At 41.7% G+C, this 144,179-nt stretch overlaps 3 protein-coding genes and 3 long non-coding RNA genes across 7 annotated transcripts in view; 4 read left to right on the top strand and 2 right to left on the bottom strand.

Moving 5' to 3' along the window:
• LOC109632471 (uncharacterized) overlaps nucleotides 1–4,787 on the top strand; it is a 9,175-nt gene extending 4,388 nt beyond the window's left edge. Inside the window, exon 4 of the long non-coding RNA XR_002202926.2 lies at nucleotides 4,345–4,787. This is a non-coding gene — a long non-coding RNA (uncharacterized lncRNA). The remainder of the gene's footprint in view (nucleotides 1–4,344) is intronic.
• A 31,899-nt stretch (nucleotides 4,788–36,686) lies between these two features.
• On the bottom strand, nucleotides 36,687–38,521 carry LOC138411401 (uncharacterized). The gene is made up of 3 exons (XR_011244034.1): nucleotides 38,142–38,521; nucleotides 37,551–37,606; nucleotides 36,687–37,370 (listed from the first exon to the last, which is right to left on the bottom strand). It is a non-coding gene; the product is annotated as an uncharacterized lncRNA (long non-coding RNA).
• Nucleotides 38,522–38,885: 364 nt separating this feature from the next.
• On the top strand, nucleotides 38,886–90,074 carry enpp6 (ectonucleotide pyrophosphatase/phosphodiesterase 6). The gene is made up of 8 exons (XM_069531854.1): nucleotides 38,886–39,195; nucleotides 55,116–55,295; nucleotides 81,593–81,704; nucleotides 85,255–85,396; nucleotides 85,487–85,666; nucleotides 88,646–88,783; nucleotides 88,903–89,026; nucleotides 89,209–90,074. The coding sequence occupies exons 1-8, from the start codon at nucleotides 38,940–38,942 to the stop codon at nucleotides 89,421–89,423; spliced, it is 1,347 nt and encodes a 448-aa protein (XP_069387955.1). The 5' UTR covers nucleotides 38,886–38,939; the 3' UTR covers nucleotides 89,424–90,074.
• LOC138411447 (uncharacterized) lies at nucleotides 41,060–43,237 on the top strand. The gene is made up of 3 exons (XR_011244089.1): nucleotides 41,060–42,220; nucleotides 42,773–42,828; nucleotides 43,010–43,237. It is a non-coding gene; the product is annotated as an uncharacterized lncRNA (long non-coding RNA).
• LOC138411446 (uncharacterized) lies at nucleotides 46,508–50,024 on the bottom strand. Its single transcript, XM_069531853.1, has 2 exons — nucleotides 47,332–50,024; nucleotides 46,508–46,637 (listed from the first exon to the last, which is right to left on the bottom strand). Exon 1 carries the CDS (start codon nucleotides 50,007–50,009, stop codon nucleotides 48,354–48,356), a length of 1,656 nt encoding a protein of 551 aa, XP_069387954.1. The 5' UTR covers nucleotides 50,010–50,024; the 3' UTR covers nucleotides 46,508–46,637; nucleotides 47,332–48,353.
• A 45,306-nt stretch (nucleotides 90,075–135,380) lies between the features above and the next one.
• Nucleotides 135,381–136,926, top strand: LOC138411389 (uncharacterized). 2 transcript variants are annotated; one of them, XM_069531484.1, is made up of 2 exons: nucleotides 135,381–136,367; nucleotides 136,524–136,926. In XM_069531484.1, exons 1-2 carry the CDS (start codon nucleotides 135,633–135,635, stop codon nucleotides 136,713–136,715), a joined length of 927 nt encoding a protein of 308 aa, XP_069387585.1. In that variant the 5' UTR covers nucleotides 135,381–135,632; the 3' UTR covers nucleotides 136,716–136,926. The 2 variants fall into 2 exon arrangements, with proteins under 2 accessions (XP_069387585.1, XP_069387584.1); XM_069531483.1 differs by having other exon boundaries at nucleotides 136,446–136,926.
• Nucleotides 136,927–144,179: the final 7,253 nt, after the last annotated feature.

Raw genomic sequence — 144,179 nt, 5'->3', positions numbered from 1 at the left:
CATCACCTGGGTAGGTGTTTCTTTCTTTTTGGATGTGGATGTAGCAGAGTGTAGCCAATGTCACTCTCATTAAATTGTGTTGTGTTTTTTTTGTTTGTTTCAGAATGTAAATGTAAGATATTTTTACAACAGTATGTTAATGTGTAAAATAGAGTGTAAATGATTGATAATGGTTGGTCTGATGTGTTCATGGACACACAGCTAGACTGCTGCAGGACCTGTCACATAATTCTGTATATGCAGATAAATGTATGGATTATATGAAGGCTCTCCATACTAAGATGGAACATGAATAATCAGTTGCCAGTAGCCCTAAAATTAATTTGCAACAGGTCCTGCGACTACCTAGAAACAAAACCTCTCAACAGTAAAAAATGGAAATCGAAAGTTACAGATGTTTGCTTTATTTTCTGTGATTGTATTGCTTTGTACTTTCTCACTATCTGAAGAAAAGGAGAAAAGAAAAACAAAATGTTTCGAGTAGCTGTCAGATATTTCAGATGGTCAATGTATGAATTTAAGCAGATTTGCAGATGACATAAATTAATAGTTCTATGGCAATGAATAAGGATTTTAAACTCCTAAACTAGGCCTTTTGACATTATTTACAAGATATCTAACAACATGGACTATAGCCCAAAATTGTGCACAGGAGTGGTCAACGCCTGGATAATTATTTGTTCAATAGTAGATCAACTACATACCTCAACAAGAAGAGGCAAGAGGACTTGATAGGTATATCATCCTGATTACAGTGCAATACCGCTCGACTCTGTCAGACACTCAGATAAACATCTTCCCACATTACAAATCCTAATCACTTTAATTTAATAAACTGGCCAGAATGCACAGTGGCAAGTTCCACTCAACATGAAGATGATGATTGTAAGAAATGAGAACCAGGAAGAAAGTTTGAAGTTTGATGTCATGTATGCATACACACACACACACACACACACACACACACACACACACACACACACACACACACACAAAGGCGCTGAGACAGGACTTCACGTGGGTCTGTGGTTTTGTGTGTGTGTGAGAGAGAGAGACAGATACAGAGACAGAGAGAGAGAGAGAGAGAGCCTTTCTTCTTAATATGGACTTGTTGGGTTCAGAGCAGAGGGAGAAGGACAGAGTGAACAAAAGGCGCCCTCCTCCTCTGCTGCCTCCTCACTGTGACTAGAAAAGGGAATGTATGTAGCCAGCTGGTAGGGGGTGGTGGGGGTGACAGACTATCAGTGGGAGCAATCACATCCTGGAGGAGGGAATGTTTATCCAAAGCAGCAATCCCTTTTTCCATGATCCCTGAAATGAAGGACTGTCTTGAGCCTTATTTGGGCAGACTGGGAGTTTCCAGCTGAACAGAGTCAGAGCATTTTCTTTCTGCTTCTCTCTTTGTTTTCTTTCATCAGGTGCTGCGGTTGAAGCAGTGAATCTTAATTTCAGAAAGTTAGTTAAATAATAAAATCTGTACATTTGATATGAATCCAAAGTAGATGCCACTTATCTTCCAATTTCATCTACTGTGACCTGAGGAAGCAATTGACATCATTCCTTCTGTTCAATGTCCAAGGTCCTGCTGTGTCAACTTCAGATGTTGAATAAGATGATAAGACGCAGTTGAGTTTATTTCTGGCAGAACTGAGTACTACATTTCTTTTTAATGAGTTCAAAATGTGTCCAGTTCTGTAATGTGATAAAATTCATAAAAATCATGTAATGACAAACTGTATGTCCAAGTGTTTAAATATGTACAAATAATATCACTAAATCTAATTGGTGATATTTTATATATTTTGAAGCCTACCAGACACTGGACATAAAGTTTGCCTTTTTTATGAATTCATGGATGAATGTTATGGATGACTTAGATCGACTAATCAGCCGATTAAGATTCTGTAGGGCTGTGATCTTAAATTTATCTGAGTCTGATAATGCCCTTTTGGATGGGATTATCAATTTAATAAATTGTCACACTGACTGCATGAGCTGCAGCAGCACTACGTCCACCTCACGAGCACCTCGATTTTGATGTTGGTCTTCCTGCTTGTTGATGCCATGATTCACCATAAGAAACCATTGATCAGCAGGGTCATTTAATATTGATAAGGTGCTTTGCTTTGACCATTTATGTCTGTCAGGAAATGAGGCAGGCCAATGCATGCATTTTTCCAGGTGGACTTTGATTTTGAAACCAAACATTGCCCTCAGCCATGCATCCGCAGTTTTATAAATCAGAAGATTGTTTGGGTAAGCCTTTTCCCGCTATTGTGTGCATGTTCACTTTTAGTTTGAATCCTATGCATTGTTTTATAAGTGGGCCCCTAATGATTTTAGAATTATAGATGAAGACAAATAACCAGGTTATCTTCTACATCATATTCTGATGTAAATCCAGTGTAATTCAGACAAAAATAATTGAATGAAATTGAAATCATAGGAAATCACCAGTGGACTGTCTAACTTAATCACACCAAAATTCCAGCCCAATGTTCAGCATATGGAATTATTAAACTGTCTAAGCTCCCAAAATTTGTGCTGTCTGCTATGTCCATATTTACTTTTATTTTTTTATCAGTTGACGTCCTGCTCTTCCCTATGGCCCATGGTGCAGTGCTGCATCTCTGGTCAGTTGGTAGTCTGAGATGAAGCACTGTAGCTCGGGACAGAGGACAGAAATATCAATCTCAGCGTGTCCACAGTCATGTAACAGCATCAAGCAGCCGGGTAATGGTACATGGACAGTATTTATATAGTCCTTTTCTAGTCCTATTGACCACCAGTGCTTAACACTAACAGCCACATTCACACATTCAAACACACATTCATACAGCGCTAATATATGTTGCGCATAAGTACCAGATTTGGTTTGCTTGAGTCAGGAAGTATGATGTGAAATGATATGATGATGCTGGTCAAGGCAAATGTACGCCCACATCGATGTCTGTTTCTGCTAGAGGGTTGTTCCAGTTAATGAGGGCGTTTCTTTATAATATTTAAGGTTTCAACCTTACTATACAAGTGCCTTGAAATAATGTTATGATTTGGCGCTATACAAATTTAATTGAACATAATATGTTTCTATTAATATTATAGAAAAAAAAATCATCACAAAAAGTAGACTGCTCGAAAATAAGAGTCAGCATTATACATTTTGGTATAGCTTTCCAGAATGTGGAAAATCTAGTTTAGCACTTTGCTTGTCTTTGTAAGTCTTTAAGTCATTATAAAGATATATCAACCAGGCACCCTCCAAATCTTTCTATTACTTTTCTATTATTTTATTATATCATTCCATTCTGTAATTATCCATTGCAGTGAAATTGAATTCAGTAATTCAGATTAATTAATTTTACCACATATAATCAATCATATCACCAATGTTAAATTATAAATGGTCTGTATTTAGATTGCTTTTTTCTAGTCTTGATAGTCAGTTTTACCCATTCACACACATTCATAAAGTGTATCTATGTGCAGCACATTCTCTATAACACATCACTCACACACTGCCTACACAGCTGTCAGGGGCAATTTGGGGTTCAGTATCTTGCCCAAGGACACTTCAGCACATGGATTGGAGGAGACTAGGATCAAGCTACCAACCTTCTAGTTAACGGACAACTGCTCATCTCCTGAGCCACAGCCACCTTAACAAAATGCAGAAACCATTTTAGAAGTGGCACTCTTAGAAGAAGGAAAGAAAAGCACAGATGTGGCCATTTAATGTCCAATCCACAACTGCAGTGCTGCATGTGAAGAATGGATCCAATGCTGTTGGTGTGATGATAATAATGGATCACCTCAAAAGATTTATCTCCTCTCTCCTGGGGTCCAGTTTTCCCAGGAATCCCTTGACCTATCAGAAAGGGGGATTCCTGGAAATACTGTTCTTGGGGGTGGGGCTTATCCGCAATACCATGTGCCATATGACACACCATGATCTTGTGTGGTGTCTGTGACAATGCTAGGGCTAGAGTTGGTGCTAGACATAAGAGGAAGACAAGTCATGCTTTCAGTCACATGTGATGCTCCTGTTGTCCTAACTGAGGGGCTGCAATTTAAGCAGCCAGCACGCAATATGTCATTTAAAATATGAATACTGCTCATTGATCAATAAACCTTCAAAACAAAGAAATATTGTATTATATACATATATTATAATAGAGCTAGCTGTGTGTGTGTGTGTGGGGGGGGAGGGGGGGGGGGGGGGAGTTAGAATTGATGGGTATATATATATATATATATATATATAGTCATTCATTATCTTTGAATACTGCACTTTGGGATTTTTGAATTTAAATGAATGAATTTAAAACCTTGTTTTTTTACAACCAGACTGTTGACACAGCAACAAAACAGCTTTATCCAGTGACTTCTCCCTCTGTCACCACCAAATCAAACCAGGATTGAAGAAGCCATGCATGTCCTGCATGCACGTCCTTCAATGCTGACATTTTCATTTTGTAATAATGTAATTTCATGATGAATGGTTGATTAATTTAGGTGAGATGTAGATTGTGTCTCTACTTGTATTGGTATCAAAAATTCATGCAATATTATATTATATGTTGAAATCTTACATAATCTCTCTTACTGCATGGTGTTATCATCATGACATCATTCTTACCATCCTAAATGATAATTTCTGATCATGTTTGGTTTTTGTCTGTATTTCTATAGAATGTAAACATACCTGGAAAACATTTTTTTTGAACTATGCATTTTTTTCATTTTCGTAATTTGCCTAATGTCATCTATAATAAAATGTAATGGACGAATACAGTTACAGAACTGAACTTATTATTTTTATTAGTTCACAGATTTTTTGGACCAAATCAAATCCAATCACCCCATTCAATTTAGACCACGTTCCAGGTACAGGTGTCAGAGTAAAATTGAATTGAACAATTACAACTTCATTTATACACAGCTGTGGATGTTGTAAAGACCTTTTACAGCTATGCCATAGAGAAGAAAGACAATTGAAACTGAATATATCAACAAAAGCAATGGAGGCTAGGAATTTAAAATATATTGAAACTCTCTGAAATAACCTGGTTTTCTGCATTGATTGTTCATAAATGTGATTAGATAACACACAACAAATTAAAAGCATCACAGGGGTGATTGCTATTCTGAGCCAGCGCATTGCATATACCCCAATCAGGCAATTTTAACTTTGTTGCATTGTGATAATTCCCACATGTGAACACTCACACAGTAAGCTATATTGTGCACCAGATGCATATCAAGAGCAGAGGCCTGTACAACGAAGCAAGGTAACTTCAGGTGTAACTTTGTGATGTGGGGTGTAACTTCACAATTAACCTGTTGTATGTCACAAACATGGCTTACCCTGCAGGTGTCAAAGATCCACACAGTTTGGAAAATCTGCTCTTACTGTATTCCACACACTTGAAATAGATTTCAAGTTGACTTCATTAATACAACTGAGGCAATTCCAAGAATGAATTGACAATACTATTGATCACAATTGTTGCTGCTTTTAATTTTACCACTGGCTTAATTTCTATTCTATTGTATATATTTAATTGTTAAGTAACATTGTTACTTTTAATTTATTAATAACCATTATTGTTTTTTGACCATCCTCACACATTGCATCTGTACACCATTAGGAGAATAGTGCCGGTCTAATTCCACACGTACTCCCTCTTCTCCATGTAGTAGTACCCAAGGTCAGGTTATAGTTAAAGTATATTGTTGCACCTTCTGGTCTCCCTGGTGCATCAAGTCTACATTAAAATCTTCTGCATATGACATCAGCTGCTGCCTGAGTTCTCCTTTCACCAGCTTCCAGGAAACTTCCACAACAAATTGGCATCATGAACAAGATCTCAGAACAGCAGAAATATGGTAAGTTACAAATTTAAAGTTATTCTTTGATTTGCCTTACCACGTCAGAGCTTGACGAGATCATAAAGTAAACATTTTCTGCTAATTGACTGTAAAAACATTTCTTTTAAATAAAAAAAACAATCAAAGGCCAGTCTGTTCGTCCAGGGGAGTCGCCTGTCTTTTATCTTAAACGACTGGCCTCATGCCCAACAAGTGTCAAATCCAAAGTGATTTATCTGAATCAAAACTGTTAAGGTGAAAATTGGATTTTGTATATTTATAATGTCATAATGCACTGTACTAGTGTGCTAAGTCTCAGGCACAGGCAATAGCCACCAATGGTGTAATCAGCAGTTTGGCGAGGAGCCTGTGTCCATCGGGAAAGATAAGAAATAGAATGTGGTGCCTTAATTGAACCCCACAGCCCCTAGAAACATTTATGAAGTCATGCGAAGAGGCATATTTTTGTTTGAATCGGTAACAGGGATCTGCTCTGTGTCCTTTGGGAAAAGTAGAGGCTCCGTTCGGACTTCTGATCCCAGAGTCTAGGCACCGATGGTTTTAAGTGTGTACACAAGGTGAAATACTCTCTGACTTTTTGTTCAAAATCCTTTAAAGTTTGCCACCACCCATGTAGTAAACTAAACTGTAACTGCTGAAGCTCTGATTGTGCAGCAGGGTTAAATGAATGTATAAGTGAATGTTTTTTATTTTTCAAATTGATGTGAATATGCCAACAATCAGTCCATAGCCGAGGTTAAAAATAAACTGTGAACAATTTGTTTAAAAATAAGCAAAAGTGTCAAGTAAAGTAAATCAGTCCAACAGTGATAAACAAAGTGCCTGGTCTGCAGTCATGTTTTGCTTCAGAATGCCAGCTGGAGTCATAGCCAGATAAAAAGATAGACTTACAGAATGTTGTGTCTTTACCTGTGTTCATGTGTGAGTGGACTAATGGTGAATGGCCAGTGATGGGTCATTTGCCCCAGAGATTAAAGAAGCTAGAGCAGATGAAACCTTATGCTCCGATTATCCACAAATATCAGTGATAAAATGTTCCAGATAAATGCTGATGAATTAATGTTCCAAAGTTTCAAAGAAAAACATGATGATACATCGTCCAACGTCCCCTCCCATTCGCCATAACGACATAATATTTAAAATAAATAAATCACATTTATTTCAAGTAACACAGATGAACAAGCACTCACTGGACGTTGCTGTGCCTCATGTTCTATTGTATGAAAGGTTTAAAGCCATTATTTAAGAAATTACTCTCACTGTGTGTAATGGAAATTTTACATTTGTGTATGAATAATTGCATGAGCAGACATGTATGTGGAAGACTGACCAAATGGTTGACCAAATTGTTAATCTAAAAGGGCAATGGTTTACAAAGGTTTACGATGATGGCTTAAGAGACTTGAGATTTATGGCCTCGAGAAACCACAACTTTATGGCATCTCTTGGTATCTCTGATTGGGATCTCACACCTGGAGTCTCACAGGGAGGTCATCCACAGAACATGTAAACAAAAGGACAGGATGTCTCCTCCACTGAGTGAAACTACAGGAGGGCAATAAAAACCGTTGCATGCTTATTGGGAGGGGGCTGCGAGTTATAAGAACATAGATTCTCCTATATTCTTTGCTCATTTCTGCATGTCATTCAGGTGATGAGTACTGATCAGTCCATATGCAGAGGCTGAATTAAACTTACAGAAATAAGTGTTTGACTTTGTGCTTGTTTAACAGAAATTGCCACCACACTGTGTTATGTATGATGTTATGTTTGACAAAATGGGAAGAAGCGGACTACTTTCAATGGGTGGTGCTAAAGCGAACATCGTCCCCTCATATTACTCTCCTCCAGTTGAATCATAAAAAACAAAACACAAATTTAATTTGTCTCCATCTCTCAATCTTACAAACTTAATTTGAGAGTTGGAATATTCAGACTTTAAGTCCTTGGATGGAACTTGAATTTGAAATATAATGCAGATGAGAAAAATAAATAATCTTCAAATTTGTATGACTCAATCACAGTTAACAACTAATCCTAAAGTTTGGATAATGCTCATTTAAAATAAAACAATTTAAATATGGTTTTTTTTAAACTTGTAGTTTCACTGTGCTATCTACAAAATAGATACTAATTCTACATTTATCTTACATAACTTTCATAAAATTAAGTATCAACACAAAGTTTTGTTTAGTGTTTTATCCATCACCCTAATGCAAACATTGCCAGCTTGAGTGGCATTGATGTTTGCAATGAGACCTGTCTTGAAGTGTTACTGCACAGGAGCATTCAATTCTACAGATAAATATAATCAGTAAGTTAATGTGTTTTGGATACAAAACACCTTGAAATATGAACACATTTTGTTGGTCCACAATGGTGCAGCTTGCTAATTCAACAGTCAAAGTAAATCATACAGAGTAAGTGACACACATCCACATGTTGCTGTGGTTGTGGTTGCCACCATCTCTTCAATGTGTTAAAACACATGTCAGCCAAAGAGAGAAGCTGTATGCAGCTCCTGCATTCACACCCAACAAATAAGGTGTATGTCTTTTAGCCAAGATCTGTACATAGTGCATCTTAATGTTGAATTTACTCACCTCAAAAAGAGAAAGTAAATGCTAATGCTTATGCTACCTGCAATTAGATAGTACCCCTTGCCTCCCAGAGCAATAAGATGCATCAATCTCTGCTGGACTAAGGTGTGTTGGTAGAAACCACCAGTTCTTTCAATACTCACATCTTGCTGAATCCAAAACCAAACTGAACTGATGAGTGGAGATTTGCTCAATAATTGCAAACTATTAATGATTGTTCGGATACCAATTCGATTTTTGGTTCATTCTGCCGGATTCAAAGTATTATACAGTTGTTTTGAGGACTGATTTATCATAATTCCACCCAGAGAGCCCGTACTTGTATTTGTTCAGGAAAGGTCTGGTTGGGTATGCAACAGCGGTAAAGTGTGACCTGATGACCTGCGCCTGCCTGGTGGCAGCACACTCCTGCAGTATTCTGATGACCTGTTGAAAGTCTCCCTGTCGAAGGACGCTTGTCGCTCTTACTCTATTTTGCTGTTGCAGAGACATCCTGAATGTGGTCACAGAGCCTCCAGGGCTAAGCTACAGTTTCGCTCGTCAGAGTGCATGCCCCACAAGTGTGTGAGGTTCTCTTTTATGTGATACCAGCAACAAAAAGTGAATTCCACTTTTAGAGAAATGAAGCAACACAGGACATTCTTTAAAAATACATATTCAATGCCAATAAAATATCCAGAATAAAAACAAAAGGTGTTCAGCTAAAATAAATAAAAGACAGCCACATAAAAATAATAAAAACTCAATGGACACAGCAGACAGGTTTAAAAAAATGGATATTAAAGTGGCTAAAATTACTAAAATGTGTCAAGCACACGACTCGGAGGAAGGACTCGGATGCAGAGTTAGGGAAAAAAAACAGCTGAAGCAGCTCTTGTGTTTATTTTCACAAAAACAAAGACTAAAAAAACAGAGGGCGCCTCAATAAAGAGGGGATGATTACAAAACTTACAACTCAAATATCCTACCTTCCGTGAAGGGACAAGGGAAAGAAAAAAAACCAACACTTAACTAGGGTCTGATCTAAAGGGGGAAAAAAGGCTATGAAAATTTGTTACTAAATCAAATCACCTCCTGCGAGGGAATTAACTATAAACATTAACAAAAGAACAAAACTCCTACAATGAGGGACAATACTTCTAATATAAATATAAACAAAAATCTCCTCCGAAGAGGGATAAAATCTAACAATAACTAAACTACACTAACAAAAGAAGCTATGAAAACTTAAAGGCAAACGCCAACAAAAAATTCTCTTTACGAGGCAACCGTCTGAAACTATGGTTCTGTGACGAAAGGCTGGTGAGACTTGACATGGGACAAGACACACTGGCACAGGACAAAGGGAAGACGCAGACTATAAGCACACATGAAGGTAATGGGAAACAGGTGAGTATAATCAGGATCGGGGAAGACAATCAGACCAAGGCACATGAGGAAGGGCAAGTGACCTGAAACGAGAGGAGAGTTACTTTTCAAAATAAAACAGGAAATCACAATACAAACATGGAGACAAGACAAAAACTTAACTTGACCCCGCTGAGGTGCGACAAAAATGTATCCTGGTAGTCGTAGACATCAACCAGCTTCAACTTTATCAACACGCAAATGATTCTTCTTCAATGTCTCTGTGGGGTAATATAAATAGTTCGGGAAGGGGAGTGTTCTACTTATGTCCTAGGACCGGGGGGGGCGACCACAGCTGGGATCCCATGTGCCGTCGCGCTGGGTTACAGTTAGGGTTAGGGGTAGGGCTCGTCACGCACACACACCTCACTTTTCCTTTTTTACTTTCCTTCACTTGGCTTTTATCAGGTGTCTTTTTAGTCCCTGCAACACCGTGCCGTGTCTGCCAAATCTGCACTGTGTGAGGAGTGGTCCAGTTAATCACAGCTGTTTGAAGTCACTTTGATCCTCCAAATAAACATGCAGTGCAAACATAAAAATGACTAAAACCATGCAACACACATCAAAACCAATAAAACCAAATGCAAAATATATATAACTACTAGTAAAATTATTTAAAACATGCAAATACTGGATCAAGTGAATTAAAATGCGCCTTTTGTTGCCTTATAAGTCTTGAACAATGTGCCTCCACCTAAGACATAAAAAGCAAATGCTCTTTCTTGGGAATGGTGAACTATTGTAGACATTGTGTGCACTGGCATGCTGCAGGCGTGCCGACCACAGCACAATGGACAAGGCTTTTAATGACCTAAAAAGGGCTCTCTCCAGTGCCTCCCTGCCTGACACAAAATATCTTGCTGGCTACACTGTAATAAGTAAGAAGTTTTGGAAGCACTAGCATTAACCTCTGGTACTTCTGCCTAACTGCTGTATTGTACACTCTTACAAGAACTTGCATTCTGCCAAAGAACAAAGTTGCAGCCCTTTAGATATGCTTTTGGTTCTGATTTAATCAAATTATAAAGATAAGAGGTTTCCAGTCTGTCCGTGATCTATTTTGTTTCTGTTGGCCACTGTCACGCACAGCCCATCCCACAGGTGGGAAAATGGGGGATCAATAAGATAATGGTTTGCACCAGACATCACACACATTTCCAACACTTTAATGGAAAAATGCATGATGTGTCAACAATCTAGTAGAAAGTACAGCACAGTGTATGTCCTGACAGAACCAGACTCAATGTGGGCGGCCATCTGCTTCGACCGGTATGGGAGGAGAGGAGAGATGAGTGGAAAAGAGGGGAGAGGAGAGAGAGAGAGAGAGCAGAGAGAGCACAGGAACACACGTGCAGCATCAGCTTTCAACTCTGACTAGTTATAATTTAAAAAATAATAGTTTAAAGATGTTATTGATTATTAATGATAGCAGAAGCATGTCAGGCAGGGTTATGAGGTGAGGGGAGAGAGTAAGGGAGCAGGTGGACCAAAATGCAGAACCAAAACATATGTAACAAAAAGTGTCCTTTATTTTCAGGCAGGGCGAACGTAACAAAAATAAATCTTCAGGAAATCAAAAATTGCTCTCAGGCAAAACAGAGGAGCAGCACGGGGAAAGACATGAAACACTGATAATTTGTGAGGAACATGGCGAGAGGTGACATAACACATGGGCATCCAACAACAACGAACTAACAAATACATGGGGGAGCACAAAGACTTAAGGAGGGCAGGAAGGCTAGGGGGGAAAACACACTAGGAGCAGGGACTACAAAATAAAACAGGAAACAGAAGAACAATGAGATGAACACGGGGTGAAGCACAGGGTGAAACATAGAGAGGAACACAGAGATGAACACAGTGAGGCACACAGGAGAAGGACAGGGTAATCTAGACTAGATTACTGTAATTCTTTATTATCAGGATGCCCCAGGAAATCGGTAAAAAGTCTCCAGTTGGTCCAAAATGCCGCAGCACAAGTGCTGACAGGAACTAGAAGGAGAGATCATATTACTCCGGTTTTAGCTTCTCTACATCTACAGGCTCTCTTGTGGTTCCAAGAGTCAGTAAGATTAGAACAGGAGGTAGAGCATTTATATACAGTCTATGGGGAACTCCCATCATCCACTGAGCACCTCTCCACTTCTCTCTGTCTCTCTGTCCCCCCACATTCACTCATTTATTTATTTTAATACATGTCAATGACTATTTCACTTTGTACTCCCATAGTCTCTCTCTCTCTTTTTTCTCTCTCATTTCAGAAATCTCTGACCCCGAAACCTCAGGACAACAACTTCTCCTATTACTAATTACAATATCGCAGTAATTCATTATGATATCAAATGTGTCTGTTATCCACAGTTATTAATAATTTTTACACTGTTGTTCCATTTTTAACTAGTCAGATCTGATACCTGATGGCGCTCAAGTGTCCCCGGTCTTTCTCTCACCTACTTCCCCCTCTCCACTATCCCTCTCTCTTCTCTCCCCTCTTTTCCACCCATCTCTCATCTCCTTCCCCCGTTTTCTTTGCTCACCCCAACTGGTCGAGGCAGAAGACCGCCCACATTGAGCCTGGTTCTGCTAGAGATTTCTCCCTGTTAATGAGGGAGTTTTTCCTCTCTAGTCGCCAAAGTGCTTGCTCATTGTGGGAACTGTTGGGTTTCTTTATATATTGATTTTAAGGTTCTGACCTTCTATGTAAAGTGCCTTGAGATAATGTATATTATGATTTGGCGCTATACAAATAAAATTGAATTGAATTGAATTAAAATATTATTTCCACGCTGCATCGCAAGAGACTAGAATTTGTGGCCCAACAGACAGGCATGTCAGGAGGTGTAGGAAGACTGCACTGTAATTCCTTGTAACGGGTATGGTTTGAACCCAAATGCAGCACAACAAGCATGGACAGTTGGTAACAGTCTTTATTCTCAGCTCTCAGCAGATCAGGTGGCAGGCAATACAGACAGCAACAGGCAGAAGACTTGGTCAGGGACGGAAGGCAGAGGTGATTACCAGGTTTCGGACGAGGAAGGTTAGTCAGGGACAAGCAGGGTCGGCCACAAAGAATCAGTCCGGAGATAACTGCTGGAAAGTCTTGCATGAAGGCATAGAACAATCTGGCACTGACTGAGAGTGGAGCTGGTGAATATATACTGGGCTGATTGCAGGTGATGAGGAGTAGCTGTGTTGGATTGGTGAGAGGGTGTGGCTTGGCTGGCAGATGAAGCAGAGGCGGAGTCCATGGAAAAGTACTGAGAGGTGGAAGGATGGGAGACTGACTGAGAAGTGGGAGGATGGGTGACTGACTGTGACATTTCTACAGTACACTGCATGTACAGTTTTCCCTAAGGCGACTACTTTTGTTTTTTTGTTTTTTTCTTTCTGCTATGCACTGCTGTCTTTTCCTTTCTGTATCGCAATGACATGGCCGTCAACTAATTACGGTACAAACAGTAAAAGCGTAAATGTGAATCTTGTCCAGTCTCTTGCAATCAATCTCCCACATACACTAAGGTGTAACTTCCAATTTATAATAATTGTCTTCAAAACATTAGCCATAGTTTACGTCAGAACATCCCTCCAGAGTACACTGTTATATTGACAACATGACTAAGCAATTTCAGTGTCTTATCCGTACACAATGACACAAGGACTTGTCATTATGAGGGAACTGACATGTTCATGGACACAGATATTTACTTTTGAGAGATGAACTAAGGATTTTGAGCAAGAGACTGACTTTTGCAGGTAATCCATGGTGTTTTGCTATTTGAACGAATTGTTTTGAGAAATGCACTTACTGTTTTGCAAATGTCGAGGATGATTCAAGGAATGTACCAAAGCAACTGAGAAAAACTGTAACAGTACTATGACCTCTCACAGAAGTCATGCCTGCATTCTAGATTAGAGGTCTGCAGCATTTTTGCTGCTATGCTTAGCTAACTCATAGTAGTGCGTTCTCTCGCAGAATGTACACCAACACTAGATATCGCTCAATTCTACACACTGTACCTTTAAGTTAAATTCTTTCTCTCGGCTAAATATCTAACACACTGTGCAATCTTTTTGGATGACTTTGCTGAACTGATATCATTAACCTGTGTTGACCTTGGCAGTGTGGTTATTATTTCAGGAGCTGTGTTTTCTGTGGGAGAGAGGAGCTGCGCAATTTGGGATTTTTAACTATTAACATACACAAAAACGAATACACCCAGTATGGGTAAGGGACATATATGTCTCCCTAAAGATGTTACGCCTCTTGCCATTATTTCCAAGATGAAAGAAACTTTCTAACAGCATGCACTATAGCCAATGATAGTGTACAGTGCCTGGATAATTAGTTGTTCATCAGTAGATGCACTATACCTCAACAAGAAGAGGCTAGAGTTGGTTGGTTTATCATCCTGATTGCAGTGCAATACATCTCAACACTCTCAGACACTCATTGATAAACATCTTCCCACATTACAAATCCTTATCACAACTATTTTAATTCAAGACAGCTGGCCATAATGCACAATGGTTAGTTCAATACAATTCAATTCAATTTTATTTGTATGGCGCCAAATCATAATATACATTATCTCAAGGCACTTTACATAGAAGGTCAAGACCTTGAAAATGTATAGAGAAACCCAACAGTTCCCACAATGAGCAAGCACTGTGGCGACTGTAGAGGAAAAACTCCCTCGTTAACTGAGAGAAACCTCTAGCAGGACCAGGCTCAATGTGGGCGGTCATCTGCCTCGACCGGTTAGGGTAAGCAGGGAAAAATGGGGAGGAGAGATGAGATGGGTGGAAAAGAGGGGAGAGAAGAAAGAGAGATAGTGGGGAGGGGGAGGAGGGGGAGAAGGGGGACAGAGTGATGTGAGCGAGACCAGGAACACTTTGACTAGTTATAATGAAAACAATAAGGGTGTAAAGAAGTTATTGATTATTATTATTAGTCTAGACCAGGGGTCGGCAACCTTTAATACTCAAAGAGCCATTTGGACCGTCTCCCACAGAAACAAAAGCTCCGGGAGCCACAAAACCCTTTTGACATCTAAAATGAGGATAACACTGTATATATCGTTTCTTTTTACCTGTATGCTGTGTATAAAAAACTATAGTGTGTTGCATTTAAGAAATCAATAAACTGCTACAGAGAACAAGGAATTTTATTTCTGAATGTAACAAAAACATTTTGAACTCCAAAAAAAAAAGAAAGACGTTTGGTTGATGCTTGTCAGCTGTCAACCTGAATAAATAAGGACTATTTCATTTAACAATGTAAAATATATATTTGCAAAATAATAGTCAATTAAAATATTTATTTTACCTGGTTAATGTGATTTTTGCTCCTCAACCTCAGTGCACAGCATCTGCACATCAGGGCTGTAAGACTTCACATTCATCTTCACACGGGACTGAAAGCTGTCGTCTGTGAGGCGGGAGCGATGTTTGTTTTTAATATAGTTCATGTTGGAGAAGACCTGCTCACATACGTATGTGGATCCAAAGATCGAAAGGACTCCAAATGCATACTTCTTCATGTTCATGTAAGTGTCGGGGATGGCATTCCATGTTATGAACACAAGTTTGTCCGGTTTGGGAAGGTTTTCAATATCACTCGATCTGTGATTCTGAGCAAGAATGGCCTTCTGATGGGCAACACTTTCAAGATCAGCTGTCAAGCTTTTGAACTTGGAAACCCACATATCTTTGTCGGCGATGTCGGCCAGTTCCATTTCAAGATTGGGTTGACTTACACCTGCAAATGCAATCATATTCAATAGGGATGGATTGATGCAAAGGGGAGTGACAGGGATGGATAATGTGTTTTTTTCCTCTCCGAACTCACAGAATCGTTTCCCAAACGATGTCTGCATTGCGGTGATTGCAGACTGCAAATACTGAGCATTTATCATATTGTCAGCTTGTTTGAACTCTCCCAAAGAGGGGAAGTGACACAGTGTACCTCGCTGTAAATCTCTGGCTAACACTGTTAACTTGCACTCAAAGGCCAAAACCTCCTCCAGCCTGTGCAGAGCTGTGCCTCCTTTTCCCTGAAGAGATGTGTTCAGCGTGTTCAGGTGCGCTGTCATATCCACCATGAAGTGTAGCTTTTCCAGCCACTCTGGCTGTTCCTTCTCAGGAAAGGCGAGCCCTTTGCCAGTCTCATTAGCAGTGAAAGCTAATGAATCTGCCCACATAGCATTAAACATTCTGTTTTCCTCAGAAACTTTTTTTTCTTGGATTTATCCATCGTTTACCTAACAGGGTCGTAAAGCTCAATAAATCTGCCGCCAGGTGTCGCACATTGACGGTTGTGACCTATGGTTGTGACGCACATTTTGAGCGACAACAAAAATTTTAAACTTTTTATTTAAATTTTAAAAGGTCACCATAATCTTCAAATTTAGAATTACATTTAAAAAACGAACAAACTAAAATAAAAATACATTTAAATTAAATACTCATTATTTATTTTCGAAGTCACATGGGAGTCACAACAGAGGGATGAAAGATCCACATGCAGCTCTGGAGCCGCGGGTTGCCGACCCCTGGTCTAGACCTATAGCAGCATAACTAAGGGATGGTTCAGGATTCACCTGATCCACAACTAACTGTAGGTTTTATCAAAAAGGAACATTTTAAGTTTAACCTTATATACAGAGATGGTGTCTACCTCCTGAAACCAGAGTGGGACCTGGTTCCACAGGAGAGGAGCCTTGTAGCTGAAGGCTCTACCTCCTGTTCTACTCTTACAGACTCTAGGAACCACAAGAGAGCCTGTGTTTTGGGAACGAAGTGATCTATTTTGATAATATGGTGTTCTGAGCTCTTTGATATATGAAGAGGCTCGATTGTTATAGGGCATTATATGTGAAGAGCAGGATCTTGAATCATATTCTAACATTTACAGGGAGCCAATGCAGAGAAGCTCAACACAACATGAAAATGATGATAACAGAAGCGGACCAGGAAGAAAGTTTAAAGCTGATGTCATGTATTATGCACACACACACACTAAAGAATTTAGTGAGAGGTTGTACTGCTGTTAAGTGAAACATCTATGTAAGGCAGTAAGCGTGCAGCTGATCTTCAAAAGTAATCTAAGGAATGCAGCATGCGTTCGGCGAGAGGTCTTAATACTTAAGTGGAATGTCTATGTATAGTAGCGAGCATGTTGTGGACCTCTAGAATTATAATTAAAGATGCAGATGTATTTTTAGAGGTCCTGCTGCAGTTAATGAGTCGTATCCGAATGTGGCAGCAAGCATACTATAAGCAAGCATACTGCAACCTTAACAAATTATCTTATTTGTAGGTACTGAAACCAGCCGTCCAGTTCGGATGCTGTGTTTTTATTATGACTGAAGGATATGCTGTTTAGGCATTAACACTCTAATGAACTTTTGAGCAGAAATAATATTGTCTAAACCCGGGCAAATGTAACGCTCAAAGGCAGCTGAAGACCAGCAACCCATAGCTTTCACTGTGGATTCGGGTACCAGGGCAGCAGCCGTGGTGGCAGCACCAATGCGAAAGGAGTTTGAGGTGTACTGCGGCAGTCCGCATCGTTTGCAGAGTAGGCGAGGCCGAGACGTGAGCCAGGATCTTGACATGGCCTTTCCTTTGTCAGTTAGGAACATGGGTTCATCTTGCTTTGCTCAGGGATGCCATAGAGGTATTGGGTTATGGAAGATGGGATTGAAGTGTTAGTTTGTGATATGATGACAGTTGAGCCTTTTCCCTCTCTATTGGATTTTGAGGGCTTAAAGTGGATAAATAACAAGCAAGTTTCAATGGTGATATCAGATGTGTTAAGATCGTGCAATGGGTCAAAAGAGTCAGAATTGGTGGCAAATTCGCCGCACCTGAGAAACCCGTAGAAAGCAGCCAGAAATACAGTTTATAGTAAAGTGTCTATGTATGGGCTTGAACACCATAGCCTTAGATAAATCACCAGCTTGTACACTAGAGGCAAAGAGAGAGGAAGGTGCTTATCGTTGCCTCCTGGATGTTCTCTCTTAAGTCCATTGAAGAGGAGGCGAATGGAGGGATTCCCGAGCAGGCTACATGCTGCAGGATCTTTGCATCTTAAATGACGCTGAATACCTGCTACGGAAGCTTTAATGGATGAAGGTTGCATATTTCGGGATTTAGAATAATGAACGATAAAAGCACAGATCATGGGAATTTTAACGGGAGAAGTGGGAACAGAAAAAGCTGCACAGAAGGAAGTGAAGTAGGACCATAGAGTCGTACGTTTTAATTGTCGTCTCAGCCAGACTAAGTCACATATACTGGGCTGCAGAGTTCATGTATAATTGGAGAGTTCCTTCTAATCTAGGACAGTTTGGGAAAAGGCTGGGCAATACAAGCTTTGATGTGAAGCACAGAGCACTGGGGCACAGAGTTCTGAATACCTGGAATTTCAATCGGAATAAAGAATGAGCTATTTTATTATCAAGGCCAGGTAAACGTGCTGCATGTAGAGTGAAATTTCCGATCACGCATGACCAAGTTAGCCGTCTGATGAATCTATTTATATAAGGGATGGAGGAGCGACCTTTGTTGATGATATTCACAGTTGCTTTGTTATCACAGAAACTATGATTCGTTTCCTTGACCAAGATTTTCCCCAGAGGATGCATGCGACGACAATGGGGTATAGCTCTAGCAAAGCGGAGGATTGAACGTGAGTGGGAAGAGCTCGCAGTTCTTTAGGCCAAGCATCTGCAAACCACTCATTGTTGTAGATTCCCCCAAACCCAATAGAGGGAGCAGCGTCTGTAAAAAATCTGAGGGCGATTGATGTTTCTACTTTGTCATTGTAGAAAAAAGATATGCCATTCCACTGTTCGCAGTGACCAGAATTTTTTTTATTTTTATTTTTTGAATATATTTTTTATTGAGCACTCATATCACAGGAGTTGTACATGATACAACATTCACAAAAGAGCTTTAGACCAATGCTCACCTCATTTTGTATGCATTAACCCCCCCTTCCCCCCCCCGAACATACAGGACATCCATCCAGCAAAAAAAAAAAAAAGAAGATAATAACATTAATAATAATACTGCTAAAAAATAAATCAAAAAGTAAATAAATTAGAAAGGAAAAAAAAGAAAAGAAAAGAAAAAAAATGAAAAAAACACATACTTTAACATAGGCTCACCATTTTTTCAAGTTGTGTACTACACACTATAGCTCACAAGGATAAATATCACAACTGTAGATGCTAGAGGGCTGCTAAGTGGTACTAAGCAGGCATAGTCTTAAGTTTACCCAAATATGTCAGCACTGGATCCCAGACTGAAAAGACTTTGTCCCTGGACCCCCTGAGAGTGTATTTTATTTTCTCTAACTGTATGAACTGCATTAGGTCATTAAACCACACAGACACACTAGGTGGATTTTTAGATTTCCTATGTAATAAAATTATTCTACGTGCCAGCACTGTTGTAAAAGCAATGATGTTTTTATATCTTTTCCTTATTGTACAGTATCTTCTATCAGTAGTACCAAATATGGCCATTACTGCACTGGGCTGTAGATCAATATCAAGAGCCTCTGACAGTGTTTTAAAGATTGCAAACCAATAGGATGTTAAGGCTGAGCACGACAAAAACATATGGGTTAAGTCAGCAGGAGTATTTCGACACCTGTCACAGCTTGCATCTGTGTTAGGGTATATTTTAGCAAGTCCGGCTTAGGAGTATTGGATGTGATGTAAGATCTTAAACTGTATTATGCTTAATCTGGCACATGAAGAGCTGTCATTCACTCTTAGTAAAGCACTGTCCCAAATGTCTTCTTCCAAGTCCTCTTCCAGCTCATCCACCCAAGCTGCCTTGATCTTTGCAAGAGTTGTATTTTTAAAAGAGGATATACAGTTATTGATTCTTCAAATAAGTCCTTTAAAGCTGAAGGTAGTTTCTAACAGATCATCTAAACCAGAAGGTGATGGTAAATATGGAAAGTTGGGGTCATGATGTTGAAGGAAGTGGCAGACTTGGAAATAATGAAACAGGCTAGACAGAGGGAGGCCAAATTTATGTGATAAGTCATCAAAGCTAGCAAAAATATTGTTTATATACATATCTTTAAATTTGTAAATGCCTTGTCTTTGCCATAGAGTATATTCGGAGTCTAATCTAGCTGTAAGGAAAAGATGATTATTGTGTATGGGACTTATATGGAGAAGATTATTAAACCCGAAGCTATGTCAAAGTTGAAACCATATTTTGAGGGTATTTATGACTACTGGATTGTTGGTGTATTGAGAAGTAGAGATGGAAAGGCTGGAGGTGACCAGGGCTCTGAGAGAGGTTGAAGTGCAAGATGCAGCTTCAAAATGGCTCCAGCCCATAACAGGAGTGTGGAGCCAGTGCATGTCTTTTTGAACATTTGAGGCCCAATAATAATGACAAAGATTTGGGAGAGCCAGGCCACCCTGCATTTTAGGCCTCTGTAACAGTTCCAGCCGTATTCTAGGTTTCTTCCCCTCCCATATAAATGAAGTGAAGATGTGGAGGTGAAGGGGCTGAGAGAGCACCTTCACCTGCACCACAGAGGATCAATCAGCACAGGTGAGAGCTGTTAGCTGATTGATCCTCAGACTTTAAAAGGAGGCAGCAGAGCTGCCTCAGGAAGCGCACTAAGGACGCATTAGAGACACTCGGAGAACACTCGGGGAAGACACTCAGAAGGACACTGGGGAACGCACTAAGAGACTTGAGGAAGCCAGAGGTCCAGCAGATAGTGCTGGACCGTTTAAGTTAATGTTTTGTGTAAGTTTCAGTTTGACCTTAATAAAAGATGGTGCTAAACCAGAAATGGTTGGACTGGTTTGTCTCTGGCTGTCGTGAGGGGAACCCCGTGGCGTGGTCGAACGCCACAGAAGACTTTTATCAATAGATTTGAAGAAAGATTTAGGGAGATAAAGTGGAATACACTGAAACAGATAAACAAATTTGGGGAGTACATTCACTTTTATACAGTTCCCTTTTCCTGCTAAAGATAGGTGAAGTGTTTTTCATTTCTTCAAATCTGATTTGACTTTCTCAAATAGCAGACAGAAGTTTTCCTGGTAAAGCTTCTGCATGTCCCTTGTAATGTTAATACCCAGATATCTAAAGCCATTTCTAGACATGTGGAACGGCAGAGCATTGTCCTGTATTTGAAGAGCCAAGTCATTAACAGGATAACATTCACTTTCACTAAAGTTCAATTTGTACCCTGAAAAAGCACCAAATCTCCTCAAAGCATGGATCCCATGGGGGGGTGCTTGAAACAGGGTCGGATACATACATTAATAAATCATCTGCGTACAGAGATACTCTATGCTCTTTCCCTCCCCTATGGATTCCATTTAACGAGGGTAATGATTTGAGTGCAATGGACAAGGGCTCTATGGCCAGGGCAAATAGCAGTGGGCTGAAAGGGCAGCCCTGATGGGTGCCTCTTGACAGCTGAAAATACTGAGAGCGCTTACCATTTGTAATTACTGAGGCTTTGGGTGAGGTATATAAGAGTTTAATCCATAAAATGAAATTAGGACCATACCCAAATTTCTTTAAGCATGTAAATAAATATCCCCATTCTATCCTATCAAAGGCTTTCTCTGCATCGAGCGTGATAACCACCTCGGGGACTGCACTGGACGCAGGAGAGTGAATAATATTTAATAGCCGGCGGATATTTGTAAATGAATGATGCCCCAAAATAAAACCATTCTGGTCAGCAGAAATCACGTCGTGCATTGTGGCTTCTAAGCGTAAGGCAAGGGCCTTGGCCAAGATCTTCACGTCACAGTTTAAAATGGAGATGGGTCGATACGAGCCACATTCCATGCTATCTTTACCTGGCTTAAGCAAGAGAGTAATTGATGCTTCAGTCAGTGTCTGCGACAGGGATCCATGAGACAAAGAGTCATTAAACATATCAAGTAAGATTGTAGACAGTTTACTAGAGAACTTTTTATAGAACTCTGCAGGGTACCCATCAGGGCCAGGCGTCTTGTCATTCTGCATTGCCTTAATCGCGTTAATGATTTCCATAGATTTTAGTGGGAGCTCAGTCTCAGTCCTGTGTCCTGTTTTTATAGAAGGAGCTTGGAGATCATTGAAAAAATGTTCCATGTCAAAGCTATCATTTGTTATCTCTGATGTATACAGATTTGAGTAAAACGAGGTGAATGTTTCTCTAATTTCTTCTGGGTCAATAGTTAGGTCACCATCATCTTTCCGTATGTGTGGAATCTGTTGGGACACGGAGCGGCACTTAAGTTGGTGTGCTAATAGCCGTCCAGCTTTGTCGCCATGCTCATAGACATACCCCCGTGATTTTAATAGGAGACGTTCTGTCTTTTCAGTTGATGACAAATTATATTGTGTTTGGAGGTCCAGCTTCTTTTTATATAATTCAGGGGAGGGGGAGGTGGAGTACTGAGAATCCACCATAGCTATAGCTATAATGAGCTCCTCTTGTTTTGTTCTTTTCATTTTATTTGCTTTAGCAGAATATGATATAATCTCACCCCTGATTACAGCTTTTAATGTTTCCCATAAAAGAGAAGGGGAGGGGTCATCTTTTTTGTTGGAATCTATAAAGTCATACATTTTTTGGGAGATCATTTCACCAAAAGTCTCATCAGCCAGAAGATTTCTATCTAAATTCCAAGAGGGGCGTTCTAATTTGTAAGAAGGAAATGCAAGGTCTAATATTACAGAGGCATGATCTGACTCAGCTATAGTTGAGTATTCAGCGTTTGTGACAAAGGGGAGAAGAGTCTGGTCAATAAAAAAATTATCTATTCTACTATACAAATGGTGTACAGAGGAAAAAAAAGAAAAGGACTTGCTTTGTGGAAACAAATAACGCCAGGGGTCAACACCTCCTATCTGGTTCATAAAGGCCCCAGAGGATGTGCAGCTTGTAGCTAGGCATATCTCAATGTATGTATGCTACACAATGGAAACACAATGTTCACCTGCAGAACAGCCATGTCTACCCTTTACCCTAATTCGTTGACCTTTTTTGTCATTATTTTTAACTGTCTACTTCTGTGTATTAGATTGAGAGGAAAAAAACTGATTCTAATTCAGATTTAATAGGACTGAGATGGGGAGAAAGAGATGAGTTGCAATGCCCTATTTGGTATTGTTTGTGATTGTACATGCAGACAGCAATTTCTCCAAATAATTAGGGCCCGAGTACTGACAGTGCAAAGGCCCTATTGAAATTGTAATGTTCATTATAATTATTATTATTATTTTTCAGTGATTTGCCTTTTTGAGCACTCAAACACACACACACACACACTCACAAACACATACACACCGACACACACACACTGAAACACACATACACTCACACAGAACAAAGCAGGCTTTAACGGAGTAAATCTCCTACGCCTTACACCCAGTGGTGGGACAGTGTCTTTAAAAACACACTGTACTAGTGGAGATAGAATATATTATAATTATTAAATAAATTAAAATTAATAATTTGCTGCAGCTAGAAAATTAGATAACAGAAAGAGGTAGAGAAAGAATATATTATAATTATTAATTAATAACTGATAATTTTCAGCAACTAGAAAAGGAGACAAGAGGAGGACATGTAATCTTGGGTATATTAACTTTGTCCCTTTTTGTCTTTCAGCAGAGTTCTGTGGAGATTAATAGAAGACCTGAATTAAACAAAGTGGATGAAATAGATAATAATAATAATAAATGAATGGAAGAACAAATGGAGGGCAGTATAGTGAAGACGAAATTATAAATCCTGTAATACAAGGAGATAGAGAGACACGGGGTATAAGAACACATTTCTGGCTAGAAAAAACATATTATAACGAGGATGGTGTAGAGAATTGGCAAACTGAACAAGAAATTTGTCAAAAACTGTGGCAGATCACTAAAATCCTAAACTTAAAACAGACAAAGGAAGAATTTCCTGTCATCCCGTGGGAGACTATAATACGTAGTCTGTGGGTCCCCTACACTCTAGCACCAATACTAGAATACTTGTGTAATCAACCAGCTGCAACAGCCACATTCCCTTTGCATCCCTTTTTGGGGATTCCTGAAGGATTGACCATAGCAGGAAGAACTAGAGCAGCAGTAGATCCAAGGCTCGTCCCCAGAGGTGTAGAGTGGGAAACGGGGAAATTCGGATTCATAATTAAAACCCCGGCCGAAGACGGGTCTGAAAAAGATTCAATCCTACAAGAAAAGCTGTTATAAAGAAAGGAGTAACAGTAAGTAAAATAGTGATATTAATAAGAACAAAAGCTCACCCTATGCCCGAAAAACTATTAGGCAGTGCTAGACAAGGGTTTATGGGAGCTAAAATGGGGAAGGGACAGGTATTACTGACCCCAGTGGAGCTAGTGATAAGACAGCAGCCTGACCATGCTAAACAGATAAGACATTGCATGAATAAATGGCACAAGCGAACATCAGGACGAGTACAGTGGCCAAAAAAAATGGAACCTTTGAAGCAGCTTGCTGCAATGAAGTAGAGGCCAACATTAAACATTACAAAGCTAAAGACACGAATAATCAGAGAGAGGGAAAGCGAGCAAGAGAGAGGGCGAGCAGAAGCAACTAGTCATGCCCACTGACCCCGCGCAACCGCCTTCTCGTACAGAGCCGGCAGCAACAGGCCTGTATCCAATGCCTTTTAAAAAAACAAACAAAAAAAACAACAATTGAGGGTTTACTGTCAAGAAAGTTCACAGTAAACTGGTGCACTCAGCCCGGCCAAAAAGAAACATCACAAGTTGATGACGCGAGCAGCTCCTGTTCAAGCGACGAATCTTGCAGCACAAGCTATAAAGGAATTCAGCGACCAGATAGCGAAGCTGAGGAAAAACAGCGACGAAGGAGGAGAACAATGAATAAAGAAGTGAACATGGAGCTTGAGAGTTACTCAAACTGTAAATCACCCCCACAGCTGATAAACAGCACACCAAGAGAGACTGCCCTCACTCCCAGAGCAGGGAGGATCCCACTCCCACGCAACCTCTAACACAACAGAAAGAGAAGCTATACAGGCCTGGAGGGAGGTATTTGGCTTTCAAGGTCAAACAGAGACGCTCAAAGCAAAGATAACACAGCTGAGACAAGAAGCTGCAGAACTACAAGCCCCAGCAATATCGCCACAGGAAGTAAACCTGTGGTTATCAGGCGCCATGATGACAACAGGCGAACAGTCATTGGAGGAGCGACGCCGGCAGGCGGTGGAGGAACTGCAACAATTTGACCTGGCTCCCAGCCCACGTTTCCTCAGCAATTTGACAGATAAGCAGGCAGAGCCAGAGCCAGAGCCAGAGGAACAGAATAATTTAATGAGACTTAGGAGCGGAACACAGATGAGAACACATCAAAAAACAACGTTGTGCTCTTAGGACATGATATCCTGTGTCCCTAGAAAGCAAAAATCCTATGAACTGGACTTCCTGGATGGGCCAGCCCACCGACTGATGATGTCACAACAAGCTGTGCAAACAAAACGATTGGATTCAATGGCCAGCAGAATCTGAGCTGATGCAACAGTGGCACAAGTGGAAGGATAAAGTACTGCAACAGCTGGAACCGGTCTACAAGCCACAATCACCACTACATTGCACTCTTCTGTATGATGCCACACAACACGCTGACTACAGATAATGCTGGAGGGAGGAGATGACAAACAGGACAGCCAATGTTATATGCCACCACATCTATGTGGGACCACAAGGATTGGCAGTGGTGACGACACTCCCACCAGAGATTCATCAGTGGTTCCAGGTGACCAATTCGACTCCACATGTCACCCTGCTGGTCACAAAAGGCCATAACTCATGTGACCTAGGCCCAATGGTGAAAAATGCTGTACAGGTGTCTGTCTGGCGTCCCACAGAGGATAAGTGCATCCATGTCTCCTCTGATGGACAATATCTTTGAATATCCTTACGAACTTTTGACGAAGGCACAGCCACCTAGGGATGTAACGGTATGGGATTTTACAGTACGGTACGGTGACGGTGTTAGTACAGTATACCATGGTATTTCACAGTGACTGTATTTTTTTTTTGGTACTAGGGGCCGTGAAATAACCAACAATGTGTCTGTCTGTAAACCACCATTATCTCTCTCTATTAAATTTGGGTTGCGCTTTGGCATGACGTCACTGCCATGTGCCAAACAAACAACTAATCTACAAGTGAACAAAGCATTGCAAAGCATTGCAAAGCATTGCAAAGCGACGTAGTGATGCCTTGTAGATCTGTAGACAACAAGACCATGCCGTTCCACGGAGAATGAAAGCGACGTACAACAATAATAACAATTTAGATTAGTTAGATGTATTCACCGATCTTGCAACTACTTTCCTGTTGCTTAGTTTGCAAGTCGGCTCTCCGTCGTCCTTTATGGATCCATCCGGTTGTTTTGGGTAGCTAAAAAACTCCCAAACAAATGAACGGAGTCACTTGGCTTGTCTGGATCCTCGACTCTGTCCTCTCCTGGCTAGCTCACCAATTTGTTGTGGTGAAAACTAAGTTCCACTCCTTGTCAAAATGTCCAAAAATTCAGTCAAATAATAAACAGGAGAAGTCAACTTAAAAGCAGCAGAGTTTTATTGTCGACAAGAAAACCAGAGAGCATTCAGTAGCGAGCCTGAGCTGCACCAGAAAATCTCTGACTAACAGTGGTGTTGCTCCGCTTTATCTATCCTTAAGGGCCACGCCTGTTACTTATCTGACTGGTCTATCATTACATCTATCATTTATGGTCTGACATCGTGACCTAAGCTTATTGGTTACGCAGGAGGGTCTAACATTGCGACCTTCCCCCTGGAAAGTCTCCAAGCACCAGGGTTACTTTGTTACGTTGGACTTGAGTTTACCCCTGGAAAGTCTCCAAACACCTGGGTTGCTTTGGGTGGCCTTGGAGCTGGGACTTTCCCTCTATCTAGCCCTGCCATGTCTCTTTTTCTTTTACACAGTTTTTCTTACTCTTGACACCATAATATCTGTCCAAACCGTTTACTATTTTTTAAAAAGATATTTGTCTCTGATTTGACACCATTATGTTTTCTTTTTGTCAGATTGCCTTTTTTTAAAAAAGATTATTATTTCTTTATAAAAGTTACACATACACATCATAATGCTTGAAACACATTGAGTATGTGGTTTGATTCGTCCTTATTGTGTTAAACTTGTAGTAATCATCAGTAATTATGTTTCTTCTTATACTTCAACACACATTAGATTGTAGTGCAGATTAAAGGTATATAGTGATATTCTTCTTGTGACTTGAGGTTAAAGGGATATAGTGACCAGAAATTACACTACCTTCCTGTTTATTTTTTTCTTCATAGACCGGATAGCTATTTTTTGTTCCTGTTATTTTGGTCACTCTGTCTGAGAGGTTGAAGAGGGTTCAAAATAAAGCCTGATTTAACAGTCATTCCTCTGCATCTGAGTCCTTTGTTAAGTCCAGGCATAACAAAACCATGTTAATATTGAGGTGCAGCAAAGGTTAATCGTTAACCAAAGGAGACAAAGTTGTCAAACCTCCACTGTGCATTGTCCAATCGGCACCAAACTTTAATCCAATGATCACAGTCCTGGCCTGAACATCTCCATACATGAATATTAACTCAGGGTCATAGCGCCACCTGCTGATCAGTGGGAAAATGTGGTCTCAAATTGGTTACACTTCATCAGAGCCCTGACCTGAATAGATCTTTTAGTCTGTATGTAGTGATATTGATAGCCCAACCTACTCGCAACAGGAAGTAAGCCTCATTTTACATAAAATGTTCACCCTGTGGTCTGCGCTTGATGGCAATGGACCATGATGTGTGATTGGTGGGCTTGGTTCGCTGTTGCGTGACGAACACAGGAAGTGAAGCGTTTGTCCTTTCCATGGTGCGTAAAACGCATGCAACACACAGCCATTTCGCCCGGTCCCAACTGCCCTCCCCGGCGACTGCATCATGTCCAGAGTTTGTGGGTGCTAGGGCCTGCTCAGTGCTGCTTCGCAGCCCTAGTTGCTATTGTAACTGTAGTCATTAGCTATTTATAACAAGCATTTTTATTTATGGGGCCATTATTGAAGCAGTCTCAATCCGTGCAGACAAATCTTGAAACGCATACATGGAGATTAATGCCTGAAAATTATTTTGCTTTAAGAGCTGAAAATACAGACAGGTCATCAGTTTCTGCTCAGGTGGCAGAAGCTAACGGTAAATTGGTTGTTTTTTTACACGTGACTTTTGCTACACTTCTGCTGTGGAACTTAGTGCAGCAATCTGCATATACGTGTGGAGCCTTCATAACACTAGGTGGACTAATTATTTTAAGTTTGATGATTACCGATCGGGTGGCTTTTTCAGTCTCCTTTGGATAAAACCAGGAAAATAGTGAGAGTTATGGGGCGCTTAGCTTGATGAATATACTGCTTGTCAGACCACAGACAGCAGTTAGGTCAGAGAAACAATAATAGACGGAGCGCAGTGTTTCTAATTGCAGAATTTCAGGACAATCATGATTCCATATAGAGAGTACAGCTGTGCTGATCCCAATGAATGTGAAACATCCTCCAAGAAGGACAGACAGTGGACACAATGAGTGAATACAGTACAAAGGCTCCGACCAGGACTATGCACACATTGAGAAGGGAAATTTTAAATTCAGAGATTTGTAAATGGAGTTTGGTGTGATGCTGCTATAGCTACTACAAAACGCTACCACCACCTAGTGGTATGAAGTCTGCAGCTCCTGAAAAGACACAAAACTGATGACTTATTGCCTGTATTCTCAGCTCTTGAAATAAAATACTTAAGGTGTTCATCTCCATGTATGCATTTACAGATTTGTCTACACATTTACATAAATAAATACACTTTAAAATTTGAATACATATTTGAAGATATTTTCTTTACACATTTTCAAATCCGATTACACATGGATATAGAGGTTCAGTGTGTAATAAGCTGGTAACATCATATATAACTCAGTGCTCCCATAGACTGTATATAAAGATGGACGTAGTGTCTGTGACGTCACCTGAGTGCTCATTATTTATCTGTTTTCTCCTGAGGGAAGTTGAGGGACTTGATGTGGACTGTTATCAACAGCACTGTGAGAGATTACCACCTTGAATATTCCAGATGAGGTAGAAAGACATTTTATATATTTAAACAATGTTTAGTCTTTTAGTACATCAGTTCTGGCTGAAATCTGTGGTGCCTCCATTTGCTGAACACAGAATAAACTGTAAGTACCAGTCTTGGCTGCTTAACACAGCTGATATTACATGTGTCAAAAGTATTGTAATTATTGTATTGTACAGTATCTAAATAATCTTAAGTGTTGCTCCTATGTTCCTTATCTACAGATGTGACATAGTGATTTCAGCATAAAACATCCTTTATCGTGACTTTTTTCATTTCATGAAGCACTGCAGCACCTGATGTCCTCAGAATCTACTGTGGCAGCAGCAACATGGTGGAGATTGGCAGCTTCAGGCTGGTCAACATAAGGATGACCTGCAAAAGCTTAATCTGCACAACACTTCATGTGCTCCTCCCTCAACTAAAGATGACCTGCAACTGCTTACGGTTGGCAATCTCTGCAAAGTGTCATGGATAATATTGAAACAATTTCTATATTCATTATGGTTGGTAAAAAAAATAACGCTGTTATCAGTGGGTTAGTCCAGAGTATATGCAGGTATACGTATACCCGCTTATGTTTCAGAAAGCATTGCGTATACCCACTTCTAAATCCTCCCTGATGCGCACCATTCAGATATATCTGCGAGCCAAATTACCAATTTTTTCCGAGGATGGCGAAGCCATGAACCACGCTACTCTGCCTCTTATGTGTTTTTTTTTTAACTCGCTTACTATCGCACTTACTCTTAGGACTTACTATCCTACGCGCGACATACAGTAAGTCGCGCGCGAGATACATATAGAACCTATGTCATGGGGACCCAGCCATGCCATCCCACCCCTACCATTGGTCCAAACGGCCATGTGCCCACCTGTGACACGTTCAACGATATGGGAAAACACGGCACTTCAGCAACAACAACACTTAACAGCTGAACACAACACAATCACAGATAACAGTGACAGAGTATATCACTATTAATGTGTGTTTTTCATTGTTAACTAAATATTGTTGTTTTGTTACATATTGTTTTGTTGAATAATTTGAATGATGATGTAAATCATCATATGATATATATATATATATATTTATTTATATATAATGAGTTATGCTAAAATAGTGTTTATTTCAAATGTATGACAGGGCACTTTCTGTTTGGTTGGATTGGTTTTGATGTGTGGAAGGGAATGATTTGCATTTTTTTTTAATCTAAGATGAAATATGAACAAGAATGCATTGTCAAATTCAGATCTGAATTTTATTTAAATAAATCTTCAAAAAATTAACTGAAACACCATGTTAGCCTCATCTATTTTTTATATTCATGCAGGCTTCCTGTGTGACCAGTAATACCTACAAACTGCTCCTGATCAAGTCATGTTAATTTTATAATAGTGGCACACTCTGTCCCAGGCTATCTGTTGCGAATCAGCTGTTCAAAGAGACAGTTTACAAAAGAAACTACTGACTTGCCAAGTGAGAGAATAGTTGTCAATAGTTCACTCAAAATGCATAGTTGTCTCTCACTAGTCTGTGGGCCAGTATGGGTTTAATGATTTCATAATCCTTCCTCCCTGAGATCAAGCAGCAGAAATTATGTGACAATTAGCAAATACTACTGATGGATTTTTGGGTAAACTAAATAGAGTAGTCATACATATATATAGCCCAAATTCACAAAACACATTTTGCCTCAGAGGGCTTTACAATCTGTACAGGGAGTGACACCCTCTGTCCTTAGACCCTCGGTTCGAGTGAGGAAAAACTTGCTCACCAGAAGGTGGAAGAAACCTCAGGGAGAGCCACAGAGGAGGGATCCCTCTCCCAGGACGGACAGATGTGCAATGGATGTCACATGTACAGAACAAAGCAACAGAAACATATTGTACAATTACAATGAAAGACAATGATCACAGGAGCAGTGGTTAGCAGTGGTGATAAATTTAACAATGCTACAATAATAAACAAGTTAATATTAATGTCATGGAATTATGACTAATAGTAATAACAAGAGTGGATGTCAGGCAGGGCCATGGCAGTAGTGGGAGCATTACAGGGAGCAGCCATGATCCATGAGAACCTGCTGGACGAGAGAGCACAGAAACTCCAGGGAAGACGTTTAGTTAGTAACATGCATTAATGAGACATGTATGTTTAGAGATGGGGATGATAATAGAGAGAGAGGGGGGGGTCCCCCTGCAGTCTAATCCTATAGCAGCATAGCTAAGGGCTGACCTGTGCCAGCCCTAACTATAAGCTCTATCAAAGAGGAAAGTCTTAAGTCTAATCTTAAAAGTGTTGACCGTGTCTGCCTCCCGAACCCAAAATGGTAGTTTGTTCCACAGAAGAAGAGCTTGATCACTGAAAGCTCTGGCTCGCAATCTACTTTAGGAGACTATGGGAACCACAAGGAACCCAGCATTCTGAGAGCGTAGTGTTCTGGGGGGGTAGTAAGGTACTATGAGCTCTTTGAGATATGATGGTGCTTGCCCATGAAGAGCATTGTATGTGAGGAGGATAATTTTAAATTCTATTCTGGACACGTGGCCAATCGATATATAATAATAAATCGATATATTTACTAATGCGGGCTAACAATGCTAATGCGGGCTAACATTAGCACACAGACTCGCATAGCCTGATAACAGGGAGACAGCAGGAGAAACACATGTCTTCTCCATTTATGAAAGTTGTGGGGTAGATTATACATTTGTTTGAGAAGGTCAAAGGTCATGAAAGAGTTGCCCTTGGAAGAGGTTCCCCAGGCTGGTTTCTACTCTCTGATTCCATGTAGGTAAGTTGATTGGGTTATTGTTATTGTTTTAAACATAGGGTTATGCCTGAACGGCAGCAACCAAGGCTGAAAGGGGAGGCCAATGCGGAAGTCCAAAAAACTGCAGTTCACTGGTGTCCACTTGAGGCTGGCTCCAAGAACGAGTCAATCCCCATTCACCCCTGCAGGTGATGGCTCAAGTTGGCTCTAAGAAATCACTGGCTCCTTAGACTGCCATTCAAAAAAACTTCTCTGATGAAATACTTTGTCTTGTATTGTCTCTGAAATTGTTTCACGGGAAGATGTAACTTTTCATCCATTAATTTTATTTATTGTCTGTCATCATCTCATTTTCAAGTACTTTTGTGTTTTTTCATTAGTTAATTCATTTGTTATTTTCATTTATTATTTGTTGCATTCTCAGGCTGAATAGATGCGTTTGACTGGTCTGAACACAGCATGCTGGTTAGAATTTTGGTCCAACTTCTTCCAGCGCTGCAAACCTTCACCAGGTCATGTGACCTTAAAATATTGCGAGATCGAGCCAGGCTGCAGTCAGACTGAGCCGTTGCTCTTCTCCAGCTTTTTATTTTATTTTTTATTATTATCTTTGTTAATTATTCAGAAACAGATATATATCAACATTGTAATGAAGGGAACTTCATTAATAGTAACTGTAGGCTTATGCCATGTAAATATTGCACAAATGGTGATGTATTGTTGTATTTATTGTACTTTAAACAAATATTTTAACTATGCACATAAATAACATCACTTTGTGCTTTCATAACAGTATTGGCACTTGATTCATATTTGCAACTTTTTCTAACAAATGATTGAGCTGTCGTCTTGCAGGTGCTGCAGTGTGTAGTCGGCTCTGTCTGAAAGAGGAAGGAGTTAGATTAAGTATCCTACAGTGACAGTAAATTTGTGTGCTACATATATTGTTAAGGTGTGGATTAAGTGAAGTAGTAGTAGTTCTTAGTGAGGTTCTAAGAATTAATGAACACCTGTTAATGGTAAGGTCCAATTAGGTTAACCAGTGACAGAGTAATTAAGGCACCAGTTGACCATCATGTTTGTCGCTGCTTGTAGCACCTTTTGGATGCTGTCATTTTGTCCTTGCTGCTAAAAAGAGAAATAAATCTTCACGTTGATGGGTATACCTTAATATCGTTCTTGCTCATTTTCTGCTGCATCATCCAGCCGCTAAGGGTCATTCTAACAAACATATAATACAATACAAGTCCATATTTATATTATATATTATGTTGTGGAGGTGAAGGCGCTGGGAGAGCACCTTCACCTGCACCACAGAGGATCAGTCAGCGCAGGTGAGAGCTGTTAGCTGATTGATCCTCATGCTTGAAAAGGCAGCAGCAGAGCTGCCTCAGAGGGACACACACTTGGGAAGAGACTGGGCGAAGCTAGAGGTCCAGCAGGAAATGCTGGACCCTCTAAGTTAAGTGTTTTGTCAGTTCTGTTTTATATTAATAAAGATGCAGCTGAGCCACCAATGGTGCGACTGGTTCGTCTCTGGCTGTCTTGGGGAGAACCCCGTGGCATGGTCTACTGCCACATATGTATTCAGACCATAAATACACCAGGGGAGATTAAAAAGGCCCCACACCAGGAATTATCTTTCTCAGGATGTGATGAATTTCAGCTCCTTCTGACAGTGTCTGTATTTGCACATGGTCACTATACAGTATAGTTTTATTTTAAAGTGTTATCATTCAACTTGTAAAAGATTTCCAAAGCACCCGTTTCATCTGCAAAGAAAAAAGCTGACACCACGAGTTTTTGTCTCACTGACGCTAGGACAAGTAAAACATTTTATGACTTGACATCTGTGTTTTTGTACTCCACTCCTGAAGGCGCCGGAAGATCATGTTGGCGAATCAAGTCAGACACATTCAGACCAAGTCCATCATGAACGCATCAATGTGTTGTCAGATAAGCCTAGAGGAAGTTCGCTTTTATTTTTGAAATCACTCTAAAACACTCTCGAAACGTATTGCTTAGAAAAAATGCGCACCACGAAATGGGTGGGTGCTAGTTTGAGCCGGGTTCGACAGTGTGTTTCCCAGTGGAAGGGTGATTGAGGACTAAAAGGGCCAAAAATGACCGCGTGAGTTTCTGTGTCAGGGACAGAATGGTGTAGCCTCGTGCTGTGCTTACTGTGTGTGCCGGATGTCCGCACACTGTGGGCTGGACTGTATGGAGGACTCAAAGTGCCAAAATGAAATAAATAAATACACCATTCAATAATTACTTGAATGGTGTATTTCAAGTAATTATTAAATAATTAAAATACCAATTATTTCACTATTTACATTTCACTATTTACATTTACATTTCATGATTTACATTTACATTTCATGATTTACATTTACATTTCATGATTTACATTTACATTTCACTATATACATTTACATTTCATGATTTACATTTACATTTCATGGTCCTGCAGTGCTTCATGAATTGTCAAACTGTCAAACTCGCCCATCAAACTCAGTGGGTGGATCTAGTCTGATCCATTGCTTTGGTCTGAAGTAGAGCGCCTGGATAGAGAAAATGGGTTGTTGAGAGACGTTTTAGACTTCAGACCAACACCACACGGGAACCGGGGCGTTCGGCGTGTGTGTTGGGCCTGGTGCGCCCTGGTACCAGAGAAGCGGTGGACTACTACAGCACATGAACAACGCGAGGCTCAGCGTCTCTCCAGATTCTTTACCAGTGAATGCGAACAACACGTCACTCAGCGTCTAATCAGACCCTACAGCAGACAGGAGCTATTAGACATCAGAACGAGCCACTTTGGCTGTGTTTTGGACGATTTTTGACTCATCCTGGAGATATTCAGAACACCGAGGGCTGCTCACTCTTCACGGCCGGGCGGAAGTGCTCGCAGACGTGGACGCGACTGTAAACAAAGAAGGGGTAAGCGCGGAGGGCTAAGAACTAGGCTAAAGCTAAAACCGCATAGGCTGCCTTTACCCAGCATCTGCCTCTCTAATGTCCGGTCTCTGGCAAACAAAATGGATGAACGACTCTGCACCACCAACAACAAACGGATAATGGACTCAAACGTCTTGATATATACAGAGACATGGTTAAACAGCGGTTTTCCGGACAGTGCTTTTGAGCTAGCAGGACTCTACATCCACAGTGCAGACAGGACAGCAGTTGACTCCGGCAAGACCAGAGGCGGAGGTTTGTGCATTTATGTCAACAAAGCTTGGTACAACAACACTGTTATCATCGAGAGACACTGCTCACCTAGTGTGGAGTGTCTCATGGTGAAATGTAGACCTCACTACCTTCCAAGAGAGCTCACATCAGTCATTGTCACTGCTGTTTACACACCACCAGATGCTAATGCCAATCTTGCAATGAAGGAACTACATGCAGCCATTAGCAAACACCAAACAACACATCCTGAGGCTGCTTTTATTGCTGCCGGTGATTTTAATCACTCCAACTTGAGGACAGTTCTCCCCAGGTTTCACCAACATGTTTCCTGCCACACTAGGGGAAATAAGACTCTGGACCATGCTTACTCCAACATATCTGATGCTTACAAAGCTACACCCCTCCCCCACATAGGACAGTCTGACCACCTCACTGTGATTCAGGTGTCTCCAGACAAAAACATCCAGGTTCAAGAACAGCTTCTTTCCTTCAGCTGTCTCCCTTTTGAACTCTGCTCTTCGACACCCCATCGCCCCCTTCAGACACACACACTCCTTCACACACACACTGCCCCCCCCACAAAGAACCCGACCCCTGAAGCCGCACACAAACACACTGACCAACCCCTACCCCCCATCTCAGACACACACGTTATGGACTGAGTAATGTTAATTCCCACCACCTGCACTCCTGAATTATTTCACTGAATATTGTGAATTCATATCACCTGCACTACTGTTTATACTGTACACTGTGCATACACTATATATAACCTGTATATTGTGTCAATAGCAATATCTGGTAGAATCATATCACTAATACTGTATATATACTTACCTACTGTAATATATTTATACACTGTTAAGCATATACATATACTTTAGCATACTGTAATATATATTTATTCACTGTTTAGCATATACATATACTTAAGCATCTGTAACATATATTTATTCACTGTTTAAGCACTTCTGGTTGGATGCAAACTGCATTTCGTTGCTTTGTACTTGTGACATGTGCAATGACAATAAAGTTAAATCGAATTTAATCTAATCTATTTATTCTAAATTTGCATTCACTCTATGGTCAATATCTTGGTCGGAAAGTGCGGAAATAACTCCAAGAACTTCAGTAAGTTCCTCTGCTTTACTCGCTATATGCTCTGGGTCAGCAGGTCCTGCTTCCGCATCCTCTGCTAAGTCTAAAACGTCTCTTACCAACTCCCTAGAAAGTTCATCCTCTACTTCAGACCAAGCGGCAACATCCCGGGCTGAGCGCTGAGGCCAATACGGAAGTGCAAATAACTGCAGTTCACTGGGTGGCCACTTGAGGCTGGCTCCAAGAGGGAGTCAATTCCCATTGACTCCCATGTTAAAAAGCCCGACTTTAGAGCAGAATTAAACCTGTTTACAGCCTGGTTCAAAAAACGGTTTTAGTCTCAATCAGTAAGTTCTTCCTCCATGACAACTCTGGGGGGGGATCCGCTAACCTCCAGGCAAGATACCAGCAGTAACGGCGATGCTAACGGGAGGGATGGGAGTTATTAACCCGACATGAAGCGTTCACACAGCGGAGAGAGTTTATGGTGATAAATCTTTTAAACTGAAGGCGACTGTGTGTTTAGTGAATATCATCAAGTTAGATATTTAACGTTATGTAAAGTTGTTCAGCTCTCCAACCCATTTAGCTTGACTACGTTACTGTGAGTAACTTCAGTATTAATGTTTTATTAGATTATTGTTTCAGAAATAACGTTAGTGCAGCTGCTGCAGTGTGAAACTTGTTGAGCTGAACTTTATTTATGAATGAACAGTTTACCTACCAGGTATAGACCCAGAACTTACTAACAATTAAAGCAAATTATTGCACATGATGCATTACATTATATATGCAATACTTTTAATGTGAAAGAACTCCATACTGCACATTCATTGTAGTACACTGTTTAATCCCAAACCATATTCACATACATACTTGAATATCCACAGAATATAAGGACACAGACTTTGTTTGAAAGTAACACGTATCTCTGCAATAATGCCATACTTTTATGTTTCCTGTCATTTTATTAGGGACGGACGAACCTGAGGGACATAGCTGTGCTGACCGTGTTCTGTCTCTTATGGCAAAAAAGAAAAGACAACACTTTTTATCTAAGGTTTATCAAATCAGAAAGTAAAAGATGAACATTGTTGTGATAGTGTTAATTTTACCAACCATAATGGATATAGAAATTGACTCAATATTATTATCATGTTGACCAGCCTGAAGCTGCCGATCTCCACCTTGTTGCTGCTGCCACAGTGGATTCTGAGGACATCAGGTGTTGCAGTGCTTCATGAAATGAAAAAAGTCATGTTAAAGGATGTTTTATGCTAAAATCATTGTCACATCTGTAGATATTAAGGAACAGAGGAGAAACATGATAATTTACAGATACTGTACAATACAATAATTACAATAATTTGACACATGTATTATCAGCTGTGTTAAGCAGCCAAGACGGGTACCTACAGTTTATTCTGTGTTCAGCAGGTGGAAGCACCACAAATTTCAGCCAAACTGATGTACTGAAAGAAATAAACATTGTACAAATATATAAAATGTCTTTCTACCACATCTGTAATATTCAAGGGTGATAATCTCTCACAGTGCTGTTGATAACAGTCCACTTCAAGTCCCTCAACTTCTTGCAGTGTTAAGACAGATACATATATAATAAATATGAGTACTGTTTACAACAGTGGTGTGTGGAGATTATAATCACATCTAAACTGTCATATAATTACACATCTGCACTGGGTCTAATTCACTGTGAATTCATAACAGGCTAAAAAAGAGGTTGTAATAGTAATGGCGGTTATACAAGTCTGTATCACATGCAGCTTATTAATATTAACTTATTAAAATTACAATCAAATGACAAAACACAACTCTTTACTAAAGCTAGTTAACTTGCTTCAAACTTCGTTAGACGTGTTAAATAAATGGTGAATTACCTCAGTAACATCAAAAACCACTTGAGGCATGTAAGTATATGTAGTATGATTATAATAATAAATAAATCAATAGGTTTTGTTGTTGTAAAGTTTCAGTGTAACTTACCTCTGTTCGGTTCGATGTTACGACCGCGACCATCCCGGAGCAACAACACCGCAGCGCTAGCCGGTTAGCAGTCGCGGGTAGCATTTAGCCTAGCTCCTTAGCCTGAGCTAACCAGGAAACGATGAGCTCTGTGGGCGTGGCTCAGTTGTCAGTCTTCACTCGGCCCGCCTAGCGTCCACACGCGCGCCTCCTTTTTGCCCATATATGGGTTAGCCCGGAACTAGGAGGAGTCAGGCCCCGGCAAGATGGCGCCGGGTGAAACGCCCACTACGAGCCTCATTTTCACTCTTCAGAAACCAACGGGTGACGTCACGGACACTACGTCCATCTTTATATACAGTCTATGCTTCAGACCAAAGCAATGGATCAGACTAGAGTAGCGTTAGCCCCACCCACTGACTTTGATGAGAGAGTTTGACAGTTTGACAATTCATGAAGAACTGCACACAGGACCATGAAATGTAAATGTAAATCATGAAATGGAAATGTAAATCATGAAATGTAAATCATGAAATGTAAATCATGAAATGTAAATCATGAAATGTAAATGTGAATCATGAAATGTTAATGTATATAATGAAATGTAAATGTAAATAGTGAAATGTAAATGTAAATAGTGAAATGTAAATGTAAATAGTGAAATAACTGGTATTTTAATAATTTAATGACACATTTAAGTAATTATTTAATGGTGTATTTATTTATTTCATTTTGGCACTTTTAGTCCTCCATACTGTCCAGCCCACAGTTTGCGGACATCCGGCACACACAGTAAGCACAGCACTAGGCTACACCATTATGTCCCCCACACAGAAACTCACGCGGTCTCTGCGCCTGATTCTTCCGCTGCTCCTGCCTTGGGGAAAGGGGCATCTGTGTGTCGCAGTTCATCCGTTGCTCGTGTTCCTTATCGATGGCTTCCGATATGACTACATGGATGACTTGCACACGCTGCCCGGATTTCGAGAGCTTGTGGGCAATGGGGTGAAGGTGGACTACATGACGCCAGACTTCCCCAGTTTATCATACCCCAATTACTATTCGTTAATGACAGGTAATCATAATCTTTTACTATGTTTGCCAATAGCACTAACACGTAAAGTAACTGATAAAGGATACTTGTAGGACAGAGCCGACCTGAATAGTAATTGAATAACCAATGTGAAAACAAATGATCAGATACAACAGGCTAGAACAGGAAAGGGCAATATATGTAAAAAAAAAAAAAATTATAATTCAGGCTTTTAACAAAAAATGTAAGAGCTGTGGCCACAGCAGCTTTTGAGTTTCTCTGTGGAGCGTCTGGGCAAAACATCACCCTTTTCTACCAATCGTGACTCTAAAAAAGTTTTTCAAACTATTTCACCAGGTTGCACTATAGGCTCAGTGATGGAGCCAGGACATTTTCAGTGGGGTGCCCCAGGATTGAACCAGTCTCACTAGAATAAAGGGCTATTTAACTCACCTATACCACACACCTCTACAATATTTGGAATGCATGCAGTACTGGAAAAAGATCAAATAATATTCAGTGTATCTAACATTTTGTCTTATTCCTGCAGGCAAAGTAACAAAGAAGTTTACACTATGTAACACAAAATACAGACTACTGAGCTGCTGAGTATTACTTTTCTGAGAGCAGATGTTAAGGTCAGTTTATGGTGATTGGCAGAACTATGACCTCATTCTCTCAGTGTATCATCAGGAATACAGGGACACATACGCAACCGTTTTTTTAATCAAAGTATGATTGTAATATGATAATATATTAACATCGGCATATGCATAAAACCAATAATTATTGGTTCAGAATAAATGTCTGCACTCAAAAAGATACAAACAAATCTGAGTGTAGATCACAATAGGCCTTCAATTAATTCAAATTGATACAAGTGCAAGAGGGTCTAATTTTTAAATTCCAGGTTTTTTACAAATCCATTTGACCCGACTCTCTGAGCTAGCACTGATATGGTAAACGTTACTTATTATTCATTGTCAAAACACAAATTATGTAGGCCTACAGTAATTGCAAAAACTAGAATACCCACAGTATTTGTATTACAAAGGGGATTATGTATTTTCTTTTAGATCTGTCTCAAACTAAGGCTCAAAGCAATAATATTCCCATTTGACTCCCTGTCTACACCATTATACATGTGAGATGATTGTCATACATTCAGTTTACAACAGCTGTATTCTATGATTATTGTGGTTTGCAGCAAAGCACTTTACAAAATCATCCATGTCCAGGGACTTTGCTTGTCTAGACTCCACACTTGCTCAGTCTATTGTCATCCATGGTAGATGGCAGGTATGTCTGAACCAGCTTGAGTGTGGAAAAGCTGCAATCACAGAAAGTAGTATTAACAGGTATGTGATGGTAATTTTGCATAATCTGAAGAGTTTGTGGAATACCTATTTAAAAGGTTAAAGCATTTTAGTGAGCTCCACTATGCAAAAGGGGTTCTGTATGCCAGATGTTACTTTCCTCTCTAGGATTATTTTCATTTGGTGTACCTCATATCTGAGGTCTTCTATGGTCCAATCATAAATACAAACAAATTAATTAAGAGCCTCCCCATGGCAAAATATAGCACTTGCCTTATTTAATGCCTTGATCCCCATCGTTATTTCAGTTTGGTCGAGGCAGATGACCGCCCACATTGAGCTTGGTTCTGTTAGAGGTTTCTCCCTGTTAATGTTTTTCCTCTCCACTGTCCACTGTTGGGTTTCTCTATATTAAGGCCTTGACCTTCTATGTAAAGTGCCTTGAGATAATGTATATTATGATTTGGCGCTATATAAATAAAATTGAAAAAATTAGTTTTGAGAATCTTCTCTTTAGCTCCCTGAGCATGTTATCAAGCACAGGGTAGAATGTGCTGACATGAAAAGTGTCCCTGGTCTGCTCAGAATGCTCACCTATACAGAGGGTCCATCTATGTCCATCTAGCGTTCTGCTCTGTTTTGTCTTTCTTTATGGAATAGGTTTCGTCTCCACATTGCATTTTTCAGCAGCTTTTAAAACTTCTGTCAAAATTACTTTAAAGTAGGATTAAATCCTGTAATCTTGAAAATGTTGCACAAGGGGCTTCAACTAGATCCAAAGCTGAACATAAATCAAGAGAGGGATTGCAGAATATCAAAAAGACATCTTGTATCACCAAATTAAGGCCAATGAACTGCAATTCAATTTGGGCGAGTAGACTCTGTGCAACACTTCTATTTCAAGGACACGAATAATAGCAGGTAGTCAATCAACTATCAGAATAAGGTTTTATTGCCAAGCAGGTTTACACATCAAAGGGATTTGTTGTGTTTGTGCAATTATAAATATACACAAAAAAATACTATAAGCAAATAAAAAAAAGCGTGGAAGCGAGGAAGGTGCCCAGGAAGTGGAATGACTCCACTGTGTCCACTTGAGAGTCACACATGGTGATAGGGGCAGGTGGGACTTGGTTCTTGCTGAAGTCCACAGTCATCTCCATTGTTTTGAAAGTGTTGAGCTCCAAGTTGTTGTCACTGCAGCAGATGACCAGGTGGTCAATCTCCCACCTGTAAGCTCGTCCCCACCAGAGATGAGTCTGATGAGGGTGGTGTTGTCCGCGAACTTCAAAATCTTGATGGAATGGTGACTAGAGGTGCAGCTGTTCATGTATAGAGAGAAGAGCAGAGGAGAAAGAACGCAGCCTTGGTGGGGGATCCAGTGCTGATGGTCTAGGGTTCAGAGCATAGACTGTATATAAAGATGGACGTAGTGTCCGTGACGTCACCCGTTGGTTTCTGAAGAGTGAAAATGAGGCTCGTAGTGGGTGTTTCACCCAGCACCATCTTGCCGGGGCCTGACTCCTCCTAGTTCCTGGCTAACACATAAATCAGCAAAGAGAAGGCACGTGAGTGGATGCTTGGTGGGCTGAGTGAAGACTGACAACTGAGCCACGCCCACAGAGCTTATCGTTATCTGGTTAGCTCAGGCTAAGGAGCTAGGCTAAATGCTACCCGCGACTGCTAACCGGCTAGCGCTGCGGTGTTGTTGCTCCGGGATGGTCGCGGTCGTAACATCGAACCGAACAGAGGTAAGTTACCCTGAAACTTTACAACAACAAAACCTATTGATTTATTTATTATTATAATCATACCACATATACATACATTCCTCAAGTGGTTTTTGATGTTATTGTGGTAATTCACCGTTTATTTAACACATCTAATGAAGTTTGAAGCAAGTTAACTAGCTTTAGTAAAGAGTTGTTTTTTGTCATTTGATTGTAATTTTTAATAAGTTAATATTAATAAGATGCATGTGATACAGACTTGTATAACCGCCATTACTATTACAACCTCTTTTTTTTAGCCTGTTATAGAATTCACAGTGAATTAGACTCAGTGCAGATGTGTAATTATATGACAGTTTAGATGTGATTATAATCTCCACACACCACTGTTGTAAACAGTGCTCATATTTATTATATATGTATATATATTATATATCTGTTTTAACACTGCGAGAAGTTGAGGGACTTGAAGTGGACTGTTATCAACAGCACTGTGAGAGATTATCACCCTTTGATATTACAGATGTGGTAGAAAGACATTTTATATATTTATACAATGTTTATTTCTTTTAGTACATCAGTTTGGCTGAAATCTGTGGTGCTTCCACCTGCTGAACACAGAATAAACTGTAAGTACCCGTCTTGGCTGCTTAACACAGCTGATATTACATGTGTCAAAATTACTGTAATTATTGTATTGTACAGTATCTGTAAATTATCATGTTTCTCCTCTGTTCCTTAATATCTACAGATGTGACAATGATTTTAGCATAAAACATCCTTTAACATGACTTTTTTCATTTCATGAAGCACTGCAACACCTGATGTCCTCAGAATCCACTGTGGCCGCAGCAACATGGTGGAGATCGGCAGCTTCAGGCTGGTCAACATGTTAATAATATTGAGTCAATTTCTATATCCATTATGGTTGGTAAAATTAACACTATCACAACAATGTTCATCTTTTACTTTCTGATTTGATAAACCTTAGATAAAAAGTGTTGTCTTTTCTTTTTTGCCACAGGAGACAGAAAACGGTCAGCACTGCTGTGTCCCTCAGGTTCGTCCGTCCCTGATAAAATGACAGGAAACATAAAAGTATGGCAATATTGCAGAGATACATGTTACTTTCAAACAAAGTCTGTGTCCTTATATTCTGTGGATATTCAAATATGTATCTGAATATGGTTTGGGATTAAACAGTCTACTACAATGAATGTGCAGTATGGAGTTCTTTTCACATTAAAAGTATTGCATATATATGTTAGTAAGTTATGAAAGCAGGTCTATACCTGATAGGTAAACTGTTCATTCATAAATAAAGTCCAGCTCAACAAGTTTCACACTGCAGCAGCTGCACTGACGTTATTTCTGAAACAATAATCTAATAAAACATTATTACTGAAGTTACTCACAGTAACGTAGTCAAGCTAAATGGGTTGGGGAGCTGAACAACTTTACATAACGTTAGATATCTAACTTGGTGGAGCTCATTCACTAAACACACAGTCGCCTTCAGTTTAAAAGATGTATCACCATGAACTCTAACGCTTCTCTCTCCGCTGTGTGAACGCTTCATGTCGGGTTAATAACTCCCGTCCCTCCCGTTAGCATCGCCGTTACTGCTGGTATCTTGCCTGGAGGTTAGCGGAGCTAAGCTAACCAGCCAGGTACAGACACAATGATACCTGCTCATCACTACTGACACATAAATCAAAGACAGTACTTTACTCACCACAGACACTGCAGCACAGACGTCTTCCACTTCTCCGTCAGGACAATCAGCCGAACAACAAACGATGATATTCATCCGATATGTGAGCGAAAACTCCTCCACAGACTCCGCTCGTGCTCGGTGACGGGGATTAGCCTGTTAGCTCAGGTGAAGCCGAGCAGACCACAGGCTAACAGCCAGAGTGAAGAGCTAACGGTGACGTCACGTGTCAATCAAGTGATAATTATTCATAATTTCAAACCTCTATATTATCTAAACGAGCGAGTTAGAAAAAAAATTCACCCCCCCAGAGTTGTCATGAAGGAAGAACTTACTGATTGAGACTAAAACCGTTTTTTGAACCAGGCTGTAAACACGTTTAATTCTGCTCTAAAGTCGGGCTTTTTAACATGGGAGTCAATGGGAATTGACTCCCTCTTGGAGCCAGCCTCAAGTGGCCACCCAGTGAACTGCAGTTATTTGCACTTCCGTATTGGCCTCAGCGCTCAGCCCGGGATGTTGCCGCTTGGTTAAACCTTTATCCTCATCACATGTGCTGTCACTTGCCTGTTCTGTGTAGTTTCCTGCTGTAATCAGTCTCACAAGTGATTTCTACTGCCAGTTCAATGGTGTGTGAGGGCAGGGTTTAGAGAAGCAAGAATTATTTGGGGGGGACGGGAGGCTTTTTTGGTGATACCTTACCCAGAAGGAATTTGAAATTACAGTGTGAGCAGAAGCAGCAGAAGGCTTCTTTTTTTCTCTCAACTCTTTGTTGGCCTCCTATTCCCCTGTTCCTAGGCCATCTTGGTGAATTTTTTTTTTTTTTGCTTTTTATTATTTGCAATGCATTGCGTTTCCAGAGTTATATTTTTTTATTTTAAAGGGAGGACCTTTACTGATTTTTTTTTCTTTTTGTGGATGCTATCCATGAATTGATGGATAGCAAAAAACTCCTTAGTTTTTTCCCTTGTTGGATTAACCTTATGGACATTTAAAGGCTCAGTGTGAGGTGAAAGGGATCTATTGGTACAAATTGAATATAAAATAATCCTACTGATGTTTTCACTAGTGTGTTTCATCTAAATAGTATGAATTGTTGTTTTCTTAACCCTAGAATGAGCCCTTTATATTTAAAAACGTTATATTTACATTGAGGGGGGTCCTCTTTACGGAAGCCGCCATGTTTTTTATAGTCTTACAGACTGGACAAGTTAGACACCTTTTAAGTTTTTATGACAACTGAAGGCTACCACAGGTTCTGCAACATGCATTTTCACCACTAGATTTCACTAAATTCTACACACTGTTCCTTTAAGTGTGGGGGAGGGTTCTTAATAAATTGGTGTGTTGGCATACATTTGAGTTTCTGTTTCATACTTTACAGTTAGTTGGATTAAAAGTCCCTTGGCACACAAGATTTTCTCACTTAACCAGGCCTTGACAAATAGTGTCAACTCTTCCAATAGCTCCTTGATCATTATAGTAACTAAACTTGAGACTTAAACTGATTGTTACAGATGGTGTCCCGTACGGGGACCTATTGTAACCTGGTTAGGTAGGTTTGGAAAAATATAACATTTTCATTTATTTTTGTTATTGTTAAAGCTGTGTTGTTATGGCAGATTGAACAGGCAAGAGGTGGAACTGCTTGGTTGAATTTCCCCTTCCCCTTTGCAACCAGACCCTTTCCCTTTTGGCATATTTAGAAAGATATAAACATAAATGAAGAGGATGATGAAATAAAAAACATAGTCCAACTTCTCCAGAGAGAGTTGGAGAGCTAGAGGTGGAATTCACAGCATTGGGTGAAACAGCATACTCCAAGCCTCTGGTCCATGTTAAATTTCCATCCTTTGTAGAAAATAAAGATGTGACGGAGGTCTTCAACTTTGTGGAGCAATCTGAAAACTTCCTGTCACTATGCCCCCTATCTGACGGAGAACTTGGAGCCTACTTGATAGTAGTACTCACAGGCCCAGCTAGAATCTGGTGGATAGCAGTAAATCAGAATGAGAATACCTTTATTGTCCCACAAATGGGGACATTTCTTCGCCACAGCAGCAACAGGACAGTAGTATTTTAAAAACAATGACAATAGTGAAAAATAAACAAGATAATTTAAAGGTAAGAAAATAGAATAGAAAAAATATACTCCTATATAATTTACATATGAATAAAGGCAAAAGTAAAGAACTGGAAACATTTTAAAGCTGCTTTTCTGAGCGCCTTTTTGCTTACTGATTAATAACAGAAGTAGAGGAGAAGGTGATCCAGGCCCTATATCAATGTCTCAGAGACTTTGTCTATGTGTGGCAACACAAGGGTGTAATGTGTGAATTAGGGCAGTGTAAAGGTTTTAAATTTAGTTTGCCAGACAACGCCACCCTGGGAGTTTCACCCAGGGAAATATTCTAAATATAACAATACACCAAATAATAGACAGAAAGGGCACGTAGGTCTATTTGCAACTGAGGCAGAGACAGTAGTTCAAGAATACAAGATTTATTAAATACAAAATAACTTATTTTAAAAAGGTAAAGGATCACTCGCTCTAGGACAATCCAGGGAAGCCAATCAGGGCTGAGCCTCACGGTGCCAGACGGTGCAAAACAGAGGGAATCCCAGGAACACCACGTGTGAAGCAACTAAAAATGACACAAAAACAAGACGACGTGCAAAACACAACACCACCGGGACACCAATCCACCACCTTAGACTCAGCACCTGAATGGGGGGAGGGGTCAGAGAGCAACGGGTTAGAAAGGAGGATAATGAAAACAAAACTATTTAATAATAAAGAAAAGAAATTAGAAAATTAATCAAACAAAAACCATAATAAGTAAACACTAGTACATCAAATAATTAACCAAAATCTACACAATCAAATGAAATGCAAAATCCAATAACCTAAATAAACACAACTTAACAGATGAATCACACTTATTACCAAAAGAAATAAGGACTGTACTAATAAAAAAACAAACATACACAAGAAACAAAGGAACAAAATAATTAAATCACCGCGCTGTTCACACACACACACACACACACACACACGCATACACAGTTAAAACGTGGCTTGACCCAATGGGAGGACGAAAAGGCGTTACTGAGCCACAGGTTCACCAAGGGAACAACTGGCCAACTGAACCATCAGTGTCAGGCGAAGCAAAAGCCAGGCGAAGTAAAAGGGAGTGAAGCAAAGCAAAGCAGAACAAAGCAGCGCAAAGCAGCGCAAAGCAGCGCAAAGCAGCAGTGGTTTCTTGCAGGTTTAGCTGGCGCTACGCCGCTGCGAGAGGCATAAGGAGCGGTGAGCAGCATGCAGCAACACCCAAGTGAGCTTATATGACACAAAATGACTACAATGAGCACTGGATGGACAACAAGAGAGAGCAGACACCTGTTACCGACAGCCTACCTGCCACCACATGGACCCGGAAGTGGAAGACGCCGGGACGTGACGTAACCCAGCCTCTGGCAAGCAAGAGGCAGACGGTTGCTCTCTGCCCGTATTTATACAGCATTCTCATGCAGCGATTGGCTGGGATGGAAACCCAGCTGAAAGTCACTAGGACCATATCACTGCATACTGCCACATATGATTATAGGGAATTGTGCCTGAAGTGGAAACAAAGGTGGGGTCAATGATGGAAAGCAGCTGGGCGGCCAAAAAAGAATTTTGGGCCAGAGACCCGCTGAGTAGACCAAGAAAAAACTGGCTCCGAAACACAGTGAAAGCTCCATAACTCATCACATGGCTTTAGCTGAAGCTGAAGCTGAAACCCCTTTTGATTGTTCCCATGGAAACCCTTGGCTACAGGGATGACACTCTGGTGGATACAGGCAGCTACTACACTTAAATGTAGAATAGTCTTTGGCAGGAGCTGGCCAGGCCATGTGAACAGATGGTCCAGGTGGAGGTTGACAAGACTTTAATTATTTTATCATTATTCTAGCTCTGAATAATTAATTTAAAGATTTTGACTTCGGTTTAATTTTTAAAAATCCGAACAGTCATAAACCAATAGGCTGTGTGCTTCTGTCAAAACCTAGATGCAACTGCCATTATCAACAACACAGGAAGCCACACAGACTTTTCAAAATAAAAAAACGTGACTCCTACTGGGCGGCCTATGGCTCCTGGTGGCGTAAGGCTTCTCTCAAGCCTGACGTGACCAAGTCTCACGTACTCCTCAAAGAGTCTTATGGATGCCTCCTGGAGTTTTGGCAAGAGGGGGTCATCCCAAGTATCTTTATTCGTGTTGTCTTTCCCTGCTTCTTGATAAGATTCTCTCACAAGCATTACCCCTTTCTGCTTAGCTGGTGTGGCTAGACCAATGGGGTTGTAGAATGCAGCAACCTGACTGAGCAACACTCGACTATTTAAGGAATTCGGGGTGTTACATCTGATTTCATCTTCGCGCAAGTCGTGTCCCGTCCTCATTTGCCTCGCTTCTTTGAGAAGTTAATGGACATCATAATGCGAAGTTTGTCAGTCTCTGGTTCATAGCCAACTCCTAATGCCTTGCTTTCTTCGTCCTGCATTTGGTTAGGCAATACCAGGGTTTTAGGCACAGACATAGCTGTTTCACTGTTACTGGAGTTGGCAGTGGCTCCTGACCTCCCACTTTGGCCAGAGAAGATCCATGGTTTGAGGGAGAAGCTTCCAGCTTTTAAGATCTCTTCCACTCCTTTGGTAATTTTTTCCAGTGTCGTGATGTCCTCATGGGACGTCAAGATGTCGTCCACGTAGCTGTCTTCTACCAGAACCCGGCGTTCTTCAACCATGGCAGCGAACTGGGGCAGGTTTGCCATTTCTCCCATAGCAACCTGAGCTATGCAGCCTGCAGGCTTATCACTGATGTTAACCCTGACAACGACAAAGACCTCGATATCATCCTCTGGGCGGTCTCTCCAGAGGAAACGGTGAAGATGCACTTCTTTGTCTTTTAGCCAAACAGAGTTGTACATTTTTTTCACATCGCCTAAGGCAGCATACAATCCACTCCTGAACCTCAGAAGGACTCCTCTGATCGGATTGAGGACGTCTGGACCCTTGTGCAGGAGGCTGTTCAAACTTAAACCCAAGAACTCTTGGCTACTGTTCCAAACAATCCTGACAGGGGTAGTGGTTGAGTGAGGATAAGGAGCAACCAGATGACTGATGTACCACGTTGGTCCCTTCCAGCTGTTGATTTCATCTTTAGTGAGTTTAGCGTCAGCTCCCGTTGAAACCATCTCATGGATTTGCTCTCTGTAAGCAGCGTTCCATTCTGGCTCCTTTTCGAGACGTTTCTCTGTGTTCAGGAAGGTTGCCTCTACTGCATGTTGGTTGTCAGGAAGCATCACGGGGTCTCCTTTCCATGGGTAAGCTGCATCCCAGTGAGGGGTTCCGCAATGCTTGTCCGCTTCCACGTATGTGAGGCACTCTTTGATTTTTTCTAGGTCCCTTTCCTCTCCTATGGTAATTTCTTTGCCTCCAGGGGGACACCTACCGCATTTACAGCCACCACATTGAGGATCACAGGCTGCGCCAACACTGTCCCATTTGAACCACTCGAAGACTTCTTTGTTGGTAGTTGCAGCACTCCAGATGATTGTTTCATTCTCCGCTTGGGCTTTGCTAGGTCCTACCAGCTCCACAAGGATCTCTCTGTACGCACTTGAAGCTGTTCTCTTGGTTGGCTGTGGGACCAGACGACCTTCCCTGTGACTTATCAGAAGATCAATCTTCTTGGGGTGGATCAAATCCTTGGTTGCAATATCAGGGAAGAACTTTTGTAGTTGCTCCGGTGTGACTGCTTGGTGCACCTTTGCAATGTTATCCAAGCCATAGAGTTTATGCTCTGTCACTGTACCCTTGGGGGTTTTTATTCTGAGCCTCGAGGTATACCTTTTAGTAGCGACTGTCTTTTCCATTCCTCCAACACCTTGAACAATCATCTTGATGTTCTCACCATTCAGCTTGAGACGCTCCGCGGCTTCCGTTGAGATGTAATTCGTATCTGATGCAAGGTCAATCAAAGTGCCGACCAGCTGGCCCGAGTTTGTAGTCACTTCCAGAAGCTTATTACTGTTGCTGGCGCACACTGTCATAGAAACTTTATTTGAGAAAGCTTCCTTGAACTCTGCTTTCAGCTCTGGAGACAGTTTAGCAAGAAGCTCCTCCTGTTTGTCAGTCAGCACACTGAAGCAATAACTCGTGTTTATCCTTGGTCACCTGTGGTCATTTGGTAATATAATAAAAGAAGACCAAGGATAAACACGAGTTATTGCTTCAGTGTTCTTCCTGTCAAGCCTTTTCGGAGGGCTGAATTTTTTAAAATCCGAACAGAGGTCCCGCCCTTCGTGTTAGCGGATGGGAAATCACACACTGACAAACCAGGATGGGACCCAAATGCAGTACAAAAGAGTTCTTTAATTATTCCAACGACTAAGGGCCACCCGTGGCGGCTGGCGGAAACACAGTCTATTTAATCAGCAGGTTAAGCAGGTAAACAGCAGACCAGAGGATGTGAGCTGGAGAGGTGAAGCTGATCAGGTGGGTCTTTTGGTTGAGCAGGAACAGGCCAAGTGCCAATCAGCCACAGGCAGACGAGGAACAGAAAACCGGCAGGCAAACTCGTGGTCGGGGACAGAGGGCTGGTGGATTTACCGGGGCGGAGACGAGAGGCGATGTCGGAGGCAAGTCGGGTTGATACCAGGTAAGCAATCCGGGAACAAGTGCTGGAGAGTCAGGCATGGGAACGAAGACAATCTGGCAAAGAGTGAGTGGAGTGAGGCTGCATAAATACTGGTTTGATTGGAGATGGTGAGCAGGTGAGATCAGCAGGTGAAAGCTGTTAGACTGATGAGGGGTGTGGCTGAGCAGCAGAGCAGGGGAAGGGCAGAGCAGATTGTGACACACTGCCATTGAAATGGTGAAGATGACCTATGTTTAGCAGGGGTCAGTCTGGACAGCCAATACTTATATCATGGATGACAGACACCTGGCTTTCCCACTGATCCTTGGGTTGAACTTCATGGTGAAGACCAGAGTCCAGATTAATGTGGCTGAGCGCAGATATGGGCTTAAGGAAGACGGACATACTTCACTTTTCCGAACCAGGGCCCCGGCCAGTTGACTTGGACCACCTGTGGGCCTAGTCTGCCTGCTTATGTCAACCTTTATGTTGCTATGCCTCCCATAGCTGAGTTTTCCAAGGTACAATCTGATACGCACCAGGACTTGATCAAGACACTGCCTGAGGAGGTGCAACCACTAATCCAGAAATGGCCCTCAGTCAGTTCAGAGAAGATTGGAAGGACCACTGTCATGAAACACTCCATTCCTCCAATGGATAACATTCCTGTGCACTCCAGATCTTATAGGGTCTCACCAAAGAAAAGGGAAATAATTAAAGAATATTTGGAGAAGATGTTGAAGGAAGGCATCATTGAGCCTTTCCAGTCTTCTTGGGGGGCCACAGTGGTCTTGGCAGATAAAGCTGATGGGACCCCAAGATTTTGTGTTGATTCAGAGGACTCAATGTCAAAATGCCCCAGGATGCATACCCATTGCCATTAATCCATGATATCCTGGAGTCTCTACATGAAGCATGACTTATTTCAGCACAGTGGACCTTTATTCAGGCTACTAGTATGTGGATTGGAAGAGGAAAGCATGGACAAAACAACTCTAGTGATTCCCTTTGGCCTTTTTCCTTTCAAAGTCAGGCCATTAGGACTTACAAGTACTGGAGCCCCATTACAAACGTTGATGGCGAGGGTTCATGAGGATCTAAGGGGCTTCCTCTGCTTTGTTTATATTGATGATATCATTGTATATTCCCCCAATCACCAGCAGCACCTTAAAGATCTAGGTGCCGTTTTCAGCAAACTACATCGTGCCAACTTGACCCTGAACCTAAAGAAATTTAACTTTTTCAAGACTCAGCTGAGATTCCTGGACCATGTGGTGTCAGGTAAAGGAGTTGAGATTGTTCTTGATAAGACAGCAGTGGTGACACACTATCCCACTCCCACAGACATTCCAACACTATCGAGACTTCTGTGGTTGGTGGGCTGGTATCACAAAGTTATACCACACTATGCTGACTTGGCAGCTCCACTTTACCAACTGCAGCGTTAAAGGTTCAGTATGTAGAATTTAGAGATATCTTGATGTGAAGTTGCATGTTGCAGCTGAAGACTCCTCATTTCACCCTCCCCTTCTAAACATGAAAGAGAACCTGCGGTGAACTTGTCATAAAAACTGAAAAGGTTTTAGTTTGTTTAGTTTGGACGACAGTAAAAAACATGGCGGTCCCCTGCAGACAGGACCCCCTCCATGTAAATATAAAGTTTTTAGATATAAAGAGCCCATTCTATGGTAAAGAAAACAGCAAATTCGTACAATTTAGATAATTGCACACCAGTGAAAACATCACTAGGATTACTTCATATTCAATTTCTACCAAAAATTCCTTTCACCTTAATCTTACACACTGCAAGGAGAAAAATGGGTGTGGTCCGCAACATATCAGCAGATGGAGGAGAAGCCCCAATCACTGTCAAACTTTATTTTTGTGATCAGGAATCCGCCCTGAAAAGTTCAATATGCCAATATACTACCCCCTAGCTGTGACAGGAAGGGCCATGTTTTATACTTTGTCATGTTCCGCCTACATTTTTCATTTGATCTACCTCAAAATTGGTCAGAGAAACCTTGAGACGATGGTGATGCCATATTGTGACACTTAAACCTTTACATTGAACAATGGCATGCATTTTGATGGAACGCCAGCAAACAGGAAGTGGCTGTAACGTCACTGCACATGCTCCAATCTGCCTCAAAATGAACATGTACAATGAGAGTCACTATGTGAACACAAGGACAATATTTGACAGCTGAGGCAGAATGGCACACGGTTTTTCCCTTGAGTCCCAAACGAATGCCTCTTCGTGGGGGGGTGGGGCGATGCGATTGCATCCGAGTGGTTGCATCGCTTCCTTGTGGTGGCAAGGCTTGGGACAGCATTGTACTTGCTTGCAAGTTTAGTTGTGTCTTAAGTTTCACCTACCAACAGTGAAAAGACCTCACTTTCCTTGACCTCATTTATGATGCTAATGTATCGGAAATTGTATTTTGAATTTGTTGGCTAGTGTTTTTTGCATTGTGAGGCCTGTCAGTTTCTTTTTAAAAACTGGGTCAAGTTTACCAATAACATTCAATATAGCCAAGGCGTTGTCTCCCTATAACTCCTTTGTGATATAATTTGTATTGCAGTTAACAGCAAGACTTCAGTTACACTTTTTATACAAGTATGATTTTCCTGTATCTGCTTTCAGTTTTCTTTAGTGAGGGCACTTATTAAAGATGCATTAGCTTTTTCTCCTCTATCAAATTATTTCCAAGCCATCATTGCATTTGTGTGAGCCTCTCCCTTTGCATTTACAGAGAATCCTCCATCTCTGAATGTTGCTGAAGTAAACAGTGACTCTGTGTTTGCGAGGCCAAAATGTCTGCATCCATAGCAATATGCAGAGTCGTGGCTCTGTGAGTATTTTAGCCATGGGTGTATATTGTACAACAAGGCTTGCAAGTTTCTTCACCTGTTTCCCTGGAGTGTCCTGGGAAAGAGTTTCAGGTGTGGCTGGACGGGACCATCAGCTCTTGATTTGGACATGTCTGTTTAAATTAATCATTTTAAATGAATTTAAATTAAATGATCCAGGCCCTTCAGTCTTCATCAGTAATAGATGTGTGCCCATTCTTCTAACTCTACGCCAACTGAGTTGTTTATATGACTTGTGTGAATCTGACCTATTCATAATGATCAGGTTGCATTTTTGCCACTGTATCATATTGGGCAATTCAAGTGTCCAATATATGAAAGAGTTAGTATACCTGGAGGTCCAGTTGGGCCACTGCTCTCTGAGTTTGTCTTCGTTGCTTGTTGGGGTCTTTGGGAAACGCCTTAAAATATAAAAGCTTCAGATTAGAAGGTGTTCTCCAAAAGGATTTAAAATGCATTTTTATACAGTATGATAGATATAATGCATAACATTACATTACATTTCAACGCTTTATCCAAAGTTATCCTAATAGATCGAGAGAATACACTAGTGGACAACATCAGTGAAGCAACACAAGTGTAGCCAAGTGTATGAATGAAAGATTTAACCAGGTCCTCTTCAGGGCCACTGGTTAGTGGGGGCTCCCCTCTTTCACTTTCTGAGCCTGTCTGCTGTGCTTTTTGGGGTCTTTGTGATACAACAAAAATGTATCTGTGTCAGACTTTAAGGTGCTGAAAATATATACTAAAAGTTTTTAAAATGAGTTTGTAGCATTATCTGTATATAAATGATCAAAGAAAGTAACACTATAGCCAAGTGTATGCGTGAGAGGGTCTGTATACCTGGAGGTCCACTTGGTTCAGTGCTCACTGGGGACTCCTCTCTCTTGTTCTCCGTACCTGTCTGTTCTGTCTCCTCATCCTGTCATTCTCCTGTGCTTCAGCTGGCTTTTTCTTGCTACTACTGTCTTTCTCTTCATCTGTACTGCTTATCTTATTCTTAAGAATATTCAGTCTGACATTTCAATTAGAATAAAAAAATATTATAATACCCTAAATACATAAAACATGAGTAAAATAAACCACACACAACCTAAACAAATATAGTGGACTCTCTTGCTCTGTGAATAAAGATAGCTCTTGAATAAACATTAAACATTTGGCACAGGATATATGTTACCACCTCAGTAAATAGGATGGGATGGTTATAAGGTACATGAGCTTTTAGATTTGTATTGCATTCGATTAGTATTCCAGCGTTTCACCTCGGATTGTGTGGGTGTGTGTGTGTTTGTTTGTTTGCTGCATGCCTATGTGATGTAGTCCCTTCTGTTACTTTAGCCCTAAGAGCAACACCCATCCTGGCCAATGGTATTTTGATGCCTGCCTACTGATAATGCACTGATGTGTGGAGCACATTCTCTTTTTGAAAAGATCACTGGCAGGAGGCATGCACAAATAAACTTTTTTTTTTCATTGGTGAAAAGGCTCGGTTATTAAAATAAACTGCAGTGTTAGGGATCAGTGAAGGAGCAAAGTGGCTCAAAGTTGTGTTTTAATATATTGTTTACATAAATTCAGCCATATCAGTCATTGGATACTCAGACTAAATTAAATTTGTGTTATCTATGTTGATTTTTGTCAGGCCGTCACTGTGATGTTCATCAAATGACTGGAAACTACATGTGGGATGCAGCCTCAAAGAAGGAGTTTCTGATTGGGACCAATTCCGACAGCCGGCTGCCACTTTGGTGGGATGGATCAGAGCCATTATGGGTCACCCTGCAGAAGCTTGGAAAGAATGTTTTCATGTACTACTGGCCTGGTGAGCATATGCATAGTCAATCTGCACATTCAAATCTGTCTGCCTAGCTATCTATCTGTACACCAAGGCAAGATGACTCACTATCAGAGAGATATACTTAACACCTTTCGTCAAAAAGTGACAGTTTTACGACTTTGAACTTTTACCTAGTGAGGTCACGAGAAGGGGGGGGGGATAAGAGGGGGGTGAGAAGAGGGGGAGGAGGGGGGTTTAGGAAGTGGGGGGTCATAAAAAAAAAAAAAAAAAAAAAAAAATAGACAAAAGTGAGGGGGATTAAAAACCAGATACGGGGTGAGGTCAGAGAGCGCACTTTGCTGCACGAGAACTCAGTATGTAAACATCCAAAGAATAACAACAGGCGTGATTGTATGGCTCTTCTCTCTCTCTCTCACAGACAGAGGCCCAAATGATGCAGAAAAATAAAAAACTAAATGGGTAAAACAGGAACAAGGATCCAAGTTGACTTTCTATGGCTTTGACTGTCTCAGATTTGGTCAAGCTTGTCAGGGTGTGTTATCACAGATCAAAAATGTTATGACTTTTTATTTAAAGGCTGGAGGTTCCCTATCTATCTATCTATCTATCTATCTATCACAAACTGAACTAAATTCTCAAACACTTCCTGTGTGCTCAAAAGTCCTGTTTGTTTAATAGAGTCTAGAGCTCTAACTACTACCACAAACTAAATCATCCAGGCTGCTTGTTTACCAGCCAGCTCACAGTATGTAATGTGTAAATCAGACAGTGTTAGAGTTTTAAAAAAATATATATATTTACACTATGTAGCTAGGCTTGCAGTTCCAGTCTTTATGGTATCAAAGCTTATCATATCCTAGACCTGACACTGTTTGATGCACAGAGCTACAGTATCTTCTCATGTGAGTGACGTTGCTGCAAACTAGTACTTTTCCAAAGCTGTCCGTGATAATGTGGGGTGCAGTGTCATACTGTGCACTTCGAGTATTCTCAAAATAAATCCACTCAATTTACCAAAAAAAAAAAATCTGATGAGCCATCAAATGCACTCATCAAACAGAATCAGAACAAGAGATTGATGTATACACAATGTATTTGTATCAGACAAACTGAAAGGACATTTTGTTACTTTCTAAATATTAAACTCTAAAACATTACACAGCCTTTTATCACTATACTTTGCTCTTAATTTCATATTGTTTCAAATAATTGTATATTTTATTTTCAGATATGTTGAACTGTTTTCTATTATTATTATTAACAACATTTTTTTTTTGTGCTAATTAAACTCATGGATCTTGTGAAAGATCATGCTGATTACAGATAACCCCCTTCTGATGTATGTAGCAAAGGGCCAGGAGTGATAAGGCAGCCAACTAGTGTGGGAAAAGCGGTGACTCACAGGTTATGCAACTGAAAATCACCTGAAGTAGTGGTTTGAATATGATTATATATGTTATCTAAATGAATGGGACCTTTAGTCTGAGTTATTCTTTGACCCTAAATAATAATAAACCAAGGGCATGGGAGTGCCTAATCAATGATTAACTTATTTTAATTTTACTTTTACTTTAAAATTGATCCTTGAACACAACTTTTGTTCCAGGTGAAGACTCAGGTACAGTTTAAGCTAATTAATTGATTTTTATAAGGACATAGATTTTTGTCTGTGAGCACTGGATGTGTGCTAATTGTTATCTCGGGTTTTCAATGAAACCTTATTAAACAATTGGACAAATGAAGTCTTATATTTATGTAACCCAGATCTCCTGGGCCTGAGTTCGTAAACACAAAAAAAAATATGATCTCAGAAGAATATTTGAAACGAATCTTATCTTTTGTTTAAATTCCTCTAATCAATATTAAAGACCACCACAACTGTATTTTAAAAGTCAGAACCTTCACAGGTGTTTATTTACAATAGGAAATAAATGAAAAGGCTGTGAATTCCTCTCAGGAAGTAAAATATTTACAAAACAAAATAAATGCACAAAATAAATTATAGGGTCTCTTTAAATTGTTTAAACTGTTCCTTTGACTTCTCAATTTACCCTTTAATTCACTGGTTAAATAAAATCTTTACCTTTCACAGGTCTCTGAATAAAAACAAACACAATTCCTATCAACTGTAAATTAACTCACAAACATCACATGTGGGCCCACTTCAGAAATGATCAACTTGAAACTTAGTTGCAGGCCTGTAGTGATGCTCGGGTGCGGTGAGGCCTGACAACTGAGTGGCCACTTCACTCAATCAAGAGCACAAAATAAAAGCACGTGCATTGTCATATCAGTTCGATACTCACAGGTCCGAAACGAGGAGCAATGGGGCAACGACAGTCACAGAAAGGGGTGATGGCGGTCACAATCCGAACACAGGCAGCACACACAGTGGCGAAAATCCAGGGAAGAATAAAACAGCAGGGTCCATCCACCAGCAACCATCTCAGTTTCTCTCTCTCTTCACAGACGTCCGTCTCCTTTAATTACATGAACTCTTTTGAGCCATAATATCATCAGGCTAAATCGTACTGACTTAACGTTAGCCCGTTTTAGCATTGAAAACAACAGTGCTAAAGCTAAGATATACAGACACATTTCAGCCTTTAGAATTGGCTCTCCTACAACTGAACCAGAACCCCTCCCCTCCCACTCCTCCCTCCCCTCCCACTCCTCCCCCTCCTGCATTCTGGAAGGTCCCAGCAGCTGCTTTGGTAAATTTCACTGTTGACTTAATAACATACTTTCAGTAAAAATGTAAATGTGCCTTGATTTGTTCATGTAAGTGCATTTAGCAATTAAAAATTCAGAAAGTTAGCAAACACATGCACATGCAGAATATAAATGTCCAATAGAAATGTAAAATAACGTGAGATCTGTCACATGTTTAATGTCACATTTAAAGTAAATGGCGGTAAGTTGTCCTGATCATGGGAAGCTATGGTGGAGGGGTAGAGCGGTTACCAGAAGGGTAGCAGTTCAATCCCCAGTTTGCCTCATCTGCATGCTGAAGTGTCCTTGAATAGAAAAAAAAAAAAAAAAAAAGTTCTGCTAAAAGACGCACTGTATGAATGTGTGTGAACGACAATGAATGGCAAACTGTAGTGTAAAGCGCTCTGAGTGGTCATCAAGATTAGAAAAGCTCTATATGAATACAAACCATTTACCATCACTTGTCATCCTCTCCCTGTCAGAGGCCTGTCAGAGAGAAGTGAGGAAAGGCATGGGCACAATAAAGATAGGCATGCTGCAGATCATTGCAACCAACCTACACCACCATGGTAGTCAATAATTACCATCTCTCCTGAAGTACTGTGGTTTCATTTCTGTCCGGGTGTATTTGTCAACCTAAATGAGCTGAAACCAACACCAAGGTTACTGGCAGCACTGCTTGCACACAGCAGCACAGCCATTCACCCAATCAAGTTTACCTGGGTTTTAGTCAAGGTATATATGCTTCAGTGGGATACAGCTGACAGGCCTAATGGTCAATTCCTTTTGAATTGACCAATTGACCTTAGGAACAAATCATTTAACCAGTACTTCACATACTGCGAAGTAACACTGTGAACTGAAAAACATTAGATGCACAAGTTACCATGTAAAATAAACACTATATAACAAGAAAACAATGGTAGCCTTCTCATAGCACCACATTACACCACTTACACATATATAAAGTTTTACCTTAAACAGACCATTAGTTTTAGCCATTAATTTTCAACAATATTTTATAGTATTAAACAGTATAGTAGATTACATACAAATCATTTAAAAAAACAGTAATACAAAATCTGTCTGCAGGCGGAGCATTAATCATTAATCATTAAGGAATGATAAAGGAATGATAAAAGAAATGTAAATGTTTTCTTTCCAGTCACTGTGACCTTTGACCACTGAAATCTAACATATTCATCTTTGAATCAAAGTGGATCAAATAAATTAACTCTTGAGTCCAACTAAATGTGAAATGATTCCCTCAAGGTGTTCCGGAGATACTGTGTCATGTTCACAAAATAATTTGCTTGTGAGGCTACAGTGACATTGACCGTTGACCACCAAAATCTAATCAGGTCACATTTAAGTCCAAGTGAATGATCTGTGCCAAATTTGTAGAAATTCATCAAGACGTTCTCGACATATATGACAAGAATGGGAAAAAAATACCAAAAACATATGGACATTGGCTGTCAGGACAGGAAAATAGAAATCTGAAGCTGTGAGATGGTCATTATTTATGAATCATCAAATGGCATTAAAATGACATTAATTATCCCTTCTATGTAGTCTTATGTTTTGCTTTATATGTGGGTTTTAAGATGGGAGATGTTTGTACATAAATTTGCAGAGATAATAGTGTAACTTAAAAGATTACATGAGCTAGTCCATTCATGTGATAGATAATAAACTCTACAGAAACTCAGTCAATTCCCTTGAGTTTCAGTTCGTCTTCAACTCGGCTGAGGTAATCAGGATCTGGGTATCCATTGCTGCAAAGACAATGACAGAAAATAAATGACTTTATATGGACAGTTTCCTATCAATGAAAATCTGTACGCATTATTGGTGGTCATTAGCCCTGTAGCATGCTGCCAGCAAAAACACAAGACTTGTGTACAGATGATTACATTTAGGTCACATGAATAAGTTTCTCTTTTCACAAATACACAGATTATATACATTTTATTATATACATATTTTATATGTGATTTGCGGCTGTGGCTGCAGGGGGGTAGAGAGGTGGACCTCTAACCAGTAGGTCGGTGGTTCTATCTGCATGCCATACTGTCCTTGGGCAAGATACTGAACCCAGAATTACACACTCATAGAAAAAGTGCTGCCCATAGATGCAGTGTAGGAATGTGTGAATGGGTGAATGGCAATAAATTGTACTGTAAAGCTCTTTGAGTGGTCATCAAGACTAGAAAAGCTCTATATAAATACAGACCAATTACCATTTCTGTCACAGCCCTCTTACTTAGGCTCCGGCCATAATGAACTGATTACAGGGAAGGCCGTTTTGTTCTTGTGAATGTGTCTGAGCAGAGAATCTCCTGCTACGTTGTTTATATGTGGAAAACAAACTGGGGAATGTCTTTGCACATTCAAAGTGACAGTCTTGTGAAAACACCTCCTACTTTTCACCATCGCTGTTGGTCGTTCGTAGTATTATAAGCAACCAAGTGCGGAGTAGACAATCTACTTCCTGTTCACACTGACCTGGTGTCATGATAAACGTTTATGTACCAGTCAGATACAGGCTACTTAACTGTTGTTAAATGTTTAAGATAAAAGTACTTGTTTGACCTATTATTCTATCATTTTATTCATCTACATTATGTCATTAGACCATTTATACTGAAGTAGCTGAGTAAGCAGCAAGTGAAGCTACAGTAAAATACATTATAAACTGTTTTATAAACAGAAATGTTAGATATATTGTGGGAGCTTGTTTCTCTTTGATTTGTGGTGAGTTACTGGATCATTTAAGCTTCTGAGAACTTCAGATGGAAAAAAAAAAAAAGAAGCTTTAAACGACGAGAATTATTTTTCAGAAACAAAAAATGTTCAAAACCACTCGTAAAGTCTTTAACAACGTGTTTAACAGCTTGTTATATTATGTATTGTTTGAAATCTTCATTTTAAAGTAAGCTGTCAAATAAATGCAATGCAGTATAACATACAATATTTCTCTCTGAAATGAACAAGAGTAGAATTTTGAAGTAGTGTTAAGTGCTTTTATGTTGTGAAATAAAAAAGAAATATTGATATTTACAGTATTTGTATTTGTGAGTATTTTATGTGTAGTGTAAACTGTCCAGCCTGCAGAAGAGGAGTTATGTACATCTTGGGGAGCATATTCTTCTCTTAAGTGGAGAACAAAATATGCTTATTTAGTGTATAAGTATGTTTATTACTACACTTACAAACAACTAAGGCCAAAATATTGAAATCTACATTTTCTCTGTCTATTGCTACAATTTGAAGTAAAGAGGTGAGATCTTGAATCTGTCAATGAGCAGCGTGTCTCACACTGCTGAGCTGCGCTGATCACTCAGGCAGTGGACACTCCAAAATATGTTAACATGGGTGCCAAAATTATTCATAATGATCACAATATTGACTGAAATAATCATGATCATGTGACTGTATTATTCCTGCCAGTGTTAGTGGAGCGACCCACGGTGAAGATGAGTCTCTAATCAAAGGCACGTATCAACAGCTTCAGGATCCTCCTGCCCTCTGAGGAGTCTGGGAGATAGGCCATGCACAATACACCTTCATATGTCAATATCATATCATATCAATTTATTTGATCCACTTTGATTCAAAGATGAATATGTTAGATTTCAGTGGTCAAAGGTCACAGTGACTGGAAAGAAAACATTTACATTTCTTTTATCATTCCTTTATCATTCCTTAATGATTAATGATTAATGCTCCGCCTGCAGACAGATTTTGTATTACTGTTTTTTTAAATGATTTGTATGTAATCTACTATACTGTTTAATACTATAAAATATTGTTGAAAATTAATGGCTAAAACTAATGGTCTGTTTAAGGTAAAACTTTATATATGTGTAAGCGGTGTAATGTGGTGCTATGAGAAGGCTACCATTGTTTTCTTGTTATATAGTGTTTATTTTACATGGTAACTTGTGCATCTAATGTTTTTCAGTTCATAGTGTTACTTCGCAGTATGTGAAGTACTTGTTAAATGATTTGTTCCTAAGGTCAATTGGTCAATTCAAAAGGAATTGACCATTAGGCCTGTCAGCTGTATCCCACTGAAGCATATATACCTTGACTAAAACCCAGGTAAACTTGATTGGGTGAATGGCTGTGCTGCTGTGTGCAAGCAGTGCTGCCAGTAACCTTGGTGTTGGTTTCAGCTCATTTAGGTTGACAAATACACCCGGACAGAAATGAAACCACAGTACTTCAGGAGAGATGGTAATTATTGACTACCATGGTGGTGTAGGTTGGTTGCAATGATCTGCAGCATGCCTATCTTTATTGTGCCCATGCCTTTCCTCACTTCTCTCCGGCCTCTGACAGGGAGAGGATGACAAGTGATGGTAAATGGTTTGTATTCATATAGAGCTTTTCTAATCTTGATGACCACTCAGAGCGCTTTACACTACAGTTTGCCATTCATTGTCGTTCACACACATTCATACAGTGCGTCTATTAGCAGAACTTTTTTTTTTTTTTTTTTTCTATTCAAGGACACTTCAGCATGCAGATGAGGCAAACTGGGGATTGAACTGCTACCCTTCTGGTAACCGCTCTACCCCTCCACCATAGCTTCCCATGATCAGGACAACTTACCGCCATTTACTTTAAATGTGACATTAAACATGTGACAGATCTCACGTTATTTTACATTTCTATTGGACATTTATATTCTGCATGTGCATGTGTTTGCTAACTTTCTGAATTTTTAATTGCTAAATGCACTTACATGAACAAATCAAGGCACATTTACATTTTTACTGAAAGTATGTTATTAAGTCAACAGTGAAATTTACCAAAGCAGCTGCTGGGACCTTCCAGAATGCAGGAGGGGGAGGAGTGGGAGGGGAGGGAGGAGTGGGAGGGGAGGGGTTCTGGTTCAGTTGTAGGAGAGCCACTTCTAAAGGCTGAAATGTGTCTGTATATCTTAGCTTTAGCACTGTTGTTTTCAGTGCTAAAACGGGCTAACGTTAAGTCAGTACGATTTAGCCTGATGATATTATGGCTCAAAAGAGTTCATGTAATTAAAGGAGACGGACGTCTGTGAAGAGAGAGAGAAACTGAGATGGTTGCTGGTGGATGGACCCTGCTGTTTTATTCTTCCCTGGATTTTCGCCACTGTGTGTGCTGCCTGTGTTCGGATTGTGACCGCCATCACCCCTTTCTGTGACTGTCGTTGCCCCATTGCTCCTCGTTTCGGACCTGTGAGTATCGAACTGATATGACAATGCACGTGCTTTTATTTTGTGCTCTTGATTGAGTGAAGTGGCCACTCAGTTGTCAGGCCTCACCGCACCCGAGCATCACTACAGGCCTGCAACTAAGTTTCAAGTTGATCATTTCTGAAGTGGGCCCACATGTGATGTTTGTGAGTTAATTTACAGTTGATAGGAATTGTGTTTGTTTTTATTCAGAGACCTGTGAAAGGTAAAGATTTTATTTAACCAGTGAATTAAAGGGTAAATTGAGAAGTCAAAGGAACAGTTTAAACAATTTAAAGAGACCCTGTATTTTATTTTGTGCATTTATTTTGTTTTGTAAATATTTTACTTCCTGAGAGGAATTCACAGCCTTTTCATTTATTTCCTATTGTAAATAAACACCTGTGAAGGTTCTGACTTTTAAAATACAGTTGTGGTGGTCTTTAATATTAATTAGAGGAATTTAAACAAAAGATAAGATTCGTTTCAAATATTCTTCTGAGATCAAATTTTCTTTTGTGTTTACGAACTCAGGCCCAGGAGATCTGGGTTACATAAATATAAGACTTCATTTGTCCAATTGTTTAATAAGGTTTCATTGAAAACCCGAGATAACAATTAGCACACATCCAGTGCTCACAGACAAAAATCTATGTCCTTATAAAAATCAATTAATTAGCTTAAACTGTACCTGAGTCTTCACCTGGAACAAAAGTTGTGTTCAAGGATCAATTTTAAAGTAAAAGTAAAATTAAAATAAGTTAATCATTGATTAGGCACTCCCATGCCCTTGGTTTATTATTATTTAGGGTCAAAGAATAACTCAGACTAAAGGTCCCATTCATTTAGATAACATATATAATCATATTCAAACCACTACTTCAGGTGATTTTCAGTTGCATAACCTGTGAGTCACCGCTTTTCCCACACTAGTTGGCTGCCTAATCACTCCTGGCCCTTTGCTACATACATCAGAAGGGGGTTATCTGTAATCAGCATGATCTTTCACAAGATCCATGAGTTTAATTAGCACAAAAAAAAAATGTTGTTAATAATAATAATAGAAAACAGTTCAACATATCTGAAAATAAAATATACAATTATTTGAAACAATATGAAATTAAGAGCAAAGTATAGTGATAAAAGGCTGTGTAATGTTTTAGAGTTTAATATTTAGAAAGTAACAAAATGTCCTTTCAGTTTGTCTGATACAAATACATTGTGTATACATCAATCTCTTGTTCTGATTCTGTTTGATGAGTGCATTTGATGGCTCATCAGATTTTTTTTTTTTGGTAAATTGAGTGGATTTATTTTGAGAATACTCGAAGTGCACAGTATGACACTGCACCCCACATTATCACGGACAGCTTTGGAAAAGTACTAGTTTGCAGCAACGTCACTCACATGAGAAGATACTGTAGCTCTGTGCATCAAACAGTGTCAGGTCTAGGATATGATAAGCTTTGATACCATAAAGACTGGAACTGCAAGCCTAGCTACATAGTGTAAATATATATATTTTTTAAAACTCTATCACTGTCTGATTTACACATTACATACTGTGAGCTGGCTGGTAAACAAGCAGCCTGGATGATTTAGTTTGTGGTAGTAGTTAGAGCTCTAGACTCTATTAAACAAACAGGACTTTTGAGCACACAGGAAGTGTTTGAGAATTTAGTTCAGTTTGTGATAGATAGATAGATAGATAGATAGGGAACCTCCAGCCTTTAAATAAAAAGTCATAACATTTTTGATCTGTGATAACACACCCTGACAAGCTTGACCAAATCTGAGACAGTCAAAGCCATAGAAAGTCAACTTGGATCCTTGTTCCTGTTTTACCCATTTAGTTTTTTATTTTTCTGCATCATTTGGGCCTCTGTCTGTGAGAGAGAGAGAGAAGAGCCATACAATCACGCCTGTTGTTATTCTTTGGATGTTTACATACTGAGTTCTCGTGCAGCAAAGTGCGCTCTCTGACCTCACCCCGTATCTGGTTTTTAATCCCCCTCACTTTTGTCTATTTTTTTTAATTTTTTTTTTTATGACCCCCCACTTCCTAAACCCCCCTCCTCCCCCTCTTCTCACCCCCCTCTTCTCACCCCTCTCTTATCCCCCCCCCTTCTCGTGACCTCACTAGGTAAAAGTTCAAAGTCGTAAAACTGTCACTTTTTGACGAAAGGTGTTAAGTATATCTCTCTACTATCGATGTGTCTTCACAGACAGTATTTCAGCTGTCCTCTGTCTGGTATGAATCTGACAGAGAAAATATATTGTAAACATATCCCAAAGTATATATTTAATTTTCACATCTTGCATTTCTAACATATATAAATAGAATGTATTGTGTGGTTTATGAGTTACCCACACTTCAATCACACAACCACAATCAACACTGAACCTGAATACATTCTCTACAGACACAGAAGGTAGAGCAATTGAGCTGCTGCTGCTCTGCCAACATGCTGCTCACACTGTGTCCTATGTAGACATTATGTTAACTCCCCCAGAGGGTTCATCACTCCTAACCTCTGGTCACACACCCAGAGAGATGTAATGTGTGCCCTGCTTTGTTAGTCTTGTGTTTCAACTACAGCATTCAGTGAAAGAAGACAAATGTTTGAAGGAGATGCACAAACAGGGCTGGACTGGGACAAAATATTGGCCTTTTCGGCTAAAGCAGCCCACTAAAATAATCACCCATGAATACACTACCCCAGCAGTTTACTTAGATATGCACAACTACTGTTTTATTGCCCAAAACAACTTCATAGTTGAGTAGTAAATGCCCTGGACTGGAGTGCTAGTGTACCAGTTTACTCACTCGCTCTTGACTGACTGTCTGGTGATCAAAGGTAGCCATGGAGTACACAATCTTCATACTCAAATAGATGCATGTAATTGTCAAAGAAAAAGTTCTGGTACAATTTGCAGTATCATTTCATGTTATGTAATAAAGTGTATTAATATAAGTATTAATAAACTCTGTCTCTCTCTTCTACTACTAACTCATCAACATTGACTGATCATGATCAATTGGTGGAGGTATTTCCTGGCAAAAAACATTTAACAAATTAAACATTCTTTTAAATGTATTCATTCAACAATTACTGCACAAATTAGTTTTGTTGTATTTCATGATACTAACTATTAAGATTTCAAGTATGCAAATATTTGTTGCATATTGATGTTCAGAGTGGATTAATAGTAGGATAATGGATGTAAAGTATTTGTTAGTTCATGTGCCTCCCACGTGTAGGTGCCCTCTATATACAGTCTATGGTAGGTGCATGTGCAATGGACAGTAGCACCAAACAAGTTGAAAACGTGATGTTTTTTTTGGCAGTTGACAAATCACTTTGAAAAATACACTTTTACATTTTATAACATTATATCAGCCCCAAGATGCATTTGGACCATCAGGAAAATGCCTAGTATGCCAGATTACCCGTCCAGCCTTGTGCACAAAAATATCAAACCAGTAAAAAAGATTTAAAATAGGATTAATAGGATTTTTTTCTTGTTTTTTCTTGTTGAGGGTTACGGACACAGGATGTCGCACCTTGTTAAGCCTAAAGAGACAAATTGTAATTTTCTATTATGTGTAATACCTCTGGTTTGTTTAATTTAAAGCTTTACTGTAATAAAGTACAGTTAAAGTGTGCACAGAAGCAGAGTAAGATGAATAGTGTGCATAGAGATTGTTTTGCTGGAGCTTGTGGAGCCAGTATAGCAGAGAGGAATTTAAAGCTGTCAGGCCTAGACTAGAAGGAGGACTCAGATGCAGAGGTTTGACTGTTAATTCAAGTTTTATTGTGAACCCTCTTTGACCCCTCAGACAGAGTGACCCAAAATAACAGGCTATGAAATGATGCTATCAGATCAAATGAAGAATTATCCAAGATTAAGCAATAAGATAATTCTTTCAATAAACAGAAACCCACTCCGTGACCGAGGGAAAAACAAAACAACAAAAAACCAAAGAGAAATGTATCAAACTGAAAATCACTCCACTAGGAGGAAAACTAAAAAAAGGCTAAGAACTACAAACTCAAAATTTACTCCCTAAGGAGGAAATAGTAGGAGGATTACCTGTCGCCATCTTGCCGTGCCTGACTCCTCCTTTTTCCTGGATAATCCAAAAATGGGCAAAGAGGTGGAGCGTGAGTCGATCTGAGGTGGACTGAATGAGGACTGGCTGCTGAACCATGCCCACATAACTTGATGATACCTGGTAAGCTCAGACTAAGCTAGATGCTATTTCATGTTGCTAACTTTCTAGCCCTGCGCTCTTGTTACTTCAGGATGGTAGCAGTCGTCCCAAACAGTCATAGTCATCTTGTGTGGAAAAATAATATCATCATAAACATTTCTCTCCTATGTGTGGACCTGTTCAGACAGCATCCCAACTTATCTCCTTCATCCTACATCACTTATTCCAATACTACATCAATTGAATGGCTATAATTGTCACAGTCTGCTCTGCTCCTCCCCTGCTCTGCTGCTCAGCCACACCCCTCCTCAGTCTAACAGCTTTCACCTGCTCACCATCTCCAATCAAGCCAGTATTTAAGCAGCTTCACTCTTTGCCAGATTGTCTTCGTTCCCATGCCTGACTCTCCAGCACTTGTTCCCGGATTGCTTCCCTGGTATCGACCCGACTTGCCTCCGACATCGCCTCTCGTCTCTGCCCCGGTAAATCGACCAGCCTTCTGTCCCCGACCACGAGTTTGCCCGGTTTTCTGTTCCTCATCTGCCTGGGGCACTTGGCCTGTTCCTGCTCAACCAGAAGACCCACCTGATCAGCTTCACCTCTCCAGCTCACATCCTCTGGTCTGCTGTTTACCTGCTTAACCTGCTGATTAAAATAGACTGTGTTTCCGCCGGCCGCCACGGGGGGCCCTTAGTCATTGGAATAATTAAAGAACTCTTTTGTACTGCATTTGGGTCCAGTCCTGATCTGTGATAATAATTACTGTCACTCTCTATGTTACATGTAGGTTTTTGCATCTTATTGGATGGTTGAGCCTAAAGTATGCATTCCTAAATCACGTTGTGTTCTTATGTCTTGCCACTGGTGTAATACACAATAGAGTCAGAGATTTGTGCCTCTCTGTCTGGAGCATCTGAATTAGATATGAAAGTCCATGAGCCTAGACACTACAATGTACTGCTAGTTGCCCCTTTATCTATAACCTGACCTTGGGTATTGCTGGGAGAGTCTATTCCCTTAATGGTGTTGTGCAGATGAAATGTGTGGGGACTCTACAAAAGAATTTAGGCAAATAATAATTCTGATCCACACTTTCCAGGTGATGGTGGTAACACCAATAGGTTGTCTGCCAACTGCTATAAAGTGCCAGAAGTAGTAAAAGTTTGTGGAGCCGTATTCTATATACCGTTTAATGAAGCATCGAGTTAGTTCATGCAGGACACGGAGTCATGTGCTCAGCTGCCAGCTACCGATAGGTTATGGGTGCTCATCAGCCACCCAGCAATCACAGCCCATTCTCTCACCAAAGCGGTCCCTTTAAATACGACCTCATCCTCACCGATCCCTGCTCAGCTACACTGCCACCCACGCCTACTGCTGGCAACTGGCCTCCACCACCCCAGCCTCTACCTTTTAACACCGAGTCCAAACACGGTCTTGGTAAACGATATTGATCCTAAACAAAGGTACATTGCATGCTACACCCAACAGGGGGTTCTGCACATGTTCCCTGTTTTATCTTAGTACGTTACGTAACTTTAAAGAGTTACTGCCTTAATTTCCAACTGAAAGACGATGAAAGGAACAGAAAAGGCAGCGGAGTCCACTTCAGCATGGATTAAAAAAACCAGCACAGGTATGATGTGGACACAAACACACTGGAGCTATTTAGAAGATATTAATTAGAAAGCTCACAGCCAGATGTTGTCCTCTCTTCCCTGGTACTGCATACCAGCACTAAAGCATTTAGTGGTACAGTGTACCATTCCGGCTCATTTTGACCCCTGCTACTACTAGGATCTCGTCAGAATTAATAACTCTGGCAGGTAACAAATATACATACTCAAGCAGTTAGTCTTGAATGGAACTATAATAACATGTATATTTCCTAATCCAATATTGCTGTATCAGTTATAAAGCACTGTTGCTTTTAAACTTATTCTATGCTCAGACGTCTGATTCCCCCACTGGCATTTGGTTGTTTTCTCCTGTTTCTTTTCAGGATCCTCTGTCCGTGTTTTGCCGGAAGCGTTTGTGTTTTTATTGTTGTATTCGTGTCAGTTATTGTTGTAATTATATATCCTAATTTTTATGTGTCAATTTTATTATTCAAACAATCAATCAAGTTTTATTTTTGTAGCCCATATTCACAAATCACAATTTATCTCATAGGGCTTAACAAGGTGCAACATGTGTATGTGTGTGCGTGCGAGTGTGTTCAATGATCAATGATAGTGGTGGTGGATAGTGATTGTTGTAGCAGCAAATAGTGGCTTGCAATGGCAGATCTTGATGGTGGATCCTGATCGTGGATAGTGGTGGTGTGATACAGAGGGAGAAGAAGAAATATAAGCTACATGTGTAATTTTTCCCGACAATATAGGCTTATAGCAGTTGTGTTTTTTTCTCAAGTAAGCAAAAGAAGAAAAAGAAGAAAAATGTAAAAATGCCACCGAAGATAAATATGAAACCTATTGCTGGCAAGTAGACTATTGCAGCTTTATTATCTTAAAGTTACATTTTGGGGGGTGCTATTGAGCAGAGCATGGAATAGGACGCCTTTTTCGGGGCTCCTGCAAAAATAGCAATAAACTCTGACTAAAACAGCAACTACAATTGGAAAAAAGTGATTAAACTATAGAAATTATCGTTGGTATACTAACGACCGAGCAGAGAAGCGGTATCAGCTGGCATGGCGGAAAAGTTAAATAAATACAAGTTCGGGCCAGTGCGCCTCGGCCTGCAAGAAAGACAAGGCAGACCACGCTTACGCCAGGTAACTCAGACCCACCCTCGCCCATCCAGACAGAAAGTTCAGGGATGGCAGCCGACGAATTTAAAGTGGACGTTGTATCATCCATAAGGGGAGAGATCTCCATAATCATCATAGAGGAACTTAAGAGTGAACTGGCGGAGGATTTCAACGCCATAAAGTCAGAGCTACAGGCGATGTGATCTGACATCGCAAATAACACAGCCGCAATCCGCACAGAAATTGAGCATATGAATGTGGACATTCAGGACATGAAAGGCGGACTGTCGACATGGTCAGACGAGGTGGTTTCACTGCAATCTACGGTGACCAGTCTTCAAAAACAGGTGGTCACCCTTAAAGACCGGTGTGAGGATATGGAGGGCAGGATGAGACGGCGCAACATACGAATAACCGGCATTGATGAACAGCCGGACTTGAGCTCAGCTCAGCTGTGTCAAAAGTTATTTGAGAAGCCCTGCAGATGGACCGGGACATCAAAATAGACCGCTCGCACCGCATCGCAAACCCCCGGACAACAGGAGACCGGGAGAAGCCACGGGTGATCAGTGCGAAGCTGCACCATGACAGAGACGCCACGGAGATCCTCCAGAGAGCGCGGGAGAGAGCTCCGCCGATCTACAATGGAAACCGTATTGCCATATTCCCGGACTACACCTTCACCGTGGCCAAGGCCAGAGCTGCATTTACGGATGTGAGGAAGACGCTCTGCTTTATCCTGCCAGACTCCGTATTTCGTATAAGGATGAGAACAAGGAGTTTATGGACCCTATGAAGGCCATGGAGTTCGTCCAGAAGAAGGTTATCCCATTCACAGAGCCTCAGGTCTGAATGTATCCATACACGTATGGACAATAACAATAAGGTGAACACTATAGGCTACTACCATTAAGGCTAATAGGCCTACTTAAATATCACCTGTTATATCCCAGCAGTAATTCACCTGCTGCTCCAAGATTTCAACTGTGTATTGTGTTTTGTATTTAATTTAGCACATTCTTCCTATGAGAGGCAGTTTAATACCTCACTACTGTATAAGTTAATATAATTCTGCTACTTCTCATTACTATACATTGGAAGGTGCAAATTTAATATTTATGTTGAACTTAATTCTGTGGGTAATTTGAGTTGTTATGCTATAATAAGGAGATGCTGAAACTGCATTAGAATTTGCAGGAGCCCAATAACTGATTTATTTTTGTTCTATTCTAGTGCACCCCAAGCACACTCAAATCCAACCTAGACATGCACTTTTGCTGCTTACTTTTGCAGCTAGGGACTAGGTCCCACCGTTGTTCTACCAATGATAGCTAGCTATAGTTCCGTTAGCTGTTTTGTTATCTTGGTTGTTCTGGTCCCTCTGTTCTTTGGGGACCCTGTGACAAACACCGTGACAACAAGGGCACCAACTTTTCTCTACATCAGGATTCTTACTGATTCTGTTAATGATGGAAATTTTAGATACGGCTGTAGTCATTTACTTTTCCACTCCCTCTGCACCCAATCAACATTACTGCCCATGATCCACATAACAATGCTGACGGGTTATAAGTGTTCGCTTTTGCTCCTCATTCCTCCTCCTGGTTGCCCCATGTCTGAAGACTGAGACATATATTTCACATTATAGATAATGGATACACTAAAAGTCATAAGCTACAACATTAAGGGTCTTCATCATCCTATCAAGAGAAAGAACATTTTGCACCAGTTGAAACAGGCTAACTGTCAGATAGCCTATCTGCAGGAAACCCACTTACCTGATGGGAAACATGAAAAGTTAAAAAAGTCATGGGCAGATAAAGTATATTACTCCTCACACCGCTCCGGAAGAAGTAAGGGGGTGTCCATAGTTATACACAGACAAATCAACTTCACACAAACGTTGGTGCACAAAGACACTGAAGGAAGATATGTTCTGGTCAACGGATTAATTGATGGCATAGAGGTATCCCTCTTAAATGTATATGCATCCAATGAAGACGAGCCAGGCTTTATCAGAACACTATTTGATATAATATTACAGTATAGCACTGGTCTATTGTTGATGGGAGGAAACTTTAAATGAGTGATGTCACAGTTAATGGATCGGCAACCTGCCTCGAAAGCCCCCTTGTCTAAAATGAGCAGAATTCTTAAATATCTATCCACAGAGTCAGGTCTTGTGGATGTATGGAGGAGCAAATTTCCAAAAAGTTAAGATTTTACTTTCTATTCAAGTAGGCACATGTCCTATTCAAGGATTGATTACTTTTCTCAACTAAGAGTGAGTCTTATAGGATAGTGATATCGAGATATTACCTATTACAATCTCAGGCCATGCACCGACCGTGCTTAAGTGGAATATAGGCCATAGACCAACCTCCATGCAATGGAGGCTTAATGCATCTCTTTTGAATGATAAAGAATTTGTGTCCTTCATCACAGCAGTGTTTAAGGAATATTTAAATACTAATATCTCGCCTGAAACATTACCACTGATACTGTGGGATTGTGCGAAAGCATATATCAGGGGCTGAATTATTTCATTTTCGTGCACCAGGAAAAAACAAAAAGAGTCTAAACATAGAGAACTGGGGGATAAAATAAAAGAACTTGAACAAAAACACAAAAAATCGGCTTTAGTCAGTATCCTAAATAATTAGACTGCAACTCGTAGAGAACTTAATAGTTTACTATTGGAGGAAACTAAGATTTACCAATCAGCGATACTATGAATATGGCAATAGGGCGAGTAGATTATTAGCATTTAGTTTAGGAAAACAGCAAGCATCTAACATGGTGCAGAGAGTAAAGTTACAGGACACCTTTGTTACAAAACCTGATAAAATAGCAGAATCTTTTGCAGAGTTTTATAGAGTCTTATATAAGAATACAGACACTTGCTTGGATGACACGAAACTTGCAGAGTTTCTGAACCACATAAAATTGCCTGAACTGACAGAGCCTGCAGCAGAAGAGTTAGATAGGCCAATTGAAGAATGGGAGATCAAGCAGGTGATTTCATCTCTCAAAAACAATAAAAGCCCAGGTCCAGATGGATATATTAATTAATTTTACAAGACATTTAAAGATTTGCTGTCACCGTTTTTACTAAAGGCATACCGGCATGCACTTGAATCAAAAATTATGGCACCATCCTGGAATGAGGCAGCTATAGTGTTGATACATAAGGAGGGTAAAGATCCCACTGAATGTCAATCCTACAGACCAATATAACTACTGAATGGGGACCTGCGTATATTAACGGCAGTCCTGACCAGGTGAGTTAATCAGATAATCACTCAAATAATCCATCCAGACCAGACTGGATTCATCACTGGGAGATATTACGATGATAATGTACGCCGCTTAATAAACATAATATCTCATCAGCAAGATAGGAAATTAGAATCAGTAATCATATCCCTAGATATTCGAGGCATTCGACTGTATATCATGGCAGTACTTATTCCAAACATTAAAGTGATTTAGACTCAGCCCTAACTTTATAACTTGGATACAAATGCTGTACTCGTCACCACAGGCTGCTGTCAAAGTCAATGGCTGTATGTCAGAGAGATTCACTCTGGAACGAGGATGTAAACAAGGCTGTTCTTTATCATCTTTACAATTCAGACTTGAAAAGGTGCTGCCACCTTTTCAAGTCTGAGGATCAATCAGCTAACAGCTCTCACCTGTGCTGACTGATCCTCTGTGGTGCAGGTGAAGGTGCTCTCTCCGCCCCTTCACCTCCACAATGACTCTTTGGCCTCAGGCATTATCCGACCCTCGACATCTCCAGCAGGGGCGGGCTTCTTCTTTGTGGCAAAAAAGGACAAGACGCCCCTGTATCGACTATCGAGGACTAAATGACATTACGGTGAAGAACCGTTATCCCCTGCCCCTCATCGCCTCAGATTTCGAGCTCCTGGAGGGAGCTACAGTCTTCACCATACCGCCTACCACCTGATCCGGATCCGAGAAGGAGACGAATGGAAGACGGCGTTCAACACCCCCACCGGCCACTATGAGTACCTGGTGATGCCTTTTGGCCTCACCAATGCTCCTGCTGTCTTCCAGGCCCTTGTTAACAACGTACTCAGAGACATGCTTAACAAGTTTGTATTCGTCTACCTCGATGACATCCTGATCTTCTCTCGATCAAAGGACGAACACATTCACCATGTCCAGATGGTGCTCCAACGGCTCCTAGAAAATTCACTCTTCGTCAAGGCGGAGAAGTGTGAATTCCATGTTCCATCCATCTCCTTCCTGGGGTTTGCATAGGGAGGGAGACCGTCCAGATGGACTCTGCCAAGGTCTCCACTGTCACCTCCTGGCCCACTCCGGACTCCCGTAAGCAGCTTCAGCGTTTTCTGGGCTTCGCCAACTTTTACCAGAGGTTCATCAGAGGGTACAGCACGGTGGCAGCCCCCCTCACGGCCCTCACCTCCTCCAAGGTGCCCTTCCGGTGGTCTTCGGCCGCCAATGAGGCTTTCCAGTCCCTGAGGAAACCTTTTTACGACGGCCCCCATCCTCATAATTTCTGACACAGAACGACAGTTCGTGGTCGAAGTGGATGCCTCCGACGTGGGAGTTGGGGCTGTTCTGTCTCAGAGGGCCGCCATCGACCAGAAGCTACACCCCTGCGCCTTCTTCTCTAGGCGGTTGACCCCGGCCGAGAGAAACTATGATATTGGTAACAGATCACACCCGGTGGTCACTATTTCTGACCAGATTCAACTTCTCTCTCTCATTTTGGCCGGGGTCCCGCAATGTCAAGCCTGATGCCTTGTCTCGGCAGTTCCAGGACGAGGAGAGAGAGGCTGGTGAACCCAATACCATTCTTCCAGCCTCACGTCTCATCGCCACACTTACCTGGGAGGTGGAGGAAAGGGTCAGAGCTGCCATCCAGGACCAGCCCGGTCCCAGTTCCTGTCCGCCAGAACACCTGTATGTTCCACCTGACCTCCGGTCCGAGGTCCTCCAGTGGGCTCATAGCTCCAAACTCACCTGCCACCCTGGGATCCAGCAGACTAAGGAGGTTGTACAGCGTCGCTTCTGGTGGTCCACTCTGATGGGGGATACTCAGAGCTTCGTCAACGCCTGCCCCACCTGCAACCAACACAAACCCACGCTCCAAGCTCCTGCTGGTCTTCTGCACCCACTACAAGTAACTCATCGTCCTTGGTCACACATCTCCGTGGACTTCGTCACCGGTCTACCACCATCCAGCGGCAACACCACCATTCTGACGGTTGTGGACCGGTTTAGCAAGATGGCCCACTTCGTGCCCCTGCCCAAGCTCCGTTCAGCCAAGGGGACTGCTAAGTTGTTGCTGAGACATGTGGTCCGTTTCGATGACATCCCAGTGGATGTGGTTTCTGATCGGGGCCCCCAGTTCACCTCTGTTTTCTGGAGAGAATTCTGCTTGCTCCTGGGGGCCACCGTCAGTCTCTCATCAGGGTACCATCCCCAGTCTAACGGCCAGACAGAGCGCAAGAATCAGGAGATGGAGACAGCTCTCCGCTGCATGACATCACAATCCCCATCGTCTTGGTCCGAACAGCTCCTGTGGGTGGAATACTCCCACAACACCCTGACCAGTTCTGCCACTGGTCTCTCTCCCTTCCAGTGCATATATGGCTACCAGCCACCTCTGTTCCCAACCCTAGAGAGACAGACTTCCTGTCCATCTGTCCAGGCCTTCATCCGCCGCTGCCGTAGGACCTGGATCCGAGCTCGAGCTGCCCTCCTCAAAGCCGCTGGTGGCTATGCCTCTGCCTCCAACTGCCACTGCTCCCAGGCTCCAGAATATCAGCTAGGTCAAAAAGTTTGGCTCTCCACCCGTGACCTTCCCCTGAGGGTGGAGTCAAAGAAGCTGGCCCCCCGCTTCATTGGTCCTTTCGAGGTGGTCAAGATCATCAACCCGGCAGCGGTGAGACTCAGACTCCCCAGAACTATGTGCGTCCATCCCACATTCCACGTCTCAAGAATCAAGCCGGTCCGAGAGAGTGCCCTGGTCCCCGCCGTCCCACCTCCTCCACCTCCTCGTTTCATCGACGGAGGCCTCACCTACACAGTCCGCCATCTCCTGCAGTCCCGCCGACGTGGGAGGGGCCTCCAATACCTGGTGGACTGGGAGGGATACGGCCCAGAGGAGAGATCCTGGGTCCCTGCCAGACACATATTGGATCACCACCTCATCAGGGACTTTCATCAGCGTCACCCCAATCAACCCACCAAGACCAGTTATATCCCCAGACCACGGACGCCACCCCCCCAGCCATCCCATCGCGCCGAACCATCGGATGAGGAGTCCGACGCTGATGATGGGTGCAACAATAACCCCCTCTCTGACGCGGACGATGCATTCCCTTCAGTCGGGGATGAGGGGATGGAGGTGGACGTCTCGGACGACGATCCTCGCCTGTCCCTTTCTGGATTCTGCCTGCCTGCTCCCTCGGCTATCCGGTGATTACCTCTTGTGAAAATAAAGTTTGTTACCAACGATACCCGCCTGTCTTTGTGCTGCTATTGGGACCAAACCACACCCATCACAGATATACCTCGAGATCCTACTGTGGCTCTATTAGGAGTGATGCCTAAAGGATTGAAAGGGAGGTCCGAGCAATATCTTTTAAATATATTACTAACAGCAGCACTGAAGTGTATAACTATTAGATGGTTGAAGCCAACCCCCCCTTCATATAACATATGGCTCCAGAATGTTTGTGATCTCTATCAGATGGGGCACATTACATATTTATTAAGGCTCCAAAAGTCAATTTTTATTAAGCGATGGAGTCCTGTCGTGTCTTTATTAACACAATAAGACTGGTTAGCCTTTCTCCTCTACCACCTCTTTTACGTAATCCGCACAGCGCCTCACGATGTTTTAGTGTAAGTCCTGCTGGTTTCCTGATTACTTATTGGTATGTGTGCTTGTATATATTAATGTCTGAATGTGTATATTTGATTTAATATATGGATTTAATATATCATATCATTCCTATGCTGATGACACCCAAATACACTTGTCCTTCAAGCCAGACAACGTCAGCCACATGAGTGTCCTAACAGAGTGCCTATCTGCCATTAAAATTGAAAGAAAAATCTCCGCCCCGACCAGCTAGCAGGTAGACCCCTATCATTTTTCGGTCTCCTGGCAGCCAATATTAAAACAACAGCTAAAAATGTAGGCGTCACATTCGATCCCCATCTAAACTTCAAAACACATGTTAATCAAATCATTAAATAATTATCAACATTGCTAAAATCAAATCAGTTCTATCTCTCTCAGATTTAGAAAAGCTAATACATGTCTTTGTTCTCTCCTGCCAGGATTATTGCAATTCCCTTTATATATCATTTCCAGCTTGTTCAGAACACTGCAGCTCTTATTTTAACAATGACGAGTTAAATTCAGGATTGATTTTAAGATTAATAACTTTTAAAACCCAACATGGGCCCCAACCTACATTTCACAACTCTTGACTCCCTATAATCCCGGTTGCTACCTGAGATCGACCAGCCTGTCCCTGTTGGTTGTCCCTAGGTCAAGGCTGGCTACACTGGTGACTGGGCTTTCTCTTTCAGGGCCCCGAGGCCCTGGAACTCCCTGCCGGATGAGATTAGGCTTGCAAACTCACTATCGATCTTTTAATCACTGCTCAAAACTTGTTTTTACAGGAAAGCATTTCTAACATGCGACTTGTAATTACTTTCATTACAATAATCAGACTTATAGAGTTCCATTTAATTTTCCTAAGCTCTCTCTCTCTCCTCTCCTAACCCTACCCTCCATCTCTCTCTTTATTCTACTCTCTCTTTGCCACCCACTTTCTCTCTTTCCCATTTTCTCTGCTCACCCCAACTGGTCGAAGCAGATGGCCTCCCACACCGAGTCTGGTTCTGCCAGATGTTTCTACCAGTTAATGGGGTAGCTTTTTCTCTCCACAGTCACTAAAGCGCTTGCTCATTGTGGGAACTGTCGGGTTTCTTTATAAGATTAAGGTCTTGTCCTTATTATGTTATTATTTGGCTAAATTGGATTGAACACAATACCTTTTATCACAATCCATTCTTCATTATGCCATGGACCTTTGTTACCTAGATAAGAGCTATACAAATAAAGTTATTATTATTAATATAATGTTAATTGGAATGAGTTTACAGAGCTATCAACAGGATGGTCACTCTCAATGGAGCGAGGGTTTTTAAAGAATTCATTGATCATATTGAAGGATGATACAGAGTAAAATGTAATTGGAATTATTTCAATTTTGACACCATATGATATTTCAAGGTCAAGTGTGTGTTACATCCATGAGTAGGTTGGTAAACACACTGACTAATTGAGGCTAATATTGAAATGAATGCAACACTAAGGCAACACTGAGGCTATCATTATTATTGTTGTCATTATTATTGTCAACATAAATGTTGTCACTGACAATAATAACTTTATCTGTTTTTAGGAATAAGCTTGATAAAATTGTGTTAAAAATTCAGAATAAGCCCCAGGAGCACGGTAAACTACAGCAAATTTGATTGGCTGTTGTGATTGCTTGGATGGGTGTGGAAGACACAACTTACATATCTATGAAGCCTGATGAATCTAATCACTTAGTTCAACTTCAGGAATGTCTCAAGAACATCAATGCCTGGATGACCCAAAACTTCTTACAGACAAAACTGAGGTTGTTGTAATTGGTCGTTAATGTAATTTGTCACCTTGGATGGTGTTAGTTTGGCCTCCAGCTCCACTGTGAGGAATCTTGGAGTTATGTTCGACCAGGACATGTCATTTGACCAGCACATAAAGCTTTCTTCCACCTGCGCAATATTAATAAAATAAGAAACATCCTATCTCAGAAGGATGCTGAAAAACTAGTCCACGCATTTGTTACTTCTAGACTAGATTACTGTAATTCTTTATTATCAGGATGCCCCAGGAAGACTGCAGCCTCCAGTTGGTCCAAAATGCTGCAGCACGAGTGCTGACAGGAACTAGAAAGAGAGATCACATTACTCCTGTCTTAGCTTCTCTACATTGGCTCCTTGTAAAATTCCGAATAGAATCCTGCTCCTCACATATAAAGCCCTTAACAATCAAGCCCCTTCATATTATCAAAGACCTGATAACACCATACTATCCAAATAGATCACTTTGTTCACAAAACACAGGCTCTCTTGTGGTTCCAAGAGTCTGTAAGAGTAGAACAGGAGGTGGAGCATTCAGCTACCAGGCTCCTCTCCTGTGGAACCAGCTCCCACTCTGGGTTCAGGAGGCAGACACCATCTCTGCATTTAAAGTTAAACTTAAAACGTTCCTTTTTGATAAAGCCTATAGTTAGTTCAGGATGAGTGAGTCCTGAACCATCCCTTAGTTATGCTTCTATAGGTGTAGACTGCTGGGGGAACTCCCATCATCGACTGAGCACCTCACCACTTCTCTCTGTCTCTCTGCCCCCCACACTCATTTATTAATTTTAATAAATGTCAATGACGATGTCACTTTGTGCTAGAGGGCTGCATTGGGACGCAAAACTCACAGGAGCAGGCGGTTTGAACTTTGCTGCGGGCGGGAACAGGCGGCAAAAGAAACACTGCGGGATCGGGATATAGCCTTGCGACAGGATGGAGTCAACAAATGATGTGGAAAAGAAGCTCAAACAAAGTCTTTACAACACAAAAACAAAGCAAGGCAAACAAACAACCCCATGAATCTCCATATTAATAGCCTATAAAATGACGTGTTTTTCTCCTGTGGGACGGGAGAAGACACAAAATCAGCGCATCTCTATTATTGTGGGAGCATAAATTCTCTGAGTTTTGCAGGTGCGGGCTGGAGTGGACATACACATTGCGGGAGCGGGCGGGGGTGTAACACACACATTGTGGTTGTGGGCAGTAATGGTCATAAATTCAGCAGGAGTGGGCAGGAGCGGAATGAAGAAAACAGTCCAGCGCAGGGCTCTACTTTGTACTCCCATAGTCCCTCTCTCTCTTTTTCTCTCTCATGTCAGATATCTCTGACCCCGGAACTTCAGGAGAACAACTATTACTATTATTACTATTATTAATTACAATGTTTCAGTAATTAATTATTGTATGAATTGTGCCTGTTATCACTAATAATTAATAAGCCTTTACACTGTTGTGGTTTACATTTTGTTGTTTATTGTGGTTAGCCTGTGGTAGCTAACAGGCTGCTAGCTCAGCAACATATCTGCTTGGTGTTGCGTTTGGGGAGTAGGGGTGGTGGTGGTGTAGAGCGGGGGTGATGGGTTTGGTGCATAGACTGTATATAAAGAGTTTCGGAGGTTGGACTAGTACTGGCTGGGTGGTGCTGAAAGCAGAGTACTGTTCCCTTATGACGTCACACGGATAGGAAGTAGGAAACAGGTCGTTTCGATAACATTTTTCTTTGAATGGACTGAGTGAAAAAGTCAGCTGAGTGACTGTTTTCACATTTTAAGGGTAACTTCTGACCCCCTTTAAGTAATTAGGGTTAGTAGAACCATAGAAAACGTATTTTATACCATGTGGGCCCTTTAATGATATGTGTATTTGGTTTCATCTCTGCTTTCTTTGTAAACTATGCAAGATGTTGACTCAATCGTTTAGATCATTATACAGTATATTATTCCAATAAACTGTCCTAACACTGCTTTAGATATTTTGAGGAACCTGGGTTGACATTAGAAATACAAGATGTTAATTCATGTTTGTACTGTTAAAACTTTAAATTCCATATTATATATTGTTTGTCGTGTTTGGGGGAAGTGCAGGAGCCATGGCCAAGGTGAAAGGACAGGGCTGCTTCACTCCCTAGACACCACAGATATGAAACTGTGTAGTCAGGTAATACTGTTTTTGCAGAACTAGAATAGAAAAATGTTCTTGTTTAGGAACTAGCAGACCAAAAGACTAACTGATCTGTAGGGGTTTAAATTGTTACCACAGGAGAGCACGCTTCAGAATATGAGAGGACATCATGCACAGTTGTATTGATGGACTCTGAATTTCTCCCAGGCCAAGCTTCAATAAATATTTCAGCATAAGACTCCTTAACACTTTCTTCACTGATGAGTTGCCCATTCTTCAGCAGAAGGAGCAAAACATAATCATGCATTGACATATGTCATCATCATTTTATGATTATGGACAGAAGATTATACACAGTGGAAACCCTGTATTCATTAAATTAGACTTAGATAAAGATCTGACGATATTTTAAAACAAGTTTGCAGTTAAATGCAGGTAATTGTTCTTGCCACTGTAACTAGACACAAAATCTTTGTGCTACTGTATGCAATGTAAATTACCCAAAACACGTTCTATAAATCATGTAAAATAATCAAATAATTCTGTGTGTGTGTGTGCGTGTTGTGTGTGTGCATTTCTTTAGGCTGCGAGGTAGAGATCCTGGGTGTTCGCCCATCTTTCTGTGAAGAATATGTCTACAACCCATCAGAGAAAAACCTCACAGACTCAATAGTAAATGCTCTCACTGTCCTGAGGTAACAACACAATGACGTGCACCTTTCATGTACTCTGCAATGCCCTTTCATCCAATATTAAGCCTGTATGTGAGAGCTTTCAAGTTGAAATGTAACAGTGAAAGTAACAACACAAATAACTTAATGTTAAAAAATTTAATTAAGGTGAGCTGAGCAGTTCTGTTCCACACATACAGTAAATCAACACGTTTTGAACTATCCAGCCTTGGAATTGAATGTCTCAACACTATTTTCTGTGGCTCACTTCATGGGTTTATATAAGGAATGTAGTTATAATACTGTGGAGGTGGGCTTGGTTTGGGAACTCAGCTGTGTGAGAGAGAATTTGCAGAGCTTGCTCAGCAGTAACAGGTGAGCTGATTTATAATAAATATTTCAATCGGCGCTCTGTGTCCTGTGTGCTCCATGCTGCATAGACCCACAGTAACAACCACCTATGTTACAAATACCTATGTCTTGGGAAACTGTCACAAAACAGATACTCGAAGGCATGACTCTAGACAAAATCAATGGATAAGTGTTAACTTGCAATATGTTTGGTACACAGGCAGGAAGACAGATAGATGGAGGCAAACAATGCTAAAGGGATTTTACTATGAATGTTTATTTTTTATACATCTTTGCATTAAATTAATTTCATCATTCAGAATTTCAGGTATTCCTTAATTAACTTATTTATGATAATCTCAAATTATTATTTTAAATTTTCCCTTCTTACTTATTGAATAAAAAATATTTTTGTATCACTACCCTTCTAATGCACAAAGTGAGTCAAAAATGACCTTTTCCTGTGTTTCTGCATGGCTGAGTGTTTCTTTGCTATATCTTTGAAAGAAATGTATTTTATCATTTAATATTCCAGGTATTCTTAAAATCATTATTTCATTTGTCCTTTCTTACGTTATAAACAAACGTAAATTTGTTTTTTCTACAAACATTTTTGCACATATGGGTCAAAAATGACCTGGGTCAAAAATGACCTGTTCACTTCGGACCATTACTAGTGAGAAAGAAATATTAACAATACTATTAACAACTAACTGTTGACATATTCTTTTCTAGCTAGCTAACCATAGCTAGATCAACAAAATAAAACTCAAAATAGAACTTAAAGACTGATTGATGTGTACTTGAAAATATTGTTCTTTTGTATTGTGCTTCTTATTTTCTTTATCTAGTGTTCGTATGGCTGGTCACAATCATTTCAGATTTACAAGTGAAATGGTCATAAAGATGCTGCATGAAGAACCAGATGAGGAAGATGAGGAGGCAATTCTTTGTCTAGAGTCTAAGTCTGAAATCTCTGATGCTGATGACCTAGGCTATGTTTCACAGGAACAAGCTGGAGTTGTGGGTGTGTCTTGGAATCCAGCTCTTCAAAATGAATAAGGCTCCTTTGATGACATAGAAAACTCACCTGATGAGTTGTATGAAGAGGAACTCAGACACAGTCTAATAGATCGATTAAAAATGGGTCTTAGTGGAACGAATGTGCCTCCACTTTTCAAGACTCGCTATGGCAGATAGAGCCTGCCGGAGTTCTCCGTCCAAATCAGACTCACTTGCATCTGGTTATCTCCTGATTGTCTGTGTATATTAACTCTGTGTGTCCTCCTGCAGGTTGCCAGTTTGTTATGTGTCACCTCGTACTAGCGTTATATCTTCTAGAGTTTTGCTGTGCATGACCATCGCCTATTTCCTGCAGTGATTCCTTATTGCCTGCTCCCTTTGATACTCTTGCCTCATTACTTGACTACCCAGTGTACTAACCTGGACTTAAATAAAACCACCGTATCTGCTACTCTGCCTTGTGAACCGTGCGTTCTTGGGTCCTCCATCTCTTGGTTCTGGTACCACTCAGGGAAGAAGAAGAAGCCACAAGGCTGAGGTGCTGCATGTAGTGAGAGTGAACTACATGTAGTTAATGTAGATAATGTTATTACGTAGGGAACTCTGGTGAATGCGACTGAAAAAGTAAAGAACCTCCTTAATGATGTTGTCACTGATGAACATATCCCTGGCATCTTTCAGTGAAGCAGCTGTTGAACCAGGTGCAGGTCCTGGGCAGCTCCTCAGGATGCTGTTGCTTCTTGAGCTGGATTAGTAGATAGGATAGTCTAGGTCAGTGGTGTCAAACACAATCACAGAGAGGGTGTTAGTAAATAAAAAGTCCAGTCCTGGACCATATAATAAGTCCAGACTTCTTATTCAACATTCGTATTTTATCTCTACTGGAGTCTTCACTCTTGGGTCGAAATAATTCACTGGAGATGATCAAAGTTCAATGTAGTACAAGCAATAAACCAGAGCAGGCTCCGGAACCTAACTGAAAATACAAGTTTCAAACCTTGGTATATATGTTCATCATATTGATCGATAAGTGTCTTTTCCCACCTCCTTTCTTGTTTTAATAGTCCAGTGTGTAAGATTTAGGTTAAAAGGGAACTATTGGCAGAAATTTAATGCAAAATAATTCTCATGATGTTTTCAATAGTTTGTTTCATCTAAATTGTATGAATTGTAGTTTTCTTTACCCCAGAAAAGACCATTATTATTTAAATACTTATATATTTACACCGTGGGGACCCTCTCTCAACTGAAGGCTGCCATGGATTATTTTTAATGTTTGGAAGGAGAGGGTGAGTTGAGAGGGATTCAGCTGCAACATGCAATTTCAACACTAGATATTACAAAATTCTACACACTGTACCTTTAAAGTTTCTGATTTGTCGGAATCTAACCATGTGACATTTTGTAGATTTCTGGCTTTAGATCACTAGTTTTTTAACAATGTACTTAATCATACAACTCTGACACTACGATCGATACAACTTCAAACACCATCATGCATGTGCACAGCACCTTGCTCTCACTCGGTTGGTGGAGAAGAGGGCTTTAATGCTCGCTCCGTGTGCGTCTAGCCAGGCATTGCGCACTGTGGCTCAGCCTATGGAGCTTTGTTAACCCCCAAAAAAGTGTGCATCCTATTTACCAGCGGGCCAATTAAGATAGACATATGATACTTTTTATCGCAGGCCGGATATAATTGTACCACGGGCCAAAAATGGCCCACAGGCCTTGAGTTTGACACGTCTGGTCTAGATCATCAGCATCAGCGATTTAAGACTCAGAATCAAGACCAAGAATTGTTTCCTCATCTTCCTCCTCCTGTTCTTCATGCAGCATCTTTAATAACAGTGGGACAGTTGAGTTTCTGTTATGTTATGTGTCTGTTATGTTTTTAGGCAGCAGATTACAACCAGAACATTAAAAAAAAATTATGATTTTTTTTCTTTACTTTTTTCACAAGAGCAATTATTTAACTTTGTTTTAATCACAAAGGTGTTGTGTTCTTATAACATCTATAGTGAAGCTGATTTGTGATTGAAAATGCAAAATATATCACATGAACAAGTGTCACGTTTTCAGAACTGATGAAAGAAATTCTGATTGAGAGATTGTATTGAGTTACAGTCGCTAATGGTACAATGGCTAGCCTGGAAATGACATCATGCCTTTGTGTGTGTGTTTGTCTGTCTGGGGGGTGCAGGTCAGGCCAAGCAGACATGGCAGCTATATATTATGAGAAGATCGATGTGGAGGGCCATCACTTTGGACCAGACTCTCAGCAGGTCAGAACAGCTGTGCAACAACTGGATCTTGCTATGCAGACACTTATCGGCAAACTCAACGTAAGTAATATCAACACTCTTGTCATTGCAATTACAGATACCACTGCTGTTTGTTTTCATCTGGTTCTGCTGATATTAATATTCTTGCAGGAGAAGGACATGGTGAACCAGCTGAACATTGTGCTGTTTTCTGACCATGGAATGACAAAGATCGAGTGGTTGGAGAAGGTCATAGAGCTGGATAAGTTTATCAACATGTCGGACATTGTCAAGATGATGGACAGAGGACCAGTGGTCAGTCTCTGGCCCAAACATAGCAAATATCAAGAGGTGAGACCAGCATAGGCCATGATGCTGTTTGAGAACATGAAAGTCAGATAGACATGAAAAAGTAATTAATGGAGACAGCTTAAAACATCTAGTTCCAGATTGTAGATTGCTTACACTTTACGGTTCCTCATTAATAATAATAATAATAATAATACATTTTATTTATAGAACGCTTTTCAAAATACTCAGACACTTTATAATTGTTAAAATTAATATACTGCACACTAAATAACCATAGAGCACACAATATACATCACACATTAAAAGCACTTCTGAAAAGGTGAGTTTTGATTTGTGATTTGAACATTGTAAGATTGGTGCAGTCTTGGATGTGTTTAGGGAGAGAGTTCCAGAGGGAGGGGGCAGCTATGGAAAAGGCTCTGTCATAGTAGGTGTTGGTCTACTGGATAAAAGGAAATGCACAAACACATGACCAGCCTCAAAAAGACGCTGACTGCTAACAAATAAAAATTACAAAAGCTGTTTAGAACAGAGAAATAAGGTGATGTTGATGGTGATAGATGTGTTGCACTGGGTGATGCTCCTCTGTTTCCTCTACCTGTCTCTACCTTTCTCCTCTTTGAGCCTCTTATTGACAAAATCAGGGTTGGTTCATTACTGGTGGGATTAATAATGGTGAGAGGGATCGACAGGTCATTTTAGAAATTATTTCACAGAAAAAAGTAGACATTGTGGTGTAAATGACACCGTTTCCATTCAAATATGAATGTCGGGGCTTGTGGACTTGGATGACACCAAATGGGCAGAATAGAGGCATGTTGTGTATATTTCTGTTGTTTTATTATGTCTGAAGAGGTCATTTTGGCTGAAACACTGTTTACTCCTGAGACTCGTGTTTAGTGGACTCAAACACTTCATCCACCACACCATCAGCATAGTGGTGAGTACTGTCCCTTTAAGGATATAGATGTTCCTACATTCTGCTTTTTTGACCAGGAGAACTCTTTTTCTTAGTCCAAGAAAATGATGTGTCTCTCTCCCTGATGGTAAAGTAAGCATGGATCCTGCTGTCATGACAACATGCTGTGAACTTCTACAGCAGTCTGTTTAAGGTGGACTACTGTGACAAGGGGTGTATCGGATATGCTGTTCCATAGGCTTCCTGCAGCTGAACTCTGAAGACAGAACCTTTAGGAGCTCACTATTGCTGTGGCTCAGATGGCGTGTGGTAAAGGACTTTTTCAGCACTGGAGGTGTTAAGGAGGTGTTGGAAGTGCAGCAGTCGTATTCGCAGACAGGCCTGTTATGAATATTCTGTCTACAAACAGTCACTCTACTTGAAAAAAGAGGTTTTGCTCTTCTCAAGAACTAGACACAAGTGATTTTATGTTGCACAGATGATAAACTTCTCTCAAAAGTCTGTGCCAATAGAATTCCAATAAACTGGAATTAACAATCCACAGAGACCATTCTTACTGTATACAGACAGAGATCTTTCATTGATCATAGCTTTCTCATCTTACAAGACATTTGTCTATATATATATATATATATATTTTTTTTCTTCTTTAGTATACATTAAGGGCTTTTGGTTTTGGAGATGGGTTTATTTGACTTTTAAATGTTTGGTGAAAGTGTTTTGTGTGGGGTTGTTAGAAGACAGCAGCAGATCCTCCGTTGGATTCACTGCAAGCGAGTGAGGGGTGGTTGATGGTGTTTTTAATATGTAACAGATGTAAAAATTTAAATAAAAACAAAAGAAAACAAATATCTTGGGATTTGAGTGGCCTAAAGTCAAAGGTCACTGTGACTTTTTATGTATTTGGTCTTGTGAACACAATATCTCAGGCAAATACTGGGAAATCTAGGGTTTAGTAGATCAGAATAAATTGGATTTATAATGAACAGAAGGAATAGACTTTTGGTGGTTAGAATCCTGCAGGACCCAGGTGCAGTAAAAACAGTCAGCAATGATGAAGGAAAAATTCTTTTTTGTGCTGAGAACTAGGCCAATTTGTTGCCACGGAACTAGCTAAATTATGAACCTTGGTGTGGCAAACTCAAGTAGGCTATGTTGGTAGATTACCTTTGGAATGGCAGTAGTCCCCACAAGTGCATGGCCATGTACTCCTCCGCCATTAGAACCAGCGCTGTCTCTGTCTGCTGGTCAATTTCTCTGGCTGTGTTGGGCCCCACATATGGCGCGACTGTGGCAAATGACATTGCCACTGAAGTCTCCCAACAGCAGCCAGACACAAACTGTGACGAGTTAGGTCACACCATCCTTTGTTCTCGACCTCCCTTTGATTAAATCAGGCAGTTCAGCCAACATATTGAATTTGGTGATACGACATCACTAACGTGACCTCATGCACCATCTTTATTCTCCCGTCCTCTCTCTCCCTCCTTCACACACACACAGATACATATACACCATAGGTGTTACAATTATTATAGTTGCTTGTGTTGGTAATGTCTTTAGTATAGTGGAATTTTGTTGAGATAGTATTATTGATTGGAATTGATGTTACTATGTTTAATAAATTCTATTTGTAATTAAAGAACTAGCATTTTGTGATTATTCATTTATACGTGTGTGAATCCAGCTGGATTATAACAGTCAGTGCTCGGACTTCACTGTTCTTTTATTTATTTATTTTTATTTATTTATTTTTTGTTACACTTATATGGCACTTATTCTGTAGCACTTTGTTTTGTATTTGTATTCTTAAGCAAATTGTACTAATTGATTCTTGTTTGTTGTGGGTTTGTTCCCTCATGGTTGATGCACTTATTGCATGTCGCTTTGGATGAAAGCCTCAGCTAAGTGAAATGTAATGATTAAAGGGTGGTGCACCAGCATTATTAACATTAATGAATAATGTAATTATTTTTAATAATCATAATTGATGATTCATTAATAATTAGCAAATTATCAAATCTGCTCCTTGTGTGCACAACAGGTCTCTAGAATCAGTTTATTCCATTAACACTGTTGGTGTGTGTGTTTTATACCAGGTGTATGCTGCACTGTCTCAGGTCCCTAACATGCATGTCTATGCAAGACAGGAGATCCCTGAACGTTTCAATTACAAAGGAGGGAAGTTTGTTTCGCCCCTGACACTAGTGGCTGAGCCTGGCTGGTTTATCATTGAGGTAATGAGAAATATTGAACTTGGATCACCACTTTATATAGGGCAAAGCCTAGTGCTCTTTAACTGCTGATTCTCTCCCTCTCTCCCTCTCTCTCTCTCTGTGTGTGTGTGTGTCTCCAGAACAATAAAAACCTGCCATACTGGAAAAACCACTCAGGGGAGCCATCAGCTTGGCAAAATGGCTGGCATGGTTACGACAACGAGTTTCTTGATATGAGAGGCATTTTCTTGGCAACAGGACCTGGTAAAAAGACACATGAAACTACAACCATACAGTTCTCCTGTTATCCGATGTATTGGGCAACAGACAATACATGTATAGTTTATCTGTCTCTGTCTATCTCTTGTTTCTGTAAATATTGTAACTTATTTTTAGGCTATTACTTTGAGATATATTTCTGATTTTCTTTACCTATTTTCATCTAGACTTCAAGCGTAATGTTCAGATGGCTCCAATTCGAGCAGTGGACATCTACAATGTGATGTGCTGGACATTGGGAGTGGAGCCTTTGCCCAATAATGGGTCCTGGTCTCGTGTAGAGAACCTTCTGAATGACTCTAATGGTCCACTCCAGCCCAAAACCCTCTGGATATGCTGTATGGTTTTGATACTGCTTGTACTGTGGGATGACAACAGTTAATAGTTCCATGGTTATATGATCTGACAGTTGTGATAAGTGATCTTTGAAAACAGTTAATACATTTAACCATGTACAGGTTAAAACTCATGAAGGAAAGAGTAAAGAAATTATTTGATGATGTGCACTTCATATTATGTCTTTCTCTAGAGCTAATAAAATTAGTTTATGTCTGAGGCAGAACATATCGGTTTATTTGATTAATGAATCTAACAAATTAAATTGTCTGTGCAATTTCACTGCGTTAACTTACTCTCTAATTTGTTTTGATAAGCATTCATTGGCATAGTAACACCTAAAAGTTATGGATACAACATGTCAAAAGGACTCTCTGTTGGAACATACATTTTTTATATTGTCATGTTAGACCACATAGTTCTTTCAATGACAACTTCTTGGAGATAATAATAATTAAGCTCGGAGTAATTTCAATCAGGAAGACCTGCCCCCATTCAATCAATCCCAGTTTCTTACTCTCTATGTTTGTTAATCAGCTGTTTGTGGGCGTGTCTAAATGGCCACTCAGATTATGCCACAGTCTCTTCCAGCCAATCATGCGACTGCTCTCAAACTCTAAATCTCTTCTCCTCCCTTCCACAGTATGGAGGAAATTTAACTTTGCAAGACTTCTGAAATAAAGAGATCTGACCATAATGTTTTTTTAATTGCACAGCTATTCTTTGGCAAAGAAGGTCAAACAGATCTTACAGTATGTGTAGATGGATAAGACCAAGAACATTTTTAGGGCATGCTCTTTTATACAGAGATGATGTATGTGTGTAAGAATGGAGTGTGAAGTAAACCCCCAGAAGATAAGATGTGGGATGAGACAGTACAGTCTGATGTATGGATCTCTCAGAGATCTAGTGAATCTAATAATTAAACGTCATGATAAATCTGCCATGAGGCTGGTCAACAACTGATCACACGTGGTATGGTCATCTTGTCACACATGATATGCATTAGCACAGATAATAATGTGGTTACATAAGCATGCATAAGCAGAGATAATCAGAATCAGAAGTACTTTATTAATCCCCGTAGGAAATTAATGTTACAGAGCCCCTGAGAAAGAGGTGAAAGAGCAAAAGGTGAGGTGAAACAGCAAAAGCAGGTATACATACATAGTATAGTGTGATTATATAATTTTCCATTACAGCAGTCAGCCATCATTCACTGATCTCTTATGGCACATCTTGATATCGAACTCTGACCAGGATTATCCCCAGTTTACGGACCCCAGCATCAATCTGCTCCAAGAGATCACATCCAGTATTGTCACAGACGAGCCCGATTTCCTCATCGCTCAGCTTCAAGATCGCGGCATTATGCCAGATCCAGGCCTGCCCGTTCTCAGCTCAGCAAGGACCAAGAAAGCCCCTGTTCTGAAGAAAAGTAACACCTCGTCCCGCTCCCGCACCCACTTCGACTTCAGATTATATTGTGACAACCACCTTGCAGTCCCTGGCAATCACCATGCAGAACATCAACTCTTGTCTAAAATCCTTCAGAAACACTCCCTTCGCTGCAAGCCTCCTCAATAAATGGTCTGTTTTCATATAGCGCTTTACATTCACACATGCATTTATACAGTGCATCCATGCACAGCAATTTTCTCTATGAGAGAGCAATTTGGGGGTCAGTATCTTGCCCAAGGACACTTCGGCATTTGGAATGGGGAAGAATGGGATTTAACCACTGACCTTCTGGTTAGAGGACGACAACTCTAACTCCGCCAGCCACAACTGCCCCAACCAGGTGCAACCACTCATCTCCCAGACACTCACACAACATTCTCTGGCTTCAGCCATCCCAGCTCCGGCTCAGTCAGCAAATATTTCTGCATGGCTCAGATCAAAATTATAACAAGGCATATATGCTAATCTGTTCTGTCTAATTCTACCCCGAAAAAGACAAGAACTTGACGCTTATCAAGCATTCATCTGCAATCTGAATTTGAGATACGAAAAAACATCTTATATATGCTCCGCTTAGGCAAAATCATCAGAACGCACCACATACACTTCCATTGTTATGCAGACGACACCCAGCAGTACATATCTATGAAGCCTAATGGATCTAATTTAGTTCAACTTCAGGAATCTCTCAAGAACATCAAGACCTGGATGACCCAAAACTTCTTACTTCTAAATTCAGAAAAAACTGAGGTTGTTGTAATTGGCCCTAAACATCTCAGAGAATCACTGTCTGAACTGTTGGGACCTGGTATCGGTGAACCGGGGCCTATATGTGAAGTCAAAAGCCTGACCGCATGTCTCCTTTGCTCTGGAGACAAAGGAGAGCTTCCAGAACTCAGTCTCCCAGGGTGCTTCATCTTCACACATAGGTGGTAAAACTGCTCCTGGAGACAACTCTCAACCACTATTGGTCACTGTGTGCCCCTTGACCCATGAGGTCACAAGGCCAATATAAGCCGAGTTTGCCCTCTCCTATCTCTCTCTTCTCTCTTCTGCCTCTTCCCCTGCTGACCACTCCTGTAGGAGTAGGTTCTGCTCCCAGCCAGGGAGACTTCCTCCCTACACAAGCTCCTCAACTTCAAGCAGGCCTGTCTGGAGCAGACTGCTAAAACCTTCCAAAGGCAGCGATGCGAGAGCCTGCCTAAGAACTTCAGCACAACTGGCCACGACACAAGGTCTGACCAGCAGATGCACAACAGGAGCCACAAACCAACAAGACCACTTCACTGGACTTCAAACAGCACATCCAAAAAGGACCTTTCCTTCCTTTTCATGGACGGGTAACACAACTGGGCATTATTATTACGCTAAGCAAAGGACTGATTTCATGTGATGTTTATAAGTTTGATTTGTGTTGTGATATTTGGTAATTTGTTATTCGAAAGTTAATGTTAGTTCTGTTATGCTGATCACTTTCTTTGCATGCATATAACTACTTTCTTTAACCTGGCACCAACACCTCACACACTCATCTCCACAAACTTAAAACATATATGTGATCTCAGCCACATGGTCCCACCACTCCAGGGGGCCTTTTGTCTTCATAGTGGCCAGCCCCCAATTTGAATCTCACTCACTCACTCACTCACACACACATGCATACTTGCATGCACATCTGTTTATAGTAAGTACGCCTTTGTTAGTTTGTGTGTTGTATACTTTTATTATTCTCATAATAAATGTTTTTCTTCAAAACACGTCTTCATTAATGTTGCATGAGTGTGAATTTTGCCAACCTCTACACTGTCAGGAACTCCATATCCTTCAACTTAATAATTGGTAATTTTGGTTATAGTTATTTATTTTAATATTAATCAGAGTTCCACATTTGTAATCAGTAATTTCATGAGACTTATTCAATAAATTGGCTTTTCCATTCCTTTGAAGGGTGATGCCCCGATTTATCTTTTATCAGTTCAATTATTTCTCTGATAGCCACATTTATTTAATGCCCAATAGCACACCATTTAATGGTGCCCCGCGTGAAGGTAAGTACATAATCATACCCCGCGCGAGGGAAAGTACATAATCACAACAGTTGGTTAGGTGCTTGCTCTATTCATCCCATTCTCTCAAGTCTGACAGATGTTTAGTAGCACTAGTTTCACTTAAGTCAACGCAAAGGCTTTTCCTACGTGCATGGAAAGGGTATAAAATACAGTAAACTAGATGATTGCAGGCAACATCTCTGGAATCTGTCTCACAGTGAGAGCAATATTACTCGAACATTTTTGCTTGTGCACATTGAAAAAAATCATTGTCTCTTGTTTTATGTCCTCCTCTGTGCAGATCGACCACAATGTCATTGTAGTCATGGAGGATGCAACTCTGGCAAATTACATTCCTTCCTACGGTGACCGAATTGCTGTCTTCAATTTCTGCAGAAGTAAAAAGTCCCTCCCCAAACGAAAGCAAGGGCTTTTGGAGAGACTTCGTGAGAAAATGAGAGTCAGAAAGGAAAGTACAAAGGAGAAGACATTACATCAGACACAAAGAAGCTAAAAACTACACAAAATGTAGAGATAGAATTCATGATGATGGTAAAGGAGCCAAACAGGTGAGGACAAAACATGGCGGTGGCACTAGAAAGATACAGTTGCCAATTGATGCTGGATTAAAAGCTATTTTTGAAGAAGGACAGAAGTTTTTCTTTCCTGGTGGGATCTCTCCTAAAGGACCAGTGTCGGATTTTCAGTTTGAGGTGTGGGATTTCAATCAGAACTGCCTCACCGATGAAACTTGCCAGTCTATTGGCATTATGTACATGACTGCAAAGCTGAGTATGCTACGCTTTTACATTGCAACCAGGCCAAAAGATGTTGAAGATGGTGCCAGCAAGACATCTGATGTGGTTCTTGTCTTGTCACACAGCAGCAATGAAACCAGTACAACACAACAACAAGTGGGAGATGCCACAGTTGATTTTGATAAACTCCAGCCTGCTTTAGAGATGTCTGTTGATGCTGAAATGACCTTCGGTCACCTTCATGATGTTGACGAAGACACAGACAACACGTTGATTCATGAGGGTTTTCTCATGCCCACTAGTCCACCTAATCCAGAGGATGTAATAACAATCATTATACATCATGCTAACACTTTACATGACATGATCACCGCTTTCTCTGATGCAGAGATATTGAACAAAGCAGTGAATTTGAAACGCATACTTCCAGACACACTGAAGAGGCAGGAAATGGATCCAGGGTCATGAGAGATGTTCTCAGCTGCTTCTGGCATGAATTCTACGAGCAATGCACACTTGGTACAGCAGTTAAAGTGCCCTTCATTTGACATGATTTTCCTGCTGAAACATGGAAGGCAATTGGTAGAATCCTTTTAAAAGGTTACCAAGACTCTCAAGTATCTACCAAACAAACTCGCACTCCCCTTTCTTGAGCAAGTTCTTTTTAACTGTGTGTACAGTGACCTGAAAGTGCATTTTCTACAGTTTGTAAGCAGGGAAAAACATGACATTTTGATGCAAGCAATGAGTGATTTCTCCACGGTTGACTGTGATGACCTTTTTGAGATTCTTGACAGCTATGGATGCAGGATTCCTATAATTCTTGATGAAATAGCACACAAAGAGCTTGTCCAAAAACCGATGTTCGTCAATGACTGCTGGAGAGAGATTACCCATCATCATCTCTTCCTCAGTCCAGAGGCATTGATCAAGTTGTTAACTGACCTGCAACCAACCTCAAAAAAGGTCTGTCAGCTGCTGAAATTTGCAAATGATTTGACTCCAAAACAAAAGGAGTGAGAAATCATCTGAAAAGATTCATCAGAGAGCTAGATGAAACTAAACTGCACCGGATCTGATCTTGTAATAACAGACAGCATCTATGTGGAATTTGAAGAACTGACAGAGTTCAGCAGAAGATCAATTGGTCACACATGCTGAAAGATTCTGCTCATAGCTGCAAGCTATGACAACTTCCCGGATTTCTGTTCAGAATTTAATACAGTTCTTGAAAGCAATGTCTGGGTAATGGACATTGTTTAGATTCCCACAACCATTACAGAACAATCCTCACTAATGATGCAGGATTGCAGGGACCAAATTGCAAAGAAATGAGATAATACAAATATTTTGGAACTTTAATATGTGCACTTCAACATGCACTTCTGCACTGTCCTTAAAAGACAGATATATCCTCCAGCTGTGTAGGAGGAAGCCCAGTTTTGGCTAGAAAACCTGTAGTTTTTGGTAGCCAAAACTTGTAAATTTTGTAGCCAAAACTTGTAGTTTTTATAGTTAGTTTTGCCCTGTAATATGTATTGTTTTATCCATTACTTTTGCATAAGCAAAATGTTCCTTTGTATGCCATTGCTTAATTGAATTGAGTTCAGGACTTTGGAAGTTTGGAATGCTAATATTTCACCTCCAAACTCATTGAAAGAATGTCTGGATAGTATTTAGTGTTCTGAACTGTTTTTTAGTAAATACTGATGCTGTTCTGATGTTTCTCAGATGCCATGTTGCCCTGATAACACACATCTTGTTAACCAACCAATTTAATAATACATCTTACAGTATCTTGTGACACCAACTTGTTGCAGACATATAGGTTGGGATTTTACAAAATTATTGGTATAACAAAGAAAAATGTTTATTTTCATGAAGTTTTATTGTGAATAAAATGTTACTTCTTCTACCACAGTTGTTGTTGTTTTTTCCAGATAACAGGCCTGTGACATTATGTGGCACCCTGGATAATGCATTGGTATTATTTATGTTATTAACTGGGCCACCCCCTTAACTTTTCAGATTATTATTTCATTGCTTGTGGAGACACTCACCTGATTTTGGGCTGGAGTAGTATATTGTAGTTGCTACTTTTTGCCAATAGATGGCAGTAGCCGCCTGGTAACGTGACTGTTGCAGTTTGCCTTGTTGTCATGGCGACCGCTGTAGTTCTAAACTCAGAGAAGGTCCAGTCAGCCCAAAAATCGCGACAGTTTAACGGTTTACTCATGGCATTTAAGCTGTTTGTGTGTTTGCAGGTGAGTTTAGTATGTTTACACAAGCAACCACATGTTTAATTATTTTCTGTTTTTTCGCGGTTGTGTTCGTTGATGTTTACACTTTAATGACTGCGGTCAAGTGAGCCATCTTCGTCTTCGTGTAGTCAAGCCAACTGGACCAACATTTTAAGTGTGCCTGTATTATGAAACTTATGTGTATGACTGAGTAGTCAGGGTGTTCTTGAAGTCAACTCTATCAACCATTGCCAGAAATTATGGACCAAAATGTTGTTACTGTACAGAAAAAATTTAAATGTATTGAGGAAAATATGTAGTCCAATAGCTTAAGTTAGCTCGCTCTGTATTGAAGTAGCGCTGACTTTCTCAGTGGACTCCGAGCATTCGCCTTAAGTTTCATAATACGGGCGCACTTAAAATGTTGGTGCGTCTGGCTTGACTACGCGAAGACGATGTCAGAGGTTAGATAGCAGAGGCTTACGACCATTGTCATTTGTTAGTATGTCGACATTAGCTCTCCCACCACTTCTGTGACTGTAAACTTCTTCACTTCTGAAGTAACTGTCGCCTGTGTTTTTCATTTGAACTATATAAAGACATTTATATAAACCTTTTCTGTCAGTGGTTATCACAATAATAATCATTATTATTATTTGATTGATAAATGAATTAATTCATGTTTGTGTTTGTTTACTAACATCTACCATTATTTCAGACCCTGCTTGGGTTCTCCTGCCCACCAGTTGTCCTCATTGTGGTCTTACCTTTGCTCATCACCTGACCTCCAACCTACCTGCAGATATGATCCTTATTACCACATTATCCAAAGAGTTTAGTTTACTATTAATTTATTCAAGTGTGCCAAGTGTACTAGTAATGTGTTATGTCTTGTCAGTTATGTTAAGTTTATTCATGTCTGTTTTTAGTGTACCATGCACTAGGTGTTAAGTTAAGCTTCACTCATGTCTAGTCTCATCGTGCACTTCCTGTTTTATTTTGTTACTCATTTCAGACCCTGACTTCCTCCCTTTGAGTGATTTCCCGCCTTCGTGATTGTCTTCCCCGCCCCTGATTGGTTTCACCTGTTTCCTACTTCCTCTTGTATAAATAGTCTTCGTCTCCCTTTGTCCTGTGCCAGTTCGTCTTGTTCTGGCCCCACGATCAAGTGAGATATTTTTGCCAAGCCAAGAGTAAGCCTCGTTCATGTTTTGTATTTCTTGTTTCCCTCTTAGTTTTGTTACAGTTTTGTTTTGCTACTTTGTTATCCTCTTTGAGAACACTTTTTGTTATGCACCTTTTGTGATTGGAAATAAACCTCTTTTTGTTATATCCACGTCTTTTCTGAGTCATGAATTTGAGTCCACCAGTTCTTGTGCCTGAGGTCGTTACATAATGTGCTTTTCTTGCAATTTCAAAAATAAAGAAAATGTTTCACATATCAGAATTTTTTTTTTTATGAATGTTCAGCCTCTGTAGCATAATCTAATCCAGATTTGAGAGGTCTAGGTGTAGTGGTTTTTGATCTGGACTAATGTGGTCTAGGTATAAATAAAAAACAGTGACATCTCCCCTTGAGCATTTTCACAAATAAAATAAAGGTTTCACAAGTTCAATAGTGGGTGTCAGGCAAAGTGAATGTCTTACCTAAAATTTCTAAAATGTTTTTACATCAATAATATACATCAAAAATGGACAATCAATGGACAAACAGTCGCTCATCAAGTAAATTTTCCCTTCACTTTCCCTGCCGATTCAAAAGTTCATGGCCCTTTATTGGTAAATATTTGACAAGAAAACTTGTGTTTACACATATCAAGTTTATTAAAATCTTATAATATATAATCTTATCATGTATAAAGCACAAGAAAATAATAATCAAGATAAGACAAGTACTTTCACATTATATGACTGGGAAAAACTTCGTTTTTATTTAGATGTCTTCCATTTCTCAAATTATTTGCAGCAGTTCGTCTTTTAACATGATGTACAGATCAGCCACGGCAAGTGGATCTGCAGGAGCATCCCACCCATTCTCCTCCATCAGGACACAACACAGTTCAAAAACGGTTTCATTACAAGGAAACTCGCCTTTGGGAGTGCACTCTTCCATACACACAGTGACCTACTCCATAGAAACAGGTTTGAGTCTGTCCTCAGCACTGTGCAGCTCTGGGAATGAATACATTACGACTGGCCGACCCAATGCCACGTCACCACTTGATCTTGGTCTGATTTTGTGTGAATTCCTGGTGGTGACAACTTCGTCAAGTTCATCCTGCATAGAAAGAAGTACAGTACATACAGAGATGTGAAATAGGTTTTGCAACACTTAACTGTTTCCTGTCTATACTGAGGCCTAGGTTGCTGTGTTGTATTGTATATGGAGGGGTAGAAAATGCCAAAATCAAAAATAAATAATTTAATGAATAACTACAAACCACTACAATTCCAATAAAACCTACAGCAACTTCATTTCAGAGGTTGAGGAAAGATTTTTACCTGAACAAGATTCATGAAACAGAACTGGATTAGACTTTTGTCCAAAAATTCTCCTGTGAAATGACCATCATCCTGGAAAGTTTGAAATAAATTAATCCAGAACTGCACACTCTGTTTGTGAAGGATACCCCACCATCCTTCAATGCACTGGTTTGCTGTGCTTCTTCCATAAAGGAAACTCTTCTCTCCTGCAAAACTGTCTGGATGGTTTCTCCACAAAAACATCTGCGTTTCTTCAACACAAACATTTTCTGTTCCCCTGTCTGCACGAATCCTCTCTGGACATCCACCTATGCTTGACACCGTTTTGGTAAATTAACTTTCTACTACTTTGGGATCACTGTTTGTGGTAAGGGCCTCCATCCATAACACATAGCGGCTGAAACCATCTATGCAGCCATTGATGGCAATGCCATAGGGTTTTAGCTTGTCATAGCTGTCCATGTGTCTAAGTGCATTTGGCCCTCTGCAGCTGTACTGACGTCTTCTCAAGCGCTGTGCTCTTCTCAATTCTACACCTTGTGGATCAACCAGTTTGATGATGTGTTTTATGGTGTCTTGTGACACAACAAATCCTTGCTGGTCTGCCTAAAGATGTAGCCAGCGATAACATTGCATCTGTCCATTGGTCACAACCTCATGTTGGACAAAAGCCAGCACTTCTTCCATGTCAGACTGCTTCTTCCTCCTGAACAGACCAAGTCTTCTACAAACTCTCTTTAAAGTTCTGACACTTATCACTGTCTGGTTGTAATGTGCGAAAATTGCAAGTATTTCCTTGTTACTGAAAGAAAGTCTGAAGTACAATTTGATTAGGTCCTCCAAATCAGGCACTGCAGGCATTGTTGTGAAAAGGAAATTGAAGGTCTATCGTTCTGCATCATCCATGACTACAATGACATTGTAGTCGATCTGCACATAGGAGGACATAAAAAGAGAGACAATGATTCTTTTCAATGTGCACATGCAAAAATGTTCAAGTGATATTACATGCTCTCACTGTGAGACAGATTCCAGAGATGTGCTGTACTGTGCTGTTTATGGTTCAAACAATATATCAACAGCCTATTGATCCTAGGGAGTGCAATGCCTGCACATGAATTTACATAAACATGAAGTCATGTCTTCTGTTTTAGTCTCTTCTGTCTATTTCTCGCGTTTGCATTTGTGTAAACTGGGAATCCAAAATGTCAACATACAGTTGATTTGGAAGTGCTCGGAGCATCTGTCAGTGTTTCCCCTTACTATTTATATAGTATATAGCACCAAATCACAACTGATGTTATTGATCTAATCTTCATTGTTGTACATCTCTCTGTTTGACGAAGGGCGGAGCTCCGCACTGACGTATACATAAACAAACACACGTGAACACACACTTACAGCCAGACAGAGAGAGAACTGCCTATAAAGCAGATGAAGATAACATAAACTTTAGCTCCGCAGCCTAAACACCGCCGACCGCCCCACGTAGTCTACTCCTTACGCCTTGTGACGTGATTCATTTTTTTATTTAACCGATGCGTTCATGATCATTACATCCCTACCAGTGCCCTGTGTAGACCGGTGTAGACCAGTCTAACTGTGGCTCTACGCCTCTCAGTCGGTAGTTGCAAACACAGAAGTGGACAGCGAGCAGCGATCCTCACAGCGGCAGATTGCTAAATTATTATAACAAAATGACAAAAATCGGGATGGACTCGTGGATATTGCCCGGTAGCAATAGCATAACCATTTAAGCTAACAAACATGCTACGAGTTAACGAGTATACATCATATCTGCAGCCATTTCTTCGTTTTTACAAACACCAAGCACCTAACCAACACATATCTTCTTCACTCACCTTCTGCTCTTCCATGAATGAAATGGCTTCCTCAGGGACCCTTTGAGCACGCAAAAACTCACTGAGGTCCAACATTTTCAGTCCGGGCATAGCTCTCTCCTCCACTCTAGTGCGCACCCGAAGTTGGTTCTTCACAGGCACCCATACTTCTGAGAAAAAAGGCAGAATTCTGAGAAAAAAGTCAGAAATGGTAAATGGTTGTATTTGCGTGCTTTTCTAGTCTTGATGACCACTCAAAGTGCTTTACACTACAGTTTGCCATTCACCCATTCACACACACATTCATACATACAGTGCTTCTATTTGTAGCACTTTTTTTGTTGTTGTTCTATTGGGAAATTTGGGGTTCAGCATCTTGCCCAAGAACACTTTGGCACGCAGATGGGAAAACTGGGGATTGAGCTTCCGACCTTCTGGTTTGAGGACGACCACTCTACCCCTCAGCCACAGCCACCCCCAGAATTCACTTTTTTTCCCCACAGTGGCCCTAATCCTCTTCCGTATATATCAAATTCAAATTTCAAATGTATTTATATAGCACGGTATCACAACTAACAGTTGTCTCAGGGTGCTGCACAAAAGTCCAAGATCTTAATAAACACAAAATCCAACTTGTTCCACACCGAGCAAGCATGAGCAACAGCGGGAAGGGAAAACTCCCAGGTGGAATAAACCTCCGGCAAAATATCTAAGGAGAAAATCTCCAGTAAAATTCCTAAGTAGTCTTTATCTTCTAATTCTTTCTAGTAAGTAAACATTACTTGAGTATTCCCCAAATAAAAATTACAAAGAATTTCTGTGTGGAAATTGTTACCTAGTCAGTTTTTAATTTTAGTATTTGTTTATTATTAATCAATTCCAATTCACAAGGACTCGATTTGATTCAATATCTTTTTAGTTAAGGCTATATCATTGAACAAAACCAATTTTGCATGGATATGTGTAACTGTGCAAGGAAACCTCTAACTTGGTGCATTATGAAAAATATTACGGTAGGCGTGTCTTGATAACAAACCCTGCTGGACGATATATTGTTCTGGAAACCACTGTGATACATTACATTATTGTCATAGCTTTTAAACCCTTTAAACCACTAATAAAATAATAATATCATAGCATAATCATGCAAGTTCACCTTTTCAAAGGGCAATGAACTTAATTGTAAAGAACATTCGATCTGACATCTGAATCTGAATAAGAAATATTAAAATATTCTTGATGAATAAAACATAAATTGCTCTTTGATACATATTAAACATTTGGCACAGAAAATATGTTACCAGCTCAGTAAATATTGATACGATGTTTTAGGTTAGAATTCCAGCTTTTCCTCTATCGTGTGTGTTTGTTTTTATGAAATGACCTGCAGGCTGGATCAAACAGTCTTACCAGATGTTCCACATCCCTGCTCTAATTGAATCTTTAAAATCCAAACACTTATATTGTATGGGACGATTACCAACTGACCCGGAGCTTTAGACCTTCACAACTTTGGGATAAGAACCTTTTAATAATTACATCAAATAATTGATTAAAACAAAAGACAAGCGCAATCATAAAGTTAAACTGGGAATGAAATATTGGAATTGAATACAAATTATTATATGTAAATAATCACAAAAAGGTTACAGTCCTGTAAATCATGAATAATGTCTTAATTATCAATGGAATTAAAGTAACAGAAACACATTTATTAGACTAAAAATTCACTGTCTGATTACTAGAAATCACACTGGTAACAGAAATCATGGAAAGCATTAGGGATTTGTCTCCAGATAGAAACAAACATGGATGGCCCCACCCACAGGGGTGAAGTCCTGCTATCTCCATCATCTTCTCAGAAAGATACATGTTCCTTTGTCTATGAAAGATCCAATCAATGTTAGGCTTTGGATTGGGTATCTCATCAGCCCCAATTTATATGGCGATCTTTAATGAGCCTTATTAAAAGAGTGGGATTAAACACACAAACATTGTATCAAACACAGCATATTTTAACAGATCCAGTTAAAGGTCATTATCCCCTCTTAACCATGTCAGTGTGATTTTCATCAGTCATTCTGCTTTGGAGTTCATTCTCTTTTCATTCTATGTGATCACCTCGAATAGTGTTTCTTGTGTGTGGAACATTTAAGTTACCAGAACAAACTCCTCCTTTCGAAAGAACTCATTAGGAGGAAGATGAAGAACCACCCCGTTTCCTTCTATCCTCTTTATACACAGTCTGTGTTCTATACGTCCCCTCTTTGTGGGCGTCTGGGGAAGGGCTGGCATGTATTGAAGCATGGATCCATTCTGCTTTACCTTGGATCATAAAGGCTGTTCTGGTTGTTAACAGCACCTGGAACTGGCCATTCACTGAGTTCATTTGAAGGTTTTGCAGTTTGCTTGATACCTGTAAATGAAACTAGGTCTGGTTTAGCTTCGTTAGTTAGTTTATTAACATCCTCTTACATATACCCATCTACGTACCACATCATTCCAAAGCAGAGTTTTTATAGGGTGTCAAAGGTGGGCTTGCACTAGGTGTGCTTTGAATGGAATAAGCACAATAGGCAATGTATGCGGCCACTTCAAATCAGTAGTCATCAACCTCACCTGAGCTATAGCATCCTCTTACGGGCACTTAACAACATATTTTTTCTTCCTGTCTCCTAGTTGGGAAAGCTTCAACCTTCTTAAAAAAACTGGTCTAGAAATGACTAGCAAGTATTTGTAGCTCTGACAACATCGCATATTTACAAAATCTTTTTCCATATTTATAAATGGACCAGATTAATGTAACAAATGATTGTGTTTCATTCTATTCTCTCTCCTAGGTTGCTGAAAAATAATGCATCTTTTCACTGAAGTGTAATGCCTGGTGCAAACCATCGTGATCATATTATCTCATTGATCCCTCAAAATGCCTACAATACCATGGCTTGAGCAGAGGTACCCCAATGTAAATGGTTGTATTTATATACTGCTTTTGTAGTCTTGATTACCAATCAAAGCGCTTTACACTACAGTTTGCCATTAACCCATTCACACACATTCATACGTTGCATCTATTAGCAGCACTTTTTTTGTTCTGTGGGGCAATTCGGGGTTCAGCATCTTGCCCAAGGACACTTTGGCATGGCATGGGAAGACTGGGGAGTGAACTTCTGACCTTTTGGTTGGAGGAAGACCGCTACAGCCACAGCCACCCTGAGGTAATCTCGTGCTTCCAATACTAGTAATTACAGCGTAGCAATATTTTTTATTTGTCTGGTCTTGGTCTGCTTACTGACCCATCCATGTACAGAATCAAATCAGTATTTGGTTTTGGTGTCTGCAACAAATTTGGTATTTTCATCTGTCATAGGAAGAAGAGTGTCTTGGTTTAGAAGTGGTGAGAACTTTAATTTTAGGTGGGGGCTTGTGAATGATCATTTAATAGCCACATTGACAAGCTGCTGTCATGAGCTGAGTAGCACAAATGTTCAAAATATTCAAAACTGAATGGGGAACATGAACCACATAATCATGATCCAAAAAATTGGGTGTAATTTGTTTTGTCTTCTTTTTTAGAAACAGCAGCTACAGCTCTCAGACAGTCAATCTTGCCAACAACAGGAGACAAGCATGATGAGTAGCATGCAACAGGACTGTAATGAGACTTGTGTTTCTGCACCAGGATGTTTCTGTGGCATAAATGTTGTTCTCACAAACTTGCAGGCAAAATGGCTGCCTGTAGTCAGGGAATCCAAGGCAGGGGGCGCTGGAGGGAGCCCGTTTGAGGTAATTAAAAACCTTGTCCATCTCCTCTATTCATTGTGCTGTGGTCGGCACAGCCTAAAGCTTGGCAGTGCACATGATGGAGTCCATGGCAGCTTATTGTAGATTCAGTGTCTAGAATAGTTCGCGAGTATCAAGTGGGTCAGCAGGTATGGCTGTAAGCCAAAGACTTACCACTGCAAGTAGAATCCAGGAAACTCGCCCCCAGGTACATTGGTCCATATCCAGTTGACAAGATCATAAACCCCTCTGTTGTCAGACTTAAGTTGCCTCCTGCTCTCAAGATCCATCCTGGCTTCCATGTTTCTCTCCTGAAGCCCGTTTCACTGAGTTCAAGACCCCCACCCCCCCTCCCTCCCGTATCATCGATGGGCACCCTGCATACACGGTCTGCCGGTTGCTGGACGTCTGCCGGCGGGGCCGTGGTTTCCAATATCTTGTGGACTGGGAGGGGTACGGTCCGGAGGAACGGTCATGGGTGAGCAAAGCTCTTGTTTTGGACAAGTCTCTCCTTCGGGACTTTTACAGGCGATACCCTGAGAAACCGGGTAGGCTGCCAGGTAGCGTCCATTGAGGAGGGGGTACTGTCATGGTTTGGGTTTTGTGTTTAGTTGTGTTTGTTTTCCCCCCTTCTCTTTTTTTTCTTTCGAGTGGAGGTGTTTGTGGTGACGGGGCGGTGCTGACCCACTTTCAGGTTGCACACCTGCAACTCATTTCACCAAGCTTCTCCAGAAAAACCGCCCCACCGGTTCATCAGGCTGCCAGATTATTCTGTTCTGTCCAATGTGGTAGTGCACCTCAGTTTTCGGTCTCGTGAGTTTTTTGTCTTTGCCTGTGAGTCTTAGTTAATTCCTGCCCTTTTGTTTTTTCGTTTTGCAGAGTCCGTGCCTCAGGTGGGCTCGCCTGCCATCGCCACCACCTCTTCAGTTTTTTCCCACCATTGGTGGTTGTTTTTTGTTTGTTTATGGACTTACCTTTTGTAAATAAACTCTTTTGACCTGTACCTTCGTGTCCGGCTCCACACTCTGGTCCAAACCCGAAACATTTTATGTTCACTAAACAATAATCATTGTTAGACAAACTCATCATCTTGAAATTGAGGACTCCATTTTAGATGAGATGAAAGTTCACTATGACCACCAATTCCATCCTTCAGGAATCTGTGTGTCCTTGTTCTTTTCCTCAAACAATAGGTAATTTAAATGAAAAACAATATGCATCAAATTGTCAGATGTATGTATGTATGTGTAATAATCAGTTCAGATTATGTGACCAACACCTTCTTGGCTGGTGAGCAACATGTCCAAAGCCATGGTATTTCGCAGAGCGACATTTCTGAGGCTCTCGACATTGGGAGAAAAAAAAAAAAGAAAACCCAACCCCCACTAAGCGCAATCTTATCTACTCTGTGTGCGTTATTCCCACAGTTCCCCACCATAGGAAGAGTCCTCCAAATCCTTTAAAGACACTGTCACTGTTGAACACTCATATCTTCAAGGCACATAATAGTGAGTGCAATCTGTATGGAAGTAAGTGAGGTTAGCTCTCTCATTGGTGATCTTTCCTCACAGTTGTCTTCATGGCTGCATACCATGAATTGACTTCAGGCTTTGTCAGTTCAAACAAGAGTTTTCCTTGTTTGTTCTACCTATGATGCTCAGTTTAATTTGGTGTTGTTCCTCCTGCCAAGGTTTCATCTGCCATAGCAATGTTGGCAGGACGATGATGACTGAGCAAGAACAGGGAACACATCTTTTCCCTTGAACTGCATCCCAGTCATCCCATCAGGTGTCACTGTTTGTCTGTCGGTGTCATCGTTTATCAGCAGCGAAACCCTAGCCAACCCCATAATCAATGCGCCACCTCTTCTTGAGATTGGAGATGTGTGGTCCTAGAGGTTTCCACACCCCTCCTTTCTCACGGACACAAAGCAGTTGCAGGCTCAGGCGCACTCACTGACATCAATGCAGGCTATGTTCTGGAGAATTCACTCCTTGCTCAGGAACTTTCCTGCAATGGCTTGCAAGTATCCAGGACGATCTTTCAGCAGCCTTCACTGCCATCTATGGATTTCGGTAGGGCTTCTTTCACCTATCTGTGGATCTCAAAAAGCATTGGGGACAGGTTGCACAATAAACATTTCCCTGAGCAGTGCCTTCGCCACTGCGGACGAGTCCTGTTTAAAAGTGGAGAAACACACATGTCAATAAAATCAAGACAGCATTGCTTTCCCTCACTTTGTCCTTCCATAAAATCCCTCTATGAATGATCAAACAGTTCACATTGTAAAATCTGGATTCCTCTTTGTATGTTCCTGTAGTACCAATTACATAACTCTAATACAAATAAAAAATAATTGTGAGTTATTTGTGAATTTGTATCTCTTCCTACATATGGCATCCCCCCTTTGACACTTGGCTCTGACCATGTGTCAATTTAGCACAATGAGGAAACAGATATCTTGCTAAACAGGATTGTTGGATTACTCGGCCCACTCTGGGACAGTACTGGAGGAGAGAATGGCGTTTTCACAATATCTTTTATGTACTGTACACTAGGGCTGCAACGATTCGTCGCTGTTGACAAAATTCGATAATAGAAATAGTCGACAATGAATTCCATTGAAACATGATTTACTACTGATTACAATAAGTTTGTGAATGTAATTACAAATCAAATCATATATTCTGTGTGTAACAAGCAGTATGAGGTGATTGTATAACTTGAGTGAAGGAATATTAATCTTTTAAAAAAGACAATCTGACCAAATTTAAACAAAGTCAGTCAGGATTTCTTTCGGAATCCCGACACGGGAGATGACATGAAACTGTGCCTGTGCAACGCTCTTCGCGGACATGGTTCGCAGCGGCACTGCCTCTGAATATCGCGTTGCGTAATCCACTAGAACCAACACAAAGCGATGTCCCCGTGCGCTCCAGTCTAATGGCCCGATGAGGTCCATGCCCATTCTCTCAAACGGTACCTCAATCAAAGGAAGAGGGCGCAAAGGCGCTTGTGGCTGGCGGGTTAACCAGCTGACATTCGCGACAAGACGCGCACCACCGACTGACGTCTGCGCGAATGCTCGGCCAATAAATGCGGGCCATTATCCGGTTCAGTGACTTATCATACCCTAGGTGCCCTGACATGGGGTTATAGTGAGCTGCCTGGTACTGGTCACGGCTCACACGGTACAATCTGTCCATAATCACCGAAAAGTGTGGGTGAGTGTGTGCTGCGTTCTCCCCACCTGATTGAAAGCGTGGCGGAGGGTCTCGTCCCAAGACTGTTCGAGTGGAAAATCATCCATGGGGCTCCATGGGGCTCACCGGTGGGATTAGAGGAGCCTCCGGGAGAGGCTCCTCTACTCCCGCAACTCACATTTCCCCTACCGCACGTTAACGCACCCCCACTGCCGCTCTCGCCTGTCCCCGGAACCCCGGCCAATCTGTGCCCAAAATCAGGGGGTGCGTGATACAGAAACTAACCCCAGCCTCGACTCTATGTTTTTTCCCCTTATATGAAATTAGCAGAGTCACCTGGGTATTCATGAAGAATTCACCCACGACGCCTCCACCAATGCCCCGAACCAAGCGCTGATGAATCATCATCTGATTACAGCCCGTGTCCAGCAGAGCTTGGAGTGTACCCCCTTGTATACATACTGGTATATGGTACGTCTCTCCCGGACCGTGGGAAGAGGCTGGCGGTCCGGCCACCCTTACCAGGGTGCTGCCCATTAGCTGCTCCCGCCGAAAGTGGCCAAACTGGCCGCACTGCCAGCACTCCTGCCCCAGCATCTGAGGAGCCCCCCATGGTGCCGGTCGACCGGACGCGTAGGCTGGGCCCTGAGGAACAGACTGACCTCTTTCATTCCTATTTAATCCCGCGGGCGGGGTTGCACCGCTGGGTGCTGGGGGGGACTCTCTTTCTCTGGGCGGGTACCGGGCGCCCCGCAGGGATCGACTGCGGCCGGGCTTCCTCCTTCTGGCTCCTCCGGGGGAGTGAAAGGTGGTCCTCCGCCAGGATGATCGCTTGCTGGATGTCCCCGGGGCGGGGGCACTGGACCCAGTTAGCCGTGGAGGTGGCAAGCCGGCGATTAATTGCTCCAGCGCCACCTGTCCCACGACGTCCTCTGCTGAGCTGCTCCCCGGCTGGAGCCATCGCCTCACCGCATCGAGGATCTGCTGAGCGTAGGAGAAGGGGCGGCAGGCTTCCTCAAAGGTGAGGCCCCTGAACCGGCGTTGGTTTTCCTCCCGCGTGCAGCCCAGCCGGTCCAGGATTGCCCTCCTCAGTCGTTGGTAGTCATGCCGAGAGGAAGCCGGAAGGCTGTGGGCGGCCAGCTGCGCTGCACCGGTGAGCAGGGGCAGCAAGCACACAGCCCTCTCCGCAGCCACCCGCAGGCCTCCGCCTTGCCCTCGAAGAGGTCCAGGAACGCCTCCGTGTCGTCCTCCAGGGTCATTGTTTTGGCCACCCGCTGCTGCATCAGCTCCCGCAGGAGAGCCCGGTCCTCGCGCAGATACGCCGCGATGTCGGCGAGGGCCTGCGTCTGGTGTTCTCCTGCATCGCTGCGAGGTGCTGGAGGGCCTGTTTGTCATTCCATCCTCTCCTCTCATGTCCCTGTTCAGGTGCCACTGTGGGATTACTCGGCCCACTCAGGGAAAGTACGGGAGGAGAGAATGGCATTTTTACAATGTTCTTTATTTACTGTACACAGTGCAAACATAAACTAAGCGTGTCCAGCTTTTTCTGCTGGACGTCTCTCTCTCGGCCGCTAGGCCACCGTGTGTGTCTTGGTGTTCTAGTCTGCTCCCGCGTCAGAAGCCTAGCCTACTGCAAGAGACCAGAACCAGGTTACCAGCATGCTCTTATTGATTGCCTGATTACCTGATTCTGTACAGCTGTCCGATCACCTGCTGAGCCACTCCTCCCTGTCGTCCAGCAGTTGGCGCCCTAATCACATCCCGCCGCCACAAGGATTTACCATTTGTCCCAAAATTTATTTCAGCATCCAAACAATTCACTTTCCTTAAAACTTTTTTTTTTTTTACTGAGCTGCCCTTATCTGCAGCTCCTGTAAAACTGTATTTAAATGATAATGACCCATCAAATACATAAGGTGTTAATGACCTATCAGATTCAGAAACGCCTGGGACAAGCAGACTATGCTTTGCTGCAGCTTTTTCAGCACATCTGCTCTCGCATTACCCCGCGAAACTGAATCAAAGTCTTAAGAATGTGCTTCACATTTGCAGACACCAATCAGTTTGAATAACAACACAATCTGCCAAATCATGTACCACTCCCAATGCATACCTACTATCAGTGTATATGTTGACACCCCTGTCACTTTCATATTTGCATTCCTCAGTCAATGCAACCAATTCTGCAGCTTCTGCAGAATAATATAATGGGAGTGATTCAGCCAAATTTGTCATACAAAGATGTAACTACAAAACCCACTTGGTTTCTACCAGTTGCTTGATCTTTTGAAGCTGAGCCATCCACAAACAGCTCCATATATGCATCTATCAGCTGTACTATATCTGAGTCACATAGCTTTTGAAAAGTGTTAAGTCTCTAAGATTTTAGTGTTATTACTTGGTCTGCTCTTCTGATCAGACCTACATGATTTTTGTGCTCAGTCTACAAACATGACGGTACCTATTTTTAACATTAATAGTCATTGATAGTTACAACAAAACTGAATCCTTCATCAATCATATCTTAAAGATGTCCCTACTTTTAGTGTATGTCTGACAATGATAAAAATCTAATCAGGAAGGAGCTCCACAGTCCTAATTGCATTTATCAAATCAAATCAAATCAAATCAAATTTTATTTGTATAGCCCAAATTCACAAAACAAATTTTGCCTCAGAGGGCTTTACAATCTGTACAGGGAGTGACACCCTCTGTCCTTAGACCCTCGGTACGAGTGAGGAAAAACTTGCCCACAAAAAAAACGTTTTAACAGGGAAAAGAAGGTGGAAGAAACCTCAGGGAGAGCCACAGAGGAGGGATCCCTCTCCCAGGACGGACAGACGTGCAATGGATGTCACGTGTACAGAACAACGCAACAGAAACATATTGTACAATTACAATGAAAGACAATGATCACAGTAGCAGTGGTTAGCAGTGGTGGTAATATATACCAATGCTACAATAATAAACAAGTTAATATTTTTTTTTTTGTAATATTCTTTTTATTGGTTTTTAACCGTTTTATAGTACAAACATAAGGGAAACAGAACAGACAGCAAAACAAACAAAACAACAAAAAAGTCCCACCCCAAACTAACAATGAGCACTGCAATATATATCCTTACACATATATCTACATATACATAGATACACACACGTACATCCATGCATACACAAACATATATACGTACACAATCAGCAGGATGACAGGAGACAGGCAAGGGAATAGCGTGTATAAAATAAAAAGAATGAAACAAAATAAAATTAAAAAAGCAGTCAGGCCTCCCCTTCCAGATAAAGATTATTAGTTATGATTTCTTTAAGAATGAATGCATCGGTTCCCAGATCCTCCAAAACTTGGCTGATTTGTGATTGAGGTCATGGGTCAACTTCTCAATAGGAAAAAGAGAAGAAATCTGTGATATCCACATGTCGACTGTAGGGACCTGAGGAGTTGACCACCTCAGCAAAATACATTTTTTAGCCAAAAATAAAAGAGTTATCAACAAAGAATTGATGTCCGCATCAAAGAGATTGTCTATGGTATGACTGAGGAGACAGAAAGAAGAAGTCAGCAAAAATATTTTACCAGTGACCTCCTGAATTACAGAGTGTACCCCCTTCCAGAAAGTCTGTATACGGTCGCATGACCAAAACAAGTGAATAAACGTACCTTTATGTATTTTACATTTATAACAAAGGTTGGACATGTCAGGGAACATTCTCTGGAGGCGAACAGGCGTGTAATAGGTTCTAAAAAAAAATTTAAAGTTCTGTTCATGTATTGAGATTGAAGTACATTTAGGGAAAACCCCACTACAGATCTTGTCCCATTCTTTAGGATTAAACGTCACCTCCAGGTCGCGCTCCCAGACAGGCTTCAAAGAGTCATAACCTGAAGATTCAAAATAAAATAGTGAAACATAAATCTTTGATATCAGTTTTTTGGGAGACTTAGCAAGGGTTATTATGTTTTCCAACTCTGACAGTCCCATGCGAATCTTGCCTGTCCTCAGAAGGGACCCTATAAAGTGACGAATTTGGAGATATTTATAGAAGTCTTTGTGAGGAATATTAAAATCAGCCCTGATTTGCTCAAATGTTTTAACAGAGTCAGAGTCCAACAGGTCCATAAAGTTAGATACGCCCTTAGATGTCCACTCCAACAGACCAATACTTCTTATCTGTACTGGTAGATCTGGATTCAGAGCCAGGGGAGATCGGAAAGAGAAGATAGGAGGAATATTTTGATATTTCCTCACGTCTTGCCAGACTAGTAGTGTGTTATAAACAATTATGTTATTCTTGAGATGATTTAAATGATCTATATTATTGATGAATGGAAGGGAAGTAAGTTTTCTGGGATAACAAGATTGAGATTCAAGACCCAACCATAAGGAATCTTTCCTATTCAAAAACCACTCTGACATCATTTTAAGTTGTGCTGACCAATAGTATAGTTGTAGAGAAGGCAGAGACAAGCCCCCGAGATCATTTGGCTTAGTAAGTGTAGAGAACTTAACTCTTGGGTGTTTATTGTTCCAAATATAGCGAGATACATGAGAATTCAGAGACTTAAAAAATGCAGAGGTCAGATAGCAAGGGAGATTTTGAAATAAATAGTTCAATCGAGGGAGAATATTCATTTTTATAGTGTTGATTCTCCCGAGGAAAGAAGTTGGTAGGGAGGCCCATTTTGTCAGATCATTCTTAACCCTTTGAATTAGAGTTGAGTAATTAGCTTCAAATAGATTATTTAAATCAGGGGTGACAAAGATACCTAAATATTTAAAACCTCTCCTGGACACTTGGAAAGGAGATTGTATAGACATATCCTGGGGGATATTAAAGGGTGTAACAACCGACTTCCCCAAGTTGATCTTATAACCCGACAGGGCACTGAATGTGGCTATAGATTTCAAAACTGCCGGAATTGATTTCTCAGGTTTATTTATATATAAAAGGACATCATCTGCAAATAAGGAAATAATGTGGTTTTCCTCACCCACCCCGATCCCAAATATATCAGGGTTAGTTCTGATGACCTCGGCCAGAGGTTCAATAAACAGTATAAACAGTAAAGGTGACAGGGGGCACCCCTGTCTGCAACCCCTTCGCACCGGGAAGCCATCAGACATCAAGCCATTTGTATTAACTGTAGTTATTGGGTCTGAATAGAAGGTTTTAATCATGTTAATAAAATTAGAGCCCAGGCCAAATTTTGCTAACACCAGAAATAGAAAAGACCATTCTACCCGGTCAAAAGCCTTTTCGGCATCAAGGGAGACTATAAGTGATGGATTTTTTTGTGTGTTAAGATATTGAACAATATTAAGAACGCGACGTACATTGTCTGTGCCATATCTTGATTTTACAAACCCCGCTTGATCTGGATTTATTATTTTCGGAAGGATGTTTTCCAGTCTCCGAGCCAATACCTTTGCCATAATTTTGTAGTCCACATTGAGGAGACTAATAGGCCTAAATGATGAACAGTCTAAAGGGTTTTTATCTTTTTTTAAAAGTAAACTAATGGAAGCGTATCTCCAAGAGGGGGGCATGCCATCTCTCAAGATACCATTAACGGCAGGCATAAACATTGTGCGGATCTCTGGCCAGAATTTCTTAAAAAATTCGAGTGGAAACCCGTCGGGGCCTGGACACTTCCCATTTGGCATAGACTGAATTGCAGCCCAGACCTCCTCTGGAGTGAATGCAGCGTCTAGGCTGTAGCGATCCTCCTCCACAATAGTTGGTAAAGGGACATTGTTCAAATATGAAGCAATGTCAGCCTCGTCAACCTCATCTGTACCATACAGGGATTTATAAAAATCCCGGAAAGTACTATTGATAATCGTTGGATCATATGTGACATCCCCATTCTGTGTTCTTATCATGTTAATTGAGCGATCATTATTTTGATTTTTCAGTTGATGGGCAAGCAGGCGACTGGACTTATTGCCAAATTCATAATATTTCTGTTTAGTATAAAGTAACAGTTTCTGAACATGACGAGTATGATCCAAGTTAAGTGCAGTCTTAACAGCGACTAGCGCCTTTAAGTTTGCTGGGGTAGGTGACTGTTTATGTATCTGCTCCAGCCTAGTCGATTCTTTTTCAAGATTCTTTCTGTTTTCCTCTAGAACTTTTTTCTGGTGGGAGCTATAAGATATAAGGTAACCACGTAAAGTGGCTTTAGCTGCATCCCAGATTGTAGCAGAGGACACTGGAGAGCTTTTATTGTCGAGCCAGAATTGTGATAAGTTGTTCCGGACAAAAACGCAAAAAGAGTCACTATCTAGAAATGACGAGTTGAATCTCCAAGTGGGTGTTCTAGGAATGTTAAATAATGGGTTAATGCATAGATGTACCGGAGCGTGGTCTGATAAGACAATAGAGTCTATACTGCAAGTCTGGACAGAATGTAAAAAGTCTTTGGGAATAAAAAAATAGTCTAGTCTGGAATACGAGCTATGGGGATTTGAATAAAACGTGTAGTCTCTTATTTTAGGGTTTAAGTGTCGCCATATATCTATCAGTCCGGTATCTGTGCATAAGTTTTTAAGGACAGCCGACGCTCTTGGGTTAGACTTGTTTGCAGAAGAGGATTTATCCAGAGAAATGTTCATTATACAATTCAAATCGCCGGCTAGAAAGCCCAAGCCCTTACAGTGATGGTTAAACATCAAAATCATTTGCGACATAAACTGGGGCGAGTCAATATTTGGTGCATAAATATTGAGAATAGTTATATGTTGTTCAAGAATCGAACCCTTAATCAAAATAAATCTCCCCTCTGAGTCCTTTTCTTCATGTTCCAAGATGAAGGGAAGGTTCTTATTTATAAGAATGGCTGTACCTTTTTTATTCTGTGGATTGGAGGAAAAGTAAACTTTGCCTACCCAGCCCCTCTTAAGTTTCAAATGTTCTGTATCAGATAGCCTGGTTTCCTGAAGTAATGCTATGTCAGATTTTTGTTTTTTCAAATATGTTAAAATCTTCTTCCTTTTAATTACATGGCCCAGTCCCTGGACATTCCAAGTAATAAGTTTAAGTGAACTAGACATGAGAGCCACAAAGCCGGAAAATGATTAAATAGCAGGAGCTGAGTGCGGGGGAATTAGTCAAAATGCAGGCAGTTGTATGAGAAAATAAACCTAGACTCCAATCATCCAACAAAAGGAAAAAAAAACACGAAAAATATAAACAGCAGCGCTTACCCTCCCCTATCCTGTCCCCAAACGACAGGAAAAAACTACCCCAAATTAAGTCACTGGGCATACTAAACATAGTCCAAATCCTAGTTTAGCAGGTAGATCACAGTAACAACTAGGACACCAAAAACGTTGTCCACACCCCAGGCTAAGTAATATACAGCACTATGAGACACCCCAGGATAGTGGTTTTCCACCTTTTGCCTGGACCACAACATTAGTGCAAAGTGTTCTTTGAATACAGACGACACACAGAGCTGATACGATAAGGGTATATGAATTAACAAACTAAATAAAAAAATGCAAGTGCTGTATTTGTGACAAAAGGAGAGAAAAAAAGGGGGAAATAAAGCACTGCAGTAGAGTATGAAATCACTCTAAATATAATACAAAATGAGAGTAAAATAAAAACACCTTATTACGGGTCGATCAATCAGCTCCGTTGATATTAAACTATTTTCTCAAAGTCCGTGTGGTGGTCACAGAAAAATACACAATGTTCAGCGGGGGCTCCGTGTGCATGTAAAGTCTGTCCTTTTCCATTATAACTGGTAACAACAGAGATGCAGAAGAAATTACCTCATTTAAGGGTATCCAGAAATGTGGCTGCAGACTCAGGGGTGTCGAAAAGGCGAATTTGCCCTTCATGGAGACACCGGAGGCGGGCTGGGTAGGCAAATCCACGGTATTTGTTGTGAAGAGCCAGCGCTTTCCCCATGGTGTCAAACTCTCGCCGCCGTCGCAGGACCTCAGCTGACAGATCGGGGTAGAACCGCAGCGGGGAGCCGCCAAGGTGGATGTCGCGTTTCTTTAGCGCTGCTCTGAGCACAGCCTCTCTTTGGGAATATCGCAGAAACCGCACCAGGATGCTTCTCGGGGGCTTGTCCGAGGCCGGAACGGGAGCCGGGGCCCGATGGGCGCGTTAAACAAGTTAATATTAATGTCATAGAATTATGACTAATAGTAATAACAAGAGTGGATGTCAGGCAGGGCCATGGCAGTAGTGGCAACCGCGATCCATGACCGGGAGCAGCCATGATCAATGATAACCTGCTGGACGAGAGAGCACAGAAACTCAGGGGAAGAAGTTTAGTTAGTGAAATGCATTAATGAGACATAATAGAGAGAGAGGGGAGGGTTCCCCAGCAGTCTAATCCTATAGCAGCATAACTAAGGGCTGACTTGAGCCAGCCCTAACTATAAGCTCTATCAAAAAGGAAAGTCTTAAGTCTACTCTTAAAAGTGTTGACCGTGTCTACCTCCCGAACCCAAAATTGTAGTTTGTTCCACAGAAGAGAAGCTTGACAGCAGAGAGCTCTGGCTCCCAATCTACTTTTGGAGACTATGGGAACCTAGTGAATTCTGACCAAATAAACACCAAAAAATAATACTATAATAGATATAGACTTACTGTTCCCAGGCTAATACATTACATATTGTGAAATGCATGTTACTAAATGTTTATCATAGAACAACACAAGCATATTTAACAACTTGTATTTAATGAATGAACAAATGCCAAACAACAAGCACAAACAAACAATAAAACTCATAGCCACCACAGAGAACATCTTTGGATTTACAAAATAGTGTAACTGTGAGAACTGTACTCTCCACTCCTGTCTTCGCCTCTCCACTCCTGTCTTCCTCTCTCCTCCACTCTCCACTCCTGTTTTCTCCTCTCCTCTCTTCCCCTCTACTCCTCCTCTCCTCTTCTTCTCCTCTCCACTCCTGTCTTCCTCTCTACTCCTGTCTTCCTCTCTCCTCCACTCTCCACTCCTGTCTTCTCCTCTCCACTCCTGTCTTCCTCTCTCCTCCACTCTCCACTACTGTCTTCTTCTCTCTTTCACTCTCCACTCCTGTCTCCTCCTCTCCTCTCGTTTCCATTTCTGGTGTGAGTGAGTGGTGGTGGACGTGTGAGTGGCATGGAGTTTTGAAATCTGTGTTTTGGTCTATCTTAGGGTATTTCCTTACACCTTTCCTCATTTTCCTTGTGCATGATAAGGTAAGTTTTCCTTTATTTAGTTTTTGTTTGATTGTTACCGAGAGATCACTGTTTTTTGTCGGTGGTCCCAGGAGGAATGGCGTCCTCTGGAACGCCTCCTCAGTCAATCTGGCAGAGAGTGAGGATAGTCCCGCCGGAAAGTGACATAAGTGTGGAGGAGGTCCTGCTGGGGGTTGGCGAACAGGTACGACACGATAAATTATGCTTCGCCTCCCGAACAAACAAAGCAGTGGTAGTGTTTTTGAAAGAGGAACTGCAGGTGTACCAGCTGACCAAAAGCGGCCTGTCTATTAGGGATGTCTTTGTGCAAGCTTCCCCGCTGTCAGTCCCCTCTACGCAAATCACTGTCTCTGGAGGGGTGGCTGGTTCGTCTCCGGCCAGGGCTGCGGAGCCTGCTTGCACCGGGGCGGCAAAGCCCGCTCGAGACAGAGAAGTGACTGATAGTAATGCTATGAATGAGGTTTTTAGTGAAGTCACTTGTATATGTGGCCAGATGCGTGCGCCCTCCCTGCCGCTTAGGGGCGCTCTTTTCTGCAGGCGCCCTCCCTGCCACTGTGGGGCGCTTTAGCGCCAACTATTTAAGGAGCAGCAAAACGGTACTCGTCCTCTCGCTCCCCACTTTGTTTCTGGACTCTGGAGAAAGAGCAGGGAGCGTGTTCGGACTCAGCCGCGGCACGGAATATTTCCGCCGGCTACCGACGGGTGCATTAGCGCGCCCGAGCGTGGTAAGTTGACGTTGTCTGCCTTTCTCACGTTGTACCTTGCCTGGAGCTAACAGCATGTAACCTTACAGCACAAACAAAGGAATCCCACACTTTTGCGGATACGATCCCTTCCACCGGGTCACGAGGACGCGTCTTGGCTTGACACGGTGGTGCGTATGGTCCCATATTTTAATCTTATTGTGAAATTGTTATGGGCTCATCACATTAATTGTTTGTTTAGGGCGAGGCCCTGCCCCCCTCATTGGCTACCATCAGCTCCTGTGTCGTAGACGAGGACCTGCTGTTCTGGCACCACGGGAGTTTGCGGCTTTGCTGAGGCTTCGGATTTTTAAATAATTGTTCTGCCACGAGGACATTAACTGTGGTGGCAAATCCAACTGGATTGTTGTGGAGCCCTGGAGGGAGAGACCCCATTGGATCTGACGGCTCATCTCTCTCTGTGATTTTATATACTTTGGTTCTGCGCTACACCTTCACGGCACGTAGAGAGACATCCATATTTTATCATCTTTTTATATTAGCCCATGTTTAAATAGCCTTTCTGTTTATTTTGTTTATCTAGCTTTGTGTTGTGTTTGTTTTAATGTGTTTCCCAATCATTTACTTGTTTTAACCTGTTGTTTATTGTGGACAGGTGCCGTGACCCGAGGGCGGCGGCCCAATTCCGGTGGTGGGAGTTTGTCACGACCCGTTTTCGTTTGGTGTGCTGTGTCACGGGTGGTTTGTTTTATTAATCCCTCCCTCGTTTTGTTGGTTTTCGTCGCCGTGGTAAGTCCGAGCCCTGTCCAGTGTTTGTTATTTTAATTCAAGTGTTTGGTTGGTTGTGTTTAGTGTGTTTTTGATTATATGCATTTTGTTTATTAAAGTTTCTTTATTGATTTAAGCACGTCTCTTGCCCCAGTGATTCGAACGAACCTGTGCTGTCGCACACCTCACATTAATTCATATTTCCTGAGGTGAAACTCCTCAGGTGGCGTTGTGGCAACAAACAAATAAATTAATTCCCCGCCATACCCTCGCATCGCTACTGTGGTGGCAATTTCTGTGAAACAAGCACAAAGTCAAACACTTCTTTCTGAAAGTTTAATTCAGCATCTGCAGATGGACTCATCAGTACACATCACCTGAATGACATGCACAAATGAGCAAAGATCACAGGAGAATCTGTGTTCTTATAACTCTCTGCCCCCTCCCACTAAGCATTCAAAGGTATTTATTACCCTCCTGTAGTTTCACTCAGTGGAGGAGACATCCTGTCCATTTGTTTACATGTTCTGTGGATGACCCCCCTGTGAGACCCCAGGTGTGAGATCCCAATCAGAGATACCATGAGACACCATAAAGTTTTGGTTTCTCGAGGCCATACAACTCAAGTCTCTTAAGCCACCATCGTAAACCTTAAGGTTGCCCTTTCAGATAAACAATTTGGTGAGCCATTTGGTAAGTCATCCACATACATGTCTGCTCATGCAATTACACATTCACAAATGTAAAATTTCCATTACACTACATATACAAACTATAGAAAAGGACTCAGAAGGTCAGAGTCAGTCAAAGAAAATATGTGTGTCTTTCCCCCGCTTTCCACCCATCTCTCCTTTCCTCCCCCCTTACTTTTCTTTCCTCACCCCAACCGGTCGAGGCAGATGACCGCCCACATTGAGCCTGGTTCTGCCAGAGGTTTCTCCCTGTTAATGAGGGAGTTTTTCCTCTCCACAGTCGCCTGTGCTTGCTCATTGTGGGAACTGTTGGGTTTCTCTATGTTAATATTGTTTTAAGGTCTTGACCTTTAAATGTAAAGTGCCTTGAGATAATGTAAATTATGAATTGGCGCTATATAAATAAAATTGAATTGAATTGAATTGAGGCTGAAGATAATCCCTGCAGCTCTCAGTTGGCAGCTGCTGCACATTCGCACCCTGAAGAAGTTGAGAAAGCAGCTTTCTCAGATGTTGCAGCCTCAGACCACACTGTTAACATATATGAGTGACAGAATCCTTCTAACAGTCAGGCTTCATGTTAGGCCTGGGCCGATAATCAATATATCAATTAATCGCACGATAAATTAAAATGAACTCGATAATTTTGCCGGCCTCGATATATCGCCATGTGCATGCGTGTTTGTTTTCCTCATCTCTCGCCTCCAAGCAGGCTGGATGACAAGAGGGTTCACTCTGTGCTCAGTCTCAGGACCTGGGGGTGTTTGTTGCGGAATGAACTGAGTGAACCCTCTTGTCAGTCATCCAGCCTCTTTGTCTCTGTGGGGGGAGGCGGGGCCGCTAGCATTAGCTACACATGCTACACACACAGAGTGCAGTGAGTGAGCGTCGTGCGGAGCAACACAAGGAGAAATGATGATTGCAAAGTCAAACGCCACAGCCCCGGTGTGGGAATATTTCGGCTCCAAACCGAATAAGCAAGGTGAGCCCATCAACACGGACGAGCCAATTCAAAAGTGGTGGCAACAAAAAAAGGCAACACAACAAACTTGCATGCCCACCTGAAGCATAACCACCCGACCCAGTGTTCCCAGCTGGGGAAACAAAGTGCAGCTCGAGATGCAGAGCCTTCGTCCCGACAGTCAACACTCACTCAGGCGTTCGGTCGACAAAGTAAATATAAACGGAACAGCGCAAAATGGTGTGCGCTCATTGAAAGTGAAGTTCGCTACATCGCAAAAGGTAAAAAAAACACTGAGAAATAAAAGTTTATTGTCTTTGAAAGGGTGTCATTATTATGATATATTATCATGTTGACAATAATATCGTTTATCGGCAATAATTTGTGTGACAATATATCGTCCAGCAAAATTTGTCATCGTCCCAGGCCTACTTCATGTGAAGAAACGGATGACTCAGAGTCAGATAGTGTATCTACCATTGGAACACCAGCCAGAAACACTCCCCTCTACATTCTTGAAGAAATGAATAGCTTCCTGGATGAAACTTTCGGGAGGGCTGTTAAAGCGGAGGAATATTTCAAAGACAGCAATAGATTTATTAGATCTTTGGCTGCTTTGAAGAGACAGGTCGGTTTCAACCAATCCCTGTACAGCGAGGGATCAGACAAGGCTGTCCCATTTCTGGTCAGCTATATAGTCTGGCCCTCGAGCCCTTGCTGTGCAGGTTGAGGGCTAAGCTCAGTTTTCTTTCGCTGCCTGCGTTCTCAGACCCTGATTATTCCCTTACTGTTTCAGCTTATGCAGATGATGAAAATGTTTTTGTCTCCAATCAGAACGATGTACAGATTTTACAAGAAACACTGTCAATATATGTAAAGGCGTCTTCTGCACGGGTTAACTGGAACAAGAGTGAGGCTTTGGTGGTGGGACAGTGGAGAGGTCAGGCTATTCCAGGCCTGCCTGGAGGTCTTAAGTGTGGGAAAGAGGGTCTAAAAATTCTGGGTATCTTTTTAGGAAATGAAGGGTTTGAAAAAAAAAAACTGGGAGGGAGTGAAAGGGGAAGAGCACTGACACCCCCAAGAGGACTACTGGAGGACATTCAAAGAGCCATACTGGACTTTTTCTGGTCTGGCAAACATTGGGTTCGAGCAGCAGCCCTCTATCTGCCCATGGTTGAAGGAGGGCAGAAGCGTAGACATCCAGTCCAAAATTGCAGCTTTTCGACTTCAGGCGGCATCAAGACTTTTGTACAACCGTGGCCCGAGATGGTGTGACGTGACTCATCTGCTGCTGAAGAGAGCTGGTCGTCTGGGGTATGATAAACATCTTTTCCTATTACGATCTGAAGACATAGACCTCACCGGAGTGACCCCTTTTTACAGATCGATGATAGACGCATGGCAGACAGTTCACTTCACACGAGATCAAAATGTGACACCCGGATTGTGGTTGTTTGAGGAACCTCTGTTCTTAAACAACTTCATGAGGACTGAAACACTGCAGTCTGCCAGCCTCAGAGCCAACCTTAAGCCTAGTTTATGCTTCTGCGTGACGCAGTCGCTGAGCATTCGAAGTTCTGCGTCGAGGGAACGCGTTGCCCTGCAATTCACCACCATGCTGCTAGGGGGTGTAGCTGTGTGTTTGTGTGGTTATAGCCGAATCCTCGCTTTTTCTTCCGTAAAGTAAACAACAGTAAACAATGGCGACCAAGGTGGAGCAGCTGTATTTGTTGTTGGAGCTCATCAATATTGAAGAACAAATGCTTATATTGCAAATGTTGAAGCGCAAGCTACAGAGAAAACGTTTGCGGAGGTGGTTTTTACGACAAGGAAGAAAGACCGGAAAAGCAACTGCCGGAACTTACGTTCTGAGCGGACCAATCACAGCGCTTCCGGTCCGCGTCAACACGACGCATAGTTAGGATTTTTTGGAGGCGCGCGTCAGGCTACGGCGTAGGGGTCCGCGTCGACTGTGTAGCTACGGCGTAGCTACGGCGTCGACGCGACGCAGAAGCATAAACTAGTCTTCAGACTGGCTGGCTGCACCAAATTGGGCCACCTGATAAGGATGACAACCTCTTCTTTGGACACCTTAAGGGAGAAGAGTAACGTCACATCCGTCAGACTGATAAATAAAGTGGTGGACGAAGTCTGTGCTGCCCTGCCGCAAACCCTGAGAGAGTTTGCAAAAACACTGTCTCTGTGCGACCAATGGAACTAAGAAACAGAATACAGTTTCCTCTCCCTGTCCATTACCCCAGCTGTAAAGGAGTGGCAAGAGGCGGGTGGTCAGATGCTGTCCTTAAAAACTCCTCACCTGGACTTCAGTCTGTGGAAAAGAAGGCAATTTACCAGACGTGTGTAAAAGTTAGAAACATGCAGTTTCTGGAAGGAATGAGAGAGTCGAGGTGGACTGGGCTTTTGGAGCCAGACGCCACTCCGAAAGGCAGCTGGAGGTCCCTGTACAAGCTGCCCATTGAAAAACGGACAGCAGACCTCCAGTGGAGGGTGGAGCATGGGGCGATAGCTACAAACAGATACAGAGCGCACCTTGATCCAGAGCTGGGGGAGGAGTGCACTTTCTGTTCACAAGCTGAAACACTAGAGCACTTATTTGTTCAGTGTCCTCGGCTAGAAGTACTTTTTAATCTGTTAAAAGGTTGGTTTCAGGGTCTGGGTTAGGTCTTTTCATTTGGATTGTTTATTTTTGGCCCAAAATACTCTGTAAAGAAGAAATGGATGCACAATTTGTTGAACTTTGTCTCTGGTTCTGCCAAGCTAGCCTGACTCAAAAGACTCTCACACACCCAAGTCACCAGACTTAGCTGCTATTGAACGTGTCATTACCATGCTGGAGAAAGTTCTACTGGAGAGATCTACTCCAACCCAAGCTAATATCACCAGGCATCCTAGAGTGAAACTCTCCAGGATTGAGGGTCTTAATAACTTACCATGTGCCGTCTGTGGTGACGCAAACCATTCTGCACTCACTCATTGCCGTGACAAGAAACTCTGCTTTAAATGCTTTTCCTCTGATCACTCCAGACGCAGCTGCCCTGTGCAGGTGACATCCACCACATCTGCAATCGGGAAACTAGTGGATCTGCATCAAGGGGAGGACGGTGCGGATCCTATTAGTGTCCCTCCCACAGGTGATATTGAGGACATTGAGTCAGTCTTTGCGTCAGTCTGTTCCAGCGTGCCCTCAGGCAAAACTGTCATGTTTCAAGGCACACACAGAATTCAAAAGTCAGACAGTTTCTTCTACACCACTGTCACTGCCGCAGGTGTTTCTCTGAAGGCAATGATGGACAGTGGCTCAACAGGATGTACATTAAGTGTACCAGCTGTGCAGCGCCTCCTTCAACAAAATCCAGATATGAGACAGTACTCTGCTGATGATGTTATCATTATTGGATGTGGGGGTCATCAGGTCACGCCTTCAGCTACATGTGATGTGGAAGTAGAGGTGTATAATTGTAAAATGACTGATAACATGATCTTGGGCAGCAATGCCATAAAGACAATTATCCGACTGATGAGAAAGACTGACGGCTATTGGCGACTCATGTCTGAGCCCAGTAGCGTCTCTGATGAAGAGGTGACACAGTGCCTGACAAGGTTGGCACACTGAAATTGCAACGATGTGTGACACTGCAACCACAAAGTGAACACCTCATGTGGGGCATGCTTCCTGCCTCAGCACCTATGTCAGTTGGCAGCACAGTGATTGTTGAACTAACTCAAGCGAGATGCAGACCCAGACAAATTTTAGTTGGCAGGATTGTTACGCCGATGTGGGGCGACCGATGTCTGCCCATGAAAATCATCAACCCCACCAATGAGCCTATAGTGCTGAAGAGGAACACAAAACTGGCAGATGTGTATCCCTGTGTTGCAGCTGAAGATTTGTCTCAACCTGACCACATCCAAGTTCACTCTCAATCCATGGCTGGTGCTGCGACACCGAGGTCCAAGGAGGATGTCAGGGTTTGGTCGAGCTTGGTCTATCTGGTCTGGACTTAGATTTGTGCGCAGTCTCTGACCTGTGGAGAGACAGGCTTCTCCAGATCATTGAGAGACATGACTCTATCTTTTCACAACATAAGATGGACTGTGGAGAGGCAACTGACTTTGTGCACAAGATACATCTAGTGGATGAGAAGCCATTTCGTTTGCCCTATCGCAGAGTGCCACCGAGAAACCCTTTGAGAAGCTGAGAACAGCCCTCAATGAAATGGAGGAAAAAGGCATCATTCGTAAGTCCTCCAGCGAGTACGCATCACCCCTTGCGTCACCTCGTATGGAAGACAAATGGAGATCTGCACATCTGCACAGATTTCAGATGGCTCAATGCTAGGACAGTAAAGGATGCACACCCGCTGCCTCATCAGGCTGATGCTCTCGCTGCACTGGGGGGAAATGTCTTCTTTTCCACCATGGACCTCACCTCTGGCTTCTACAATGTGCCCATGCATGAGGACCACAAGAAGTATACTGCCTTCTCATCCCCTTTTGGCTTGGATGAATACAACCGGATGCCTCAGGGTTTATCCAACAGTCCAGCTACATTCATGCGCATGATGCTCTCAATCTTTGGAGATGAGAATTTCACCAGCCTCTTGTGCTACTTGGACGATCTTTTGGTCTTTGGGCCGAATGAGCAGATAGCACTTGAGCGCTTGGAGATGGTGTTCTCTTGTCTGAAGAACCATAACCTCAAGCTGGCATCGAAAAAGTGCCACTTCCTGCGGAGATCCGTAAAGTTTCTCGGGCATGTCATCTCTGAGTCAGGGGTGCAGACAGATCCTGGAAACGTCGAAGCCATTTACCAAGTACAGGTGTCTGATTTGATGGACAGCAATGGTGTCACTCCCTCGCAGAAGAAGATTCGATCATTCTTGGGGATGGTGCTGTATTATCAGCATTTCATCGAAGATTGCTCCACTAAGGCGAGGCCCCTTTTCAAGCTCCTCTCGGAACAAAAGATCGGGGGAAAAACCAGACGCAAGAGGATGCATGTGAACAAGCGATCTAGTCAAGTGAAGCTCTCAGAAGACAACTGGACGTCTGAGTGTCAGGATGCATTTGACACTCTGAAACGTGATCTATCGCACAGTGTGACCCTAGCCCATCCGGACTTCGAGAAGCCCTTCATTCTCACTGTAGACGCTTCATTTGATGGGATTGGAGCCGTTCTTTCTCAGCTTCAACATGGTGAGAAAGTTGCGAGACCGGTCGCCTTCGCCAGCAGAACACTGTCAAAATCCCAGTTGAACTACCCGGCTCACAGGCTAGAATTTCTTGCTTTAAAGTGGGCCATATGCAACAAGTTCTCCCATTGGCTGAAAGGAAGGCATTTCACTGCATGGTCAGACAACATCCCTTTGACGTACATCCTAACAAAGCCCAGGTTGGATGCGTGTGAAAAGAGGTGGGTGGCGAAGCTGGCGGCATATGACTTTGACCTGTAATATGTCCCAGGGCCCAAGAACACTGTCGCTGATGCCCTGAGTCGTGAACCCTTCGTCCAGTCCAGCGTCAGCCATCGTCTGGTGAAGGAGCCCTATCTGTCTTTGTTGGATGAGATCAATGGAGTTGTCACTGGGACAGTGCAAGACGCCTTCCGCCTAACCACCAACTGTCAGGCCATTCAGGCTGCTAATGACTCCACTGATGTGGATCTTAGTCCAGCACAAGATACCCGTACACTGTCTGGAGGTGCTATTGGTGCGGAGGAGGTGTCAGCCGTGTTGGACGCTCATCGCACTGGTGGTGTCTCCCGTCTGTCCGGCGCAAGCCCTTCCTCACTGCAGTTACCTGATGAAGACCCATCCATCATCATTCCCCACAGCCAGTTGCACAACATGCAGCAACAAGATGCTACAGTGTGCAGGGCACTCTTTTATGTTCAGCGACATAAGAGGCCAAATGCACATGAAAGGGCGGCTGAGTCAAGCTGTGTACTCAAGCTGTTGAGGAACTGGAAGAAATTGAAAGTGCGTAATGGGATTCTCTACAGAGTGAGGAGGGACCGTCGCATCAACAGGAAGATCTTACAGTTTGTTGTACCCGAGTCTCTGAAACATCAAGTCCTGCACGGTGTTCATGATGCAGCTGGTCACCAGGGCCGTTCAAGGACTCTCTCTCTGGCCAGTGAGAGGTTCTTCTGAGCAGGCATGGGAAGGGATGTTATGGCACATGTGAAACACTGTCAGAGATGCATTTTGGGGAAGACATCGGATCCAGACGCTCGAGCTCCCCTTGAGAACATTCGCACCTCAGCTCCTATGGAGCTGGTTTGCATTGATTTTTGGACAGCAGAGATAAGCGGCAAGAAGTCCACTGATGTCCTTGTTGTTACAGACCATTTCTCAAAGCTGGCTCTCGCCTTTCCCTGTAGGAACCAATCTGCAAAGCAAGTTGCCCGCTATTTATGGGACAAATTCTTCTGCATTTATGGCTTCCCCAAACGGATCCACTCTGACCAGGGAGCTAACTTTGAGAGTAGGCTTTGCGCCATTTAACTTGATGTTTGGAAGGATCCAACACTTGCCCATTGACATCATGTTCCATCATGTCTTGGAGAATGACAGCATTGTCAGCCATCATGAGTTTGTGAACCACCTGAGGAAGGATCTCTCTGAGGCCGCACAGATTGCTCAGCAGCGTGCCTATGGCGAGCAGGATCGTCACGCCAAAATCTACAATCGCAAAGTGAAAGGGTTGCCATTGACTGTAGGCGACAGGGTGCTGCTAGCCAATCGGGGTGAGAAAGGCAAGAGAAAGGTTGCAGACTGGTGGGATTCAACCCCCTTCGATGTGGTGTCTGTGAGAGCTGGAGTTAACGTATATACAGGATCCGAGATAATGTTACTGGAAAGGAGAAAGTTGTTCACAGAAACATGCTGCTCCCAGTCGACTTCCTGACGTTCCCTGAGCAAGCTGGTTCCCAAGCAGTCTGTGGGGAGTCACAGTCAGCTGTGCCATGTGGAAGTGGCCGGAGCTCTGTTGTGGATAATCAGGAAGATGCTCGATCTTGTACTATGAATTGGCTCATGCAGTCACCTGACCAAGCCGAGGCTGGGAGTGAGAGTGTTTCGGAAGGGAGTGTCGCTGTCACCTCACTTATGCTTGCCATGGAGACGGGTCAGTCAGAGAAGCTGCCGGACTGTGCTCTTGGCGGCTTTGACCATGACGACAGCTCTCGTGCACATCCTACCTCATCATCAGTCTCAGTGCACAACACAGGAGACTTGCTTACTGATGTACCTGTTGCCTTAAGCCTCATTCCAGATGAAATTGAGTTAGAAGAGGTAGTTTGCACACATCCACTAACAACACAGGCCCCTTCAGTTTTCACAAGATATAGGAGAACGATTAGGCATCCAAATAGGCTTATTTGTGAGATGTCAGGCCAGAGATTTGTGGAGAATACTGAGCCTATGTTGGGGTCTGCGTTTGGTGCTATTGCGCCATTTTGTGTGTAGAACAACCTAAGTGACTTAGTGACAAGCATTTGCTTGTTTTATTTTGTTTTGTTTGTTTGTTTTGCTGGTTCAGTTTTGCTTCTGAATTGGGTGCATGTGATTCTCTGAAATTAAAGAGCAAAGGAATGTACAGTTTTATGAGATGTAGATGGCATCTCTGTTAGTCTGTGATAGGTATAGGTTTTGGTGCCACCCTGTCCTTACACACTTCTTAAGGAGGAATTTCTGACATTGACTTTTTTGTACGTCACTGCTCGGTATCCACAACATTTCTTTTATATTGAAGGTTTGATCTATGTTGCCCCTATTCAGCATAATTTAAGGGGGGTGTTTGTAACGGAGTAGATCTCTGCCTGTTAAATTATGGCAGAAAAAAGTGCAACACCGCCTTTTACTGGCGCAGTGGTTGGTGTGGGTACTGCACAGAGAAAAGAGGACTCCACTGTGGTAAGACGTCCTCTCGCATGGTCCGGGATAATTAATTATTTCCTTTAATGTTCCAGATGTTTATACTTTATATTTTACCGTGTCAAGTACTCACTGTGACCTATGCTAACAGTTTTGAGCAATAACTGTGACTTATTAGACCGTAAAATGATGTTAGAGACTTGTTAATGTTGCTAAGCTAGCTTAAATATTTTCCCTCGTGTCAGATGTTATTATCCCGAGACTTTGATGGTGGAACTTTCCCTCACCACAGTTCTGCTGTATGCTGTGTTGCAGGTAATATGTTGTGCACTTCTTATGTAACGTTTCATGTTTTTTTGTATACCAGTCTGTGAACAGCCTTTTTCATTGTTCAGATAAATGGCTCACATTTGTTATCTATCTCTGAATTTAATGTTAATGAGCTACTTGTGATTTTTATACTTACCTCAAGGTAAATGTTGAATGTGTTCTTAAAAGACATTTCATGTCACATAATGGTTATGTGGGGATTTTTCATTTATGATTTATGGAATAACAATATACACTATACGATCACACTAGGATATTATTTTTATTTTTATTTTATATGAACAGGTTTCGGTATTTTATTTAACTGTTAAATGCTGCACAGAGAAAAGAGGACTCCACTGTAGTGTTATTATCCCGAGACTTTGATGGTGGAACTTTCCCTCACCACTGTGCTGCTGTATGCTGTGTTGCAGAGCTATAATAAAACACCCCATAATCCACCTGGTCATCGTCTGTGGTCTGTAGAAGCAACAGTAGTGTGGAGCTGCATCTCACAGATAGCTGTGACCCGTCACATATATATATATATATATATATGTATAAATTTGTACTATTTTTATCATTATTATTTATTAACCTCGTTTTGTGGCTTTACGTTAGGTGACTGATGTAAAGAAGATGGTTTTGTTCCCAGGAGATGGAAAGTAAATGAATTTTGAAAACCAAACCTCTTGTGTCTTCCTCTCTACTCCTCCTCTCCTCTTTTTCTCCTCTCCTCTCCACTCCTATCTTCCTCTCTACTCCTGTCGTCCTCTCTCCTCCACCCTCCACTGCTGTCTTCTCCTCTCCACTCCTGTCTTCCTCTCTTCTTCTCCTCTGGGCTCCGCTGAAACTAACACACACACACACACACACACACACACACACACACACACCCTGGTCATCACCATAGGAACGTTATAAACAATATAATTTCTTGTCAGATAATTGTTAATGTTGTCTAAGTCAGACAATTGTCTCTATTCATTTTTTGTATAGGCTATTTATTCATGTTATAGTTTTTAATCCATAAATATTTCGAGGGGAGGGGGGCCAAGAGAGGGGCGCAGCCTTTGACAGGAGGGGCTTAAGACCCTGCTTGCCCTTCCCCGCTGCCGCTGCTTACAGAGATAAGGGAAGAGTTCAGAATCTTCCATTGATATGTACTGTATATATCAAATCCTCCTTACCATACTCAACAAATTCTGATGTTCTTGGGACTCTAGTTACTTCTATGCCTTGTGATGTTAAAATTAGAATATTACTCATTGAACACATTAAATCTCTACCAATAAAATTTATCAGCAAGCAGGTGAAAGCAAAAATGAATGTTTAAAATTTCCTTAACCTCATCAATACAAAACAATGGTACAGTGTATCTCTCTATCACTGTTGTACCGGTTGCTTCAATTGTTTTAAAACATCTAACACTCATTTTTGGAGTTTTATTAAACTCTTCACATTTAATGATTCTGTTTCACCTGAAAAATCAACACAACCCATGCCACAGAATCTAAACATAGTAACAATCACCCCTCGAGTTATAAAACATTTTACATCGTTTGAAAGCCTCACCCTTTGTCTTTCCCACCCAACCCTCAAACAACATAAACCTATTTATTTAACCATCCTTTATCGCCCACCTGCTGCTTATACAGAGTTTCTAAATTAATTTGCAGAATTTCTGTCAGAATTAGTCCTTAGTGCAGATAAAATCATCATCATGGGTGACTTTAACATTCATGTTGATGAAGCAAATGATAGACTTAGAGGTGCGTTTAACTCTGATAGATTCATTTGGTTTCAGTCAGCACATAGATAAACCAACTCATTACTTAAGGATAGAAATACCTCTATTCTGCAGCCATGCGTAAATGAAACGCGTGATAATCTTTTCAACCTCGCTCCTGCAGAACTCGATAACTTAGTGGATAATACAACCTCAGGACTTCAAACTGTCCTTGTTAGTATTGCTCCTCTGAAAAAGAAGTTAATTCATCAGAGGAGGTTCACTCCGTGGTTTACTTCTGAAACTCGGACCCTAAAACAGGCAACACGGAGGTTAGAGAGGAAGTTTGAAGTTAATTTTACTTCCTGGAGGAGTAGCCTTGAAGTGTATAAAAAGCTCTTCAACGTGCCAGAACCTCATATTACTCTAGACTAATAGAGGACAGTAAGAACAACCCAAGGTTTCTCTTCAGCACTGTAGCCAGGCTGACCAAGAGCCACAGCTCTATTGAACCATAAATCCCATTGTCATTGAGCAGCAATGATTTTATTCAATTCTTCACTGATAAAAAAACTATCAGAGAGAAAATTCACATTTACTCCCCAAAAACTCAGTCACAAACTGTCATCTATGAAAAAAGTGTAGACCTAGACTCACGGTTAGATCAGTTCTCCCAGATAACCCTTTCACAGTTATCTTCTTTAGTTTCATCCTCTAAAACTTCAACCTGCTTGCTGGACCCATCCCTACTCAGCTCTTGAAAGAGGCTTTCCTAGAAGTCGGCAGCACTGTATTGAATCTTATCAATAGCTCTTTATTAACTGGCTATGTACCACAGGCTTTTAAACTAGCAGTAATTAAGCCTCTGCTAAAGAAGCCTAGCTTAGATGCAGGTATTTTAGCAAATTACAGACCTATATCAAACCTCCCCTTTACTTCAAAACTTTTAGAAAGAGCCGTTGTAAATCAGCTGCTCGATCACCTCCAGAGAAATGACCTGTAGGAGGCCTATCAGTCTGGATTTAGAATGCACCATAGTACAGAGTCAGCACTTTTAAAAGTTTCAAATGATATTCTCCTAGCCTCTGACCAGGGACTTGTCTCAATGCTGGTCATTTTAGATCTCAGTGCTGTATTTGACACCATTGACCATAACATTCTCCTTCGAAGATTGGAGCAAGAGGTTGGGATTGGAGGGACAGCATTAAGCTGGTTTAGGTCTTATTTATCAAATTGATTCCACTTTAGTGTATGATGAGTATTCATCATTAACAATAACAAAGTTAATCATGGAGTCCCACAAGGTTAGGTTCTTGGCCCAATACTCTTTAATTTATACATGTTACCATTAGGCAATATTATTAGAAAACATAACATTCTTTTTCACTGCTAGGCAGATGACACCCAGTTATATTTATCTAAGAAGCCAGACGAACTGAACCATTTAATTCGATTTCAAAACTGTCTGATGTCAAAAAAGACATCAAGGCCTGGATGACCCAGCATTTCTTATTGTTAAACACAGACAAAAATGAGGTCATAATCCTGGGTCCTAGGCCTAGGTCTCAGAGAAACTCTGTCTAACCAGTCACTTAACCTAGATGATATCCGCCTGGTTCCGAACTCCACTGTGAAGAACCTAGGAGTTATCATTGACGAAAATCTGTCATTTACCCAACAAATTAGTCAAACTCCAGAATAGCTTTCTTTCATCTACGTAATATAAAGAGAATCAGACATATCCTGTCAAAACAGGATTCTGAAAAACGGAGTCATGCCTTTATTACGTCTAGGCTAGACTACTGCAACTCCCTATTATCAGGGTGTCCCAGCAGATCCTTAAGAACCCTTTAGCTAGTGCAGAATGCTGCTGCACGAGTACTGTGCGGCTCTCCGGAGCCCGTCCTGGCTCGGGTCCTGATGAGGGATGGACCTAGTGAGGTTGCTGGTCTGTCGCTGGGCTGGCATGGAGGGTCACGCAACCACCAGCACTCTCACCTGAAGACCTCCCACCTTTGGAGCCATGGGTCCTACTACTGTGCAAGTTGGACCATGAGGGAGGCAGGAGTGCCCGGGCGGGATTGAAGTAATCTCCAAGTCTCAGTGTGTCTGACTAGATCAGGATCTAGCATAATGCTCCCAATTCCTAATTTCTTTTAATCAGTTCTTTTCTTAAAATCTACTTTTCTTAAAAAATTATACACCTAATATACTTAAAATTACCTACCTTTACTTACCTTTGGCGGTTGAGAACTCCTCTCTCTCTCTTTTTTCTGTGCTTAAAGCAGATTGATCACAGCATCGAGATAATCCTGGCTCAGATCTCAGTCCTTCAGTCCCAGCCACAGCTCCAGTGCAAAACTCTATTTACTATATAATATCATAGTTTATTAAATCATGAGCCCTACGTCAGAAACCAATATAACAAGTGTATTAAATCAACAACACTCCTGTTGGGATCTAAAGTCCAGTAAGGACAACAATGGAGGGCCTACATGTAACTCCAGAAGCCTGAGCTAGAGTTTTCAGCATCTGGCCAGGGTGTGGTCGCATTCCTTTGTGACCCCCCCTGAAGTTGTAAACCGCTGGCTGAATTTCAATTCTAGCCTCTCATTGGCTAAGAGCCAACAGACATCCTGGAGCCCCAAGGAATGGCCCGTGACGTCACTCAGGTGATAAAAGAAACCAGGCTCCGCAACTCCTTTGCTTTTTTCCCATGCGCCGTTACCACCAGGACCTCTTCAAGTTTCCAGTGAGACACGGTTGCTAAAAGGGAGCAACTTCTCAAACGTTTGTTTTACTCTTAGTTTACTTTGAGTAGATTTTATTTTATTTTTATTTCACCTTTTAAAGACCTAGGCCACACGTCTTCCACTCGCGGGTCGAGTTTACAGACTTTTTACCCAAGGATCCACCGCCAGCTACGTACAGTCAGCTGCGCCGTTACCTGCAGAAGGACGAAAGACTTCGTCGAGGAGAACGGACCGAATTCCCTCCTCTTTGTCGACTCTGCTGTTTCCCACCGCTGCCACCGAGGAAACCAGCTCATTGCCGCCGCTCTCGGAACGAGATAACGGCCCCCGCCTGCTTTCACGGACCACGCCGATTATGCACAGACGAACCGCGGAGCCACGCCAAGTAAGAGGCTTATGTCTGGGCAGAGACTAGTTTAATAGTTTACAGTTTGCTGAGTATAGTACTGTGTCGGACCGTTCGGTCCTCGTTATTACGTTGTATTTACTGTTTGTCGCGCCGTGCGTGGATTACGCGCTTCCACACAGCGCCTGCGCACTGTTGTTTGTTACCGGTAGGGAAATAGCTTGGATTTTACTCATTAGAAGACCGGTGCCCAGCTGGACGGACCTCCGTTCGCCCGCCTGGTCACCGTGTGGTAAAATCACAGCATATTACTCACGGGGTTGATGAGATATACTCTGATCATTTGTTACATGTTTTTCTTCCTTCTCACTCTTCTCCTTCACTAACCCGCTACACACACACAAGTCTTAGAGACGTTCCGGGGACCCGATAGAGCACTCGAGTCACGGTACTCGGCGATCCACATTCCCGCCGCTAAAGCTATGGTTTAGGTCACATTGCCTATTGTTCTCGATCTCCCCTTTGTTAAACCACGTCTAACCGCCATATTGAATTCGGCAACACGACATCACCAACGTGGTCTTGTGCGCCATCTTCATTACTCTTTATCTCTTCCCCCTACACACATTCACTCAGACACGGATAAATACAAGTTACATTTGTATGCTTTCAGGGGATACATAGTAAGATTGAGCCACGTCGCTCATAGATCGCCATTTTGTGATTAGAATCACAAGATCATCTGATCCTTTCTTCTTCTAACCCCACTCCTTTTGAATCACGCGGCACTGCCGCCATTTTGGATTTGGCGATACAACGTCACCAACGTGACCTGGCCCCCCATCTCTACTTCACCCCCCTTTCTTTCCTCACACAAACACACACACAGTGCCACCTGTGTGTTTCTTTTACAATGAGTATAATCGTTTATGTGTGTGTTTTTGGTATATTTTGGGATGTTTATTGCACAAGTGTTATTGATGTGAATTGATATTGCTATCTAAGTAAGGAACTAGCTATAACTGGTTTCTTTGTGTATGCGTCTATGAATACAGCTGGATTATAATAGTCAGTGCTCGGACTCAAACCTTCACTATTCGATTAAATCATTAATATTACACATATTGATTATTAATTGTATTTTCCCAAATTGAGACTGATTTCTACTGGTTGATTATTGGTCCCTGATACCAGGGTGGTGCCCCGTCTTATTAATGATAATTAATAATTTTATTATTTCAATAATCATATTTTATGATTATTAATATTTTGCCAATTATCATACCTGCTCCTTCTCGTGCACAACACTCCGTATATTTCCTTAACTCTGTGACCTCCTCTCAGATCACCAACCTGCTTATTCTAATATTCTTCAGTTAATGCAATTAACTATGTGATCTCCAAGATCACCAACAGGCTTATTCTATATTCCTTTAGTTAACCCAGTTAACTCTGTGGTCTCCAAGACCACCGAAGTGTCCTTCATTCTACATCGGTTCCAAACCTCCCCATGCAGACACATCTGTCACTCACCCAGTGGGAGAAACATTTCCCTTCTGAATTTATCTTCCCAGAAAGACAGTGTCTCTGTGTGTAGCAAGACTCGTGCCACCGCATATTCCTCGTCACAGATGATTCAGTCAGTATTCGGTTTACTTCTTTTATTCGTTTTGTACACACATATACACATGCATATTTTAATGTTCCTTAGCTTGGCTTTCCCGGGTTGCCTCCAGCTTCTCCTTGTGTGTGTTCCTTTTGTCCCAGCACGCTACTGCTGATAAAAGGGGGGAGAGAGTTATTAGCCAACGCAGTACACCTGTACACAATCAGACTCTCTCCCTGGCACCAATCGCTGAGCCAACTGCCCACTCTCTCCCTCCTGCCACCGACACTAAGCACCCCCCACTACCACACTGTGCTACTTGGTCCGTCGAATCACAGCAGTGAGAGCACTCCTTGGTTCTCAGACATCAGGCCCTCACGTCTCTACCCTCTTTTGTCAGGGAGGTTGGGGTCAGAGTCCCAGACTCCCTGCGCAGTTTCACCTTTCAGCCCTGAGATCCAGAGTCTCCTTTCACACAAGTGATCCTGCCGACAACGCCAAAATTGTGTTGGCAATTTCTATAAAAGTTTAATTCAGCATCTGCAGATGGACTCATCAGTACACATCACCTGAATGACATGCAAAGGTTTTTATTACCCTCTTGTAGTTTCACTCAGTGGAGGAGACATCCTGTCCATTTGTTTACATGTTCTGTGGATGACCCCCCTGTGAGACGCAGGTGTGAGATCCCAATCAGAGATACCATGAGACACCATAAAGTTGTGGTTTCTCGAGGCAATAAAAATCAAGTCTCTTAAGCCACCATCGTAAACCTTAAGGTTGCCCTTTTAGATTAACAATTTGGTCAACCATTTGGTCAGGCCTCCACATATATGTCTGCTCATGCAATTACACATACACAAATGTAATATTTCCAATACAACTTATACTATCTCAGGCAACAAAAGCTCTGTCCATCTCTCAGCATGTTTCCCAAAAATGTAACATTTGATTGCCAAGTGTCCTTGGACAGGGAGACTTTCAACAGGTCCTCAGCATACTGCAGGAGTGCGCTGCCACCAGGCAGGCGCAGGTCATCAGGTCACGCTTTACCACTGTTGCATACACCGCTAGACCTTCGCTGAACAAATACAAGTACAGGCTTTCTGGGTGGAATTAAGATAAATCTGTGCTCAAATCGACAACCGTATAATACTCTGAATCTGGCAGGAATGAAGCCAAAATCGAATTGGTATATGAATGTGGAGGTGAAGGGGCGGAGAGAGCACCTTCACCTGCACCACTGAGGATCAATCAGCACAGGTGAGAGCTGTTAGCTGATTGATCCTCAGACTTTAAAAGGAGGCAGCAGAGCTGCCTCGTGAGAAACGCTCAGGAGACACACTCGGGAGACACACTGGAGAAGAACACTCCAAGAAGCCAGAGGTCCAGCAGATAGGGCTGGACCCATTTAAGTTACTTGTTTTGTGTACGTTTAAGTTTGATTAATAAATGATGCTGAACAAGCAATGGTTAGACTGGTTCGTCTCTGGCTGTCGTGAGGGGAACCCGGTGGCGTGGTCGAATGCCACACTGGCACCTGTACAGGGACCTCACACAGCCAGAGACATGGACCGGGTACAATCGTTGGGGAAGGAGACAGAGGAGATCCTGAGGCAGACGCAGAGGCAGACGGAGGAGCTCCTGAGGCAGACGCAGAGGCAGACGGAGGAGCTCCTGAGGCAGACGGAGAGGATGAGGCTGGAGCGTCTCACCTGCGGCACCGAGCTGGAGAGGGCGGGGAGCGCTGGTCCCCGATCGGCGGTGGAGCCGATGGGTCCGGCTCCAGGGTCAGCGGGGAAGCTGACGCCTCCGGTTCCTGCGCTGAGGTCGGCGGGGAAGCCGAGACCTCCGGTTCCGGTGCCTCGGTCGGCGGTGAAGCCGACACCTCCCGGGCCGACTCCTCTTCCTGTTCCCGTGTCAGCGGAGAAGCTGACGCCTCCGGTCCCGGTGCCGAGGTCGGCGGGGAAGCCGACACCTCCCGGGCCGACTCCTCTTCCTGTTCCCGTGTCAGCGGAGAAGCTGACGCCTCCGGTCCCGGTGCCGAGGTCGGCGGGGAAGCCGACACCTCCCGGGCCGACTCCTCTTCCTGTTCCCGTGTCAGCGGAGAAGCTGACGCCTCCGGTCCCGGTGCCGAGGTCGGCGGGGTCTCCCGGACGGCGGCGCGCCACTGTTCCGGGGTCCAAGGTGTCCGTGCGGCGGCGCCCGCCTGCTCCGGGGTCCAAGGTGTCCGTGCGGCGGCGCCCAACTGTTCCGGGGTCCAAGGTGCCCGTGCGGCGGCGCCCACCTGCTGAGGGGTCCAAGGTGCCCGTGCGGCGGCGCCCACCTGCTCCGGGGTCCAAGGTGCCCGTGCGGCGGCGCCCACCTTCCAGGCCGCCTGAGGGATGCCGCGTCCCGCGACGCCCACCTGCTCGACCCCCGGAGCGCCTCAGTCGGTGGGCTGGGTTCCTCCCCTGGCCGGATGGGAGGGGGGGGAGTAGTTCAGGCCAGATAGCTCCCGGGCCTGAATTTGACGGTGGGGGTATGTGGAGGTGAAGGGGCGGAGAGAGCACCTTCACCTGCACCACTGAGGATCAATCAGCACAGGTGAGAGCTGTTAGCTGATTGATCCTCAGACTTTAAAAGGAGGCAGCAGAGCTGCCTCGTGAGAAACGCTCAGGAGACACACTCGGGAGACACACTGGAGAAGAACACTCCAAGAAGCCAGAGGTCCAGCAGATAGGGCTGGACCCATTTAAGTTACTTGTTTTGTGTACGTTTAAGTTTGATTAATAAATGATGCTGAACAAGCAATGGTTAGACTGGTTCGTCTCTGGCTGTCGTGAGGGGAACCCGGTGGCGTGGTCGAACGCCACAATGAACAATTGATATCATTAATAGTTTGCAAATTCTTAAACATCATCTTCACTCATCAGTTCGCTTTGGTTTTGGATTCAGCAAGATGTGAGTATTGTAAGGACTGGTGGTTTCTACCAACACACCTTAGTCCAGCAGAGATTGAATTGTGCATGTTATTGCTCTGGGAGGCAAAAGATGTTATCTAATTGTATGTAGCATTAGCTTTTTACTCTCACTTTGTGAGGTGGCTCGAACTTCACAAGTCCCACATGTGATTTTTTCTCCTTTTTTTTTGCTTTATCTTTTAGATAATAAGATCATCAGAAACTTTAGGGAGGTCCATATTTAATTGGATGGGCTGGTTGTTGTAGCATAAAAAGCTGTGAGACGAGAAAATAACATTAAGATGCACTATGTAGAGATCTTGGCTAAAAGACTTGTTCGTTGTTGGGTGTGAATGCAGGAGCTGCTTACAGCTTCTCTCTTTGGCTGGCACATAGCCTCCATCTCTTCAATGTGTTTTAACACATGTCACAACCACAGCAACATGTGAATGTGTGTCACTTACTCTGCACAATTTAATTTGACTGTTGAATCGGCAAGGTGCACCATTGTGGACCAACAAAATGTGTATAGTTGGCTTCAATCTACATGCTGTCTCTTATGTTTCCTGTTTACCCGACTGTATAAAAACCTTCTTCTTTCACTATTTGAGGTTCCACCCTGAGCGTTCATACTGAGTGTGAAACCCTCTGCAGAGCTCTATTAAAGACCCAAAGACAACGGTCTGAAAAACTCTTTATTTCTCATCGCGAGATACATTTCCACCACAATACACAACACAGTAAGAGTAATTTTTTAGTTAATGGCTTTAAACCTTTCATACAATAGAACATTAGGCACAACAACCTCCAACAAGTGCTTGTTCATCTGCATTACTTAAATAAATTTGATTTCTTTCATGTGTTTTACATTTTCCTGATTTTAAGTAGTGATTATTTTCATGTTCCAAATAGAAGAAGAGAGTATAGAGATTGTCTGTCCCTGCTCTCCTTTGGATCTGAACTTGAAGGTAATTTATTCCTTTTTTATAATATAGTGTTTTCATCAATGAAACTTAACTTTAACTTTCTGAGTGTTAAGGTTGTTGAGTACAGTTGCTCTACAGTGTTTGCCATTTTCATTATTTTATTTTCTACATTTATTTTATATCGCTTGTGCTGTTAAGATCAAGAACTCACACAATGTACTTACTTACACGTAGTCTTGTTTTGTTGATGCTTATGGACTTTTACTAATTTAAAGGATCTAAATACTTAATTCAACGCTTCATAGCACATTTCATTAATTCCCTCTTCATAGCAAATTTCATTAATTCTCTCTTCATTTGGTCAAGAGACTAAGCTCAGTCTCAGAGAAACAGTGATCACTTTAGCTATCAGTACTGAATTCCTCAAAAGAACACTTACATACAGGAATGTTAACGCTTATATACATTCAAACTTTACTGCCGATTTAGCACATTAATCTTGTCGGCATTTGTAAAAATCATAGCTCATTTTATCATCAATAATGTTTTCTTTTGAAACTTTTGAACATTAATTCATCAGCATTTATAAGGAACATTTTATCACTGATATTTGTGGATATCAGAGCATAAGGCTTCATCTGCTCTAGTTTCTTTAATCTCATCTGATTTTAATCAGTTATAACCTTCTTTAACTTTCTGGGGCAAATCACCCAGCAACTGACCATTCACAATCAGCCCACTCACACGTAAGTCTATCTTTTATCTGCCTATGACTCCAGCTGGCATTCTGGAGCAAAATATTGCTGCGGACCAGGCACTTTGTTTTGCCTGTTTAGCACTGGTGGACTGATTTACTTTACTTGACAGTTTTGCTTATTTTCAAACAAATTGTTTACAGCTCCTCAGCTGTGGACTGCTTGTTTCCCTTGTTGGCATATTCACATCAATTTGAAAAATTAAAAATATTCATTTTTACATTCATTATGTAACGATCCACGAGGGATCGGACCCCAGAACAGAACCAGACAGTCTTTAAAGAATAACAAATTTTATTCACATTAGGAGTCCAGTGAGCTGTCGATCGGGGTTCTACTGAGCGGAGAGTACAAACAGACGAGGAGTGGATGGTGAGCCATGGTTGATATACTGCAGGAATGATGCGCCAGCTTCCAGACTCCAGGCTATGCCCATGGGACAAACCAACAGATAGACAAAACAGGGAGAAACCGCAGAAGACACAAGGAAGGGGGAAACACAGGGAAACATGCCACTGGAGGAGGGGGGACCATGACACATTTAACTCTGCTGCAGCATCAGACCTTCTACAGTTAGATTTTGCTTTACGACATCAGTGGAGGCAAACTTAGAGGATTTTGAATGAAAACTCTGAAAGTATTTCGTCTTGTGTACACACTCTAAAAACTATTGGTGCCTAGACGCCGGGATCAGAAATCCGAAAAGAGCCTCAACTTTTCCCAAAGGACACAGAGTAGATAATCCCCATTATTGATTCAAACGAAATAGGCTTCTTCGCAGTCTCATATCTGTGATGTCTAGGGAGTGAAGGCTTTGACCTTCGCCAAGCTCTCACACTTCCCAAACACAACAGCCTGTTGCACTATGCCCCAGAGGGGACAAGAGACAGTGTCTATGACAATTCCAACAGTACTGTATATCAGACTGTCTGTATCTGTATAGAGGACATTCTCTTGCATCCGTAATAAATAACTGTACAGTTTGAGATGCAGGTAAGCCGCGGTGAATGCGGCTATGAAGATGTTGTTTCTCCTATTGGACGGTGCCTGACAGCGGTCATTGTTGTAATTCCACTGTGCCATAGTGGTTTTATCAAGCTAAAGTGACAGATTTTCCGGAAAACATATATTTCCGCACTGCCTCAGCTCTCTGTACTAATCCTTAAATTGTTTCTGCTCTTTCAGAGTCATACGGTCGATACCCAAGTCCTACGTACACTCCTCTGAGCTGAAACCGTGAGGGTAATAACCCTTGCTTCAATTCTCGAATCGTAAAGCTTTAGGCATCTTGCTCAGATGCATGGTGAGACATGACAGCAGGTCGATGAATTTCTGATCGTAAAATAGGATTTTGCTTCCTTGCATTATGGGGTTGGGTTTAAAAGTCAGCTCTATCATGTCACTGAGGATCAGGTAAAAACCTCTGGCATTGTGCGCAACGCAGTTCCCCGATAAAGAGGCGTCCTAAAATACAGGTCAGAAAATGATGGAAGAGATGAGCCAAGTTACAGGCAAAACAGAGTTGAGCATCCCTATTTTCTACTACTTCTACATACAACAAATGTCTTTTCCTGCTGATAATATCCCCATCAAGGGAGTTTTCTGCCTTCTGTTTCTGCCTCTGGGATTCCTCACCACTTGAACAAACAACAGTAGGTTAGCATCCGTCATCAGAGCCTGATTGGATTGTACTGTGTGTTCTAATAAGACTGTAAAAGTCGATGAAAGATCGTCATCGTTGTTTGAGGGGAATGCGACTCAAAATTATTTTCAGATGAGCCGGGAGAAAAAGAGGGAACATACTTCAGCGTTGGATTTCCTCTACATAAATTAGCATTATTTTGAGGGGTAGAATCAATGTATTGAAGAGCTAATTGATTAACTAAGAAAGATACGGTCGTACGGTCGATGATCGTTCGTCGTTTCTCCCGTTTGTCGCTTGTCCCAACCAGGTCTCTTTTCCCACAATTTGAAGGATAGTGCCCCGAGGTAGCTTTAATCAATTAAAGTTATTATTTATTATAAATATTTTTAATATTAATATTCAATATTTTTCTAGATAGCCAAATGTATTGAATGCCCAAAAGATATTTAATGGTATAATAATCATAACAATATAGACATGAGACATGCCATATTTCATTTGTGTGTGATATCGGCTCATGAAAACAACCCTTACCATATTTCCTTTATCAGTGTGGGGCCTAGCAGGGGTCATTCTTCTTGGTCACACTGCTTATCCCGCAAGAACCACCGCAATTTCATATATATTCAATGTACATATAAATATACATGAAATTTCTGTTGATTTCCATACAATTCTGATAAGATTGTCTGCATCACAAATTACTCTATACTGTCAAATCTTTTTGACTTAACTTAGCAGTAGAGGTTTCTCACCTCTCTCTCTCCCTGTGGCCCTGGCTCAGTCTGAGCCTAGATGTCAAGAGGGGTGGAGAAGTGATTATTATTTAGTGTATTATTCTTTTCCATTTATGATAGTGATAACAAGACAATGAACAAGGCTGAGCTCACTTTTTTATAATAAATATTATAAATGACTTTCTTTCGTCTTGAAACATCTCTGTATATCAATTTTTGTTGCGGTGGCACTCTCATGTGGATAACGAGTTCGGGCAGCACTCATAACTTTGCACCTTACAATATTTGCACTGCTTAATCAGTATTACTTACATTAATTTATTCTACTTAGTAAGATACTTTATTTTAGTAAATGTATATTTTAGGTGTATATTTAATTACATCTTTTTTTAATACTTTTATTTCAGTTTTTACTTGTGTGGTTTTTCAAATATTTTTCAGCATTCTCCACAAAACTTACTGTGGCTTTCTAGGTGTTCTGACTGGAGAAGAGGAAACTGTTAGCATACTAATTAGTGTCCCAGCGAAGGTGAATTAGCTGTCTGATGATACTGACTGTGTAGGAAAAACACACAGTAGTTAACTACTACTACATTTTTAGGGGCCAAGCACTGACAGTACGCAGGCCCTATTGAAATTGTTATGTTTATTAGTATTATTTTTCAGGCAAGTGATTTGCCTTTTTGAGGGCTTAAATATACTCGGAAACCCATGAAACTTTGCAGGCTATTCAAAACTAGTGAAAATGTACATATTTTGGAGTAATTTGAAATGGGCGTGGCAAAATGGCTGAACAGTGCTACCTAGAACGCAGCCCCTGAGTTTGCTTTCACTGATCTACACGAAAACTGGTACACACGTGTATCATGACCAGATGAACAAAAAAGTCTCAAGGAACATAATGAAAAAAGCAACATTTTGGATTTAGTGGCCATTTTGTCCATTTTACAGGTTGTGTGTTTTAATGAACTTCTCCTAGAGCTTTCATCAAATCAACTTCAACTTCAGTGAATGTCATCTTAACAAAGAGATTAAAACTGCCTCGATTTTTGAGTTTTCGTCACAGGGTTTGACCGTGGCGTGGCATCAAAATTTGACTAGACACCATTACACAAATGTAACAACAACCCCCCGTCTGAATACACATGGTTTTATGAAATGGGCGTGGCAAAATAGCTGGATAGTGCCCCCTAAAGTGCAGCCCTGGCAGTACGATTGACCGATATGTACAAAAATTGGTAGGGACATGTGTTTTGAACAAACTCCTCCTAGAGCTTTCATCAGACCAACTTTAAATTCAGTCAAGTGTCATCTCAAGAACACGGAGATTAAAACTACCTTGATTTTCCAGTGTGCATTACACGGTCTGACCGTGGCATGGCATCAAAGTTTGATGATTCGCCAAAAAAGAGGGATTTATTACAACTCCTCTGTGCATTGTCCAATCAGCCTCAAAACTCATTCACACAATCACAGTCCCACCCTGAACAGCTAGATATGTGAATATTAACTCAAGGTCATAGTGCCACCTACTGAACAGCATGAAAATTAAGTATTTATCTCCACTGTGCATTGTCCAATCTGCACCAAAATTTAAACCAATGATCACAGTCCCAACATGAACAGCTCCATGTGTGAATATTAACTCAGGGTCTTGGCGCCACCTACTGAACAGCGTGAACATTAAGTTGTATTTAACTCTACTGTTAGCACTAAAATTAAAACCCATGATCAGAGTCATGGCCTGAACAGCTCCATGTGTCAGAACTAACTCAGGGTCATATCACAACCTATTAATTTGCCATTAAACAGGAAGTTGTTTTTATCTCCACTGTGCATTGTCCAATCGGCACAACAATTAAATCAGATTCCAGGCCTCAACAGCTCTATATGTCAGAACTAACTCAGGGTCATTGCCCCACCCCCTGAACAGCGTGAAAATAAGGTTGTATTTATCTCTAGTGTGCATTGTCTAATTGGCACTAAATTTTTGTCTAAAATGTTTTACCTAAAATCAAAGTCCAGGCCTGAACAGCTCCATATGTCAAACTAACTCATGGTCATAGCGCCACCCACTGATTTGCCATGAAACAGGAAGTTGTATTTAAGTCCACTATGCACTGTCAAATCATCACCAAAATAAAAACCTAATATCATGGTCCACACCTGAACAGCTCCATGTGTCAAAGCTAACTCAGGGTTATTGCACCACCTACTGGTTCACCACGAAACCGGAAGTAGTATTTAACCCCACTGAACATTGTTCAATTGGCCTCAAATTGGTCAGGCTTGATCAGAGCGCTGACCTGAACAGAGCTATTAGTCTGTATGTATGATAATGATAGCCCCACCTTCTGGCAACAGAAAGTAAGCCTCGTTTTACAGCTTTAATTCGATTTACATAAAATGTTCACCTTGTGGTCTGCACTTAATGGGGTGGACCATGATGTGTGATTGGTGGGCATGGTTCGCTGTTGCATGAAGAGAAGAGTTTATCCTTCCCACGGTGCGCAAAACGCATGCAACTCACAGCCATTTTGTCCAGTCCCCAACTGCTCTCCCCGGCAACTGCATCATGTCACGATCTCTTAACTTAGGACCAAAATGCATGACTCAAGACACAGTAGCGTGAATGAAACAAAGGTTTACTGAGTTGATAAAGGACTACACTCAGTACAAAACCCAAATTAACGCCATGTACAAGGACATAAAACACTATATAAACACTAATCTGATCTATACTTTCTATGAAATACTTTAAACTTACTTAACTATGATACTTAATTTGACTATGATAACTGACGCTAGAACGCTGACACAAAGCACAAGATGATCTGGCACAGGACAAAGGTAGACAAGGACTATTTATACATGAGGGAAGGCAACACAGGTGGAAACAATCAAGTGCAGGAAGGACAATCACACAGGTGGGAGGGCAGATGTCACGTCATGACTTGAAACGAGAGGAGAACGTCACAACACAATAAACACAAA

This window comes from Paralichthys olivaceus, chromosome 9 (assembly GCF_024713975.1).
Source record: "Paralichthys olivaceus isolate ysfri-2021 chromosome 9, ASM2471397v2, whole genome shotgun sequence".
NCBI lineage: Eukaryota > Metazoa > Chordata > Actinopteri > Pleuronectiformes > Paralichthyidae > Paralichthys > Paralichthys olivaceus.
Note: the sequence above shows the minus strand (reverse complement) of the source record. Positions and strands in the feature narration are given on the sequence as shown.

What these genes read in the sequence shown, in the direction of transcription:
- enpp6 (XM_069531854.1), top strand. Translation starts at nt 38,940, where the DNA reads ATGTCCCCCACACAGAAACTCACGCGGTCTCTGCGCCTGATTCTTCCG. An exon ending in AATGCTCTCACTGTCCTGAG is followed by an intron (nt 81,705 to 85,254) that starts GTAACAACACAA and finishes TGGGGGGTGCAG; the next exon opens with GTCAGGCCAAGCAGACATGG. An exon ending in CTGGCTGGTTTATCATTGAG is followed by an intron (nt 88,784 to 88,902) that starts GTAATGAGAAAT and finishes GTGTGTCTCCAG; the next exon opens with AACAATAAAAACCTGCCATA.
- LOC138411446 (XM_069531853.1), bottom strand. Translation starts at nt 50,009, where the DNA reads ATGACAGTGTGCGCCAGCAACAGTAATAAGCTTCTGGAAGTGACTACA.
- LOC138411389 (XM_069531483.1), top strand. Translation starts at nt 135,633, where the DNA reads ATGATGCTGAACAAGCAATGGTTAGACTGGTTCGTCTCTGGCTGTCGT. An exon ending in CCACTGTTCCGGGGTCCAAG is followed by an intron (nt 136,368 to 136,445) that starts GTGTCCGTGCGG and finishes CCGGGGTCCAAG; the next exon opens with GTGCCCGTGCGGCGGCGCCC.